At 49.1% G+C, this 142,406-nt stretch overlaps 4 protein-coding genes across 7 annotated transcripts in view; 1 reads left to right on the plus strand and 3 right to left on the minus strand.

The window, feature by feature from the left end:
• The first annotated feature begins 29,401 nt into the window (after nt 1–29,401).
• Nucleotides 29,402–104,139, plus strand: Ppara (peroxisome proliferator activated receptor alpha). Of its 2 annotated transcripts, none has more exons than XM_052748562.1 (8): nt 29,402–29,508; nt 30,652–30,738; nt 77,049–77,295; nt 83,361–83,521; nt 85,282–85,420; nt 86,584–86,786; nt 94,805–95,252; nt 98,290–104,139. In XM_052748562.1, exons 3-8 carry the CDS (start codon nt 77,088–77,090, stop codon nt 98,535–98,537), a joined length of 1,407 nt encoding a protein of 468 aa, XP_052604522.1. In that variant the 5' UTR covers nt 29,402–29,508; nt 30,652–30,738; nt 77,049–77,087; the 3' UTR covers nt 98,538–104,139. The 2 variants fall into 2 exon arrangements, with proteins under 2 accessions (XP_052604522.1, XP_052604521.1); XM_052748561.1 differs by lacking the exon at nt 29,402–29,508 and adding an exon at nt 29,607–30,028.
• Nucleotides 104,140–104,247: 108 nt separating this feature from the next.
• Nucleotides 104,248–106,599, minus strand: Cdpf1 (cysteine rich DPF motif domain containing 1). Its single transcript, XM_052748563.1, has 3 exons — nt 106,487–106,599; nt 105,565–105,676; nt 104,248–104,837 (listed from the first exon to the last, which is right to left on the minus strand). Exons 1-3 carry the CDS (start codon nt 106,597–106,599, stop codon nt 104,703–104,705), a joined length of 360 nt encoding a protein of 119 aa, XP_052604523.1. The 3' UTR covers nt 104,248–104,702.
• A 5,437-nt stretch (nt 106,600–112,036) lies between these two features.
• On the minus strand, nt 112,037–119,302 carry Pkdrej (polycystin family receptor for egg jelly). Its single transcript, XM_052748564.1, has one exon. The coding sequence runs from the start codon at nt 119,285–119,287 to the stop codon at nt 112,871–112,873; it is 6,417 nt and encodes a 2,138-aa protein (XP_052604524.1). The 5' UTR covers nt 119,288–119,302; the 3' UTR covers nt 112,037–112,870.
• An 11,252-nt stretch (nt 119,303–130,554) lies between these two features.
• Nucleotides 130,555–142,406, minus strand: part of LOC128116909 (tetratricopeptide repeat protein 38) — a 23,716-nt gene continuing 11,864 nt past the window's right edge. Inside the window, exons 8-14 of one of the 3 annotated variants that reach the window (XM_052748565.1) lie at nt 141,019–141,078; nt 139,632–139,670; nt 136,825–136,906; nt 135,185–135,350; nt 134,423–134,582; nt 134,144–134,217; nt 130,555–131,804 (exon numbers count right to left, since the gene is read on the minus strand). In XM_052748565.1, coding sequence (XP_052604525.1) covers nt 131,714–131,804; nt 134,144–134,217; nt 134,423–134,582; nt 135,185–135,350; nt 136,825–136,906; nt 139,632–139,670; nt 141,019–141,078 — 672 coding nt within the window. In that variant the 3' untranslated portion in view covers nt 130,555–131,713. Of the gene's footprint in view, nt 131,805–132,617; nt 134,000–134,143; nt 134,218–134,422; nt 134,583–135,184; nt 135,351–136,824; nt 136,907–139,631; nt 139,671–141,018; nt 141,079–142,406 lie in introns of those variants that run through there. The other 2 variants (XM_052748567.1, XM_052748566.1) reach the window with 2 other exon arrangements.

Here is a 142,406-nt window from a genome sequence, read left to right on the forward strand (position 1 = left end):
TCCATCCTTAGGCCAAATATCATTTCCCTTTCTACCAGGAACCCTAAGCCTTCATTCAGGCAGCTGTTGGGGGAGGGGTCAGTCCTCAGCTAGGGTTAGCTTAGGAATGTAGAGTCCTGTTCTTTTCTTACCTGACAAGATGCCAAGGGCCCTCTCGCTTGTGGTTGTTGGCATGGCTGGATCGATTCCTTGGCCCTGGTGTCCTGGTCTTCTCCCCATGCTGAATGCCCTTAGTCTCAGTTTCCATCCTGGGTCCTGACCCGCCTCAGCTCTGAGCACCCACACACCTGCATGGGCACGCCTGGGCAGACCAGCAACCTTAGTGCTCATCCACATCCATCCTCGGCTACCAGGCCTCTCAAACACAGCCTGCCTGCCACTCCTGAAGATCTAACGCTGTGCTAGGCCCAGGACTGAGAGTACCCAGAGGAGTCTACGCAACAAGGAGGACTTTCCAAGTAGGGGCTATCTGAGCTGGGTCTTGATGGCTGTGTAGGAGTTGGCAGCTAGACACTCAGAGAAATAGGTGCTCAGACATTCAGTGGAGTGTCCTGTCTCTTCCCTGCCATCTTTTGGGGCCATGGTGGATGATAAACAGTTACCTTTTTGCCTTTGTTCATCCTGTGGTTGGTTAGTCGATCACATCTGTCAGCTCTTGTCCTCTGTCATTTCTGTCCATCCACCCTTGCTAGGCCTCAGGATCTAGAGGGGAGTCCTTCCTGCCCTTCCCTGAGCATAGCCTCGTCCAATATCTTCACCATCCCTTGCCCACCCACCATACTCCTGCTCAGCCCAGCACCCCACCCCTTCATCCCCACACAGCCCCAACCTCTGGTTACCACAGCCAGCTGTGTCTGTGTGAGCAGGCTGGCATAGGGACAAGCCACGCCCACCTCCTGACTCCTACACCGCAGTGGGAGATGGCCTGTGCCCCGCAGAGCTCAAGTCCTCGGAGCACAGACGAGGACACACAGCGGCCACCTGTGGAAGCAGCGGGGGGGGGGGGCACATCTGAGAGCCCCCCAGGAGCTCTGCAGTCAGGGTAGCTTCCTGGGAGATGACATCTGCCCTGTCCCGTGTCCCCTCTACATTCTATTGGCTCTTCTCTGAAAAACTGGCTGTCACTAGAGATAAGGGTGCATGTCGGGGGTCAGGGTGGGAGCTACCCAGCACTCTGCAGAATGGAAGATCTAGGGGCTTCAACCCAGGGAGACCCTGTACTCACTCCCCCACATCCACATCCTACTGAGGGAGCAAAACAGTCCCACTTGAGAGGGTGGAGTCGGTATTCCAGGACACCCCAGATGACAGGGTCTCAGGGAAAGTGCACAGGAAGGGTCCTGGTCCCTGGCCGGACACCGGATGCCACCTGCTGGCCAATCTAAGAAGTGGATCCTGGGCTGGCCCTTGTACCTGGGTCTGATGAGGGTCCGAGAGGATTGAGCAGGCTGGAGGTCCTAGGATACACCCGTCCAGGCAGGCTGGCACTATAATCAGGATGTACATAAGAGACCTTGACGACAAACTAGTTCAAGACCAGGGAGGAGAGCAGATTGGAACTCCGGTGGCCTCATGCAAGGAAGCCAGGCTCCACGTAACCGCTCAAAGCCCAGGCAGCATGGAGAAGTGTAGCTGAGTCATGCAGGAGCAAGACCTGTACATCCGTGCTCCTCCTGGGATGACTCACCAGAGAATGGGGGGGAGGTGGGGGTCTCCTGGGTGTGACAGGTGCAGCAGTGACAGAGGAGCCAACAGTCCTGGGGGTGCTCAGGAGTCCCAGAGCCACAGGCCAGGTCCTTGTGAGACCCACAAGGCTGTTAATGCTCCCCAAACAGTTCTTTCTTTAAAAATTAAAAAAAATCGGATAGAGATTATATAATGAATGCTGCCTATAGCATCGTGATTCAGAAGATATTACATAGCAGAATGAATATAAGCCTTCGTTCACTGTTTTACAAAAGGAAGACCCAGAGTGAGGTCATCTGGGGTTTTATATACATCTGTCTACATCACTCCTGACAGGCCTGTATGGGGGGATTCTTTTTGTGTGTGTGCAGAGGCTGTAGGAAGGGCAGTGCTCAGGCCCCAGGGTATATTTGTGGGGCCTGTCCTGGGAAGGGAGTCCTGTTCCAGTCTCTACCATCCACCCTTTCTGACCAGCCAGGGAGAGGCACTGAAGGCGCTGATCCACCTCCTCCGCTGGGTGGTGTGCTTCCCAGCAGCGACACCGTGTGGCAGCGGGAGACTATGGCAACCCACCCTCAGCTCCACTGAGGTTGTGATATGGGGGCGGTAATGGCAGTGGGGGCGCTGTTCTGGGCTATGCTAACACTGGGTTCAAAGATAATTCAGGGAAGGTCTGCATGGAGCTGGAGCAGTTCCTGATGTCCCTGAGCATGCTTTACCTGGTACCTACCTTGTTCCACCTGTCTCCACTCGGCTCTCAGCTCTTTGTATGATACAGCTATGTAATGGGCTGCCCGGGAGTCCTTCTGAGTCACGGGAGAGCAGTGAGCCCAGGGCACAGCTTGGCAGCACCCTGGTCAGGTCTGGTTTGCTCCCTATGAGTCAGTAGCACTGTTCAGACACCCTTTCGATGGGCATCATGGAACCAGCCTAAAAGGGAAGGGGATCATCCTAAGACTAGGGTGATATGAGGAGGAGATGCCTGAGTCTTTTGAGACCTGAAGATGGGGGTGGCCTAGGCAAGGGAGGTGGCTGAGGGGAGGCCCCAGCTTGGGAGGTATCTCTTATGGCTGGGTCTTGGGTGTTTGCACATGCATGTGTGCCCATGACCCTCTGGCAGATGCATACCTGTCCTGTGACATTCAGTGGGCATGTGTCTCTGGTGTCACCTGCTGAGATGCACTGTGGCACTGGAGAAGTTCCTATGCCAGCTGGTGAATGCAGCTGCTGAGCACTCCACTCTTTCTCAGGAATGGGACAAGGTGGAAACAGCTGAACTGTACAAACTGGGATGGCCGGAGAACTGAGATAGGCCAGGAAGCAGAGTGTCTTTGGGTCTGGCTTGCTCATGGGCCCAAACCTCAGTACAAAGGCAGGTGGGACTGCCAGTCACCCCATGCTTCCCCCTCACTTGTTGCATCCGGATGCCCAAGTTCATCATGCACACCCTTGCTAGCCCCAGCCTCTTCCTGCCCAACCGAGATCCAGCCTAGAACCCCAACTGTCTGTGGTCCAAAGTGGGAAGCCAGGTTGCTCTATTCTGTAGGGGTGGCTCCCTGGGGGTGGGAATGGGAGGCACAGGCTATTGGCGTAAACACAGGAGTACTGATGGCACACCTTCAGGATGTCTGATTCCAGTCTTCAACACAAGCCCTAGAGGCTCTCTTCCTGAGACAGCTTCATGGACATGGAGACCGAGGAACAGAGAGATGGAGCGACTTTCTCAAGACTGCACAGGCGGCTAAGTAGAGTGGTTGTAGGAGGCCATGTCTACCCACCCGCAGCATCTATGGCTGTCTGGACTTCCAGCCACTGTTCATGAAGGCAGGGAGAGGGACTAAGGAATCTGCACAGGGCCCTTTCTGTTCTGCCCGCAGCTGCCCTCCTTGGCAAGAGGACCGTGGCCAGTGTTCACCAGTCTGGCTTTCCAAGAAAGAAGCGACTGCCCAGGGTTTGAACTGGGATGAGGAGGTGGCCTGTCTTGGAGGCTCTGGCACCCCAGCCCTCTGACCCTAGGCATCAGACAAGCCTCTAGCATGACCACATTGGTGGTGTGCGATAACCTGCCAGCAGGAGGGGTAGACACTGCCTTCTTGTGGTCTCTGGAAGCCAAAGTGAAGTATATCCTGCCTTCCCCTTGTTGCCTCTCCCCTCCTCTCCCCTCTCCCCCTCCCCCTCTTCCCCTCCTCTCTCCTCTTCTCCCCCATTCCCTCTCCTTCCCTCCTCTCCCCTCCTACCTCCTCTCCTCCCCTCCTCTCCTTCCCTCTTCTCTCCTCCTCTCCCCTCCTCTCTCCTTCCCTCCCCTCCTATTCTCCCATCTCCTCCCCCCTCCTCCTCTCCTCCCCTCCTCTTCTCCTTCCACTACTGGGCCCCAGCACTGCTACCCTCACCACCGTGGGCATCCTGTCTCCTGGTTCTGTCTTCTGCTCATTGCCGGGGTCAGCTTGGCCTGAGTTCAGGGTCACAGCAAGAACTGGGCCTTCTAAGAAGACACTGCTTCCTTCTGTGTTTGATAAACTGCATTGGCTGGCCTGCAGCTGAGCAGGGCTGTGGGGTGTGGAGATGTTGGAGGTTGGGGAGGAGGAGACTGGGAAATGTGTAAGGCCCTGAAACCTGGGAAGGGCCCTCACAGGAGGAAGGGATGAGGTCATGTGGGTTTGAAGACAGGAACAGCCCCAGAGGCCCCAGGAAGAGGGCAGCGAAGAGTCCTGGATGGAGGCCAGGCTGGTGTGGGGAGGAGGCCCCAAGGGAGGTGCCCAGTGAATGTGGAGGAACCTTTGAGGAGTCGGGTGAAGTTCATAGAGCCCCTGTCCTGTGGACTGGATAGAGCCCCTGTCCTGTGGACTGGATAGAGCCCTTGTCCTGTGGACTGGATATACTCTGAGCATATGGTACTGGCAAAGTCCTCTAGCTTAGGAACCCAAACGGTCCCATGGGAGTATCAGAAAAGCAGGTATGGAAGGAGTCTGAAGAAGGAGGGTTCTGCTCAGAGCAGCCCCTTGCGAGGTGAGCTACAAGGGGCCCGCTGCCTAGGGTGAGGCCAGGGATATTATGGTAAAGCAGCCGTGGTCATCCTGCTAGCTGCTCAGGAGTGGGGGAGCGTTCCAAGGCACGGACACTGTTCACGATGCCATCTGTGTTCATGCCAAACTTGTGGGTATTGTTTTGTCCTGACTCACTGAGGTCTCAGGAAAGCCTTGCCTGAGACTGCTAGGGTTTTAAGTGGACACACAAGCTAGCCTATTGTCCCGCCACACCCAGCCGCTGGGACACCTCCTCTTTCTCAGTCCTCCTATGCCCACTGTACCCCTGGTATGTGGTCCCCACCAATAGTCCCCTAGAGCTCCAGGGTCCCTCACACCTGTCCCACTGCTTGGCATTCGGAGTGTATTATTAAGTGAATAAGTGACAGTTTTTGTCAACTTGATACAAAATAGTCACCTGGTAAGAAGGAACCTCAACTGAGGGCAAACTTGTGGGGGCATTTCCTTGGCTAGTGATTGTGGGAGAAGACCCAACCTGCGGAGGGTAGTGCCACCCGTGGACAGCTGGGCCTGGGTTGTGTAAGAAGACAGGCTGAAGAAGCCATGGAAAGCAAGCTAGTGGAGTGTCTTCCATGCTCTCCGCTTCAGTTCCTGCTCCCAGATTTCTGCCTTAAGCTCCTGGCTTCTCCTAATGATGGACTCTAACTTGTTAAGATAAAAACAAGCTTTATATATAGTTGTTGTTGCTGTTTTTTAATCTTACCTCTTTGGGGGCCCACCACTCAGCTCCCAAATAGTCCTATGGAGACTTATTCTTTCTTTTGAATGCCCAGCCTTAGCTTGGCTTATTTCTAGCCAGCTTTTCTTAAATTATCCCGTCTACTTTTTGCCTCTGGGCTTTTATCTTTCTCAGTTCGATATACCTTTCTTTCCTTCTTACTCCATAGCTGGCTGTGTAGCTGACCCCTGGTGTCCTCTTCTCCTTTTCTTGTTCCTCACTCTCTTCCCCAGATTTCTCCTATTTATTCTCTCTGCCCATCAGCCCTGTCTGTCCCTCTCTCCTGCCTCCCTATTTATTAGACCAATTAGCTCTTTATTAGACCAATCAGGTGTTTTAGGCAGGCAAAGTAAAACAGCTTCACAGAGTTAAACAAATGCAACATAAAAGAATGCAACACATCTTTGCATCATTAAACAAATGTTCCTCGGCATAAACGAATGTAACACGTCTTCAACTAATATTTCACATTTATCCTCTCCAAGTGAGCTGTGGTCAGTGTTTTACTGCAGCAAGAAACCAAACTAGAGCAGCATGTAAATTAAAGGGGATGTGCCAGGGGTCAAATGAGGCCAGAGCCAAGGGAGAACTCGGGAGAGGCTGCTGCATGTTAGTAGGAACCTGGGACAGGACGAGCAGGTGACTGTTGGCTCCTGTAATGGCCTGTGATGTGCTCTTGTATTGTGAGGACTCCTGGTGGTGCAGGGGAATAGTAGGACCTTCCTAAGGTCTACAACTCTGCCCCCATGTCCTCTCTTGAAGTCATGCAGCGGTGACCCACTGGAGGCTCTGACAAGGTCTCTAAAGGAGGAAGCAGGCCCACATGATCAGGTTTACTCATGTTAGTGGCTGTCCCACAGAGCAGGAGTCATGTCAGGGGCTTGAGTCAATGCAAGTCTCAAGTGGGCAGAGAGTTTTGGGAGGTGGTAGCCATTGGGCCTCAGACCAAAGTAGACCCATGCAAAGCATGGCAGAGTGGCCCGCCAGTGAGAAGCTAGATGTGATCAGTAGGGCCGCAGCCTTCACCCTTCCCACACTCCTTGGCTATCCAGGGAGTATCTCAGGCTGCCCGGCCCTAGGTGGTAGCCTCTCATGTAGGAATCCAGTCTTGGACAAGCTCAGGAGTAGCAGAGGGAAGGGCACCTGGATACGTGGGCAACTGGATACGTGGGCACCTGGATACGTGCACACCTGGGCCCACAGAACACTGGCATGGGCTCAGATTCAGGGGGCTCTAAGTGTCCTAAGTTAGGCCCCAAGGCCAGAACAAGGCAGGAACTCCAGAGACAAGGTGAGGTATGGTCCTAGACACTTCCAGTTTCAGGCAAGGTCCTTGACCATCAGTGCTGCCCTGTTTCCCTGTACATGAGACTTTGGGGGTGCAGAGCCTGGCTCCTGAGTGTGAGGCCCAGGCGTGACCCATCTGCCCCTGGTCCTGGCTGCCTTTGCTAAGGATGCTGGGAATAGTGTGTTTCTCAGCTACAGTTTGGTCCGGAATGGGAACCAAGACTATGCGGGCCAGAGACGGGGGTCTGCAGCCCTTGTATGGTTGGGCCAGTGGCTCCTTTATCCTCAAGCCACTTTTGCCTGGTCACCCAGCCAAGCATGAGCTGGAGGGACATCACGAGCTTAGGGAGTTTGGAAAGCTCTCAGCCCTTCTAACGGCTTCAGTCTCCCTACGTGGACAACCAAGAGGCGCGGAGTTGCTTTCTATTGCTGCGATCAACACCATGAGCAAAGGCAACCTGGGGAGGAAGAGGGTTCCTTTTGTCTTATGCTTCCAGGTAACAGTCCATCACCCAGGGAGGCCGAGGCAGGAAATAAAGCAGAAGCCATGAAGGAGTACTATGGTATACTCAGCCCACTTTTCTTATACAACCCAGAACCACCTGCCCAGGGGTGGCATTATTCATAGTGGGATGCGCCCTCCAACACTAATTATTAATCAAGAAAATGCCCTACAGACTTGCATACAGGCCAGCCTGATGGAGGCATTTTCTCAATCTAAGTTCCCCTTTCACAGATGAATAGAATCTGCAGCTCCCATTTGGCAGTTTCCAGCCTGTCCACCAGGTGGCGCCCTGCACCGGCAAATATGCCCATAAGTAAAAGTGTGGGAGGAGACCTAATGGTCCTTGTTAGGTCTCCAGGTGTGGCAGCCTCTGACAAGAGTATGGAGATGGAGGCTTGGGCAGAATAGCCTCGGTGCCAGCCTGGCCTGAGGGAAAAAACCTCAGTCTCCAGTCCACATGGACCCCTGCCTCCAAATCTCTTTTGTAGGTTCCCAGGACTGCGACCCCACGTCCACCCGCGTTCACCATGGTGCTCTGCCTCTCTGAATTTCAGTTTCCCCGTCTGTAAATAGATATCCCGACTCCTCCATGGTTCAATAAGACCATTGCTCCAAAGAAAGCCTGCCTATCCCCTCCACCCAGCACCCTTTCTCCTCCCCTACTCTCCCGTGTCCTGCAAAGTGGAGGGTGCTGCTGCCTGGCTTAGGCTGTCTACGGGTCATGTGGCCCAAGGTCACACTCAACAGGAGGTGAAACAGTAAACGGAAGGGGGAACCCTGTTGACCACTGCTCCCAGGAGTGCAGTAGTTCCCAATCAGTAGTTTGCGGCCCCCCCCCCTGAGGATTGAAAGACCCTCTCATGGGGGTCACCTAAGACCATCGGAAAACACAGGAAACATCGGAAAACATCATGATTCATAACAGTAGCAAAATCACTGTTATGAAATAGCAATGGAATAATTTTATGGTTGGAGTCACCACAACATGAGGAACTGTATTAACGGGTCACCGCATTAGGAAGGCTGAGAGACACTGTTGTAGTGGGTGGGAACTGGTCCTAACACAGAGTTAGAGGCCAACTCTCATCTGCTTTCCCCAGATCAGGCCATCAAGACAGAGATGCCAACGCCACTTTTAGGGTCATGTAGAGGTGTTACTTCGATGATCTCTGATCTTGAGCCTGATCGTGGGGGTTGTAGCTGTCAACGTGACTGGTCACCACTGGGTAACCCCGGATCTGTCATCATGAGAGTCCCAGGGGTACTGATCTCCAAGAGGGTCACTAGGCCCCAAGGCAGGCTCCAAAGTGATGGACCCACAGGGATGTTGTAGCGGGGAGGCAATGCAATTCAGGGTCAGCTATGTGGCACCGGCAGGAGTTCCCGGCACCTTACGCAACCTGGCTGGCCCATGTCCCACTGAGGGGCTGGAGGCCAGCAGGTAAATTCTCTCCATAGGCATGGGCAAAGGCAGCTGCTGGCCCAGCATCGAAGGAACCTGGTGGGTACAGGGACCAGGTCCCTGGTGGCTGGGGTAAATTTTAGACAGGGCACCTTGTCTAGGGGTGATGGGCAGTGCCATTTACTGTTTTGAAGGAGACAGGGTCTGATGCCCAGGGAGACAGCTGGAGAGAGTAGGAGCATTGTGTGTCCCCACCCCCTTCCTAGCTGTCGATTTATGCCTCAATTCAATCTCCCACTCCTGGGGCCAGCGTGACCCCCTCTCTCCAGCCTTCCCAGCCACCGGGGGCTACTTACCCCTCAAGGGCACAAGTGTCCAGCCTCAGCTCACACCAGGCCCTTCTCAGGCCCTCCACCCCCAGCATTTGTGAGCACTAACCACCTGCCTGTCGGGGAGCTCTTGGGAATTGCATCTGTTTCCACATCATGGCGTTTACTCTCTTCCAGCTTAAGGGTGAAACCCCAGGGGTGCTGAGGGGTGTGGGTAAGACCTTCCCAAGTTCCAGAGCCTAGAAAACTCCCATCAAAAGCACTTGGGGCCTCATGTTACATAAACCCTCACTTTGTGGCCACCTGCCCTGGGTGACTTCTCATCTCCAGGGAGCTTTCCTGGACTCCAACTCTCCTCTCTGCCCCAGCTCTTATACCCAGATGTCTACAAGCCCTGGCACCTAGGATGCTTGTGGGTTACTGGGACAGAGGGGAGCCAGTCACAGACGGGCGACATGTCTGTAACCCACAGGGCGAGGGTGCAGCCATATGCCCTCGCCACCACCCCGGGAGAAAGGTGATGGTACCCCCTACCCAGGGAGGCCAGAACTTGGCACCGAGAACCCCATATCTGCTCCAGATCTCCCCTCCCCCACCTTCTGAGTGGATCCAGTGTTGTCACAAGCCATGTGCCACGCAGTCTCAGAGGAGGCCTGTTTGGACAGTGAGACCCACAAGGACATAGGTGGCAAAAGCCAAGGAGAGACCAGGGCTGTGGGGGAGGTGCCTGCGGTAGGGACTGGCTGCAGCTCTTCTCTCATGCCCCCCCCCGCCCTCCCCCTGCCGCCTGCTTCTGTGCCCCAGCCCCCACTTAGCATAGAGTGGACTCTAAGTGAGCTCAGGAAGCAAGGTACATCTTAGTCTGGGCTCTAAGGGATGAATAAGAGTTCGTGGAGGAGAAGAGGGGCGTGTCTTGTGCAGAGGGCACAGAAGAAACAAAGGTCTGAGTGAGGGTAGGAACTGCTGTGTGAGTGGGTAACAAGGACACATAGGATGGGTAGAGGGGTTGAGCTGCTCTATCAAGGAGGGGAAATGGATCCTGGTCTGTCCAGAGTCATTCTCTCTGTACCCTGTCCCTGCTCTAACTTCAATAGTTGGCCTCCTGTCTCCCTCAGCCTCTGGAGCACTTCCCACCCCGTTCCCACTTCTCCTCCCCTCGGCCCGCTGGACAATGCCTATCGGACAGGAAAGGATACTGAGGCCCGGCAAGATGCCAAAGTGATGTAGCCAACTCCCAACCCCCACCCCAGGCAAACCTGGAATGGGTCAGGTGGGAATTCCCTGTCTCTGCCCTGAGGCCAACGTTGAGATGGAGACCAGGGGTCCTTACACTGAATACTTGCACAGTCAGGGCTGCAGTTGCATGGGTAAGGTCCATCCCACCCACCCCCAGCAGCCCAGCAGCCCCCACTCATCTCCTAACTCTTTGTTCCCCTTAGGAGGACGCTCCCCAACAGGGTCCTTTGTAAGGAAAAACACGATCACTCATTTCCACGGCTGCACTGATGCTAATACCTCTGTCACTGCTTCTGTGAGGGGCCCTGATGAGTTACCACCACCCCACCCCACCCCCATCCCTCCAAGCCTTGGCCACATCTGGCCACTGGCATTGTCCAGTACCCCTGTTGTGGGATATTTTTACACTGTGTGGAAATTTATTGCTGTGATTGGTGTAATAAAAAGCTGAACGGCCAATGGCTAGGCAGGAGGTATAGGCAGGCGGGACTTCTGAGCAGAGAGAGAACTCTGGGAAGAAGGCGGAGTCACCAGCCAGATGTGGAAGAAGCATCATGGGCAGTATGGAGAGACAACACAGATTAAAATAAGTGGGTTAATTGCCGGGCAGTGGTGGCGCACGCCTTTAATCCCAGCACTCGGGAGGCAGAGGCAGGCGGATCTCTGTGAGTTCGAGGCCAGCCTGGTCTACAGAGCGAGATCCAGGAAAGGCGCAAAGCTACACAGAGAAACCCTGTCTCGGAAAACCAAAAAAAAAAAAAAAAGTGGGTTAATTCGAGTTATAAGAGCTAAGGCCGAGCTTTCATAATTACTAATAAATCCCCATGTCATTATTTGCGAGCTGGTAGCCCAAAGAAAAATCCAACTATGTACCCCAGAGCGTCCCTGACCTAGCCCTGTCACCCTTCCTCAGGGTGCTCTGGCCCTGTTCACCAAGCTTCCCTTCCTCCCCACACCCTGCACCTCCCTCCAACTGACCCCTCCCTCCACCTGTCCCTCTTCTTGTTGGGAGCCTGAGCACTTGGCCATTCCCCACCATCACCCACCCCGCTAGGATGCAATCCTTTCCCTCTGGCCTCTCCTCTGGCCTCCATCCTTCTCCCTAACAGACCTGGGCAGCTTCTCGAGAACAGGCCGTTGGAACTTAGGTGTGCATAGGACTGGCCTCAAGACAGGCACTGGTAGCAGGACACCCAACTGCCCAGCCTTCTAGTAATGACCTGCTATTTTATGTGGCCACCGCTCAGGAGTGCCCTTACCCATCCCTACCACTCTGGTCAGGCAGAGATACTGATCATGGCCTTGGGTGGCTGTGCTCCGTGGGCAGCTCCCCTTGAAGCCCCCACTGGCTTCCCTGGTGGCAAGCTCAAGTCGGTGTGATGGGACAGGGGATATACACAGGTTCTCAGTGGCCAGCTTCATGCTGTGTTCAGGTAGGGCTACACACCTGGGGAGATTCAGGGCTACAGACTGAGGGGAGGAACCTTCCCCCATCCCCCTTCTGATGAGGGCCAGCGTCAGGCCATTGCAGAAGCACCCTGCCATAAATCCACACCGGTGTCATACCTCCCAGGAGCCTCTGCGCCCAGAGAAGGCTGTGAGACGTGGGTGAACAGCCCTTGAGGCTGTGAGACCAGTAGGCCATTCAAGCTGGGACATGTATTCACACACACACACACACACACACACACACACACACACACACACACACACACCTGCACTGAGAGTCGCTGGCTGCAGTGAGCAGCCACATACTGCAGAGACACCAAAGCTCAACAGAGCTTGTCCCCTTGTCTCCAAGCCCCCTCCTCCGGAACTGACTCTAGTTTCCAGTCTCCAGAGCACATCAAGGACTTTGTTACCCTAGCAGGACTCAGCCTGTTCTGGCATCTGATGGGGTCTTTAGGATATGGCTGAGGCCAGGGCCCGGTGTGGTGCTGGGCCTAGGAGTGGTTTGGTGGACGCAATACTGACGGTGGGGAGGGTCTGGGGGAACAGGCCCAGGGAGTGATATGCCTGGTGTAGGCAGGAGCTGACTGGGCTGCACAGGGCCTTTTCCCCCAGGAATCCTTCACTTACAAGCTATGGCTTGGCCAAGGGCTCTCGGGAGCATTTGACAGGGTCCTCCGCTGGGGTCAGGGGTGAAGGTCAGGACAGAGCCTTCTGCTGATGTCAAGGATGAGGGTCAGGGCAGGGTCCACAGGTGGATCTGAGGACTGGGACAGGGAGCTATGTTTAATAGGGACTCCCAGCTCATTGTCAGAACCCACATCTGCTGCGTCAGTCCTGACCCCAGGTCCCAATAGACAGTATGATTGCGTGTCCTCATGCTGGCCTTTTGGGCATCAGGTCACCTGTGGAATTGTGTGCAGGGGTCCAGTGTTCTCTGATGCCTTCCAGGCAGATTCAGCTAAAATGGCCGTTAATACTATGTGCCTTGCCTGGTAGGCAGTGGGAGGCCACCAGGCATCTGTTTGCTGCACCTGGGAGGGTGCTCTTGGCATATGGAAGCCCTGGGAGTGGAAAGCCACTGTGGGCGACACAGCACTCTCCTGGCCCAGCCGTGGGTACAGTCAACCCAGCTGGATGCTGGCCCTCTGCCTTGCAGCACTTGCCAGCTCTTCCCTTTGGTGGTTTGGGGATACTGGGGGTCAGCAATGACAGGGAATATGGGGTGATAAGCATGGATGTCCTGGGAGCCACTAGGTGGAAGGGCCTTTGTGGTGGTTTGAAAGAAAATGGCCCCCAAAGGGAGTGGCACTATTAGGAGGTATGGCCTTGTTGGAGGAAACATGTCACTGTAGGAATGAGCTTTGAGGTCTCCTATGCTCAAGCCATGCCCAGTGTTACAGTTCACTTCCTGTTGCCTGTGGATCAAGATGTAGAACTCTCAGCTCCTCCTCCAGCACCATGTCTGCCTGCATGCTGCTATGTTCCACTATGATGATAATGGACTGAACCTCTGAAACTGTAAGCCAGCCCCAATTAATTGTTTTCCTTTATAAGAGTTGCTGTGGTCATGGTATCTCTTTACAGCAATAGAAACCCTAAGACAGGCCTCCTCCCTCAGTGTCTGTGCATGTACTTCCTGGTTTTATGTGTCAACTTGACACAAGATAGAGTCATCAGAGGAAGGAACCTCAGCTAAGGAAATGCCTTCATGAGATCCAGCTGTAGGGCATTTTCTCAGTTAGTGATCAATGGGGGAGGGCCCAGCCCATGGTGGGTGGTGCCATCCCTAGGCAGGTGGTCCTGGGTTCTATATGAAAGCAGGCTGAGCAAGGTATGGGAAGCAAGCCAGTAAGCAGCACCCCTCCATGGCCTCTGCATCAGCTCCTGCCCCCAGGATCCTGTCCAGCTTGAGTTCCTGTCCTGACTTCTTTCAGTGATGAGCAGCAACGCTGACGTGTAAGCCTAATACACCCTTTTCCTCCCCAACTTGCTTTTTGGTCATGGTGTTTCATTGCAGCAATAGAAACGCTAAGACAGTGTGACATGACCCCAAGAGTCCAAAGACCAGGCCAAGGTCATACCATGGCCAGGCATCCAAGATGGCAGCCGGGTCTTCAGCTCCCAGGTTGAGCTCTTTTCTCTGTGGTACTCAGGACAGGCATGAACGGGCTGTGATTTCCTCCTCTCCTTGAGTGAGACAGTTGCATGATAGATCAGCCCTGGGCCCAGGATCTAGTGGGACCTGGAATCACAGAGAGGTGACCTGGGGCTTCTGGTAAGACTGCTGACAGTGTCAGCTCTCTAAGGGGGTCCTGACTTGGGATAAGTGGCCAGCGCGTTGTGGGCACCCCGTCTTTGCTCTTTCCAGTGCAGCTGGCCTTACAGATCTGCTTGGGAGCTAGCCAAGGTGTCCGGTTACTTGGCCTTTGGGAAGACATGATTCACACTTAGCAGTCAGCTCAGGCTTCCTGCCCCAAAGGCAGTAAGGCCACATGAATCCAGATCACATGAACCCCAATGCCAACGAGGGTCCTTGGGAGTCCTGGGGCCTCTGAACACCAGCTTGCCTTCTGCCTCCCTCCCTCTCCCTCTGGTTGGACCTCTGCTAATCTGTTCACCCCAGATCTCTGTCCTCATCCTTCTTCCAGGAAAAAGATCCTATGATTCACTTCAGGGCTCAAGGCCAAGACCCTGGCTCAGCCTGGACATCTCTGTACCCCTGTTTAACCTGTGCCCTGTCTACCCCTCTCCTGGCTCTGCCCCATATCAGCCAGGTCACAGGAAGAGTTCAATCCCTCTTCTGGCTCGTTGACCTCTGGGCCTCTGAGTTTTGTCTTCAGAACAGAGAACATTTTACCACGCCAGAGGACCAGCATGGAGATTGAAGATGTTTGTTCTTACCAATCCTGAACACAGGGCTCTCTCTATCCCTGCTCTCATCTGACTTGAGACAGTCACGTCCCTCCTGGCCTTTGCTAGATATGACCCCTGCCTGAGATGGAGGACCACCTGTCTGTCAGCCCCAGGACTCTAAATTCTCCCTACAACCTTCATCTCAAATGTCTAAAACCCAAGTCCTCCTAGCCACACCCTGTTCAGTGCTCCCTCCCTCCCTCCCTCCCCCCCCCCCCCACTTCCTCCCTCTCATAGCTGCCTGCTGGCTTTGTGGATGCTGTGAACATCTGCAGAGTGGTCCATATGGTAGAAGTCTCCTCCATGGACCCTAGCCTGGCTCCACACTCTGCCCTGGACCTGAAGTCCTTGGCCTCTGCTTCTGTTGTCCCTGCCCCATAATTCTTCTCTACCTCCATCCCTATCACCTGGAGAGCAGTTGGCCTCATACCTGGGAGGGACCTCAGGGGCAGTGACTGTAGGTACACCAGTTGTAGAGTCCCTCTGCACCTCCACCCAGGACAGACCTAGCTCCGAGCAGTCCTGGGGCCAGCCCTCTCTGAAGCTGGTCCTCTCTCCTTCATTCACGACGTAAGAGGAGCCGCTTCAAGAATCTAAGACATGGCTTCTGGAGAGATGGAATCTGTGGCTCTAGTCTGCATGAACTATACTCCTCCTCCCAAACACGGGGCAGATAGGACTAGCCATGTCTGGGGCACAGGACTCTGGGAGAAACCCTCAGCAGAGGGGGATACCATATCCAGGGGCAGAAAAGGATGGGGCACAGTCTTGCCAGGTGGCTATTGGGGGTTCTGCATGCAACACTCAGTGGCCGCCCCCATGGGTGCAGCAATCTTATCCCTTACAGAAGCGGGGACAAGTCATTGGAGCGTCTTAGGCAGCAGTGATGAGATGAAGCATTCTAGGTGTCAGCTTCAGCGGGAAAGCCAGCAGGAGGAAATGCTGGTTCCTAGGGATGGAAGGCCCCGGGGAAGAACACAGGGAGAGTAGGGGCAGGAGAGCAGAATCCAGGAACACCAGTGTGGAGCCTGGAGTTAGGAGGGCTGGAGATCCTGGTGTGGGGGAGGGGGAGGTTAAGATTGTTTCCAGCAGCCCAGAGGTGGTGGTGCACACCTTTAATCCCAGCACTCAGGAGGCAGATGCAGGCAGATCTCTTGAGTTCGAGGCCAGCCTGGTCTATAGAGCGAGTTCCAGGACAACTAGGGTTACACAGAAAAACCTTGTCTCAAAAACAAAAACAAAAACAAAAAACAAAAAAGATTGTTCCAAACACACACATGGGCCAAATGTGAACAATGCAGGACAAACTGGACACCCGGGGGTGCTCTGCTCAGAAGGCTATCCATACTGCCCGCCCCACTTCCCTAAGTCTGAATTCCCAGGCTCAAATCAGGAAAGAAAGAAATAAATTCTTTGTAGCTCTTTCCCGTAAGCTATTACAATTCTATCTTTGTTCCTCTAATGAAGCAAAGGCCGGAGAAACGGACGGCCCTTCAGTGGAGCCTTAAATAGAAGGTCCAGGGCAGGCTGCACCCCCACCATTACGGGGGAACCAGTTGAAAGAGGGGGGCAGCTACAAGGGCATCTCAGCTGAGTGACCTTCAACCAGAAGACGCTACTTGCTGTGGAGCGGGAGAAATTGGGAAACAGGCAATGGAGAAAGTCAATATCAAAGCTGTCGTCAACATCAGCCAGAGAAGCGGCGTGCCCCTACCTACCGACCTTGACTTTGTGAGTTCAAGGTCTCAAGGCCTTCCCGGCTGTGAGGAGACTGTGGGTCATGGGACTAAGTTCAGGGCGCCTGCTGTTCTCAGCCATCTCCCGGACTCCTAATTACTCGAGAGAGCAAACAGCAAGCTTAACTGTGTGCACACATCCAAACACAAGCTCACACAAGTGCACCCACCCGGATAGGAGCACGCTGACAAACCTGTACGTGTCCATAAAAGCATGAATGCGTACTCACACATACATGTACATGCATACTCTTTTTTATCTGGAACGGCACCTCTGCCCATGTGCGTGGGTATTCCATGCCCCTGGTGACTTGAGGAACACAGCTCACTGATTTGGTAGGACGTCTGTCATAAGACCCAAGCTACCCCCGTCCCTAGCAGGAGAGCCACAGGAATTTGTGTCTTTTCCATGTGTCCCAAGCCAGGGGAAGAGTGGAGTCCCATCCCTGGAGAAGTGTGGAGTCAGCCGAATGCTCTCAAAGTTACTATTTTCCTTTTGTACTTGCCTTGTTACATTTCATAACTGCGTGTCCTTGTGTCCTCCTGAGGAGAGACTTTGAGACCATAAATACTGGGTTAAAATTTCACCTACTTATTCCCGCATCATGGGCGATTTTTTTTTTTTTTTGCCCGATTCCATTGTCACAGTGGTTAAATGATTTTTTTTCCATTCCACTTTATTATTTTTTATCATTAATCTCAGAAGAAATTCTAATTTCCAAGGCGTTTCTAATCTAGTGAGAAAGACAGCTAGGATTCAGACAACACAGTACAGTGGATAACAGTGGATGGTATAGGCATGGAGGCAGCATACAGCAGGACAGAGGGGGCGAGATCAGGGAGGCCTTCCTGGAGGAGCTGGTACCTGAAGTGAGACTTCAAAGGAAAAGTGGAAGTGAGCAGCAGACAATGCCCCACAGAAGGAAAAGTGAACAGGCAGCTGCACAACCTGAGTCCAGTGACGGGAGAAAGGTGAGATGTGGCTGGTGCTGATTCCTGGGTTTGGATCGCAGGCCTCTGCCCAGGACTGCTGGCTGCCACAGCGAAGGGGTGTGGACAGAGAGGGGGCTATGCAGGTGGCCATAGAATCAGTCAGGTGGGACATGAGCAGACAGGGTCACAAGGTGGAGGGAGAGTCTCCAGGCCTACCCTTCCTCACTCTGCCCTCCTGAAGCCCCTCTAAGGGCCTGAAAACCAAGTTCTGCTGGGTAGTGAAGGCACATACCTTTAATCCCAGCACTCGGGAGGCAGAGGCAGGCAGTGCTCTGTGAGTTCAAGGCCAGCCCGGTCTACAGAGTGAGTTCCAGGACAGCCAGGACTGTTACACAGAGAAACTTCATCTCGAAAAAAACCCACCAACAACAAGAAAACCAAACCAAAACCCAGATTCCAAAGAGGTGAGGCCAAAGTCACCCTGAGGAGCAAGTGTGGATTAGCGCTCAGACTCAGAACATTGGGTTAGAGAGAGATCCTTCCTTCAGTGGAGGGGCCTTCCTCCTGGAGCCTGCACCTCCCCCAGACCTAGAGAACTCCATGGGACCCACTCACCCAGTTCAGAGCATTCTTGGTGACCTTGGGGCCTGCCAGCTCTATCCTAGCCAACTTGTTGGGCTTCCTCCCAAACGAGGCAAGGGTGACCAGGCAAAGAGGTGAAGCTCTGGCCTTCACTTCCCTCAGCTTGAGGACTGAGCATCCCCGTCCCGGACTGGGGAGCCAAGCATGCATGGGAGTCAGGCTCTGGGTCTGCTATTTTGAGAATTTGCCAGAGCAAGCTCCCTTGGCTTTTCTTCCTGCCCCCAGTAGGATGTGTCCCTGTTCATTCACAGACCAAAGCCACAGCGTGGGACAGTGGCAGGGCTCAGGGAGGAACTGGGGTAGTCGGCTGTCCACGAGGGAGAAACCCAGATCATTCCTGCCCCAGGGTGGACTTAGGTGGTGACCTTCAGCAGGCCCGCTCTGGCCTTGCTGGATTCACTGAAAGGAGTCAAGTCCCCAGGGCCTTGGGTTTGGGGCTAATTCTTGGCCTGGACTAGTCCTGAATGCATTTCCAAAGCACAGAGCACGAGACACTGAACGGAATTCACTATGAGGTTCAGTCTGGAAGGTCATGTGGTTGCCTCCCCCCACCCCCTAGTCAGGACACGCCTCCCTGGCACTCTCCTTCTGGGGCCTGTCACAGTCACACCTCCAGATACTATGCAGGATCCCAGGCTGGCAGGGGCGTTCCTGTTCGGCTAACTTAGCCTCTCATCTTACAGCTAGGAATGGGCTGCCAGGAGGCCAAGGTCACAGAGCCCAGAAGGGAGCATGGGGAATAGTCGAAAAAAAAAATGAGGACATGTGAGCAGGGCCTCCATGCATCTGGGTCAGGTCTGAACTTCCTTTCAGCCTCCCTGCCTCAATTTCCACCACTGGGAGCAGACAGAGGAGCAGCTGCAGGAGGCCCCCTCAGGATGATCAGTATCTTGGGGTATCATCAGTTGCCTCTCTAAGCAGTGAAGCTGGAGAGTTATCTCTGGGCTGTTTGACTCTCTTTCCTCGGTATTAGTGACAGCCTTCAGAATTGTGGTCAAAATCTGTGCCTAGTGAGTACCTTCCTGTACTAGGGAAGTCATGGATCACATGTACAAGGGAAGGTACCATCTCCAGTTAACATCTGGCACATGAAGTCAGTGATACTCATGACTTAAATAAGGGCTCCAGGGACTGGGGGATAGCTCAGTCAGTAGGATACCCAACTTCACAAGCATGAAGGCCTGCATTTGGAACTCCAACAGCCACACAAAAGTTAGATAGGGCTACACAAGGCTGTGTGTGACCTCAGTCCTAGCGGTAGAAGTGGAGAAAGGTCCCGGTGCCTGCCAGCCAGCCAGCCAGCCAGCCAGCGTACCTAAATCTGTGAGCTCCAGGTGCAATGAGAGACCTTGTCTCCAAAACTAAGATGGGGAGCAATAGAGTGACTACTAACTTCAACTCCTGGCCTCCACACGAACACGTATGCATGCACATGCGTGCCACACTGCCACACAAGCAACACAATAAAATAAAATAAAAATACTGCACTGTGTGTGCAGTAACAGCATGCTAGGTGCTCAGATCAACCCCTGCTCTGGTAATTGGGAATAAGCTGTGAGTAAAAGAATCTTCAAAACTATGTTGGAAGCGTGGAAAAGATGCCAGGACCAAGGGAAATCCAGGTCCTGGACGGAGGGAAAAGACCCAGATGAGGATGTCACAGCCCTCTGCTCTGAGGCTGTGGAGGCCCAAATTACTCAGGGTCAGAGAATCTGAGCTTGCTTTACCCAGCAGGGCTGCGTAAGGAGATGATTTGATCATGGGCTTGTATACCAGGTGTTTGGAAGGTCTACACTTGGCTGTATGGTGTACTTTGATCTTGCAAGGGGGATGTCTTTTGCCCCTCACCTTGGCGTATTATAAAAAGCCTTTTTGAATAAACTTTGAAGCTACTGGGTATTGATCCAGGCCCTCCCAAAGCTATCCTGTGTTTTTGTCTGTCTTCTTGTCAGCTAGGTCTCTCTTTCTACCTAATATGTCTTTTTTTTTTTTTTTTTTGGTTTTTTGAGACAGGGTTTCTCTGTGTAGCTTTGCACCTTTCCTGGGACTCACTTGGTAGCCCAGGCTGGCCTCGAACTCACAGAGATCCGCCTGGCTCTGCCTCCCGAGTGCTGGGATTAAAGGCATGCGCCACCACCGCCCGGCCAACCTAATATTTCTTATCCCTCTCTCCTCCTACGAACCCTAGAAAAGGTGGGGAAGGTAGGAGCTGGACTCTCACAGTCTCCCAACACGAGGCATCCACCAGTCTGGAGAAGCCAGGCTTTCACCTTGGAGTGGGTGTGTAGACAGAGGTCAAGGGCCCCCCAATCAACAGGGGTCCAATGCCTCACTCTCAGGTAAGAGTGGAGCGGAGGTAACTGGACTCTCACTTCAACTTCCACTAGCAATCCCAAAGGAAGACTTTCTTAGCATCCAAAGGAAGAAAAGGGGAAGGAATAATAGATCATCACAAAGTCTGTGGCCTGTAGGCTTGGCATCGTGAGTCTTATCAGTAGGTGGCCCAGAGGACGTCAGGACATTTGGTTTCCAATGACCTAGGGTGGTAGATGTGTAAGAAAACAGAAATCATTAGAAGGAACCTCCACCTTAAGTCTCATATAAACCCAGCGAAGACTGGCTCAAAGGCCCACAGATGTGCTGAGAGGCACACACCAAAACACGTAACCAAGATTCTACCGAAAGAACCCACAGATAGAAGCCACGCATAACGGTGTATGCCTGTAATCCTGGCACTTGGGAGGCTGAGACAAGGAGCATTATCATGAGTTCTAGGCCAGTCTGAGCTGTAGAGCAAGGCTCAGCCTCAACCCAAGAGCTGTAGACTGAGCAGCAGCCACCTGCATGGCCTTGGAGTGCCACGCTCTCCAGGCTCTACCAGAAATCACACTTTAATGGTGATAGAGAGATGATCTCATCCGGGCCCAGCACATGCATTGTGCACCTCACCTTCCCTCAAGAATCCCGCAGAGGACTGTTCTGTCCTGGGAGTCACAGACACGCAGGTGGCTGCCGGCAGGTAGCTAGGGCAGAAGCAGGGAGAGGGTGTGTCCTGACTTCCTTACACACTTGTTATGGCACTCTGTCTTCAACCTCAATGTATGGCGGACAGGAAGAAGCAGATTTGCTTTTTTTTTTTTTTTTTTTTTTTTTGGTTTTTCGAGACAGGGTTTCTCTGTGTAGTTTTGCGCCTTTCCTGGGTCTCGCTCTGTAGACCAGGCTGGCCTTGAACTCACAAAGATCCTCCTGGCTCTGCCTCCCAAGTGCTGGGATTAAAGGCGTGTGCCACCACAGCCTGGAGCAGATTTGCTCTTAATAAATTAAGTATAAACAAGGGGCTGGTTCAGAAGATAAAGGTGCTTGCTCTCAACCCAGATGACCTGACTTCGATCCTTGGAACCCATGTGGTAGAAGGAGAGAGACCCAACTCTCAGAGGTTTTCCTCTGTCCTCCACATGTGGACCATGGTGTGCACCTCCCCCAAGTAAATTTTTAAAAATGCAAAATGGATTTTTTTTAAGTGTAAGCAAGTGTGGGGGATAGTTCATTCAGTAATGCCTTATAAGCGTGAGGACTGAGTTCAAGCCCCAGAACCCATGTAAAAAACAAAAACAAAAACAAAAACAAAAAAATTCGGGCAGTGTAGGACACACTTGCAATCTCAGTGCCGGGGAGGTAGAGACAGGCCGATCCTGGAGCTCACTGGCCAGCCAGCCTAGCCTGCTTGACAAGTTCCAGGCCAGTGAGAGACTGTCTCAACGGGAAAAAGTGGATGATGCCTGAGGAACAATACCCAGGGCTGTGCGTCTGCACACATCCGCCGTTTGCACCCATTGCCCACAGGAGCACACACACAATGGAAACAGCTCTAGTCAAGGGCCGCTTCTATGTATGTGTCGGGTGAGGCAAAGACCCTGCTCTGAACAAACTGGCTGTTTTTCAGGATTGTTTTCTTTCTAATTTCGCTTGCAATTTCCCAGACCTACCTGGGAAATGCTAACGAGCTTGGATTTCAAATCTCCAAAGTCATTTAAGTCACCCCTGTAAGCGGCATGCTTACTACTGAATCTGAGCATCCACCACTTGGCCCTGCCTGCTCCTGTTAATGGCAGCACCGCCCCCTTCACCTTGCACCCCCAAAACAGCTGCTTTTCTGTGTCATGACCGAAGAACCTCTGGCCAGCTCCACATCAGAGTTCCACTGTTCCTTGTGTGTGCCATCTCTGCATACTGACCTCTACTCCTTTCTCCTGAGCCTGGGGCAGGTTAGGACAAGTAGGCAGGGAAGTCCCTGTGTCGGCATCTATGGCTGCTTGGCACCCCTCTTGGCTGCCCATTGCCTGTAAGACCAAGGCCCCCTTTGGCCCGCATTCCAAGACTCTGTGTCTTGGCAGGATGACTTTGCAGCCATACCTTGCAGGGTGACTTGGCCGCCATACCTCTGGACTGCGCAGCTAGAGAGCTGGCTCTTCTTCCAGGTGGACAGCATGTGGCTGTCACCAGTCCATCTCAGAGCAAGAGAAACCCACGAGTCAGCCTGCAGTCTTCTGTGGGAGCCCTCTGGGTGCCAAGGCCACACAGCTAGCAAAGGCTGACTCTTCCCCATCTAAGGAGGGATGCAAGGCAGCAAATGACCCAGTAAGCAGTAGATTGAGGTTTTCCCAAGGCACTAGGGGACTGTGAAGGCAGGTGCCAGGGACAGTAATTAGGCTAGACAGTGCATGGCCAGCCTAGGACATTGTAGCCCAAGATAATGAGGGAGTGCCAAGATGTGGTTCAGCAACTGGGTAAGATCCCAGAGCCCAGCTTGCTGTCTGTCAGCGCTGTGGTTGCTGGGCAGGAAGATGGGAATCGTGCTTGGAAAGCACCACCTCAGCCCTTGGTTCCCACTTAGCGCTGCCACATAGGTTTAGGGTTGTTTTAAAAGTGAAACTATGCGCCGGGCAGTGATGGCGCATGCCTGTAATCCCAGCACTCAGGAGGCAGAGGCAGGTGGATCTCTGTGAGTTCGAGACCAGCCTGGTCTACAGAGCTAGTCCAGGACAGGCTCCAAAGCTACAGAGAAACCCTGTCTCGAAAAACCACAAAAAAAAAAAAAAGGGGAAACTAAGCACTAGTACTTGACAAGAGACCCCAATTCATGCCAGTGCTCCCACCCGGGGAAAGTGAGGATGGGGCCTCCAGTTCCCAGGCTGACGTCCTACGAGCTAGCTGCTTTTTAAGAGCTATCCATCTTTCCCGTGGGGCCTGGACCCATGTCCTTCACCGCCCCAGGCCTTTTCCAGGGAAATGAGCTGCCTCTTTAGACCACGAGGCATGAAGCTCCCTTCCCTGTCTCTAACTGTCCCTCCTCGGGACCCTCCGAGGCTCCCAGACAGAGGGAACATACCTCTGCAATCTGAGCCCTGGGAGGGCGCCCAGTGCCTTGTGCCAGAGCCCCATGCGTACAAAACTCCTGCAGGCTGTGCCGCCCACACCCTGCTCCTTGGCCTCCCGCGAGATCAGAATCAAGCCCTCGCAGAGAATCTTGTGTTTCATGCTGCAAGTCTCAACACAAGCCAGTGTGTTGACTTGAAAAATAAATATCACAAATAAAGCCGGGGGAAAGGGCTGGGCGCGGAAAGGCCAGAACCATGTCAAGAAGCCTGTGCCGATCACCTTGTGTGGATCTGTAAACAGAGCCATTCAGGCCAGAGGCGGGAGGCCGAAGCAGGGGCCTGGGTTCTCACCCACTTGGAGACCCATCATGGGGTTGCCAGCACTTGGCGAGGCCAAGTCAGAACAACTTCATCCCTTTCCGATAACATCAGCATATTACTTAGGGAGTTTTCATTAAGAAAGGTTATTTTTCAACCATAACAGAGTATAAAGGACACTCAGGGAAGAAAAGTACATTTCTTTACATCAACTAATAAAGGCTGAAAAAAAGCTCTGTTCCCACGTCTAGAGAACCAGGTACAGGGCACAGTCCACATTTTAGTAAAACCCAGGGCCACCCAACTGGTCTTTTCTACAAGGGCATCATCCTTCCTGGGCTCTCAGGACATGCTGCAGGGTGCCGCAGCCCCCTCCACAGAGTGCTCTGGGCCCCGGGGGCCTGCAGGCTGCTCTGGACAGGAGAGCCTCTTCTATAGAAGGCAACAGAGTGGAGGGGAGGGGGGTAGCAGGAGGAGGCATACAATGCCATGGTGTCAGCAGGAGTGAGGGCTTGCGATCCTCTATGCTGACTGATAGCCTCAACAGGGCAACCAGAAGCTGCCAGATAGTGGGGAACTGATCTGGCTGCATGGTGTATGGAAGGAGGGGCTGTAACAGAGGGCAGCTCGGCCAGGAAATGGATGCCAAGGAGCTTCTAGAGGAGGTACAACCCTCAGGCTAGCGGTCACCGCGTTAAGACTGTGACCTGCCTTTCAGAGGAATCATACAAGCACCTTCCTCATTCTCGCACTGGGACCCTGGGGAAGACACAATGGCCCTGCTTGCTAGATGCGGAGGCTCCTGTGGGAGTCAAGTCCAATGCCAGAGTTCCAGAGTGACTAATGGGTGGAGCGGACTCTGCAGTAAGGGGGAATGAGGGGAGAGCAATCCCAGCAGGGGTGATGTGTGTACTCCCAAGCCTCCAGGAGATGCTAAAACTCAGTACCAGAACCTAGGGAGAAAACCTAGAAAAGCCTGAGATTTCCCTAATCATCCTGGCCCAGGATAAAGTTTAATTTATACAGCAGGTACAATAAGAGACCAGCAACCAAATAGAATAACTAATAATACACTGTAATAATTGTTATTTAAAATATGTGAAATGTTTAATTCCATTTAATATTTTCAGACTGAATTTGACCACAGGTTCTTGGAAACAAAGAAAGCACATTTTGTTTGTTTGTTTGTTTGTTTGAAACTAGGTCTCTTTTTATCATGCAGCCCTGGCTGTCCTGGAACTTGCTCGTGGACCAGGCTAGCCTCAAACTCATAGAAATCCAGCTTCCTCTGCCTGCCAAGTGCTGGGGTCAATGGCATAGGCTACCACACCTGGCATGCGTTTGTGACTAGCATACTCTGCCGTATCGCTCCTCTCCTGACCCTTGCCCACGCACGGCAATGTAGCTCATGGTTCCACTTCCTGTCCACATCCTTCGGGAAGTGAATCTGTCTCGACACTGAGACTCTCACCGTACACAGTGGGTCAGTCTGCAAGGCTGTGCTCCAGGCTGGATAAAAGGCACCTATGACCCAGTGCCCCAAGACAGGACCCACTGGGGATATAGTCACGTGTGTCCACAAGGGGAGTATCTGTGTGCACTGGGAGGGGATGGGGCAAAGAGCAGAATTACTGTGGGCAGGCTGCTTTGACCTTCCAGGAGACTTACAAAGACAGACATCTGACCCATGGTGAGCAAAGGCAGTCTGTAAACTTAGGCTGGAGATGGGTTAATTATCAAAAAGGGTAGAGTGAGTGTCCATGATGCAGCAGTTTCTGGGCCGAAGATTCCAGATCCTGCAGACCTCCAGTGAGCTTATAGCTTTACCCATCTCCACTGCCTGGGTAACTACCCGTAGTTGACATAGCTCTCTTCTCATCTGTTGTTCTGATGGCATTGCAGCCCTGCTGAAAACCACCCATGGCGAGGATGTGCAGAAATGACCGGCCACACTAGTGGAAGCCTATGAACTGTGGACTGGTGGCTGTGGAGCCCCCATAGGACTGGACTAGGCCCTCTGGATACGGAAGATGGTTGTTTGGCTCAAACTGTTTGGGGGGCACCCACGCAGGGGGATCAGGATCCAACCCTGGTGCACGGGCAGGTTTTTGGGAGCCCGGTGCCTGTGGTGTGACGCCTTACACAGCCTTGGTGCAGCGGGAAGGGGCTTGGACCTGCCTAGGCTCAGTGTGCCGGGCTCTGCTGACTCCCTATGGGAGACCTTGATTTGGGGGATGTGGGGATGTGGGGTGGCTTGGGACAGAGGGCTGGGGGGTGGGAGAAGGGAGGAGGGGGGATCTGTGGGTGGTATGTGGAGTGAGTAGAAAATTTCTTAATAAAGAAAAATGAAAAAAAGAACAAAAAACAAAAACTACCCATGGCAGGCTTCCCACAGACCTTAGGACAAATGCCCGACCTCCATAATCCCCTCATCCTCCCCAGCTGCCAGGCCCTTCCTGGATAGGACCTCATCACCTCTGCCCACCTTAGATCACTTCCACACTCTCCCTCCTTGAGCCCGCCTCCCCTTCTTTTCATGGTTTTTGAACTGTCTGATGTCAACCCCAAGAGTCTTGGGGCCAGGACTGTCTGTCCAGAGCACCAGGCTCCAATGTCTGCCAGAGCCTGAGGTGTCAAAGCCAGCAGGCGGCCTCTGTACCAATAAGTGCAGATCGCAGACTGGATAGGAGGTCTGAGAGCATCCCCACACTCTCTAGGTGGCTTTTACCCTTGATTTCCTCATCTGTGAAGTGGGAGTAGGTGGAACTGCCTTCCAGGGCTAACTACGAGTCTTGTGTCTAAGGTGAACATACTTTGTTTCCTGTAATGGTGAGTGCCGGTCCTAGGGTGGCATCCAAGGACATACCAGGGTTGGCCTTCACGGAAGTCCACCTCTGGCCACCGGCGGCTTCCTATTTTCCATCAGCAAATACCTACTGCTCCTGCCCTGGTGGACTTCCACCACCTGATTGAAGGCAGGCTTCCAGGAGATCAGAGGCCACTGTCCTGGCAGATGACATATGATAGGAGGGCTTTGCAGATCGGCAGAGGGCAAGGCAGTGACCCTCGGAGGCCTTGGGTGGTTCCTGGAAAAGACTTACATAAGCTGCAAGGTAAATACAGATGGGCCTGGACCCCAGACCCATGGGAGAATCTCCAACTGCTGGGGTGGGACAGGTAGTGGGACTCATATGCTTCCTGCACTGAGCTCTAACCTACTGTCTGTATGCTTACTGCAGGAAACTCCCTGCCATTATATCTTCTATCCACCTTCAGGTGGGTGTGTGGAACAGGAGCAACACAGACTGGCTTTCTCTCCTGGACCTGCAACTGGTTAAGAAATGTGGACTTGGAAGGTACAAGTGTGTCTAACCTGCATCCTGTAGGCCACATATATCCCAGGATAGCTACAAATGTGGCCCAACACATTTGCATCATGCAATCTCCAAAGACTTCCCAGAGTGAACTAAGACGCATGCCCAGAAACTCCCAGTGGGGTTACTAATGTGCAAAGTAAGGGATGAGTCCCTAGAATTACAGGGGTCCACTGAGCCCTGTACAGGGCTCTGCTCTATGTGTCTAACACCCATCAACACCTTAGGAAGCAAGGAGAGAGGATGCAGAGGCATCCCGGAGCTAGGTGTGCACCCTCTGAGGCAGCTTCCTTCGTGGTGGGTGTAGGACAAGCCTTGCATCTCTCTCCTCTGAAAGCAGTCTCCTCTGGGGCAAGTGGCAGAGGGCCATTTGAGGAAGAGACGTTCAAGATGTCTAAGGGAGGCCTTTGTTCAAAAGTGATTCCTCTGGACATGTAGTTAAAAAACAAGTTTTCTTTTCTTAAAACCTTGGGAGCTCCAAGAACTCCAACTATTGTGTGTCTGCTGTGTTCTCTGTACTCACAGCGACTCTGCTGGCCCCTCACACATTCTTAGTTCTCACTCCTAACCATTCTTTCGAGATCATTCCAACCGCCTGGTCGAACTAGGTTTATGGCAGAACATTCTGGAAAAAAAGAAAGAAAAAAAAAAAAAGAGGCACCATCCCTGCATGTGGACTCTGGTCCTTGGAGCTTGGAACCCGCTGTACACCTGGTAACCAAAATCTCTCTTTCCAATGGCCACTCTGGCCACCTGGTGTGCTAGGAAGGATGTCCTTTGGAGATGCAGCCCTGTCTATGAGCAGCCTCCGGCCATCCTTGCTCACTGTTATAAACATGCCACCTAGCACGATGCTGCCACTGGAAAACAATGACTTAATGCTGTCCCTGCCTGTCCCCTGGGTCATTCAGGAAATCATAATTATATAGACGGATCACTTTGCAAGCTCTTTTAATATTTTCCATTTATTTATTGTATGTGGCAGGGTGGCTGGTGCGTGTGTGTGTGTGTGTGTGTGTGTGTGTGTGTGTGTGTGTAGGTCAGAGGACAACTTTCAGGAGTTGGTTCTTTCCTTCCACCATGTGGATCCCCAGGTTCAAATTCAAGTCATCAGGATTGGTGGCAAGCACCTTTACCCACTCAGCCATCTCCAGGGTCCCAATTTTGCTAGCTCTGAAGCATTATACAAATAGCACCTATTTCCTGGCCAGCGTGAGCAAGAAAAGGAGGCCTTGCCAGTAGACAAGTAGGGAATGTTCTGTGGGTGTCTGGAGGGTGGGGCAAAGTTCATCACAGGTATGAGGCTAATCAGCAAGGGTGGGTTTAAAAGAAGTTCCTGAATGTGACAGTTTGGTCGGGTCCCCAGTTCCCCAAGTAAAGAGATGTGCACTTAAAGTTTCCTTTCCCGGGTATGTTCTCCCGGGCGCTCATCGCCACAAATAGCATAGTGGCAGGCGCAGCAGCGTGAGGGCAGAGAGGAGGGCTGGCATAGCACACATTTCGTTCCCCAAAGAGAGGTATCCTGATGCGTTGGCACCCCGGGGGCCCTGTGCATTCCGTGAGCAGAGATCCAGTGGCGACGCAAACAAAGCGGCTGCGCCTGGCCATGGCCTCTCCCCCATCCCCGCTCCCCCCACCCCTCGGTGCTGGCCGTTGGCAGAGCCCCAGCACCTCAGCTGGGTACGGTCAACCCCTCAATCCTCCAGCATACGCAGAGGGGGCACAGCGCAGGGCGGGGCGGGGGGTGGAGGGTCGGAGCGGTGGCGGCGCCTCCCTGCGACCGTCCCCGATGCCCTTCAGCCTCCTAGTTCCCCGCCCGCCACACCCACCCTGGCACCTCGGCCACCTGTTGCCGCGTGCCCCGGCTCGCTCTTCCTTTCTCCCCATTTCGCATCCTGGGGCCTTGAAGATCAGATCCCTCCCGCCAGCTAACCCCCACCCCACGAACTCCCGGGACTCTGGGGGTGCGCTCGGCGGTCTAGACCAGCACACCGAGGGCACACGGCTGGAAGCTGTACCCCACTCGCAGCCTTGAACTTCAGTCCGGGCTGCTGCGCGGGGCAGGGAGCACTCTCGTCGGAGTGTACCCTTTCCGGGGGGCTTTCTCGCCCGTCGGGTGACCTTGGGCAGTCCCTACACCTGGTCAGCCTCAGTTTACCAACGGATGCGGAGGCCCCCCCCCCCCCCCAAGTCACTAAATGGGCGCCAGGGAGAGCTGCCCCAGGCCTCTTCGGCCCCGCCCCACCCCGCAGCAGCCAATCAGGGGCTGCTGTCTGGGGGGTGTGTCTCGTCCTGAGCCGCGGCCGGGGCCTAGGGGGCGGGGTTTCCGGGGCGGTCACCTCGCCGCGGGACCCCGCAGGGGACGTCCGAGGGGCGGCGCGTGTCGTGGGGGCGCGGTTGGCACGGGCGCACGGAGGCGGTGCCGGGCCGGGGCCCGGGACGCGGCGGCCCCACGACAGGGGTGACGGGGGCGGAGGCAGCCGCTCGCGCCCCGCCTGGCGCCGCCTCCCCGGGCGCGCTGGCCCCGCGGACCCGCAGGCGGAGCGCAGCCTCAGGTGCCCGGGGGCGGGAGGGCACGCGCGGGGGCGGGAGCCAGGCGTCCCCTGTCCCGGGACAGTGAAGTGGGTGGACAGGGAGAGGAGGGGCTCGGTGGCGCATGCGCGCGGACCAGGGGCGCGGGTCTGGAGACCCACAGGCACCGGCGAGGGCACCGGCTGGGAACGCGTTCGACTCTCGGGGGCCCGCGGAACTGTCGGCTACTTCGGGTCCCCGCGAGTGCCGAGCGCCGGCTCCGAACTCTGGTGTTCGCAGCTGGTAGTGGGGCTAGGGGCTTCGCGGAGTCCTTGAATTGGAGCGACGCTGGGTCCTCTGGTTGTCCCCTGGAGGGGAGGGCCCACGGGCGGGGACATCGGGGCGCGCCCTTCCCACGGCGCCGTGCATTTGGGCGTCACCCACCGGGGGGCGTTTCCTGAGACCCTCAGGGATCTCAGAGGCGAGGTAACCTGAGGACTGGACAGACCGATCCTGGGATCACTGAGCCCGGCCACTCCTGTGGATCTGGAGAAACTCCTGTGGGTTCGTGTCACCAGCAGGCGACCCTCTTTGAGCACCAGTTCCCACATTGCGCCTGACCGTAGTGGGGAGATAGAGACTGTGCCAAAGCCACCCTATGTCTCTGCCTCTCAGCCCAGTGCCACAGCGGGTCCTGTGTGGGGGCAACTTAAGTCTCCTCTGCCTCTGACTGCGAGGCCAGCCTGCAAGGGATGAAGGGAGCCCGGAGTGCCAGCGGGAGGGTGACTCTGCCCCAGTGCCCACTCCAACTAGCCTGGAACAACTGTATCCCTCCTTTTCCCAAACTTTTTTTTTCAATTTAAAGGAAAGAAGTGTTTCTCCGAAGTTAAGATTCTTTCTAAGAAAATCCATGGTGTTATAATGTCTTAGTCTTTGAGGGGCACTCTACCACAGTTGGGGTTGCTCACCCACACCAACCCCAGCCCACTTCTTTCCCCTACGGAAACCAGAACGGCCCCTCCCCTCCTAGCACTTCTTGTGGGAGGAACTCAGAACTTTCTTGGGCGACCCTGGAACACTGTAGTGGCTGCAGGCAGCAGGGTCACAGTGACTTTCCCAAGGTGGTGGAGAGTTGGGGGGGATCCAGAGAACATATCGTAACTGGTTCCTTTCTTAATGTCCTACAGCCAAGGCTGAAGTTCAAGGCCCTGTCTTCCCGGTGGAACTGACATTTGTGGCAAGTTCAGCTCAGGAGCAAGACGTTGTCGTCACAGGTAAAGAGGGTTCATGGAGCTTCCAGACTGGAATATTGTAAATGCTGTCTTGGGTTGCACTTCAGACTAGCAGGAGAGTTGGGGGAGGGGGGGTGTCGGGTAGATTATTTTGTGGTGAAATAGTAAATGCATTTCCAGGGCTTGTAAAGCCAGGCAAATGGATGGAACCATGTTTCGTCTCTGAGTGTGTCTGTTTCCCTGGGAACTTCATTTCTTTATGGCAGGCTGCTTTGGCGCTCTTTGAAAGGAGGCGGTGTTGCTTTAGGAATGGTCTTACTGACTGGTTATAAACTGACTAGTAAGACCTACCTGCTGTCCGCTAGCTGTTTTCAGATAAATTTGACTACGTGGTATTTGAGTTTCATCATTAGCCATGGCAGGGATGGCCCTAAGAAACAGTCAGGTGACCATCCCTTAGTGACCATATAAAAGTCCAGAGACAGTGGGCCTGGTAGTCGATGAAAGGACAGGAAAAAGCAAAGTGTTTCTTTTCCCACCTAGTAAACATGTATGGAAACACACCAGACTCACAGTGTTGCTTAGCAGGGCAGGATCCTGCTGTGTGGTTCATGCTTGCCTGGATCTTGCTATGTAGCAGAGGCTATCCTTGAATTCTTTATATTCCTGCCTCAGTCTCCTAAGTACTGAAAGCTGAAGTTGTTCTTTTTAATTTATTTTTTTAAGCCTATAAACAGAGTCCTAAAGATTGTGTGTGTGTGTGTGTGTGTGTGTGTGTGTGTGTGTGTGTGTGTGTGTGTGTAAAGGGTGGAAAGAGTGAGAGAAGAGAAAACATGTTTCTTCTGCATAGACTTTTTTTTAATTTGCTTTATTTACTGTTAGGTTGAGAAAAAATATTTTCATGTGAATAAAATGTATTTTTGCTTCATTTAAAGTGTATAATATCTCACTAGGTTTAGATACAGTATTTAGCCAATGCATATATAATTCATTCATTTCTTTCATGCTTACTGTGTCATTCATGAGCAAGACAGCCATGGACTTTCTCATGAAACTGATTTTCATGCTGGAATATGAGAAACATGACAGCCAGAGCTGGAGCTCGGTTGGTGTAGTGCTTGCCTAGCACGCACAAGATCCTTGGTTTGATCCTCGGCACCACATAAACCAGGTGTGGTGGCACATGCTTGTAACCCCAGCACTGAGGAGATAGAGGCAGGAGAATCAAAAATATATGATAAGTTTGAGACTAGCCTGGGCTACATGGGACCTTGTCTCAAAAACAAATAAAATAGTCAGACATGGTGACATATCCCTTTAATCCCTGTAGTCAGGAGGCAGAGGCAGGAGGATCTCTGTGAGTTCAAGACCAGCTTGATCTACACAGAGTTTTAGACCAGCCAGTGCTACACAGTAACACCCTCTCTTAAAAAAATAAGCAAACAATGATAGCAATGTTAACAAGCAGATAAACTACAAATTAGAAATTTATAACTGTCCTCATAATGGTTAATAGATGAAGAAGCTGGAATGCAGTGAGAGAATGGATACCTTCGCCTTTTGTGCCTAGGAACCCCTGTGCCTTTTCTAAATGTTATGATTATTTGTGGCTTTATGATATTGTTTGAAAAGATTTTATCAAAACATCAATTAAAATGTCTCTTTGCTTGAGATAAATACATTTTCACTACAACGAATTCTTTTCCCCATGCTTACTCTTGTGGCCTATGTGGGATGGTGATATTCTTGGTGGCCGATGTTTGTCCTAACTTTGTGGCATTGTAGCTAAGGTTGTGGCCTGTTGAATGTCTGCTTTTGGTGGCAGAAGGGAGAAGGCCTCTGTTTTTATTTCTGATTTGGGAAGCTTAATAGGCACTGTTTTAAAAGATACAGTTTCAGTGGGCGTGGTGTAATGTGATTAAATCGCTAGCAATCCACGAAATCAGCTTAATGATCAAAGGAATTTATTTGGAGGTAAACTCACAACCATGGACGATTTATCATAGGATCGGGGAAAGCCGAGCTATGTCCCACACTGGACGGCTTGGTCCAAGATCTCAGCATCCAAACCATGAGGCAGCCAAGAGAGAGCCGCTTATGTGCATCCCAGCCAGGTCTTAAAGTTCTCCTTCAACCACGCCCCAGGGGCAGGTACCTTAAGATCATAGGCAGGTGTAACAGCTACAGCTGCCTCACTAGGGGTGTGGCTCAAACAGCCACCCTCTACATCTCCCCCTTTAGTCTAAATAAGAAAGTTCTAATACAAAACTATATACAATGGGAATGATTATCACGGAGAACTAAAGGGTAATGACATAAACAAATGGAACTACAACCAGTGAGAGCAACATCAAACAAGAGACGCGTACTAACATCTAGAGAAGTCTGGAGCATAGGTAAATGGCATGTTACAGAGATTATTCCAAAAGGTGTCCTATCCTGAAGAATTTGAATCTAGTACTTAGTATGTTTTAGCTAAGATATGAGAAGATTGTAACTGTGACTGTTAGTCTTCAACCCCTTCAAAGACCTCAGAAGGAATTTATAATACCTGAGAAAACAGGAGAAGGACACAAGCAACTTTCAGGAGTCTTGTGAGAGTAGACAGAGACAGCTGGCAGCCTGGACAGTCACCTAATGTTTCTCAGCATTGTTGGTGCATCTATTTTGGCTGCAGGCCTAGAGTATCTGACAGACCATTTTCAGAAGCAGGAATTTTGAAAGACCATCTTACCCTGTCTTGGCAGAGTTCAGTAGTCACTTTTCCTGGTGTCTCGCTCGTCCAGAAAGGACAGCATTCGTACTGTCAGCAGTCGAGGTAAGGTCAGTTCTTTGCCCAGCAGGCCATTGTGCACCAGGAAGAAGACAAACTTCTAAAGAGAGTGTCTTAAAAAGCCCAACATTCTCTCGGGATCAGATCAGTGCTGCCAGGACCAATTGTGTCTCACATCAACAGAATTCTAAGTTATCTAAATGTCATATTCTCTAGGTCTGTGAAGCGTTTGAAAATTACCTGTCCATCTGACCTATGTATCTGTAAATCTGGACAACCTAACTAACATAACTATAGAGATGACAAGCATGGGTGACTATAAACCTCTAAGTCTTATCTACCGAAATAACCTAAGGACTAAGGCGTCATATAAACAGGGTAAACAGTCTGTAAACAGATGTACAGTAAAAGGACAATGACCTCAAAATTGTGACAATACACAAAATATCTTAAACAGAGGTAGAAATGTATAGTGCAATATGCAATATGACAATATGTATCAATATACAAAATATCCTAAATGGAGGTAGAACATACATACAGTATGACAAATACAATTTTATATTTGTATCAATATACAAAATATTTCAAATAGGAGTAGAAATATGTACATTACAACAATATAGTTCTGTATCTGTATCAATATACAAATTATCTTAAATAGGAATATAAAAATAGTTTACATTTGTATCAATATACAAGAATCCATAACAGTGCAAATTATCTAAGGCTGGTACTTTACTAAATTAGTTTACTAGTGTATACAATAATCTGCCTTAATACCCTATACCTATCCATGGGTGCGTGGGCTGGGAATCAAACCCAGTCCTCCTGTGTGGCAGGTAAGAATTCTACCACTGAACCACCCATGCTGCATGGTGAATGGAGGCCACTTGCACACAATAGGTGTGCTCAGTGGTGTGTATGGGACCCGGTGGGGGCATGTGTAAGCTGTGGCCAGTTCTAGTTCGAATGGGCCACAGGGGGGCAGCGAGTAAGCGCTGGTACCTGTACAATAGCTCAAATTAAGGAACGGATGCAAGGCTACCATGGCGTGCGGGACAAAGACGTGGCAACTTGGGAGGGAGAAGGAAGGGGTGCGCTTGTGGTTAGAATGCAGAAATCTGTGCTGCCACTGGTACCGGCAGATCGCCCTGGATGTGGGTGCAATCCGTGGAAGCTATCTGGGTGGGTAAAAGGCCAGGAATGGCCAACCCACTCTCCCATGTGGGGGCAAAGTTGGGCGCCAGAGAATGTGATTAAATCACTAGCAATCCACAGAATCAGCTTAATGATCAAAGGAATTTATTTGGGGGGTAAACTCACAACCACGGGTGATTTATCATAGGGTCCAGGAAAGCTGAGCCATGTCCCACGCTGAACGGCTTGGTCCGAGATCTCAGCATCCAAATCACAAGGTAGCCAAGAGAGAGCCGCTTACGTGCATCCCAGGTCTTAAAGGTCCCCTTTGGCCACACCCCAGGGACAGGTACCTCAAGGTCATGGGCAGTAACAGCTACCGCTGCCTCACTAGGGGCTGTGCTTCAGGGCATGGCTCAACCAGCCACCCTCTACAGTGGTGGTGCACGCCTTTGATCCCAGCATGTGAGCGTCATTGGCAGACAGATCTCTGTGAGTTCCAGGGCCTGGGCTACATAGTGAGTTCCAGGCTAACCTGGGCTACACAGAGAGACCTTGTCTTGAAAATAAATAAATTGATTAATTAATGAAACAATAAGCTATAGTTTCTGTGTATGGGACAATCATTTGCTTTGTCTGTGGCTTTAACCCTTTTAATGCACAAAATAAGCTAGATCATCTCGGGTCATGGGCTTAGAGAAAATTAGGCACAGAATTTAAGTCTTGGTGGTAAGAGACATCAAGTCTAGGGTGCCTCGTTCACAGCACGTGCTGGGCTGAAGTACGCCCCCCCCCCCCCCCCCCCCCCCCCCCCCCCCGCACTGCGCTTGGGTTTTCAGTCAAAGCTTCCTGAGAGAAGCATGTGCTGTTTCACAGAGCTCGCTTTTCCCTTGAGAGCATTTCCGTTTTGTATATGCATCGGGCTTCCGGCGGAAAAGAACACCGTGCGTGTGGCTTTCTAGACTGTTCTACGGATTTACTTATTCTTCAAGGGTGTGTGTGTGTGTGTGTGTGTGTGTGTGTGTGTGTGTGTGTGGCTGTGTGTGGCTGTGTGTGGCTGTGTGTGCTGTGTCTGCAGCCTTCAATGGCTGAGCATCAAGAGGTGATGACTTCGGTGTCCTGGAAGAGTTTGGGCACGTCACATGGTGAAGCCCCCCCCCCCCCATCTTGGATGAAATCTTCCTGGTTGACTGAGCCGGTTTGGGGTCTGCACAGTGTAAAGGAAAGGGCATTGGAGAGTTTGCCTTGGAGAAGCACCTGGATATGGCAGGAAAGGTGTGATGTCATTCATTATGACACTTGGGTCCCCTCCTCTCAGCGGCCACCTACTAGGCCGCAGACTTCCGTCCACCTCTCTAAGCTGCTGTTTCTCAACAGAAATTGAAGTTCTTCTCTAGATCGCTTTGAAGGGTTGGGACACTGAGAAACAGCAGCCCAAAGCATCTGTGCCCATCCGAGTAGCCATCAGGGCCGTCAGGCTCTGGGCCACCCGTGTTGCTCACCTACCCCGAGCCAATTGGTTGCTGTCACAGCTTTTTGAACTCTCAGAGACTTTGAGAAAGAGACTTTCTGACTACCCTCCCATACTCTCTCATCAGATTTCGGTTTGAAACAGGTAAAGGAGAGGGCAGAGGGCTCTCTGTCCGTAAGAACACAATTATCGTAAGTGGTTCCTGTTAGCTTAGAATGTGAATGTGACTCCAGGTCTTGGTGGTGACAGACAAGCCCTGCCTGTGTCCTCCCTCCAGAGGGATCTATCCGATGGCCAGCAGGCTATGTGTGGCCCAGGATAGCTACGAGTGTGACTCAGTGCACTTGTAGGTGATAGAACAGTGCGATGTCAAAAGGTCAGATGCCCATTAGACCACACCATACTGGGGGGATCTACTAAAGGGCAGCCTCCTGCAGCTTACTGGGACTCATGTCTAGGTATTGCCGGGCACCATGGTTCTGGAGAGTCTGCCCCTCCCACTGAGTCCGGATCACTGAGACCTGAGGATGGGGGTGGGGATGAGGTGTTGGGGATGGAGGGTTGGGGGTTATAGCACCACAGACTGATTTTATAGGAACTTGTAGAATCTCATTGAATATGTAAATGATTGACAGAATTGAGATCAGCAAGAACTCACTGCTGTATACCCTTGTGCGCAGGGCACTTAGGTGGAAGGGCAGGTATCTCTGAGCTGGCAAGTGCTATACCCTCATTTCCACAGTGGGATACCTCTTGGCTGCTGGCAGCTCCCCTCATGCCCAGGATATAGTATCGGTGGCAGTGGGGTTAAGATGTAGTGGTTGCAGTCAAAACCGTGTGTTTGTAGTTATCACTAGATTTGGGAGCTAGTGTGTGTGAAATAGACTTAAAAAAAATACTACAAAGCCTGAAGATCTGCTTTAAAAAAAATGCTATTTTTTTTCTGCAAGACCTTGGACTCAAATGACTAATACCTGGCTGATAGAGAAATATGGTTAAAGTTTTGTGAGTTGGGACATGTAGCATTAATTTTTACATTTTTTAGTGTATGAGTGTTTTCCCTGCATGCATGTCTATGTACCACATGCATGCCTGGTGCCCATGGAGGCCAGAAAAGAGCATTAGATCTTCTGGAACTACAGTTAGAGATGGTTGTGAGCTGCCATGTGGGTGCTGGGAATCAAACCCGAGTCCTCTGGAAGAACAGCCAGTGCCTTAACCACCAAGCCATCTCCCAAGCCCTGAAGTGTATGTATTTAATGGGCTAAGGGTCTTGCGTGGGATGTGTGTTCTTAGGAGAAACTGGAGAGATTAAATGGCCCTGCAGGTAGCACCCCTCAGGCTGCTTTTATTCGGCTGGATTTTAAGAGATTTGGAAACAAAAGAGGAGTGAGCATTTCTAATTGGATCCACTTACTTGACACTTTCTGCTGGGGAAGAATACAAGGAAGCCTTTAAAAAAGCATCACTCTGAATCCCAAGAGTCAGGGGTAGAGCACAGAATGGTTAATTGTCCCAAAGGTCATTGAAACTTGTGAACAATTCAAGATTAGGGTAGGATCAAGAGTGAGCCCCCCCCCCCCCCCCCCCCGGGCTCTCGACAGCCATTTGTAACTGAACAAGTCTGCGGTTATGTGATAACTACTTTGAGGTGACGAGCTACAAGTAGCAGGGGGAGCGACCTAGTAATTAGCGGTGGATGGGTGGATGTGCCTGATTCTGAAGCACACCAAGACCTTAGCAGGCAGCTTTACGTGAGCATTCACGGTGAAACAAGATGGCTTGTAAAAATGCAGGGTTAAGTCACGCAGCAAGGGGCAAATCTCTGTGGCCCCAAAGCAGGTGTTTCTGTGTTCCCTCCATGCTAAATGCAGACGGTTTTTACTGGAAGAAGTTTTGGCTACGTTTTCCCAGGTGACTTTTCCGATTGGTCAAAGTAATATCTAATGATTTGCCAACAGCAGAGCCCTGCTCTGTTCTGTCTAGAACCGCGAGCCAAACCACTCTGATGCATTCCAGGCTCCCGTCACAGACCAGCCTGCTTCGTGGCATAGTTTGGTCACTGGGGGAGGGTTTTATTCACCATCCACTCACTTTCTGTTCCTGTGCATAAAGAGTGATGCTATATAGAAAAACCTGTTCTGGGAACTTTGAACTTTGGCAGCCATGGGATCATGCATGTCAGAGTAGGTGAAAGTTATTGACCATGGAAATCAGCCGGGCAGTGTGTGGTTGCGGTGACCTTGGACTTCACAATTTAGGGAAGCATTTTGCTCAAGTGTTATCATTGCCTCGTTTTGGAAAACACTGCAGATGTCACCAGCTGCAGGCAGGGGAAGCCTGGCTCACCTTTCCTGCCTGCCGCCTCGTGAGCAGGAGCCTAAAGTACTTGAAATTTCAGAGTGTGACCTCCATGATCTCTCCTTCAAAAGTTACTTTGTCCAATGTGTTTTCCATTAGGAAAGACATTCTGTGGCTCATAAAAATGAGCCTGACCTGCTTGCTGTAATCAGTGTGGAGTATTGACATGGGAAAGTCACTTTTTAAAAAAAAAAAAAAAGAGTTCAGGTGTGCAAAGATGTGTAGGTGTACACAACACAGAAAGTGATGTGTGAAGAAGGAGGCTTGAAAAGTAAGTGTGCAGCAAAGAAAGGGGTCTTTGTGTCTGAATGTGCCCCAAGCCAATGTTCTTTGAAATACAGAATTGGGAGGACTCGTGATGAGTGGGATGAAGCACATGCCTATAATCCACACTTGGGAATCTAAGGCAGAAGAATTGCCACAAGTTCTAGAATAGCCTGGGCTAAACAACCACCACCAAGGGAACGTGCAGTGGTAAGGTTGGTGCCTGGTGCCTCTATCTGACGCAGAGAGGATTTTATGCATGAAGGCGTTACGACAAAAGTGGGAACATTCAAAAGTAGCATAGGTTGGACAAGTGGCTAGAGGAAGCGTGGATCAAAGATGGTGGACAAAGGGCACCCACCCTTGCCACTGAACCTGGAACCCTGACGTGACCATGAGAGAGGAGTGGGCAGTGTGCACCTGGGCTGGTATATAGAGGCCAACAGGAAAGTCGTCACCTCAGCCAAGAGGAAAGGAGTGGGGAGGGAGGAAGCCTCGTGTGCACATCTCCCCTCTGGGACCAGTGAAGGCTCCTTGCAGGGTCCGGGGATTGTAGGTAGAGAGCAGCGGGGACTTTAGCAGGATTCAGAAGGAAGAGTAATGTTTGAGCGACTTTCTTTTACTCTGGAGACCAAACGTTATCGACTTTTTCCTTGCCCTGTTCTCTACTTGGATGAATCTACTAAAGGGAGCTTTTAGTGTCTAGGGCAGAAGTCTAAGGGAGGTGAATGTTTAACCACACTCAAGGGCAGCTGATAATCTCAATAGCAATAGAGGCACAGGCTTGGAGAAATGGGAGCCTGGAGGAAGACTTCAGCCGGGACTTCCTTGACTAAGAGAGCACAACTCTACAATGAACTGTGACCCTTTGGGGAAATGGATGAATTTAGAAGGGGCTTTCCTGGTGGGAGAAAGCATTTTCTAGTAGTTCTGTTCTGTTCTGTTTTGTTTTGTTTTCTGAGACAGGGTTTCTCTGTGTAACGGCCCTAGCTGTCCTGGAACTCGGTTTGTAGACCAGGCTGATCTCACAGAGACCGGAGATGACCTCAAAGAGATCTGCCTGCCTCTGCTTTCAGAGTGCTGAGATTAAAGGTGCATGCCACTGTTGGGGTCCACAGAGGTTTCCTAGTGAGATCTGAGCTTGCTTTACCCAGCAGGGCTGCATAAGGGGATGGATTGACCACATGCATGGTTACCAGGTGTTTGGAAGGGTCTGCACTTGGCTGTGTAAGGGGGAGGTCTTTTGTTCCACCCCTTGGCATTCCTTTAAAAGCCCTTTATCAGAGCCAGAAGGGGCTGGTGGGTTTTGATCCAGGTCCTCCTGAGGCTATCCTGTGTTTCTATCTGTCTCTCCCCTCTATATTTCTAACTAAATCTCTTATTCTGCACTCCTCAAGAGTACCCTGGGGGAAAAAAGTGGGAGCTGGTCTCCCACATGCCACCATGCCAAGCCTCTAGTAGGTATTTTAAAACACTACCTGCTCGTGTTTGAAAGGAGGTTTAGTGGAGACTTCTGTAAGAATGAAGCCTCAGCTAAGGAAGTCATTGAAAACTAGACCTCGAGAGATGGCAATATGTATTGTAGCATAAAGTGAACACATCTACACCCCGGTTATTTTAAGAGCGTCATATTTAGACACACAAAGGCAAATTACCAAAGGACCAGATAACATGGACTTCCTGATTCTCAGAATCCTCAGGGCCAGTCCCCTGGACCCAGCCAGCCCCTCCACCACCTGCCCAGCCCCTGCTATTGCCATCTCTCTCCCAACTCCAAGTCCAGACATCACCTGTGACCTTGCCGTGACTCTCAAGCTCTGTGTGTCTTATTCTGAGCCACCTGGCACTGTCCCCTCTCCTTGATCCTCGTCTCACTCACTGGCCCCCACCTGAACTGGACAAGGGGAAGCTTGGAACAGGACAGCTAACGGGGTCCTCTCCCATCACTTAGCAGCCCTCAGACTCAGGTTTTTTACCTGGCCCGTGCTCCAGTTTCCTTGCCCATACATGGGCTGAATGCCAATGCTTTTCATAGACAGTCCTGCCTGGCAGGCTGTAAGAACTCTGTAGAAGTTTGCTTGCCTTATTAACTCTCTCCCACTATTCATCAGCTCATATGTCAGACACTCATGAGTTTCAGTGATGACCAGAAAGGCACAGCCCTCACCCCCCCGGGCTGCCGATTTCCACTCCGGCATCTTATAGTTCTTTTTCTACTCTTTGCTTCTTCCACAGACAAAGATGACATGCACTCTGCTCCTGACCCAGCTCTTCTCTTGTCCTGTAGCCTCTTCCCTTCAGATCTCAACTGAAGACTTCCTTCTTAGGTTCCTCCCTCAGCCTCCCTTGGTTGGAGCTTTCTGACATGGGTGCTTTTCTGTCAAAGCATGTGTGTGTGTGTGTGTGAGAGAGAGAGATGTCTGTTCACATATGACTTGGTGAAAGTGACTTTTCCTGAGTCACTTTTCCTGAAAGTGTTGGCCCTGAGACCCAACAGCTGCAAGAAGCCTTGTACCTCCTCGCCCATTCTCCACTCACAGCTTGGTGGCAGCAGAAGCACTCACTGAGACTTCTTCAAGGTTGCATCCAATGCCACTTCCTCCGTGAAGTCTTTGTGATTCTTCCCAGAAGAGGGTGCAAGTGTGTGGGGGTGTATGCTTGCGTGTGTGCACGTGTGTGTGTGCATGCATATGAAAGCCAGAGTTCAACTCTGGGGTCTTTTACTATTGCTTACCACCTTAATTCTTTGCTTTACAAGGATTTATTTTGCTTTTGATTGTGTGTGTGTGTGTGTATGTGTGTGTGCGTGTGCGCACGATCCATGTGTAGGTATATCCAGAGGCCAGAGGCATTGAATTCCCTGGAGCTAGTGTTATGGGCAGTTAGTTGCAAGCTGCCTAATGTGGGTGCTGGGAAATGCTCTCAGCTGCCGAGCTAGCCCTCTAGCCTTCTCTACCTTGCTTTTTGAGACCAGGTTTCTCTCAGAACCTAGAGCTTATTGATTTGGCAAGGCCGACTGACCAGTGAGCTTCAGGAAGCCGCCCGTCTCTGCCCCTCCAGTGCTAGGCTGCAGATACACGCTTCTGTGCCTAGATTTTATGTGTATCCAGAGCTGGGCGTCCAAATTCCAGTCCTCATTCCTATGTGACAGGAACTTCACTGCCCAAACCTTCTCCCCAGCTCTGGATATGAGACTTTCGCTCATCACATACTCAGAGACAGTTGGAACCTCTGTTTCTTCTCACTCTGACTTCTCTTGGAGTCTGCCAGCCACTTGTTCCTAGGCGCATTTATTCAACAGATGTTTATTGCATCCCAGTGCCAGCCTCTGTCCTGAGTATGTAGCAAGCAGTGAGAAAGCCCAGGGACCATGCTTCCCTTCCATGGCTTCACTTCTGCAGTCTCTCTCCCTGGCTACAAGGAGGGGCAGATGGGTAACGAAGCATGACCTGTGGTGTGGAAGGACCCTGCATAGAGGGTCCAGCGGCCTTCCAAGCATGCATGCACAGGTTTAACAGTGACTCCACCATGCATCTCAGAGCACGTTTGGTCTAAGAATTCGGAATTTCCCTTTGCTAAAGGAAAGAAATTGAAGGGAAAGTAAGACTCGCTAAAATTCGTGAATTCACAGAACCCTTTCTGTTCCTTCATTGTGATCTTGAGGCATTAAGTGCCGAGTTAAACTCCTCTTGACCCACATCGGCCGGCAGGATCTAATCTTAGGTGATTATTAACTCTAATCAGGAATCTAATGACCGATATTCAGGAAGCATTGCCCATTTAATCACCACGCCTGCCTGTCCCCTTCCTGTCTCGGATGGGTCCAGCGGCCTCGGAGTAGTGACAGTCTACACTTGGCCAGCAGGTCAATGGCTTCCTGAGATGGAGCCTGGGAGGGTAAGCGGGTGCCATGCCATTCAGCTCGATTGGCCTGCATGAGGTAAGTTGTTCCCTAGACAAATATAAGCCTCTCATCCAGGCCTGTTTGCTAGAAGAATCTAAAATGAGTGTGAGCCCAGGCTACTCCTTGATTTGCCTGGTGGGTTTGAGGGATGGGGAGGACACTGACGGTCCTGAGCCTGTTAGATCAGATGGGAGCAGAGCTGGCCCCTGATGCTTCTGGGCAGGGTACCCTTGGCTGCTCTCCCTTGTGCATGGGAACCCAGGCAGTGAGAGGAGTTTGAGGGTTTTAGTTTTTCTTTTAAAAGCAGGCTGTTTAAATTACTGTATGTCCTCAGGAGGCAGAGGCAGGCGGAGCTCTATGAGTTCGAGGCCAGCCTGGTCTACAGAGCGAGCTCCAGGACAGCCAGGATTGTTCTACAGAGAAACTCTGTCTCAAGAAAAAAAAAAAAATTAGCCGGGCGGTGGTGGCGCACGCCTTTAATCCCAGCACTTGGGAGGCAGAGAGGGAGGATCTCTGTGAGTTCGAGGCCAGCCTGGGCTACCAAGTGAGTTCCAGGAAAGGCGCAAAGCTACACAGAGAAACCCTGTCTCGAAAAACCAAAAAAAAAAAAAAAAAAAAATTACTGTATGTCATTTACATACCATGAAATCCATCTGTCCTCAGTCTATAGTTCTGCAAGGTTTGAGAAACCTACCGGATCCCCATTTTCTTGCTAGATGTTAGCTAAGGTTTATGTTAGCTGTTCCTAGTTATCTGTTCTTAGTGGTCCCTCTGTTGTCATTGACACCAACCCCTCTCATTTTGTGCTCTTTCTCTCTCACATCACCTGTTCCTGGCATTCCTCTGTCTTCACGTCACTTACCTCTTCTACAGCATCTCTGATTCCAGCCGGCAGGAGTTAGAGCTCAGAGTCCCTGTAGTACTTTCCTAAAGTGCTAGAATTAAGTGCCAAGGATAGGCATTTCTCCTGGCTTTGGAGCCTGAAGTCTGTATCAGCCAGCGGAGCTGCATGCCTGTGGAGGTTCTGGGCAGAATCCATCCTTGTCTTTCTAATGTCTAAGATGGCCGCAGCCCTTGTGCCCCACAGCCCATCAGTGGGGCCCTGCTGTGTCTGCTTTCACTTCACAGTGCCTCTTCCCTCATATCTGTCTGTGCTCACATTTCCGCTTTGGTGTTATTTAGTGTGTGTGCATGTTCATGCATGTGCACATTTGTAGCTCGAATTCTAATCGGCTTTGATAATAAAAACCTGGAGTCAGATATCAGGGTGAAAGCTGAAAGATCAGAGAAGCAGAGCAGCCAGCCAATAGAAAGACTTCTTACCTCTTGGAATCCTCAGGCTGAAAGGGGCCGAGCTCCTGTCTCCACCCAGCCTTATCACTTCCTTTCTCTGCCCAGCCTTACCACTTCTGTTTCCTCCTCCCAAGTGCTGGGATTAAAGGCGTGTGTGCCTCCCAAGTACTGGGATCAAAGGCGTGAGATCCCAAGTGCTAGGACTGAAGGTGTGTGCCACCACTGTCTGGCCTCTAGTGGCTAGCTCCACACGCTGATCTCCAGGCAAGCTTTATTTGTTAGAGCACAAACAAAATATCACCACACACATTAATGTGTGTGAGGATACACATGTTGGAGGTCAGAGGACAACTTTTTGGGAACCAGTTCTGGCCTTCCACTTTGTGGAGACAGGGTTTTTCCCCTGTGAGTGCCTCTACACTCTGTACTCCAAACTAGCTGGCCCGGAAGCTATCCAGAGTCTCTTGTCTCTACCTCCTTCCCCATGGGAGTTCTGGCCTTAACATGCCCCACTGCACCCAGCTTTTTATGTAGGTTCTGAGGATTGCACTTGGGTCATCAGGCTTGTGCAGCTGGCCTGTCTACCTGCTGAGCTGTCTTCCCAGACCCATATTTCCCCTTTTTGATGAAGATGTCTGTCACTTTGCCTTAGGCCTAACCTACACCACTGGAAACTCACTTTGACTTTATCGTTGGTGACTCATTTGCAAATGACGTCTATGTCAGAGGTATGGTGAGTTGAACTAGAAAATTCTCTGAAGGAGCACAGATCAACTGATCACAAGACCTCCCAAGCTCACTGCAGAACCCTTTGTCCTGTGAGAGAACAGGCCGCAAAGCCTGGGCTCGGGATGCAGGCAACTCTGGAGCCATCATTCCGAGGTCACTCATGGCTCCCGCCTTCAAGCCCACAGTGTGTCGGAGGTGTGGAGCGTTGAGGCCTCTCAATTGTTCATTCTTAAATGTGGATCTGGCTGGAGGAGCTAGTGAAGACCAAGGTGAAAGGCTGTGACTGGTCGTGCTCTGGGTTAGAAGCTGATGCAGTGCTGGTCACAGTAGCCTTGCACAGGACAGGGATGAGAGGTTTAAGGCTGATGTGATAGCCCAGTGTGAGGCTGGTGTGAGGGCAAAACTAGCACCCTGTTCGCTTAGGGTGTGAATGAGTGGAGAAGGCATGGTGCATACACAGAGGCAGGGGGTCTTTGGGGAATGTCACAGCTCCTGGCCCCTGAAGAGAGGAAAGAGAGATAGTGTGGTCATGTTCATGATTCCTGCCGAGTTTCAAAGTCATCCTGTGATTGGATCTGGGCCCCTCTCCTTGAGACCATGCACAGACAGCAAGCATTCAGCTGCATGGTCTCCTCATGTCCCAGTGATAAATGCACACGATGCTTTATAAAGCTGGGATAGTGAAAGAGGAACGGCCGTAAATATACAAAACCCGCCCACCATCTAAAACCTGCTCACCATCCTTAGCCGTTTCCAGCTGGTCCCAGTCAGAGTGGCTTCAAGGAGAAAGCCAACAGCTGTAAGTGCTGACGAGGTCGTGAGGGAGAGAGCAGGTCGTATGCTGTTGGTGGAAATGTAGACTGGTGCAGCCATCGAGGGAACCAGCGCGGTGGTGTCTCCAAAGCTAAAAGTAGACGCACCGCATGGTCCAGCTATACGCCGGAAGGACTCTCAGGCAATAATATACCTCAGAGACACTTGGGCAGCCATGTTTATTTTGGCACCATTTACAGCAGCCAAGATAAGGAGTCGTCATATCAGCCTGTCAGCAGAGGAGTGGAGAAAGAAATGTGGGTCAAAGGAGTTTTATTTAGTCACAGAGAGGAGTGGAATCTTGCCATGAGGGGTCTAGACTTAAAAACCTATGTGTGGACATGACATGGAAGTTGGGAGAGACTCAGAGGGAGAGCATGAGGTTGAAAGGAAGTGGTGAGAGGCAAGAGGAATTAATGGGAGGGCTAGAAAGGCAAAAATAGCCCAGGCTTCCCCTCACAGGAGGAGTCGGGATTTAAGCACATACATGACATGAAACAGAGGAAGGAACATTTGGGGTGGGAGGCAAGTGAGTGAGGGAAGTGTAGGGAGACAAAGATAAGCAAAGTATAATTATATCTGGGTGAAAAGTGCTAATGAGGCCCAATATTTTGTACACTAACTAAAACATAATAATAAACAACAGAGGCGCTGTCCCATAGGGAGAGGTGCGTGCCGCAAGTGAATGAGAAGAGAGGAAGCCAGCAGGGATGCCAGAGAACACCATGGGAGGAACAGTGGAAGAACGGCCAGCTGTCCCTGAGGTCCCCTTCTCGCACACACTGAGAAAGTGACCGTGATGCGAAGCAACTTCCACACGTTAAAGGGATTTACACAGCTATTCGTGACCTCCAGAGAGCACAGGGTAGAGGCTGAGCAGATGCCCAGTGGTTAAAGTACATGCCCTGTAAACATGAGGGCTGAAGCGCTGGTCCCTGAGCCCACATCAGTGCCCAGTGTGTGAGGCAGCCCACCTGTCATTCTAGCCTCAGAAAGTGGAGAGTAAGCCAGCTAGTGAGTGTGACTAACCAGAGTGGTGAGCTCTGGGTGTGACTGAGAGGCCCTCAGAAAGTGGAGAGTAAGCCAGCTAGGGAGTGAGACTAACCAGATCGGTGAGCTCTGGGTTTGACTGAGAGGCCCTGCTTCCATGAATAAGGTGGAGGAGCAATGGAGGATGATTTCAACAGCGATGTTGGGCTTCCACGTGCATGCACACATATGCACCCACACACATGCAAAAACATACATACACACACATGTGTGCACACATATGCACGTGCACACCACACACACATGAAAGTAGAAAGGCGGGGGGGGCGGATAGTGCAAAGGATCATATGTTGGTAGCAAGTCCAGACATCAAAGTGAGTCTGATGGCTTGGGTGGCACAGGAAAAAAAATGCTCACTCAGTGAGGAGAAGGCAGCCACTTCACACTTCCAATTACCAGGTTTAAAAAAAAAGAAGAAGAGTGGGGCTGGAGAGATGAATCAGTGGTTACGAGCATTGGCTGTTCTTCCAGAAGACTTGGGTTCTGTTCCCAATACCCATATGGTGGCTCACAACTGTCCTTTAACTCCAGTTCTGGATGATCCAGTGCCCTCTTCTGGCCTGTGTGGGGTACTGCATGCACATGGTGCACAGACATACAGGCAGGCAAAATGCCCAGACACATAAAAAAATAAATAAATAAAATACATTTTTAAAAAAGAAAGAAAAGTAAGGAGGTAAAAATTATATCCAAATATTACCAAATTAAATGTAGTAGTATGCAGAAATGCAATATGTTTTATACACGTGGCCAGGGAACTAATAAGAATGCAAGTTGACTGATTAGACATTTGGAAAATATTTGAAAAACATCAAGTTAAAAAAATTGATCTATGAATTTCACAGAATTGATGGAATGAAGGAGAAAGATCAGTGTGATTCATAATATTGATTGGATAAGGAAAAGAGTTGTAATGCAGTTAAAACACTGAACAAAATTCCAAAGAGAAAAATGCAAAGAGAAAGGATCTGTGAAATACCTCCCACCTAACAGTGAATGCTCAAAGCTCTTTGAAATTAGCCACAAGTTTATTACGTAGTTGTCTTCAGCTTTGTGATATAAACATTAGACAATGTAATAGGACAGGAAAAATAAAAGTTTTGCATGCTGGCAAAATATTGTCAACTTTTGCTTGTCAAAAGACACTTAAGAAAATGAAAAGTAAAGCCACAGGCTCAGAGGGAAAAAAATTATAAAGCATGTATGAGAAAAAGAATTACCCCAGAAGTATACAAAGAGCTCTTATCATCCAGCAAGAGGAAAGTCCAATTTTAAATGGGGAAAGGGTTGTCTAACTCATACATGGATGGAAAGAAAGCCCATGGGAGGTGTCTCACATCCTTAGCCTGTTGGGAAAAGCAAGTGAGTGGTACCAGCTCTCACCAAGTAGAGAGGGGCCGTGACTCTCCTACTGGATCAGGTGGCGTGAGGCAGACTGGCCACATGTGTGTGGGGCTGGGAACGGGAATCTCAGACATTACTCGTGGCCATTGAAGGAGGACAGTCCCTTCAGACATCATGGTGGCCAGTGGCATCTGTTAGACCACAGTCACACGTGTGGCATCCCTGAACTGGTGGCGCACTATACGATTACAGTGGCGTGATGGAAAAGTCAGGGTTATGGAGCCAGTAAAAAGAGCAGTGCCCTGAGAGAGGCAGGAAGGAGTGAGTCAGTGAACGTGGATGGGACACTTTGGGGACAGTGAGACGGCTCTGTGTTATACCGTAATGCCGATGCCGTTCCAACATGGTTGTCAAAAGCCACAAAATACATTCAGTCCTACAGAGAGTGATTGCCAATGGGAACTAGGGACTTCAGTGAATGGTATGCTGAGGCTGGCTCATCAGTGAGGTAACCGGTCTGTCTCCCCAGTGCAAGACCTTAGTGACAGGGGAGCTGGTGAGGACTGAAGTGGTGTCTGGAAAACATGCTTTGCTCAGATTTTCTATAAACCTTAAAACACATTGCAATAATGGATTAAAAACTGAATGCATCTATCGTATACTTAGGAATGAACCTGAGAAAGACATCTGAGACCTCTGCTAAGTAGCTTGATGATATTATTGGAAGAAATTAACCATGGTTTGTCTTGGTCAGTTTTCGCTCTCAACTTGACACAACTCAAAGTTACTTGGGAAGAGGGGAACTTCATTGAACAATTTGCCTCAGGTTGCACTGTAGGCAAGTCTGAGAAATTGTCTTGGTTAATGATTGATGTGGAAGGGTCCAGCTCACTGTGGGCGGCACCATCCCTAGGCAGGTGGGTCTGGAATATATAAGAAAGCTAGCTGGGCAAGCCAGAGAGAGAACCAGCAAGCAGCATTCTGTAGATGGACCAATCTCTCCTACCCACGTCTTCCACAGCCGCTTATAAAATAATCACTCAGAGGCTTATATTAATTACAAACTGTTTAGTCTATGGCTCAGGCGTACTGCTAACTAGCTCTTTTTTTGTTTTGTTTTGTTTTTTTGTTTTTCAAGACAGGGTTTCTCTGTGTAGTTTTGGTGCCTTTCCTGGATCTCACTCTGTAGACCAGGCTGGCCTCAAACTTACAGAGATCCGTCTGGCTCTGCCTCCTGAGTGCTGAGATTAAAGGCATGCGCCACCACCACCACCTGGCTTTAGCTCTTTTATCTTAAATTAACCTATTTCTATTAATCTATGTATCGCCACGTGTCTCATGGCTTTACCTGTGTTCCATTACATCTTGCTCCCCCGGCAGCGCTCAGTGTCTCCCCTGACTCTGCCTTCCTTCTGCCTGTATCTTTGCTTGGATTTCCCACCTGGCTATACCCCATCTTGCCATAGGCCAGAGCAGCTTCTTTATTAACCAATGGTAACAACACATATTCACAGCATACAGAAAGACCAGCACACAGCAGCATCCCTCCATGGTTTCTGTTTCAGTTCCTGCCTCAGTTTCCCACATGATGGACTGTGTGACTTGGAATAAGTGATGAAATAAACCCTTTTCTTTCCCAAGTTGCTTTTGGCTGTGATGTTTATTGCAGCAACAGAAAAGCAAACCCTATCATAAACCAAGTAAATAGATGGGTGTACTATATTCATGGATAGGGACCACTCGGTTTTGTGAAGATGTCATTTCCCTTAAGAAAAGCCCTGTGTGATATACTGGGATACTGATGTGGAACACCAACCATATCCTTGTTTGGTTGAGTAGTGTGGATCCTACACAGCTGGTTGTTGATGCTTTCAATGACCTGCGGCACCTTAAGCATATCTCTTTCCAGGAGGTTCCAGGATGGCTGTGATGGCTATTCTTGGTTGTCAACTGACTACCTCCAGAATCAACTAAAACCCAAGCATCTGGGCACACCAGGTGTGAGGTATTTTCTTGATTGGATTATTTGAAGCAGGAAGACCCGCTCTAAATTTGGGCCATGCCTTCTAATGGCAGCCCACAAAAACAGCACATGGAAGAAAGAGGCCTTTGATTTTTGCCTGCTTAGTCTTCGGTCTATGTTGGAATCCTGAAGAAGCAAAGGAATGCCTTAATAACAGGATAGATGAGCTTACCAGCCAGAGTGAAGACTGAGCTCTCTAGGAAATCCCTGAGACTCCAGCACTGTATTGGTACTGCTAAGACACTCAGTCCCATAGATTAAACAACAACCAGATTCCTGGCCTTTCTGTCCGGAGACCACCTTGTTGAACTACTCGGACTATGCATGCCTGTAAGCCACTGTCATAAGTCCCCTTTAAGATAGGTAGGTAGATAGATATAGAGATAGATTGATAGGTAGATAGATGATAGATAATGTGTATAATTATATAGATATCAATATAATGATACATAGATAGATATAGATTCATTCATTCATTCTATCAATTGTTCTTTTAGAGAACACTGACTAATATAGCACCTATCAAGAATTTTATAGCAGAAAGTATCATTATGCTTTTCTTTGTCTAGACAGGGTCTCACTATGTAGCCCTGGCTAGCCTGGAACTTGCTACGTAGCCTCATACTCAAGAGATCTGCCTTCCTCTGCCTCCTGAGTACTGGGGTCAAAGGCATGTACCCCCACGCTCTAGTTTATGCTTTTCTTAAGCAGCTGCTTCTGTTCCTGTATATTCTCATCACTTTAGGTGACATTCATCCTGTTTCTTTAAGAAAGGCCTTGCCCTGAAGTCAGCTCTGTACTTTCAACACTGGTGTTATCTTTGGCCAGGCCCCTCCCTTAGGCTCACTGCTTAGCACGTCAGGGAGCATTGTTCAGACATTAGCACCAGTGTGAAATTCATTTCATAGCTATTGATGAAACGGTTTCGTGGAGGAGTGAGAGGAGGCAGACGAAGTGAAGATTCTGCTTAACGAGCTGCTACTGCTCATGTGGGCAGGTCGTAGGTAGGTCATCAGTCAGGACCTCAGAACGGAGCTCTGGTGAGCCAGGGAGCGGCTCTTCCACCCTAGACATTGTCGGGAGGCTTTGGAGAGGAGAGAGATTTGAGTTCCAGGTGGAAGGAATCGGGGCAAGTGTGGAGGCTGAGAGCAAATGGTGGGCCTGCCCAGCTCTGAGTGGCTTACGTTGGCCAGAGGATTGGATTTGCAGAGGAAAAAGGGGAAAAAAGATGCCTTCAAATATTCATCCAGTTCCTCCGTGTCAGACATCTTCCTGTACATCAGTAAGCCAAAAATACAAAATCCCATCTCTAATACAAGGGGAGTGAGATTGTGGGCACAATGACTGAGTTTTGGACCTGGGAAGGTCCAAGGAGGACCAATACAGTGGGAAGAGCAAGCTTAGCTTGGGTCGGCTGGGTCTGGAACATTGTGCGATAACCCTGTTTGGCCTGGAGAGAAAGAAGTATGGTGGGGGAGGTTGTACTCAGGTGAGAACCTGCTGAGCAGACTGGATCAGGGATTGTCCCAGCAGTGCAGCCAGCCAGCTAGGCTCATGCAAAGAGCAACAAGGCAGTGTAATTGGGATGTCCCAGAGAGGAGGAGGTGAGGTCCCAGGAGAGCGGTGGGAGCTGGTCACCATGATGACCATCATGAGGCCTGTTTGGCACTCTGTGTGAGTGGCATGGGGGGCTTCTGAGTGAGGCTGGGATGGGCTCTGATTCAGCTGTTAAGAGCCCCCCCTCTGCTAGTGTCAAGCTGAGGTCAGAGCTGAAGGTGGCTAAGCGTGATTACAGAGGGCCTGGGCAGGTGTAGCCCTGATGAGCAAGGGGCTATGTGGGAAGGCACCGCACCATGTGGGGTCAGGGAGACCTTGACTTAGATCCAAGACCTAGCAAGCTTCCAGGCAGCAACACAACCTTCATTGAGACCAAGCCTTGCTCTGGCTCCCCAGCTGCAAAGCCAGGTAGCTGGGAGCCACGCTGTCCTCAGCAGGAGTAGAATGGTTAGGATTCACCCCCAGGACCATGAGCCCAGCCCCACTGCATGTGACCCTTGTGGTGTGGAGTAGACGGAGCACCACGGCCAGAGTTTGGAGAGGAGGGGATGATGCTGCCAAGCCGGATGGGGATGAGGGGTTGGATGAAAACCAGTTGAAGGGAAAACAGTCTTTCAAAACAAACAGCATGGAAGCAAAGCAGACAGTTCAAAGGCTACCAGCTGTAATTGTGGGCACAAGTAAAAGAGCAAGGTCACATGGGGCACGCTGGATTCAAGGCTTGTGGACAGCTCTTGCTGGTTGAGTAGCTGCACAGAATTCTGCAGAAGCATCATGAATTCACAAATTGCTCAGCATGCTCCTGCATTGGGCCCTGGACAATTCCATGATGATCTACCCCAGATACACATCCGTCCCCTTGAGGTCTCATTAATAAGCCATAGTGGGTTTCTTGGCATTGTGTGTGTGTGTGTGTGTGTTCATGTGCATGTGATATCCATGTTTGTGTATGCATATATGTGGGTCAATGTCTGTTGTCTTCCTCTGTTACTCTTCTACCTTACTTTTTGAGACAGGGTCTCTCACTAATTTGGTCAAGGCCGGCTGACCAGCAAGCCCAGGGATCCTCCTACCTCTGCCTCCCAAGTGTTGGGGATTACAGGTGCATACCACCACACCCATTTTTTTTTATGTTTCCTGACTGTTAATTTTATTCAGAATATTAAAGCAGAAAATTCCATTTCCCTCCAAAATGGATTGCCTTCTGGTCCCTTTGTATTTGTGCCGCTTTAAATCATGTTTGTGCTTATTTCCCTTCAACCAGTTATTACAGGAGGTGCCTGACTTATGAGTCTTCATGTCCACTAAGAATTGAAATCCCTGAAATAGATTCAGATCAGTGTCGGGGGTGGACGCTGGGGCCCTCTACTCTCTTACTTGGAGGTGGACAGATTAATTATGCTTTCAGTTTCTTTTATTGGTTGTGCTGAATAAGAATGGAAGCTATGTAGCTCTGGGACCTCTCGTTCCAAACAGGAAAGCCTTGTACACGCTTCCAGCTGGCAGAGGGACGAGACCAAGGGCATGCAAGCGGGGAGAGGCCTGGAGCCTATTTAAGAACCAGGTTACGAATGAGACACAAGAGAGCTTGGGCTAGAAATTCTCAATCTGTGCAACCCCAGCTGTGCAGACAGCTCCCAGAAGGACTCCCGAGAGGTACTAAAGCAGTTTCTACATTCTGTTTAAAGAGGGGAGCTGCCCATGGTACCCCTTGAAAGTGTCATCAACACAGTCGGCAAAGAAAAGCCACAGGCGGGTTTCAGATGCAGGGAGAGAGGGCAACAGAATGTAATGGCGGGCCCTAAACAGTGCCTGTACTGGAGAGAGCTAGATTACCTCACAAGGGGTGAATGCGCATCTTAGACTACAGAATTGTGTCTCTGTTAGAATTTGCTGGAAGCAGTAAGTGTGCCCTGGTGTGTGGAGAACACCACTGTTCATAGCAAATATGCAGTTTAGTACTTGGGACATGGGGCCATGACTCATCCTCCAATCATATGCACATGCACACGCACACACACACACACACACACACACACACACACACACACACACACACACCTGTGTTCACATGCATACTCATAGTGACAAATGGTAATTACACTGAGAAAGAACTTACTGTGGGCCTGATACTCGGTGTGCCCTCTTAGCCATGGCTTTTTTCACCCTGTGTGATTCCTTAAGAGGCATCTGCATTGTTGGGCTCCTTAGTAGATCCCTACTGTTTGCTCCCAAGTCCCATTCTACATTGCATTGTGGGTAAACCATGGTGTGCAAAGCTATTTACCCATAAAAACACATCTAGGCTGCTTCCAGCTTGGGATTACTACTGGTAGAGATGCTTCAACATTTGTGTCAGCCCCCCCCCACTTTTAAAGATGTATTTATTAATTTTTTGTATGTTATATGTGTGTGCCTGCCTGAGTTTATGTACGTTATGTGTGTGCAGTGCCTGTGAAGGCCAGAAGAGGGCATCAGATCCCCTAAAACTAGAGTTACAGGCATTGTAAGCTGCCCAGTGTAGATGCTGGGAACCTGGATCCGCTGCAAGAGCAGTACTTGCTGTTAACTGCTGAACCATCTCTCCAGACCCTCCTTTTCCTTTTTATTTAAAGGCTCTGTTGAAATGCAGTTCACAGTGGTTCACAGTGTGTCATTCCAGGATGCTGAGTTGATGCACTCAGTGGTGTAACTCTTACACAATTAGCAGTCGACGCTCGTTGTCTCCAGGTATCCCAGCTCCTCCCTTGACAACCACTAATCTGCATCCTATTGGCCTCTTCTGGAAGCAGAAACAATCTGGTCTCTGTGATCACTTTCCCCACGTAGGAAGTCTGCTGGAACATAGGCCCATGCCTCTTACTGCCAAAATGTCCCCTTGTGTGGACAGACTGCATTTTATTTAACTATTTATGGTTTGGGCAGACATTTGGTATCTGAGTTTTTGCTACTGTGAGTAGGGTTGCTATGACCATCTCTTTACATGTCCTTTTTAAAAGTTACGCATCTGTTTGTGTATGATGTCTGAGCAGCCGTTCAGAGGCCACAACTCACACACGGAGGTCAGGAGACAGCGTTTGGCAGTCTGTTCTCTTACTCACTGTGAGTCCCAGGGATTGAACTCGGGCTGTGAGGCTTGCCTGGCAGGTGCTCTTTCCCACTGAGCTGTCTCCCTGGCCTCTTGGTTATCGTAGCCTGGTGGGTATGAAGTGGCATCTCACCTTGGTTTTGATTTGCATTTCCCTCTCACCTTCCATGTGTCTGCTGGTCATTTGGCTGTCTTCTTTGGGGAAATGGCATGGAAATGTTTTGCACACTTTTTTTTCCTTTTTTTGTTTGTTTGTTTTGTTTTGTATTTTTTGCATATGGTGTTCATGTAAGCACACACATGTGGAGGCCGGAGGACACTGTCATGTCTCTTTCTACTTTATTTCGTAAGACAGTCTCTCACTGAACCTGGAGCTCATTAATTCAGCTTGATTCCTAGCCTCAGGGCTCCAGGAATCCACACGTCTCAGACTCTGCCCCTGTGCCAGGGTTACAGATGCATGTTGTTGTGCTCAGCTTATAGATGGGTGCTGGGGATGAAACTCAGGTCCCAGTGTTTGCATGGTAATCCTCTTTCCTGGTTTTTCAAGATAGGGTTTCTCTGTGTTGCCCTGGCTGTCCTGGATCTCACTCTGTAGACCAGGCTGGCCTCAGACTCAGAGATCTGCCTGCCTCTGCCTTCTGAGTGCTGGGATTATACGTGGGGACCACCATGCCTAGACTGCAAATAGTTTTCTTCCTTTCATCTGTATGCCTTTTAAAGGCTTAGATATTTTAATTCTTTTGTAAAGAAGACAGGAATGGAGACAGGTGTGGAGAGTCCACATCTTTAGCCTCAGCATTAGGGAGGCAGAGGCAGGCAGATCTCTGTGAATCCAGGCCAGTCTGGTCCTCACAGTTTCAGGCCAGCCAGGGTTACATAGTTAAGACCCTGTTTTCCATAAATACACAAAAAAATAATGTGCAGTCATAAATTCCTATTCATTATAAGTTTAACTTAAACAAATACATTAATTCCTTCATTTGAATTAATCCTAAACTTATAATTTACATCACATTTTTTCATTTATTTTCTAAATTTAAAAAATGGCCTTCCATTGTTTTTTTTACATTTCCTTTTTTAAAGTAATTTTTATTTATTCCTTTAGAATTTTATGTGCATACACAATGCATTTGGATCACATTTACCTCTTCCCCTTTCCTCTATCCCTTTATTACTTGTGAGAATAGCCAGAACCCCTGTACTGTTGAGTGAGCAGTAACTGTGGGCATCCTTGGCTTTGCTGCTGGCCATGGCACAGAGACCCTTAATCTCATCATTAACCTTAGTGTTAGTCTGATAGATGTTCATCATTGAGTTGGTTTGGTCTTCCCTAATCCAAACTCATCAAGGTCTTGTTTTGCCCAGTGTCTCTTCTTTAGCGTTGATATGACAGCATGCATATCCCAGTGTTAAATTGTACACCTGGAATCAGTCTCGTATGGCTGTGGCATATTGGTTGTTGGTTTTTTTTTTTTTTTTTTTTTTTTTTGGTAACTGTTCATGTAGTTTGGGATTTTATTTGCTAATATTTTGCTGAAGACCTTTATGTTGAAACTCATGAGCAAAATGCATCTGCAGCTTTCCTGCCTTTGATCGGCTTTGCTGGGTTTGTGAGTGGTACTAGTGGTACTAGCTTCATGAAAATGCATTGGGAAACATTTCCTTCTTGTCCTCATTACAATTAACTGAGGACTTGACATAGCTTAGAATCACCTAGAGGAAGGGGCTCAAAAACAAAGAACTCTGTATCTTCTGGTTTGGACCTTCTTTTCTATCAGATTGGCCTGTGGCCATGTCTGTGGGGGGTTGTCTTGATTGGTAATTGATGTAGGAGGGCACAGCCCACTAAGGGCAGCACCATTCCCTGGGCAGGTGGTCCTGGGCTATATAAGAAAGGACTGTGCCTGGGTCTGTGAGCAGTAAGTAGTGTTCTTCTGTAGCTTCTGCTTCAAGTTCCTGCTTGAGTTCCTGCTCTGACTTCCCTCAGTGATGGATGGACTGTGACCTGAAACTAAGCCAAATCAGTCTTTCCTCCCCACGTTGCTGTTGGTCATAGTGTTTTATCACAGCAACAGAAATGAGACAGGAATACTTCATTTTTAAAAAAGAGATTATATAAGATTATTTACGGATTCTTCTTTAGATATTTGGTAGAATCCTCCAGTAAAACCAGCTGAAGCAGGGAATTTCTTTGTTGGGATATTTTAAGTCACAAATTAAATTTTGTGGCTGTCATGCTACTGGTAAAGTTCTGACAGTAACTTTCGGGGAATTTGTCCATTTCTTCTCATCTGTTTTATTTCCCGACGCCGGGGGCTGGTATCTTGTGTTTATCAGTCTAACTGAGGTTTGTCAATCTGATTGTTTTCCCTGAAGATCTGACTTTTCATTTCATTAATTTTCCTTATTGCTTTTTTTTAAATTTGAACTTCATTGATTGCTGTTCCTGTTTTACTATTTCCTTCCTTTGCTTGCTTTGCATTTTCTTGGCTATTATTTTGTTGGCTTCCCGAGGAAGACTCTTAGATTATTGTTTTGAGTCCTCTCCTCTCCTCTTTCCCCTGCTGTGGGTATTTTAGGGCTAGGAATTTCTTTTCGTCTTATTCCTGCAGCTTCTCGTGATTCTATTGTGATTTCGATACGTTGTGTTTTCATTTAGTTCTGTATATTCCAAATTTGTTTTGAGACTTCCTCTTGACTTGTGGGTTGTTTCAAGGTGTACAGTTGAATTTTCAAACATTTAGAAATATTTATGTCATCTGTCTCTTGTTAATTTCCAGTCTGATTCTATTGTTATCAGAAAACAGAGTCGTCACGGTCTTGATTATTTTAAAATTATTGAAATTTACTCACTGGCCCAGGATACACATCCTGGTGAGTTTTCTGCGGGCTCTTGAGGTAATTGAAAATGTAACCTGCTGTTGGATGGTGTCTTAGTCCAGTTGAGCTTCTGTGACAAAGCTATATAGTAAGCTGCGGCCAGCAAGAAAATTCAGTGCTGAAGCATATGCAGTGTGAGCATGGGGACCAGTGTTTGAATCTGCAGAACCCAGGTATATGCTGGGTGGGTCTTGCAGTCCTGAGATTCCAGAATCTATAGAAACAGGAAATTCCTAGAGCAACGTGGCTGGCAAGAGTAGACATAGCAGCAAACTCTTTGAGAGACCCTTCCTCGATGACTAAGGCAGAAAAGCAACTGAGGATGATTCCTGATGTCAGCCTCCAGCCTCCATGCACACTCTCACTCATATGCACCTGTATATGCATGTACACATATGTACACACATATGCACCGGTACACACACACACACACACACACACACACACACACACCCCGCTCACACATATGCACCTGCACAGGCACATACACACACATATGCACATGTACACATATGTGCCTGTACACACGTGTACACTCACATACACCTGTACACACTTATATACACACACACCCTCACACATATGCACCTGTGTACACACACACACACACACACACACACACACGAAAATGGAAAAAGAAAAACATTATCACGAGCTGAGTTATACATAAACAGTGTGAGTTCATGTCTCACAGGCTGGAAGGCTGGGATCCCAGGCTCAAGCTCTGTGGCTGATAAACTGTTTCCTGTTGCAGAGACATCTCCTTGCTTAATCTTTACTTGGTAGAGAGAGGAGGTGGCTCACTGGCCTCTGCCCTAAATGCTTTATTCCCATTCACCCTCTTGAGCTAAACACGCCCCTCAAAGGACCGATTTCCTTATACCATTGCCTTGGGGGTGAGAATTTCAGCTTGTGAGCTGTGGGAGGGACACAGACCATGGAGCCAACTGACCGCCACAGGTGGAGTATGTTCTGTTTGTTTGTTTAGAACCAGGTGATTAATTATGTTCCCCGGGTCTTCCACAACCAAGCTTACTTTCCTGTCCTACTAACTTATTGGTCCCTAAGTGGAAGATGCTGAAGTCTTCCGCCCTGACTCTGGACTTGTCCTGTCTTCCTTTCAGCCCTGCCAGCTTTTGCTCCATGTATTTGGAGGCCCTCTGTTTGCTTATCACTTCTTCCTGGTAGGTGAATCCCTTGACAGCAGTTCATCCTCTCGGTATAACGCTTTTAAAAAGACTCCCCATGATAGCCTAGTAATGTTCTTTTTCCCCGTTTTATTGAGACCTCGTTAATCCTAATGTGTCTATGTCAGGGATGAACAATGATATGTTATCTGATGATTTTATAGTCGCATATTTTCTAAGACTTAAAATGAAATCTAAGTGCGGATTTGGGGATGGATCTAATTGTTGCGTTTAAGCAAACGTATGAAGAAAGCAGTCTATCAGATTGTTGGGCGTATACACAAGGACTATATATCTGGATATCAAGTAGACACCTAAAGAGCTACATAAAACCTCAGGCGCAGGGGCTGGAGAGACCGCTCCGTGATTAGGACCACTCGCATCTCTAATAGTAAACCAGGGCTGGGGTCCCAGCATCCATGTGGTGGCTCACAACAATATGTAACCCCAGGTCCATGGGATGCATTGGCCTCTTCTGGACTCCGTGGCCACAAGTCATGCATGTGGCACGTACATACACACACATGCAGATACGACACTCATAAACATTTTAAAAATTAAACAAGAATCTCAGGTGTATACCCAAGGAGTGTGCTAGGATCTTTAAGTATAATGGTCAATTTTACTTTGAAATTATGGAAACAATATTAGCGAATAGGAGATGCTTCTCTTTGGAAGAGAGGGTGGATTTTAAAATACTGAAGGGGCTGAGAACATGGTCTAGTGGGTCTAAGTACACTTGCCATGTAGTAAGCGAACATGTGGCAAGTGAACCTGAGTTCAGATGCCAAGCACTCAACCTGAAAGCTGGGTATGGCTGGGCATGCCTGGAACCCCAGAGTGGGTTGATAGACAGGAGGATCCTGGATGCTTGCTGGCCAGTGAGCCTAGCTCACACAGGGAGCTTCCAGCTCAGTGAGAAACAGTCTCAGAAGTGATCAAGAAAGACACCAGTGTCCTGCTCTGGCCTCTAGCTGTGCACGCAGGAACACAGACACTCACTCACACATACACATAAACACACACACATACACACACACAACTTTTAAAAACATTAATGAAGTATTGAGAAATACCAACTAAATGGCCTCGTCATAGCCAACTTATTTTGTATGTGTGAAAATGATCGGCCCCTTATCAAGGTAAGGTAATAGCCAGCTTATACCAAAAAACCCAGACGAACAAACCGAACTCTGCTTTTGGAGGTGCCGGATGTCAGGTAGTGCAGTGTGGGGTGGTTCTGAGATGATAGCATGTACGTGAGACATGCTGACCTGAGGATGGCCGGGCTGCCACCCAGGGAGGAGACCGAGGCAGAGCTTGCGAACTCCTTAAGTCAAGGGACCGTGAGTGGGAGGGGTAGTGTCCATAGCCCCCAGGCAGGTGATGAGAGGAGAAAGATCTCTGGTCCCCCGACATCTGTCAGTGAGCTTCTGGGTGCATATCTGGGAACAAAACTACTTGAGGCCAGAAAAGGAACCGTCGGAGAAGTTGAGAAGGAACAGTGCCCGGGACTCATACTGGGCCAGCAACTGTGCCAACTCCCACTGCCAACCTGAAAACCCTCATGCTTCAGGGGGACCCCAACAGGAGATCCCTCCTCAGTAGTGGGGAGCAATTATCTGGCATGACACACTGCTGTGCTCCTGCCTAGCAAATCGCAAGGACCAGAGATGGAAGGATCAGAATTGTCCAACTAGTTTAGCTGCATCCCAGAACAGAGGTCAAGAATATATCTAGGGACCACAAAGCTGTCCCACAGCAAGCCAGAAAAGATCACAATCCAGGCATCTAACTGAACGTTGCTAGGTAGGCATGGGAAGACGCAGGAAGAGAGGGCCTGTAATGGGGATAAAAATCAATGCTTTGAAATGTAGCAGGAACAGCCATGGACATTAGATTTAGCAGCCGAGTACATTAAAGTCATTATGATTGGATTTCAGAGGTTCAGCAAGTCAACTGGAGACATGGATGGTATTATAGCAAAAATTGAAATTCTCAGAGGAGATTGCAAGAGCCGAGAGATAAAACACACTGAGTGGGATTGGTGGCAGATCAGACATTGCAGAAGAAAAGCTGATGAGGTTGAGCCTAGTCAAAAGCGCCATTTAAAATGAAACACACAGGGAAAAGACATCTTTTAAAAAATGAAGATGGCGTCAGTGATAGTGGTCTGACTTTAAGCATCTGATGTGTGTATAACTGAAAACCCCAGGGAATAAAAGAGGAACAGGGTCCTAATTCCCTTTCTGTTGCTGCGACCAGCCCTATGACCAAAATCAACTTAGGGGAAGGAAAGATTTATCTGGCTTACACTTCTGGATCACAATCCATCACTGAGGGAAGTCAGGGCAGGAACTCCAGGAGATCAAAGCAAAGGCCATAGAGGGAACGTTTCTTTCTGGCTTGCTTGTAGGCTCATGCTTAACTAGGTTTATATATATATATATACAATCTAAGACCATTTGCCCAGGGAATGGTGTTGCCCACAGTGGGCTGGGCCCTCCCGCATCAATTAATAATCAAGACACCCCCACCACAGACATGCCCACAGACCAATCTGATCCGGGCAATTCCTCCATTGAGACTCCCTTCTCAAGAGGCTCTATGCTGTGTCAAGTAGACAACTAGGAGAGACAGAACAACAGTTTTAGAGGAAATAATAGAGTTGATTTATTGGGAAGAGTTAACTATCCTAAAAGTTTTTTCATCTAATAACAAAGCTTTAAAACACACAAAGTATGCTGGCGGCGGTTGCTCACTCCTTTAATCCCAGCACTCAGGAGGCAGAGGCAGGTGGATCTCTGTGAGTCTGAGGCCAGCCTGGTCTACAGAGCGAATTCCAGGGCAGCCAGGACTACACAGAGAAATCCTGTTTCGAAAACAAGCAAACAAACAAATTGTTTTGCTGGGTGGTGATGGTGCATGCCTTTACTCCCAGCACTTGGGAGACAGAGGCAGGTGGGTCTCTGTGAGTTCGAAGCCAGTCTGGTTTACAGAGTGAGTTCCAGGACAGCCAGGACTATGCAGAGAAACCCTGTATCAAATAAACGAAAACCCCAAAACAAAACAAAAAACCACACAAAGCAAAGAATGATATCACTGAAGGAGAAATTCCCAAGTACACAATAATAATCAGATGTAGAAGACAAATTACAGACACCAGCCCAGAACAACGTTGCCAACCAACTTGATCTAACTGACATTTATGTCAACTACTTCCCCACCAACAGCAAGACATACAGTACTTGTTAAATTGCCTAATTCACTAGTACAAACCATGTCTTGGTTCTACAACAATTCTCAATAAATTTAAAGTGATTCAAGTCATAGAAAGTAAGTTCTCTGGCCATAATGGAATTAAATTAGAAATCAGTCACATAAAACATGACTGGAAAATCAGCAAACATTCGGAAACTAAATGACAAAGTAGACCAATAAGGAAATACCAAATGAAATTATGAAGTGTTTGGACCAGATGGAAACTTCCAACAACATGTTAAAAGCTTGTGGGATGCTGCCACAGCTTAGGTGGAAATTTATAGCACTAAAAACATGTATTGGGAGGAAAGAGAAAGAACTCCCATAAGTGACCTTAAACCAGAATAAAGGTCCAGGAAGTTGGCTCAGTTGGTAAAGTACTCACCATGTAAACACGAGGATCTGAGTTCAGATCCCCAGCATCCATGTAAAAAGCTGGGCCTGGCAACAGGCACCTGTAATACTAGCGCTCGAGAGACCGGAACAAGTCAGTCTCTGGACCTTGTTAGCTACTCCGTGTAGCCAATCAGTGAGCTCTAGATCCAGTGAGTACCGGTCTCAAAATATGAACCGGCTCAAGGACCACATTGAAGCAAGGGTGGTGAGTGGAAGGTTTGTAAGGTCAGAGGTTGGGGGCCACTGGGGTTGGGGACAACTGGACTGCTATACTCACGAACCCAGCTGTGGTTGCCTGTGCAGATCAAGCGGGTTAACATTCCAGTGAAGAGTGGGGAGAGGCTCATGAGCCGCCACCCCTAACTAATGTGCTAAAGACAGTCAGTCAGTGGCTTCCTGGAGAGGGAGAATCAGTTTTCTTCAAGTGGCCCCTGGTGGGTTGACCATGATTCAGTGGATGGCCACACACCCAGGAGTATATGGACAATACAATTGGAGCTAATGGATTGTTGATTTAGGGAGAGAGAGAGAGAGAGAGAGAGAGAGAGAGAGAGAGAGAGAGAGAGAGTTACATAAAGTTACAGGGATAATGGGATGGGATGTATTTTGTATTTGAGAGGAGTTAAGTGGAGAAATTAGGGTGGATATGATCAAAACACAGCATATGAAATTCTCAAATAGTTAGAAATATTTGTTAAGAAAAATAATGAGGAAGCCACCTGACATCAACCTCTGGCCTCTGTAGGCACACACATTTGCACATACATATGCACAAACACACAAAATTACAATAAATTTTTAAAGAAACTAGAAAAGGCTAAACAAATTAAATCTAATGTAAAGCTGAAGAAAAGAGGGATCAGGGTGGAAAGGAATTGTTAGGCTACCAGGTGGAGAGAGAAAGAAAATTCAATGAACAGTTCAGCTTATTCTTTGAGAAGGTAAAGAAATTTGAGAAACCCCTAGCCTGGTTGATTGGGGGTTGGAGGATCAAATCACCAACATCTGGCATGAATGGAGACATCACGAGTTCTACAGACATAAACAGGCAATAAAGGAGTATTAGGAACACATTTACATCAATAAATTTGACAGCGCAGATGAAAAGGACAAATTACTTGAACTACATGGCCTTTCAAAACCCATTTCCAGAAGAAATACATCACCCAACTAGCCCTAAGTCTATTAAATCGAGATTTTTTGCTAAAAGCCTTCTCCCAGAGAATTTCAAGATCAAATGACTCCAAAGGATTTAACCAGGAAGAAATTATATTGGCTCTATACATCCTTTCAGAAAATCAAGGAGGTAGGAACAGTTCCCAGTTCATTCTGTGAATTCAGCATTAATCTAATGATAAGATTAGAAAAAGGAAAGACCAGCAAACAAAACTATGTTTTTTTCTGGTGAACATAGAAGCGAAAATTCTACTAAAAATTTTAGGATGTAGAATTCAAGAGTCAATAAAAAAGAACAAGATAAAGAACATGATCTCAGGAATGCAAGGATGGCTTGACAGCTTAAAAACATCATCATCGCCGGGCGGTGGTGGCGCACGCCTTTAATCCCAGCACTCGGGAGGCAGAGCCAGGCGGATCTCTGTGAGTTCGAGGCCAGCCTGGGCTACCAAGTGAGTTCCAGGAAAAGGCACAAAGCTACACAGAGAAACCCTGTCTCGAAAAACCAAAAAAAAAAAAAATCATCATCAACAACAACAAAAGATGAGTCAATATCTCAACAGGATTCGGAACACTGAATGATCATCTCAATAGCCCCAGAAAAAAACATTTAAAAAAAAATTTGTTTATAGTTTAAAAAAAATGTTTCTTGACAAAGATGGAGAAAAGGGAGCTCTTTTCAACACACGGTGCCACGCTCGTGTGCTTGATTACTGGGTACATGAATGCCAGGCTACACCTCACACTGGATAACCCAGAGTAACCCAGAATAGATCGTAGGTTCAAATACAAAGGCTAAAGCAGTAGAACTTGAGGAGAAATGATGGGAGGAAAGCCCCGTGACTTTGTTTTAGCAAAGCCTATGTAGCTTGACAGCAGCCACCTCATTCACAAAATAAGTAAACAAAAATGGAGTTTACCAAAACCAAGATAGTACTAGGAGAAGATAGACGCAAGTCGTGGAGTAGGCCGGATCCTACACAAAGCTTGTGCTTGGTGAAGGGCTATATTTATTATACAAAAAGAACTCTCAAAATCACCTGGAGAACGAAGAGCTAAGCTGTAAAACTGGCAGAAGATTTGAACGACGGAACACCAAAGAAGATGTAGGTGTAGTAAATGACCTATGAAAAAAACTGTCAACATCCATCGCCATCGGAGCAGTCACCTGGTACCTAAATCTCGTGCTCCCATCCCAGGGCCTCCGCAATCTCAATGTGGCACTGCATGCCTGTGGAGTGTCTGGATTCAGAGAGCCAACCACACCAAAACAAACACCAAATCAGGCCTTGCACACACTGATGGCGGGAAGGGAAAGTGATGCACACACTTTTGGTTAATGGTTTCTTTAGAAGCCCAACAAGGGGCTGGAGAGATGACTCAGCACAGCACTGGCTGCTCTTGCAGAGGACCTGGGTTCAGTTCCCGCACCTACAGTTCAGCTCGCAATTGCCTGGAAATCCTCTTCCAAGGGATCAGACACCCTCTTCTAGCCTCCATAGACACCAGGCATGTACACAGTGTACATGCCTGCATGCAGGTACTCATGCCTACCATTAAATACATACATAAATAAATCTTTTTTAAAAAACATTGAATAAATAATGTACCACCATCCAGCATTCTCAGCCCTGGGTTTTTCAGCCAAGAGAAAAGCAAGTCACATGTTTTCATGTATACCCTAGCTTCCAAATGCCTCTCACTGGTTAGCTTATAGGTAGCAAGAGCATGGAGACTGTTCAAATGTCCATCGGCAGGTGAATGGATGGCCAGACTTTTACCCATAATACTCATAGCTGTGACTTGAAGCTGGGGAGAACTGGATGAGTAACACAGCCCATGCCAGGGATGAGTCTCAAAAGGATGATGTTGAGTGAAAGGGATCAAACCATATCTAGCATGATTCTTTGTGCACAGTTCTGCAGCAACAAACACTGACAGGTAGGGATGGTGGCATGCTCAGCACGAGGGTGTGGGGGACCTCTCAGGGGTGATGGACATGCTGTCAACTTGGTGACAGTGCTGTCATAGGTGTGTGTGACATCGTAGCCTGTCACCTTTGCACACCATTGATGTGGAGACTGTTACATATCCGTGAAACTTCCTTTTCCTTAAGACTTACTTTTATTGTTGATCATGTGGATGTGTGGATGTTTGTGTTTAGGTATGAGCCTGTGAGTGCAGTTGCCCAAGGAAACCAGAGATGTCAGCTACCCTGGAACTTCTGGAGTTACAGGAGGTTCTGATCTATCTGACAAGGATGCTGGGAATAAAACTGGGGTCTTCTGGAAGAGCGGTACATGCTCTTAAGCACTGACTTATCTCTCCAGCCCCTGAAGCTGCTTTTTTAAGTGAAAAGGAAAAATAGTTGGAGCATCAATATGGACTGGAACTGAGACCTTGGCTCAGGGTCTCATCTGAGACCCAGACTCAGGTGGCCCTAGATAGTGATACCTACAGTGTCTCTAATTGCTGAGTGAGTAGACGAATAGATGTGCATAACCACCCAGCGTTCAGCAGCCTGAGCTTTTCCCTGAGAGTCAAGTAACCCCACATTCTTCACCAAAGTCTACCCCGGATGCCAACACAGAATTAGACCACTCAGCCATGTATGGTAGCACACACCTTCAATCCCGCACTCAGAAGGCAGGACAGGTGGGTCTCTGTGAGTTTGAGGCCAGTTTAGTCTAGTAGAAAGTTCCAGGCTAACCATGGCTACATAGCAAGACCCTATTTCCCCCAACACACATGCACACACCAAACAAACAAACAAAAAACCCACACATAGAACTATACCACTCAATGGAACATGTACTGTTGTGTGTGCATTGTGTGTGTGCATGCACACACATCTTTATGCACAGGAGTGGATGTGCATGTGGTTGCCAGAGGTCAACCTCAGGTGCCATTCCTCAGCTGCTCTTCACCTTTTTTATTTTTTGAGGCATCTTCTCTCACTGGCTTTGGGGGGTCTCCAATTTGGAGCAAGCCCCAGGGATCTACATCCCTGTAGATGTAGGATGTAGATGTCTCTACATCCCCAGTGCTGGAAATGCAAACCCACGCCACCACACACAGTTCGTTGAGTGGTTTCTGGGGATCGAACTCAGTTTCTCATGCTTGCAAGGCCAACTGAACTGTCTCCGTAGTCTTTGTACTCTAGAGATATACAAACCAGGAAGGAAACTGTAAGCACTGACTGCGAGTCATGGTGGGGGATGAGAAGCGGAGGTCGGCAGCCTGGGTTTACTACCGTTCATAGGCTGTGACCCTCGGCATGTTACCGAGCCGCTCTGTACTTTAGTTTCCTTATCTGTAAAGTGAATGCAATAACAGCGCTTATCTCATGGGGCTGGGTAAAGATGACAGGAACTGGTATCTTAGATGTTAGGTACTTAGGACTCATTGCGTGGCTCCTGATAAGCACTCAGGAGGGTTAGCCCCGACGCCATCGCCGTTACCACCAATATAATCGGCCACATCTCTGATTTACAACAGTGTTGTGTCTGACAGACAAACACCTAATCATGACTACTTCCTCGATGATGGGCTTAAAAGTCTGTAAGGCTATTTAAAAAAATGCATCAGGCGGAGATATAGGAACTTTGCACTCCACTGCAAATTGGTTATCTAGAAGAGGGTGCCTTAAGTCCCACCCTCGAAAACCATATTCACCAAAAAGAGGTGGGTACCGAGTATTGGTGAAGAAGGCATTCTAGAACCTTGGAGAGAGAGTGAACAGGGTGAGCAGGAGCTCTGCACCCTTCCCACCCTTTGAATAGCTTTCTGAACTTGTGGTTACCAGTCAGAAATGCTTTTCCTTCAGCATTTTGATGGTATCAGCTCCTTTTTGCCCCTTCCTGTGGTTGCTGTTGAGAAACCCAAAAGCTTTCTCATCCTTGATCCCTTGCAAGTGATGCCATGTGCCTCTTCTGCCTCCTGGAGAAAGTCACTCGGTCCCCAGTGTGCTCTGGAACTTTCCAGCAACTGGCCTTACTGTGTCTCTTTCCTCATCCTATCTGGATCCCGTTGGACTCTGGCACTGGTGAACGTTCCTTTCTGAGGGATTCATGGCTTTCCTCTCTGAGGGATTTTCTTGAAAGCACGGGGAGTATCTCCCTCTGCCCTGTTCCCAGCATCTTCCTCCTGCTGCTGCTGCTGGTGGGTTTCATCTCCTGGTCCATCCTCTACTTTCTTCCTTTAAGGCTCTCTCTGCCTTAATTTTGGGGACAGTCTCTCACTGAGCCTAGCACCCACTGACCAGCAGCTGGACTGGCTGGTCAGCGAGCCTCTGGGATCCCCTCGCCTCTGCCCCCAGCACTGAAGGCACAGACGCCTGCCGCCATGCTGGCTTTCGCGTGGGTTCCGGGGACTCGAACTCGGGTCCTCATGCTTGCACACGAAGCCCTTGACCGCAGTGCCTCCGCAGCCCTTCTCTCATTCTTCCCACACTTGCGCTTGTCTTGTCCCTCTGCTCTCAGGGAGCTTCTGGCCTTTCGTCTTCCAGGCCTTCTGTTAAGTCTGTGAGACAGATTTTATTGTTCAGCAGGCTTTTGTCCGGAATGGGTACCTCTGGGCTGCCACTTTCAGGGCCTTTGTGGTGTCGGCCTAGAGCTGGGAGTTTCGCCTTCGGACTCACCTGTGGGCCTCTCCTCCCGCACCTTCAGGGCGCACCTGCTTCTAGCAAAATATGGTTCCCCTGGCTCCGTGTAAAAACCTGAAGGCGAAAGTTCAGGGAAATGTGCTCAAAGTAGACCCATCTTTTCTGTCCACTTCCAGAAGCCACAAAATTAAAGTCACCATTTGGAATCTAGGACTGTTCCCTGAGTGAGTGCCTGTCTATATCTGTAGTTCTCAACCTGTGGGTCACGACCCCTGGGGGGGTCAAACAACCCTTTGGATATCAGATATCCTGCATGCCAAATATTTACATCACAATTCATAACAGTAGCAAAACTGCAGTTATGGAGTAGCAGCGAAAATAATTTTATGGTTGGGGGTCACCACCACAAGGAAGGTTGAGGACCACTGGTCTATACAGTCAGTTTGGTCTTGAGAGAAGTTGGTCTTCCACTGAGTTGACTCCCAGACACAAGAAAAAGGCTTTTATTTTTCCTCCACAATGCACATCGTACCCTACTCTGTGGATGTGTACCACAGGGTTGGCCACACAGCTTCACCTCCGTGGGCTGTATGCCGCCCGGCCTTCTTAAAGCATTTGCCTCAGGTCATATCACTTTGTTTAGGCAACTGAAGTGCTTCTATGTCTCTGCCTCAGGTCATATCACTTTGTTTAGGCAACTGAAGTGCTTCTATGTCTCTGCTGTTTGACCTTGGTCTTCTGCAGATAGAGCTCCTGTCCCTCCATCCGCTCAGTGTGTCCAGACATGTTTCACTCAAGGATGTACCGTGTTATAACTTCAATAAGGCTGAGTCCTGCCTTGTCAGATATTATGCTTGGGGAAGACCCACTAGGCAGGGAGGAGATCATGGTTTAAAGGTGGGGTGTGGAAATGAGTCGGTGGGAGAAATGGCACTCACTGGGTGTCTGTTGGTCCGTGTGCACTCAGAACAACCTCCCCATGTGGCTGCCGTTAACCCCAACTGCATTGGTTGACACTGAGATTCCAAGAAGTGCAGGCGGGTTTATAGTGCTCTAGTGTTCCCTGCCCCGAGGATGAGACCTGTACCCCACAGACACTGAGAACCTCATGGCGAGCACATCACCCTTGTTGTTTCTCGGAAGTGTGCAGGGGGCCTGGTCTTCATCTCCTTCATAGGCCTTAAAAACAACACCTCAGCCGGGCGGTGGTGGCTCACGCCTTTAATCCCAGCACTCGGGAGGCAGAGGCAGGTGGATCTCTGTGAGTTCGAGGCCAGCCTGGACTGCCAAGTGAGTTCCAGGAAAGGCGCAAAGCTACACAGAGAAACCCTGTCTCGAAAAACCAGAAAAAAAAACAAAACAAAACAAAACACCTCCCTTCCTCACCTCCCACGACTCTACACCCCCAAACACTCTTTCTCTTTATATTCATAAATGACACCACATCTGCCAGTTAGCTAAGACAGGGTCCTTGTCAGTCTCAGGCTCTACTCCAAATGCCTGATGCAACCATCTTCTGCCCCCTCCCCCCCCCCCCCCCCCCGCCCCGTCTCCCATCCCAGCTCTCTGAGGCAGCCTCCAGATGTAGAGGGACAGGACGACAGCCTCATGAGGACTTTGTGTTGCTCCTGCTGTTATTCTGTGAGTGCAGATCCCAGATGTAGCTCTGGATATCTGGAATTCCTGTTTCACAGCCCACTCCTGGTTGCTTTGAGGGTGACATCCAAACCCCTAAACATGGCGAGTCCTGAGGCACCATGACAGGCCTGACAACGTCTCCTACATCTGCTGGGTCATCTCTTCCCACTTCCTCAACCTGAGAAACCATAAGTGGTCACAAATCTTTCCTGGTTTCTTCCATCCAAAGGTAGGGTTTATTTCTCCACCTTGGGTTAGGGTTGGCCTCGCAACTTGATCTGAAACACAGAATGTGCCTGGAGAGATGCTGCACAACTTAGAAGGGAGAGCTGGCCTAACCCAAGAGGCTTCACCCTCTCAAGATGGTGCTGCCCTCTGAGGAAGCCCAGCAGCTCCTGGCCCCAGTGAAGATGGGAAGGGACCAATCAGAAGTTAGAACCAATTGCTGGGTATGTGCTTGAGGCTATGTTGAACCTACCAGCCATGAGTGAGACTTCTAAGAACTGTGGCTCAATGACAGAGCGAGTGACAGAGCCCTTCTGACCAACAGAAAAACCTGCCTTGCTGAGCCCAGCTCTATTTGCTGACTCAGACTTGGGAACAGAGTAATGGTGTTTTTTTTTTGTTGTTGTTGTTGTTGTTGGTGGTGGTGGTGGTGGTGGTGTGGTTTTTTGAGACAGGGTTTCTCTATGTAGTTTGGGTTCTTGTCCTGGATCTTGCTCTGTAGACCAGGCTGGCCTTGAACTCACAGAGATCCGCTTGGCTCTGCCTCCTGAGTGCTGGGATTAAAGGTGTGCGCCACCACCGCCCAGCAAGTAATAGTGGTTTTTTTTTTTTTTTTTTGGTTTTTCGAGACAGGGTTTCTCTGTGTAGCTTTGCGCTTTTCCTGGTACTCGCTTTGGAGACCAGGCTGGCCTCGAACTCACAGAGATCCGCCTGCCTCTGCCTCCCGAGTGCTGGGATTAAAGGCGTGCACCACCACCGCCCGGCCAAGTAATAGTGTTTTTAAGCCATTATGTTTAGAGCTTTTTGTTACGCAGTCACATGTAGCTGATACAACTCTTGGCATAGCATGTCTGGCCTTCGTTGGTTATATTGTCAGGAATGTCTTAGGACGTTCATGGAGGTGTGCTGCGCCCTTCTTTGGGAGAGGCCCTTTGTCCTTTTCTGTTAAATTTCTGGTCATCTTTTAAGCTTCATGTCTGATGTTCCTGATCTCTGATCTGCCCTGGTTCCCACACAGCACCTTGCATCTCCAACTGTTGGCTGGCGTATGCCTCTTTGGTACTAGTTGGGCAAATGACTTTGCCCTCTGACTCTTTTTCTATTCTGTGAGTGGGACCCATCACTCCCACTCTGTCTCGGTACTGGGAGAATTAAAGTCATTTTTAGTGAGGACCTGCCACAACGGGTTGCTTAGTAAATGTTGACTTTTCCCTTGTCCCTGCTTTCTGCCTAATCCCCACTCCTCATTCCAGTGCCCTGGCTCATGGGCTCCTCCAAGACTGTGGTTTCTGGTCCTGAGCACAAGCATTAGCTTCAGTGGATACTTGTGTGTGTCTGATGGACTTCATGAAACATGGTCTCTCTTCCCAAAGGGACCATCAGGGTAAGTCTAGAAGCAGAGAAGCCTCCTTAGGAGTCTTCACTTTCTGGTTTTTTGTGCCAACTGCCTGTGGCCTTTCCTCATTCTGGAGCGCTGGCATTGCTCTGCGCCACAGTCCACTTTACACGTGGCAGGGCTATCGATCCGTGGCTCCCATAACCTGACGACCAAACATCACAGCATTGCCCCCATGGCTGTTCGTTCTGTCTGTACAGGATGGAGGCTTCTGAGTGACAGACACAGGTGCCATGTTAGTTGACTCTTGATTCTTCGGACAAACTTCTGGGCTCACTCGCTCGCTTGCTCGCTCACCTTCGATTGCAACAGACACAGGATGTGTTCAAGCCTGCAGCCTTTCTTTCGTTATTTTGACATCATTATTCACAGAGGGAAGATTGCACCAAAACATTTTCAGAAAATTAAAAAAAGGCACGTTGCATTTCAGTGGGAAGTAGTAAGCCCCATCATGGAGTGGGGACCTGTCCCTTAGAATCAGCTGAGAGCGTTCATCGTAGGCTGTCATAGAAGGGCTGTGGAGGCCCAAAGCGGCTGTCTGGTGCCACACCGGCCGTGCCATCTTGTGTCTCACGCCAGCTGTTTCTTATGATCACACGGTTTCAAGTTCTTGCCTTCAGCATTGTTGGGCAAGATTTAGGTGATGAGGAAATGACTGGGACTGTGTCGGACTTGATTTGTTCAAATACGCCCCATGTTTCGTTACCACTGCTACGTGCTAACCCTGGCCTTGGGTTTCCCGTATGTTTTGTGGACACTGTCTACACTGACCATTGGCAGGTTGATCTCTGTGTGGCTGGTAATGATTAACCTATTTTGTTGAACCCCTGGGTCATAGGTGAAGGTCCAGAGAGGGTTTCTGTGGCTTTTTGTTTGTTTATTCTGAAATGTTATTTTAGGTCCTTGCCCAGCAAACTGAACCCGGAGACTTGTAAATATGACTATATTATGTAAAAGGAATCCACAAAGTACGACAGCTTGTGAACTAGACTTGGTGGGGAGAAAGTCTCCATCTGGGAGCTGCCTGGGGCATCAATGGCCCCTTGATAAGACTTCCTCTTTGGCCTTCCCACCGCTTCCTTAAACCTAACCACGCTTCCTCTAGCAGTGGAAGGGTTAAACCGGTTTCTCTAGGTTTGTGGTGTGGAACACTGGGAGGCAATGAGCTGGGGTGTCCTGTGATACAGTAAACCAGGGAACACGTAGAGAAGGCCGAGTGGGGAAGCCAGAGTCTGTGGCTGTCTGGATGCTTTTGTGACAAATGTTCCAGTCCTGGTTCGTTGGTTCATAGAGGGCAGCAAACGGTTTCCGTAGCTGGGACAGTGTCGTATGCCCTGCTATTTAATAAGCAGTTCCAGCAGATATTTAGGCAGTGACTTGTCGAGCCAAGAAACCTCTGTGAATAATACAGAGATATGATGATGGGTCGGGGCAGCGGGTGCCCCTGGGGAGCCCGGAATGGTTTTGCTATGGTCTCTTTTCTTTTGTTAGTCTTTTCTTTGTTTGTATAGTTCTGGGGGTTGAACCAAGTGAGGCCACCCTAAGCCACATCCTGGCCCCAGTGTTTTATTGCATCCAAAGGATGAAATCCCTTCCTTCTCTCCCTTCTCCTTCCTTCCTCCCTCTAGCCCTTCCTCTTTCCCTTCCTTCCTGAACAAGGTCTTTCTATGTGGCCCAGGCTAGCCTAGAACTCACAATCCTCCTGCCTCAGCCTTCCAAGTAGCCAGGATTCCAGGTGAATGTCACTTTGCTGTTTTGGGTGGGGGTGGTGTTTTCTTGTTTCTTTGTTTTTTTGTTTGTGTTGAGACAGGGTCTCACCACACAACTCTGGCTGGCCTGGAACTCACTGTGTAGATCAGGCTGGTCTCAGCTCACAGAGATCTCCCTGTCTCTATCTTCCAAGCTGTGGAATGAAGGGTGTACTTCACCACACCTGGCTCCTTTGCTGGCAGATGAACTTCTGGACTCTCCCTTGGCACACTTTGTCACAGAACATATCCAAAGTTCACCATTTGTAGTTCTAAGGGGAAAGTCGGAATGATGAGCTTTTGCCTCTTCATGTTTACTGTCTGCTGGTGGCCGGTTCTCACCCCCAAGCCAGTGAATGCGCTGAGCCAGCCTGGCCAAGTCCTTTGCTTTCAACTGAGGGATTGATGCCCGTCATCCCATTCCCCTCAGCTCTCGCTTTATGACTGGGAACCTCTCTGTTCATTATTCTGCTGAGATGATTTTTCCCTTCCCATAAACTTTTCAGTCCCTGTAATTATACTTCACTCTGAAAACTGCTGGTCACATATCCAGTGCAGAATTCCCCTTGACTCCTGTCCTCCATATTCGCTGCACAAATGATGTCTTTGGATGCCGTGTGCACTTTCCGAGTCATACCTGCATTAGCTGCTCATACACAGTCAAGGTGAACTCTCGCAGAGCCCCACCTGGCACAGGTAATGGCATGAGCGCTTCTTCTGTGCCAAGTGGTAAAAATGGCTTTTGAACACCTGCTCCATGGTAGAGATCGTTTTGGGTGTAAGCATGCAAACACCAGGCAAATACACCCCTTGCTCTCACAAGACATACAAATCTAATAGGAGGGACGGGCATAAGCAGTTACACCACCACGTGAAAACAGGACATGCTAGAATTAGGTGGACCTTAAAGGTGAATGAGCTGGGCCCCACTTGGCTTCACACAGTACGTGCACATTGTGCCATTAGCAAGTAATGCTAGCCTAATCATCCAGTGTCCTAGAGTGGCAACATGCGAGATGCTTCAGCATCAAAGGTGGTCAATGGATAATACCCAAATTCTCATGTGCCTTGTCCTGTCCCGACATGAAACTGTCTGTTTCTTCTGTTTCCTTTTTATTGAATGTTCTAGAGTTTTCAAATAGTCAACTTCCTAATTCCCAAAGGAATATTTTTGTTACTTAATTCAATTACTAACCCTAAAAAAAAAAAAAAAAGCCCTCAAGCTATGTGAGCACTACTGAAGTGAGGGATTGTTTCTCATTCTTCTATCCTTCTGGGACATCTGGGGCACAGGGCACAGATGTCACCGGCTGGCCTGGCTGCTCTTCTCAGTGAACCGTCAATGGCAGTGAACTGTGGATGTTAGACACAGTGGTAGGACTGCCCCGGATGTTTTTGCTCCTAACCAGAGTCTGCAAGGATGCCAGGGCATGCTGGGAACCTCAGGACAAGCATATTGGGGTGTGTCCATATGACCTCTGTTATCTATCTGGGGGACTCACTGAAAGGGAAAGGCTCTTATCAGCCCTGGTTGGAATCAAGAAGGACTGATGTGTTCTGTGTGATGCCAGGCCCAGTGGCCAGAGTTCACATCAGGATTGCCCCACTCCTGAAGAGGTATTTATCCCATCTATCTCCTAAATGGCAAGATCAATGTTCCTCTAGGTGAATCTGGTTATTCTTTAAAAGCAACCAAAGAGTCAAATGATGTGATTCCCAAACACTGGGGCTTTCTGAAGGTCACAATGAGGAAACCAGCTCATGGCCTTAGCCCAGTGTTCCTGGTTTGTGGGAACAAAGGCTGCTGTCGGTGGCAGGGACAGAAAAAGGAGAAGACCCGGCCCTTCCTTAGCACAGACTCTACTCAGCTCTGGCCTTTTTATGGGGATGAACTTTATGTCTGATCTCATGATTGCGACTTTTGGACTTTTTGTTCATGATGAAAAGCAACTTATGTAATGCTTATCACTCCGTGATCTGGCTTGCCGATTGGAGAACTAGCCCTTTCAATACAAGGCAGAATACAGTGTGTAGATGGGCTTGGGTGGTAGCTCCTTGGTGGAGTGTGCTGAGCGTGCGTGAGTCCTGGGTTCCATCCCCAGCACTGCCCCTCCAAATAAAAAGGGAGGCACAGATTTGTGGCATAGCATACACAAACAGACAATAGAAGGTTGTCTTAGGTTAATGAGTGTGTGTGTGTGTGTGTGTGTGTGTGTGTGTGTGTGAGTGTGTCAACATCAGTTGTCCCCTTGACATTGTTCTCCTGATCTTTTGAGACAGAGTCTCACTGAACTTGGATTCAGCTAGGATTAGATGGCCAGCGAGCCCCAGGAATCCTCCTGCCTCTGCCCATGCAGTGCTGGGATTGTAGGTGCACACTGCCATGCTGGGCTTTGTATGTCAGTGATGGGGAGTGAACCCAGGTCCTCACACTCACACAGCAAGTGCTTTTCCAACCAAGTCATCCCCCCAGCCCCGGGACGATGATTCTTCACTGTTTCTCCCTGTGGATAGTGATCACCTATGATTACCTGTCAGGATTCCAAGCCTGAGATGTGATTTTTTTTTACAAAAATATGTAATTGTACCAATTTTTTTTGTTTGTTTCTTGAGGAAGCCAAAACACCCCTTCCTCTTTGCACTTGAAAAGTTTATTGGCATTTGGCAAACGGGAGGGTGTGGAGCTGTCAGCACACGTGTGTTCATCCAGTGCTCTGGGGAATATCCTTCAGAAAACACTGGCTCTCGGTGGCCACAGCGTGACAGGAGCTGTGTCGTTTGGAACCCACAGCCCAGCTAGTATGCAGTGACTCTGGCCTTCTCTGTGACGTGAGCTGTGGCTTTCTTTGTGACTACTAGATAGGAAAACAGTTCAGGAAACTAGATGTCATCTAGTCAGTCTGGCTGGGTGCTTGGTGACCCTGTGAGGTTTAGAGAGGTGGGCTGGGAGCAGGACCTCCTGAAGGCAGCAGGGGGACAGTCCAGGGGAAGTAGCCAGGAAGCCTAGTGTGCTGTATTCCCATGGGCTGGACTGACAGGCTAAGGGGATTGGACTTTGGACTGGAGATCATAGGAAGTCATTTAAGATTATGGAGGAAGAGTGTACTTTCCCGTATGAACACTGTTTTTTGCTTGCAGGAGTTTGGCGTTGCCTAGGACTTACCTACTTCAGGTGTTTTAAGAACTCCACAAAGCATTTGTTACTATGTCATTTTTCTAATACTATCTCTAGTAGGCTGACCTTCATGTGTACAGAAGAACACCCAAGAGCAAACGCCACACAACACTCTTGCTGACTGCTTGGCCCTTCCCTCCTGGTGCCCCTCAACCAAGCCCCGTGGCCTCCCTGCTGATCCTAGAATGTGCTGGCATGCACCAGCACTTGGTGTTCTTTTTGCTGGAACATTCTTCTCCAGAACAACCCATCCTTCTGGGGCTTCCCCGTGCGAGGCATCTGTTCTCCATCTGCTCTCGCTGTGTCCTCCCACCCCCACCAGACATCCCCTTCAGTCGGCCCCCACCTGTGTCCCCACTGGAAGGCATGTTCTAGGGAACGTGGACTTTGTTTTCGTCCATGGCTGGAAAGCTGAGCTCATGTGTAGTGAAGGGTTGCCCGCTGTACAGCTCAACTCCTTCTGTGTTTTGTTGTTTAGAGATTTAAAAATATAGATTCATTTTATGCATTTGAGAATTTAGCCTGGATCTATATATTTGTACCAAACAGGTACCTGATGCCCATAGAGGCCAGTGTTCCCTGGAACCAGAGTTACAGGTGGTTGTGAGTGGCCATGTGGGTGCTGGGAAAGTTGAACCCACATCCTCTGTGAAAGTAACAAGTGCTCTCAACTGCTGAGCCATCTCTCCAGATCCTGTTGAGAGGAATTTTCGTACCGTGTTTTCCAACAGTCAAGGGTGGAGAGTCAAAGCTGTCTCTGTTGAGATTTGAACTTAGATAGCTCTTCAAGGATACGTGATGTTTTCATTGCGGAACAGAAAGTGAATGCTCTTCTGGCTGTTTTCATCCCACAGGTTGGCACTCTGTGGCCCGCCTGGCCACTTCCAGTCAACATGGTGGACACAGAGAGCCCCATCTGTCCCCTCTCCCCGCTTGAGGCAGACGACCTGGAGAGTCCCTTATCGGAAGAATTCTTACAAGAAATGGGAAACATTCAAGAGATTTCTCAGTCCCTTGGGGAGGAGAGCTCCGGAAGCTTTAGTTTCACGGACTACCAGTATTTAGGAAGCTGTCCAGGCTCCGAGGGCTCTGTCATCACAGGTAAGTGTTGCTTTCTAGAAAGATCTTCCTAGATGTGTATTTTCCTCAGAGAATATAAGACTTTAAAAAAAGAATATCTCTGTCTCTGTCTGTCTGTCTGTCACTCTCTCTGAAGCCATCATTACAATCAAAATAATGACCACACCCATCAAATTGCTTGGTGCTCCCCTGCAGTGCCTGCCTTCCTCTTCACCTCATGACTTCTGACATGTTTTCTAGCATTGCAGGCTTTTTGTGTGTGTTCTGTGTTGGCTAGTTGGTGTTTCCTGTAACTTTCTGTAAACGGCATGGTTCTTTCTAGACATTCTTCCACACTCCTTGGGATCTGTCTGTGATGCTTCTGCATGGTGGTGTGTAATCTGTACGCCACTCCCTGCTGTGTGCAGCCCGACATACCATTGTCTCCGTCTCCATGCATCTGCCTGTGAACACAGGAGCTGTGGGCAGTCCCCAGCTGTTGCCTATAGAATAGTTACATGCAAGGCCTTGTCCCAATGTCTGTGTCCTTCTCCTGGGTAGATACATAGGAAGGGCTGGGCCAGTGGGGCAGAGGTTGGTGTGAGTTTTCAGGAAATGCCAAAGCCCCTTCCAAAGTGCTGTCCCCACCTTCAGTGTGGGCCTTCAGCTCCTCCCAAGCTCGTCTGCTGAAGGTATAACCAATCTTTCAAACCTTAGCCATTCTTGTGGGTGAGCCATGGTGCTCTGTGTGGTGGTTTTAGTTTGCACGTCTCTGATGCTGAATCTTTTTGTGTGATAATTTGCCCTATACCTTTTTTTGGAGAAGTTTCTGTTGAAATCATTTATCCACTTTTTATTTGGGTTACTACTGATGATAGAAACTTCTGTACATCTTCGGGATACAAGGACTTCATCAGATAAATGATTTACAAATGCTTCCTCCTGGCCTGTAGTTTGTCTTTTTCATTAGCTGTGAAAAACAGTTCCTAACTGACAAAGTCCAGTTTATTAGTGTCCTTTCTTTGGTAGACCATGCTTTTTGTGTTCATATTTAAGAGATCTTTGTTTGAACGTCTTCTAAAGGTTTAGGTTTTACAATGAAGTCCAGTATTCATTGACTTGGTTTTTACACGCACATCAAAGTTTCTCTCTCTCTCTCTCTCTCTCTCTCTCTCTCTCTCTCTCTCTCTTTCATTTGCAGATGTTTAGGCACAGCTTACTGACATGACCACTCCATTGTCTTTGTGTCTCTGAAATCAGTGGATATTGTAGGTCTATATCTAGGCTTTTGCTCAGCTCCATCTATCTGTTTCTTTCATTGAACACCAATCGCATGGTGTTGGCGTTTCCTGAAAACTCACATAAACATCTGCTCCATGCTCCAGCCCTTCCACTCCTATGTATTTACCTAAGAGAAGAATGCAGATGCCCGGACAGAGCCTCGTAGATCTGACAATAGATCTATGTGCAATGCCCAGTGTCCTCTAGATAAGTTCTCTGATGATATTCTTTTGGATAGCCTAGGTCTTTCCTACTTTATGTATTTTGTATGTACTTTAGAATCAGCTGGTCAATTTAGTGCTCGTGTGTGTGTGTGTGTGTGTGTGTGTGTGTGTGTGTGTGTGTGTGATTATCTACATGTGAGTGCAGATGCCTGTAGAGGCCAGAGGTATCATATTCCCCTGGAGCTGGAGTTAGGGATAGATGTGAACTACCTGATGTGCTGGGAACCAAACTCAGGTCCTCTGGAAGAACAGCAAGTGCTCTTCTCACTGAGCCATCTCTCTAGCCCTAGTTGGTCAATTAAAAAAAAAAAGCAGCCGAGCTTTTGGAGTTACATATATAGTCAGTATAGTCAGTGACATCTTCCTGATCTGAGTTTTCTGACAGATCCCTCTGTTTTCTGTGTTTCCCCTGTGTCTGGGTCCTCTTCGAGTTCTTGGTGCATGTTTTATTCTGTCTTGTGTGCAGACTTTTCACATTTTGTGCCAGATTTATATGGAAACATTTTATACTTTTAACATGATTATAAATGGTATTGATTATTTTGCATTTAAATTTCTAGTTATTCAGTGTTACATATATAGAAGTATCATCCTTTTTTTTTTTTTTTTTTGGTTTTTCGAGACAGGGTTTCTCTGTGTAGCTTTGCGCCTCTCCTGGAACTCACTTGGTAGCCCAGACTGGCCTCGAACTCACAGAGATCCGCCTGGCTCTGCCTCCCGAGTGCTGGGATTAAAGCCGTTTTTTAATGCTAATTCCTAAACCTCATTAGTTCTGGTGACTTTTTTTTTTATAGATTCTTTAAGATGTCCATGTAAATAATGATGTCATCTGCCCCAAAGACGGTTTCACTTCTTCCTTTTCAAGATGGGTCTCTCTAATTTCCTTTTTTTATGTTGTTACACTGGTTAGAGCTTCCAGCACGATGTTAGGTGGGAATGGTGATGCCTCCTCTTATTACTGATCCATGGAAAAACCACCTAGTCTTTTGCCACAGAGTGTACTGGCTACAGTTTCTCTTAGATACCCTCTAACAGCATTCCTGTGCGGCTGTGAATTTTTATTAGGCATCGGTGTTATGTTTGGGGACATTATTTTTATGCATCTAGGATGATGATCAAAAAGCTTCCTTTTGCCGGGCGGTGGTGGCGCACACCTTTAATCCTAGCACTTGGGAGGCAGAGCCAGGCGGATCTCTGTGAGTTCAAGGCCAGCCTGGGCTACCGAGTGAGTTCCAGGAAAGGCGCAAAGCTACACAGAGAAACCCTGTCTCGAAAAACCAAAAAAAAAAAAAAAAAAAAAAAAAAAAAGCTTCCTTTTAGTTAGTTCATTTATTTATTTGTTTGTTTGAGTTATTTATTTATTTAGAGGCAAGCTTTTTCTTTGTAGCCGTGGCTATCCTGGAACTCAGTCTGTAGACCAGGCTGGCCTTGAACTCACAGAGACCTGCCTGCCTCTGCCTCCCAAGTGGTGGGACTAAAGGTGTGCACCACCACTGCCTGGCCCCTTTTAGTTTATTAACCTGGTGGATTGTACATGTCGAAGGTTAAGCTAAACTTGCATTCCAGTGAGAAAGATGTTAGTTTGTCCTAATGTCTCACCCTCTTGGTGTATAGTTTAAGTGTCTAAACTATTATTAAGGGGATGTTAGTTTTCGTTTTTAGAATATCCCTATCTGGCTTTGGTCTTAGATTGGCTCTTGCCTTATGAAATGAGGAAATGTTCTCTCTTCTTTGGTTTCCTGGAAGTTTTTCTGGAGAACTGATACTTGAGTTTCCTTGAATGCTTGGTAGATTTCATAGATGAGGTCGTCTGGGCCTGGAGTTTTCTTAACTAACAGCTTCGCTCTTTCTTCTCACAGTTAATGCTAAGTTGTTGTGCATTCTCTTTGTGTCCCTCTATGTCTCTGTCTCTGTCTGTCTCTCTCTCTCTCATGCACGTGTGTGTGTGTATGTATGTGTGTGTGTGTGTGTGTGTGTGTGTGTGTGTGTGTGTGTGTGTGTATGTTTCAATTTGGATAGTTTCCATTGCTGTGTTTTCCAGTTTGCCGATCTTTTCTTTTACAGTGTCTAATCTACCTGCATTATTGTCCACACCAGATATTGTAGTTTTCATAACCAGCACCAGGGTCCATTCCTTGCACCCTCATTTCTACCCAACATACTCAGTCTTCTCTCTTGCTTCTTAGGGTATGGTCAGAATAACTTTACAATGTCTTGGCTACAAATTCTATCATCTGTGTCACCCCTGGGTCTCTTTCATTCATTTCTCTTCTCATCGTGAGCCAAAATTTCTGCTTGTATGCCTTGTAACTTTTTAATTGAGTGGCATACATCACGAGCTCTGTTGTGTGGTGGAGTCTGCATTCCAATAAGCGTGCCCAGGCCTTGTTCAGAGATGCAGTTAAGTGACTGTGAAATGTTTGATCCTTCCAGGTCTTGCTTCTAGCTTTGTTAGATGGAACCATATAGCTTTTACTTGGACAGGTGATTTCCTCACTGCCAAAGCAGTAAGTACCCTCTGAGTGCTGCACCTGATGCCCCACACAGTCACGGGCACCCACTGTGCAGGGTGAGAACAGGAATGTATGTGCCTGTTTCTGCCAGGGCAGTTTCCTGGGATCATCGCTGATGGGGTGTCTTTTTATAGTTTTTTTGTGTGTGTGTGTGTGTGGGGGGGGGTTTTGTTGGGTTTTTTAAATTTGATTTGTGTGTGTGCGTGCGCGCGCGTGCGTGCGTGCGTGCGCGCGTGTGTGTGTGTGTGTGTGTGTGTGTGTGTGTGTGTGTGTGTGTGTGTTTAGGAGCGTGTGTATGGAGGACAGAGGACAACCTTCTTGTGTTAGTTCTCTTTCTCCCTGTGGGCTCCTGGGATGGAATGCAGGACCTCAGGCTTTCATACACTGAGCCCTCCCACCAACCCTGTTTTCTGTTGGTTTCTTGATCTAGGGTCTTACCTGTTACCTGGGGTGGGCTGGAACTCACTGTATAGTTCAGGCTGGCCTCAAACTCTCACACATTAATCTTGGCTACTTGCAATTCTTAGCAATGAAGTGTGAAGCTACTGTGGCTGGGGAGATGGTTCCCTGGGGCTGGGGAGTGTTTGCCATGTAAGCATGAGGACCTGGGTTCAAAACTTAAAAACATATGTTTGAAAAAAAATAGAAGCCAAATGCAGTAGCTTGGGTCCACAATCCCAGTACTGCACTGAGCCAAGGCGGGTAGAGACAAGAGCCTCCTCCAGAAGCTCACAAGTCAGCTCCCCTGGTGTGCAAGACGTGAACAGCAGAAAAGAGGCTCTGTCTCAAACGGAGTGGAAGGTGATGACTGACATCCAAGTGGTCCTCTGACCCCCACATGCATGCCGTAGCACGCACACGGCAGCGCCCACACACATAACAATGCACACAGGCGTACACATCATACACACGTGGTTTAAAAAAAAAAAAAGCTGCTATTGTTGGTTTCTGTGTGGACTGGTTCCCAAGTCAGTTGGGTAAGTAACCAAAGATGTTTACCAGGTTTTTCTCATCGACAACTGTTTTGCTTTAAAAGTGGCTGTCCCTTTCTTTCTCCGTGTGCCCTGGCCGTGAGTGACAGCAGCCACTCCACAGCCCTGCCAGTACTTCGGTTGCCAGTTTCGAAGGAGTTTAGTTGAATAGTCACCGTGGTCTTAACTCAGTCTGCCAATGACAGGGACTCCGTGCGTGTTTCCATAAGCTCACTGCCCATCCGTCTGTCTTCTTGGGTGTCTGTCTTCTTCAGGTCTATGGATGCTTTTTTTTTTTTTTTTTTTTTTTTTTGGTTTTTCGAGACAGGGTTTCTCTGTGTAGCTTTATGCCTTTCCTGGAACTCGCTTTGGAGACCAGGCTGGCCTCAAACTCACAGAGATCCTCCTGACTCTGCCTCCCGAGAGGTGGGATTAAAGGCGTGCGCCACCGGCGCCTGGCTGGACATAAGACTTTTATTGAATGGGTTTTTAGAAGTATTTTCTCCCAGGCTCTGATTTATCTCTTCATTCCTCTGTCCTTCCTCTCTGCCCTCTCTCCTCTCTTCTCTCTCAGTTCTTTTTCTCCACCTTGTTCTCAGCACATTCTTTTTTCCTCTCTCCACTCTCCTCTCAGTTCTCTCTCACTTCCCCCTCCTCTGCCTCTCCACATTATCTCTTTCCTCTTCTGTCGTCTCTGCCTCACTGTGCAGCCCGCGCTGGTGTTGGACCCACAATCCTCTTGCCTTAGCTTCTGAGGTTTCGGGTTAGAAACATGTGTCACTATACCTGACCCACATGAAGAATCAGGCCGTATTGTGGTGCCACCGAGTAGCAGTGAGGACAACAGGACTGGAAGGCAGCCAGCTCTACGTCAGGCATGTGGCATGGGAGCCTGGGGCCCACATAGAGTTCATGAGCAACATGGCCTCTGAAGAGCTGGAGGTAGGGTATGAGTCAGGAGGCAGGCTAGTGCACACGAGCTTCAAGAATGGCGGCATCACGGTAACTATGGCCAGTGTGTGTGGCCAGGGGCAGGGCTGATTCAAGATGGGCACCTGACCACATCCCAGGTCCTTCTAGGATGCCTCAGGTTTCACACACTTCCCTCTTCTCTGTAGACACCCTCTCTCCAGCTTCCAGCCCCTCCTCGGTCAGCTGCCCTGTGGTCCCTGCCAGCACGGAGGAGTCCTCTGGCAGTGCACTGAGCATCGAGTGTCGAATATGTGGGGACAAGGCCTCAGGCTACCACTACGGAGTCCACGCGTGTGAAGGCTGCAAGGTACCGAGGCCGTGGGTGGAGGCTGGGGTGGTCACATGGATGGATGACTTTGCTCCTCTACAAGATGTCCACTGCTCCGAGACCTGCAGAAAGAGCAGAGAACTGGCCTCGGTGGCAGCTTGACTCCTCTTTTGAGAATCTAGGGCAGGTTGCTTTGCTGTACTTTGTAAATACTCTAGAGGAGCATTTACCTTTAAAGGTGTGTTTGTTCTTTAAAACAAAACAAAAAGGAAGAAAAACGCAGTTGCTTTAAAACTGACTCTTCCCATGGCACAAAATGTAGACTGCTTACTTTACTTTGGGACCACCCCAGAAGCCAGCTAGAGCAGAGATGACCATGCAGGGGAGTGTGTTTACCTACGACCTCGGGGCCTCTCCAGAGGCCAGCTAGGGCAGAGGTCACCATGCATTGAGCAAGGGGCTAGCCATCAGACATGTCCTGCCCTTGCTCAAGAGTCCACAGTACCTAGCTCTCCTGCTATTGTAACTGACCCCCACCGGTCACTTCTGGCACATACTCCCATCCTCCTAGGCACCTCCTAGGCACCTGAGTACCTCCATCCTCTTGAGAGTCAACCTGACCTCTAGACAGGCAGGCCCCAAGGACCCACGTACATTCCCAAGTTTGTTGCTTCATGGACACCGTATATGGAAAACTGAGAGATGCACATGTTTGCTTAAAATCCAAAGGCTCCCCTCCTTCTGGAAGTATCCAGGCTCTGAGGGACTATCACAGACCTTCCTGTACCATCATTCTTGACTCACTGTCATCCGTCTTCAGGTGGGCCTGGTCTTAGAGGCCTAGTGCATGGGAACAGTGGAACCAGATCCAAGGTCTGGTGGTCCCTGGCATGCACAGTCCTTGCTCCTCACCCTTCCTCTCCATCCCACACATCCTTCCGCCATCCTGCCTCCTAGATGAGGAACCTACTCCTTCCTTCCAATTCCCCAGTCTCCAGTAAAGGCCTGATCGCTTCTGCATGGGCCATGAGAGCCCACCATGTCGGGCAAGTGGAGGGGGCACTCAAAAGCAGAGGACCAAAAGCCAAAATAAATCCCTTCCTGGGTTTTCCATCTGTATCCCCTTAGAAGCGCGACTTGTGATGGGGCTTTCTGTCAAGGTCATGTCCAATCGCTTTTGTTTAGTCTTGGCTTTTATGGGCTTGAGCTGTTTTCTTCATGGGTGAAGCCTTAGTATTGCTGTAAAGCAAGAGTGTTGCTTTCAAATAGCCGGTTCCCTTTTAGTGTCTTCTCTTCAGGAGTTGGTATTGTGACCCAAGAAACTACCGTTCCCTCTCCCTCTACCAGGTAGAGTCTTTCTACAATTGCTTTGAACTTGGCCTTAGCATATTATTTTCCATTTCCAATGCAATGAGATATGCATTTTGTATTTGCCCCAGTTACATGAGACTTTCTAGAACTTCAATGCATAGTTTCTTTGGAAAGAGACAATAAGGCTGGGGGCAGAACTCAGCGGTGGAGTACTTGCCTAGCATGCATGGAGCCCTGGGTTGGATCCCCAGCACCCCATAAAGCTAGACATGATGGTGCTCAGCCATGTGGTCCCAGCACTTGGGAGGTGGAAGCAGGAAGATCAAGAGGTCAAGGTTATCCTTGGCCACAGAGCAGGCTCTTTGGCCAGGCTGGGCTGCATGAGATCCTGTCTCCAAACAAATCAGTCACTCAAATGCACAAGAGAGCTGAGTGACGCCAGTCTGGTGACCTAGAGCCCATGTTTAAATTTTGTGTTGATGCCACAGGGCTTCTTTCGGCGAACTATTCGGCTAAAGCTGGTGTATGACAAATGTGATCGGAGCTGCAAGATTCAGAAAAAGAACAGGAATAAGTGCCAGTACTGCCGCTTCCACAAGTGCCTGTCCGTTGGGATGTCACACAATGGTAGGTAAGGCTGCTGGCCACACTGTGCCAGCCCATGACTCAGTTTATCCTCCTTGTCAGAATGACAATGTTCTAAATGGGTGTGCTGTAACATGTAAATCTCTCCAGCAGCTGGTATTTGGCAGAGCACTTGAAAATACTGTAAGACTTTGCTGTCAACTTGGAGCAGGGAGGAGGTCACTGGGGTGGCAAGATGTCACATCACTTCTGTTAAATGTGTGTTGGTTCAAACACTGTACCACACTATGAGTTTCATTTTCTCAGCCTTAATCTAATTTAGAACATGGTTCCTAGTGAGTGTAAATCAATCAATCAATCAATTTACTTACTTATTTTTGAGAAGGGGGTCTCACTACCCAGCCTTGACTACTATGGAAATCGCTGTGTAAATCAGGCTGGCCTTGAACTCACAGAGATCCACCTGCCTCTGCCTCCAAGGAATACTGGGATCATGGACATAGTGGTACATGCCTGTAATCCCAGCACTCAGAAGGCTGGGGCAAGAAGAATTTCGTCACTTCATGGGCAGCATGGGCTACATAGAAAGACTACAAAATAGGGCTGGAGATGGACCTCAGCTGGTAGAGTGCTTTGGCATGCATGAGACCCCGGGTTCCCAGCACCATGTAGACCTGGCCTGTAATCTGAGCACTTGAGGGGTGGAGGCAAGAATCTCAGGTGTTTAAGATCATCCTTGGTTATATAGTTAGTGGAGGTCAGCATGAGACACTACATGAGACCCTGTCTCAAAAAGAAGATAGATAGATAGATAGATAGATAGATAGATAGATAGATAGATAGATAGATTATAGATAGATAAGTAAATAGATAGCTATATAGATAGATGATTAATAGGCAGATGATAGGCAGATTGATAGTCAGATGCTAAAAAGAGGATAGATGGTCGGTAGATAGATAGATGATAGTTCACTTTCATCCCCTTCACCTTGGCTGATGGCTTACTGAGGACAGTAAGCCACCCCATTTATCAGCTGTGTTTGGTTTTTAGTCTGTCTGGTAGAAAGTTCAGTCATAATAAGGTATGGGTTTGGCTCGCCATTCCTGGTGTGAACTTTCCATTCTGCCTTTCGCCTCTGCCTTGGTCATCAAGTGCCTGGATCATTTCTACATCTCCCCTTGTCCCATCCCCACCCCAACTCCAGCAATTCGCTTTGGACGAATGCCAAGATCTGAGAAAGCAAAACTGAAAGCAGAAATTCTCACGTGTGAACACGATCTGGAAGATTCGGAGACTGCGGACCTCAAATCTCTGGCCAAGAGAATCCACGAGGCCTACCTGAAGAACTTCAACATGAACAAGGTCAAAGCCCAGGTCATCCTCGCGGGAAAGACCAGCAATAACCCGGTAGGTGCTCCTGCTGCCCTTGGGACCTTGAAGTATCCCTTGGCGACATGTGAGCTGGAGTCACAGGAAATGACTGAGAGCATTGTCCAATGTAGAAAATAGAATTTATCCCAAAGTCCAAGGAAGGGCCATGGAAATACACGGGGTCATTCTGAGACTCTAAGATGTAGCTTGACACCAACAGCTGCCTTCCTGCCTGGGCTCGCCTCAGCTCCTAGCAACCGAGGCATTATAAAAGCTGTGTAATTGATATGCCAAAAATAATCTAGTTAATACCTTACCTAGTATCGGGGTGTTTCTTAAGTGCATTTTAATCCCTATTTTAAGGCCAGAAATGAAACCAATTCCTTCCCCCACTCAAAACACTCGCATTCTTTCTGCTAAAGCGATCCCCTCCTTCCTTGTCCGCCTTGTTGCTCTTCCTTCACTGTGATTGGCTGAGGTCTTGGGGAGGGTCCTTTGTTGACAGGACACACCTTGTATATTTCAGCTTGCCCCTGTGTCTGCATCTCCTAGAACACTTGCCTGGCTGCTGACCCCCTGTTCCCACAGACAGATAAGCCTGTGCGCACTGAGGAAGGGTGTCTGTCAAGGGCCGTTTCCACAGAGGGACCAGCCCTCACTTGGCACATAAGGACTCTTGCCTCTTTCCTGTGTGCCTGGTATGACAGGTTTCCTGTGTGCTAATGAGTGGCTTGGAGCCTTCCTCCTTGGGAATTACAAGCTAGAATTTTCAGGCACAGGAAAATGAAGGATTTTACAAGCCACATACTTGAATGAGCAAGCCCGACCTCTCTTTTCCTAAATCTTTTAATCCTTTGGTGAATTCTCCGATGAAGTGAACTGGGGCATTTTAGAAGGTTCCAGCCAACGCCACACCAGGTGGCCCTACAGGCCCTTTCCAATTAGACCAATGCATTGTTCTCAACCTTCCAAAGGCTGCCATCCTTTAATACGGTTCCTCATGCTGTGGTGACCCCCAACCATAAAATTATTTAGCTGCTACTTCATAACTGTAATTTTGCTGCTGTTATGAATCATAATATAAATATCTGATATGCAGGATACAGGATATGTGACCGCGGAGGGGGTCGCGACCCACAGGTTGAGAACCACTGGATTCGACCCTTTCTGGATCATGAAGTAAAGTTTGCATTTCTGTGATGACCCCCCCCCCCAAATAAGAGAAATCAGAATTTCCATTTGAGGCCTTCTGTTTCTCCCTCAAACGTTGAGATTTAGAGCAAACTTAAGAGTCAACTTTATTCATACCCAAATGCTCTGCCTGAACATTGATTTGATTGCTCCTGAGTAACCTCTGTTTTCTTCGCCAGGATACACAAGGTTCTTAGGAGGGTCCCACCATCCTCTGTCTTGAGGAAATCAAGATTCATGTGGAAATGAACGATATAGAGTAATGGCCCAGGGCTGGAGGCGGCTCCGTTAGAAAGACAGCATGGGGGGAGGGGTTTGGGAGGGGGCTCAGAGAGTTCAGTGCCTAAGGACCTGATTTTGGATCCCCAGCTCATACATAAAACGCCAGATGTGAGCCAGGCGGTGGCGGCGCACGCCTTTAATCCCAGCACTTGGAAGACAGAGGCAGGCAGATCTCTGTGAGTTTGAGGCCAGCCTGGTCTACAGAGTGAGTTCCAGGACAGCTAGGACTGTTACACAGAGAAACCTTGTCTCAAGAGCCAGGTGTGGTCATGCGTATCTGTAATCCCAGCACTGTGGAGGCAGAGACAAGAGGATCCGGGAGCTTTCTGGACGGCAGGCTTAGCTACATCAGTGAGCTCCAGGTTCAGTGAGTGACCTTCTGTCAAAAAATTAGAGACTGAGGAAGACAACCAATGTCCAACTTTGGCCACCACCTACACCCTCATACACCAATGCCAATGCACCATACAAACATGTACACACACATATAGACCACACATCTCACACACACACACACACACACACACACACACACACACACACACACACACATCTCACATTAAAGGCTTATGGCAGCTAACTGCCTGCTTCAGCCACAAATCTCTGTGCAGGAACCAGCTTTAGAAGCAATATCCAACTGTTCTGGACCACACTTTTGGCCAGAGGCACCTCCCACCTCCAGGTCTCATGGCATTTTCAGAGGCCGGGCCTTCTCTTCCTGCCCAGCCTGCTGGCCAGCTTCCCAGAACTTGCTGGTCCAGTGTGAGACCCCATCTTTTCTCTTCCCTCTGTGCCCAGCCCGGGAAATGTCCAGGTGGCAGGGTGCCTGCCACCGGCGTCACTGACCTAGCATCTCTGCAGAGCTCTGGTCTTGCTGCCACAGTGGCATCGAGAGACTGTAGACTGTGTGTTTTACAAGATTTCAAATATTTGTTTTTTGTGTGTGTGCATGTGTGAGTGCGAGTGTGTGTGTGTGTGTGTGTGTGTGTGTGTGTGTGTGTGTGTGTGTGTACTTGAGTGTATGTCTGTGTAGCACATGTATGTAGAAGCCTGTGGAAGTCATTGGATCTCTTGGTACTGGAGTTACAGGTGGTTGTGAACCACTGTGTGGATGTTGGGAACTGAACCCCAGTCTTCAAGAGTGGCAAATGCTCTTAACCTCTGAGCCATCTTTCCAGTGCCATATTTTATGATATTTAGAAAGCAAGCCCCTTTAAAGGCAGGAGTTCCTTTTGGGAGATCAGGCTGTAGCCCTGATGCACTCAGCTTGACCTGTGTCCCGTGGTACAATACTCAGTGACTGTCAGATTCTAGGCTGGGATGACAGCCCCAGCAAGGCCCTAGCAGAACATAAACTGTGTTTCAGCTGGTAAACAGTTTAAGGTGCATGGAAGTGATGACCGTGAACTTGTTAGGTGGGGAGATGGGCATTCATGCCTACAGTGCCCAGCAGTCTTGCTGTCCTGCAGGCCGACTAGGGCAGGAGCAGTCACAGACTCCACACAACATACTGGAAAACAGGAAAGCTTGTCTGGTGGTATGTCCAAGCAGTCTCAAGTTTACTACAAGTAGAGGTCAAGTCACTCCTTGTAAAAGACCCACCACAAGAAGTGGAGGCCCAGAGACATCCTAGAACTGGTTGGGGGATGGGGACCTGGAGGTAGGATTTTGTTAAGGTCTGAAGGCAAGTGTGGGGGAATGGTGAGTTTAGCTGGGAGAAGGGCTGAGGAGACAGATGAGACCATTGGTTTCCTTCTGGACCCTGGGTCTGATTTGAGCCCCTGGAATTTCAGACACATGAGCCAGAAAATGACCAGGACCCCTGGTGATGGCCCTAAAACACTTCTTGGGACTTCTTCCCTCTTGATTTGAAAGTGGCAGAATTGGAAACAGTTGTTCCTCCTGGCTTCCAAAGAGGCCTTTCGATAGCTTCTTAGATGTCTAGAAGTTAGGGCCAGAGATATGGCTCTTTGCTCGTAACTGCCTGTAACCTTAGTTACAGAGGGTCTGCTAGCCTCCTGCAGCCTACTTGGGCACCTGCATGCACATGGTTCACTTAAATTCTCTGTCTCGGTCTGTCTCGCTGTCTGTCCCCCCTACACACATGCACACACTAAATATATAATTAAATAAATCATAAAAAATAAAACGTCTAGTCACCATATCGACCTGTCCTCCGGGCGTCACTGTGTAGCTTTGGCTGGCATGGAACTTGCTATGTAGACCAGCATAGCCTTGAACTCACAGAGACCCTCTTGCCTCCCTAGTGCTGCAATTAAGGGCCTGTGCCACTGTGCCTAGCTTTTTTTGTGAGAGACAGTGTCTCACTAGCCCAGGCTGCTTTTAAACTCATGGGACCCTCCTACCTCAGCCTTCTGAATACTAGAATAACAGGCATGTGCCTCCATGCCCAACCGCCTTAGAATTTTTAAAGAGTAATTGTGTTTTTAATCATGTGTAGATGGGTGTGTGTGTGTACACATGAGTGGAGGTGCCCACAGAGGCCAGAAGAGGGCACTAGAGCTGGAGTTACAGGCGTTGTGAGCTGCCCAGTGTGGTGCTGGGAACTGTACTGAGGTTCTCTATAAGAACAGTGCTTGCGCCAGGCAGCTATGGTGCACGCCTTTAATCCCAGCACTCAGGAGGCAGAGGCAGGAAGATCTCTGTGAGTTCGAGGCCAGCCTTGTTTACAGAGCAAGTTCCAGGACAGGCACCAAAACTACACAGAGAAACCCTGTCTCGAAACAAAACAAAACAACAAGAACAAAAAGAACGGTGCTTGCTTTTTAACTACTGAGCCATCTCTCCAGCCCTGTAACTCAGAATTCTTAATTGTCTTTTAGCAAGAGGGCACCTATTCCTTCTGCTTCACCCTGTGAGCTGTGTAGCTGAGGCTGCACTAGTCCTTGGAGATGCCCTCCAGTGATAATCAAGTCCCCTGGAACCCACCACTCCCCACAGCCCCCTTCTGGAAGAGTTCCAGGGCGCATTTGCCATGTCAAAGACTCCGGGAGGTCCCGCCCTACTCACTGGGTTTCTCTACATCTTGACTATGTGTTTGATTGCTTTCCACTTTTATCTCTGCTGAGTGCACGTTAGGAAAGGACAATGTAGAACGAAGGTAATGACCCTGTCTCAGTCAGTGTTCTGTTGCTGTGAAGAGGCTCCATGACCACGGCAACTCTTATGAAGGAAAGCATTTAACTCTAGGCCCAGGGGACCCGAACTCCCCTTCTACCTCCAAGGGCACTGCATACATGTGGTGCAATACACATAAAATGATTTTTAAAAATGACTCACAGACATTCTGTGGGCCAAAGTCAGAGCCAAGCTGCCAGGTATCTTGCTTACAGATTCATGCTCAAGACCCTTTAAAAAAAAAAAAAAAGATTTTATTTATTTCATCTAAATGAGTACTCTATCTGCATGTACTCCTTTATTCCAGAAGAGGGTATCAGTTCCCACTACAGATGGTTGTGAGCCACCATGGGGTTGCTAGGAATTGAACTCAGGACCTCTGGAAGAGCAGACAGTGCTCTTAACCACTGAGCTATCTCTCCAGCCCTTACAAGCCCTTTTTAAGATACCACAGCAATCACAGAGAATCACACGAATGTCTTCTCTAAACTCTTAACTCACTCGACTGCCTTGTAACATCTGACAGAATGTGAACGCTATGGAAATGATCATTATGCTGGAGTGTTGGGGCAATAATGACAAGGGAAAAAAAAAGTCCCAGGGCTGAGAGTCTGACTCTGTGATAGAGAAGCTTTCCCAGCCTACACAATCTCCAGAATTGCAAACAGTCTTTAAAATCGGTACTCACTCAGTATGGACATTTAATTTTAATTATTGAAAATTGTATTAAATTTAGCCTGTATATGTGTGGGCATGTGCATGGAGGTCAGAAGACAACCTACAGGACAGTTGTAGGTTGAACAGTACTTGCTTTTTTAACTACTGAGCCATCTCTCCAGCCCTGTAACTCAGAATTCTTGTCTTTTAGCAAGAGTCTTCATCTATTATGTGGGTCCCAGGGATCAAACTCAGGTTTTCAGGCTTGGAAACAGACACTTTTACCTGCCAAGCTAAAAACGTCCACCAGACCTACTGTATTTCTGTAATCCCTTTAAATCAGACTTTCTCTGTTGTTTTTTTCTGAAGCTGTCCCCAAATTATTCCAAAAGTGGTTATCAGACCTGTTGTTAAAACTTTGAGAGAAACTCTTTTTTTTTTTTTTTGTCTACCTTGTTCTGACTTGAGATACTCAGAAGCTCGGCTCTGAGTTTTGCCCATAGAATGTCCGTGAGTCTTTTTATTATTATTATTATTATTATTATTATTATTATTATTATTATTATTATTATTTTATGTGTATGGGCACTTTTGCCTGCATGTACATCTTTGCACCACGTGTGTGCAGTGCCTTTGGAAGTAGAAGAGGAGTTTGGGTCCCCTGGGACTAGAGTTACAGATTGTTGTAAGCCACCACGTGGGTGCTCCGTGGAACCAGATACTCTGAAAGGCAGGCAGTGCACTTAACCACTGAGCCATCCCTCTAGTCCCACAGTGAGTCATTTTTAATACATCTATCTCCTTTCATCAACATGGAGGAATCAGATTTTTTGGTCCAGCACTGTATTTCAAGACCAGGCGCTGCTTAAACACCTCACAGCCAATTGCTTCTTCTCCACACATCTTCCTGCCTCTGTACCAGGCACATCCCAGGTGCCTTGACTGTGCATCTATTGTGTGGTTCCTGAAGATGCTCTTGACAGCTGAGCATGGGGGTCGAGGGAGTGCCAGGAACCTCCTAGGTAGCTGGAATGCCCCTGCTCTGCGCTCAGATACACCAGGAGGGATTGAAGCAATACCTGGCCACATTACATCCACTGTGTGTGTGTGTGTGTGTTATAGATGCTCACAAAATTCAGATCCCTTAATGCTGTCACTTCTGCTTGACAAATATGAATTCTGGCCAGTGGTAGGGTAAATGCTGGCCTTCTCAGGGCCCCTGACATTTAATCCCTCTGAGCGCAGTGACTGCAAACAATTGTTTGTTCCAGCAACGAGCTGTTTTTTAAACAGCTTATATTTTTAAATTGTACACATTTGTGGAATATAGTTTGAAAATTAGATGCAAGGACAAACTGCGTGCTGATAAAATCAGAGCACTATGTCCCCCTCCTTAAATATGTCAGTGTCATGTGTCCAGAAAGTTCAAACTCCCTTGAAATTCCTTATGAAAAATATAATATATCTGGAGTCAATGGCATTACCAGACCTCTCTCTATCCCCTCTTCTTTCTCTCCAGAGTCTCTTCTCTACTCTGTTCCTGTGAGGCCAACATTTTTAGCACTCACATGAATGACAATACATGGTATTTGTGCCCTCCAGTTTCTTCCATCTGGTGACAAGTACCAGGATGTCCTTTTTATGGCTAAATAATATTCTATTGGCATATTCGTTCGTCTGTCAGTGGACATCCTTGTTGATTCCACATTTGTCTCTTGTGAATGGTGTGGCAGTAGCTATAAAGATTCGGCATCTCTTAGCTAATTTCCTTTGGTCCCTTTATTTGTTGCTTGTCCAGTCGCTCTGACAAAATACCTGATGAACATAAGTTAATGCTGGGTTGATTTTAGTTCACAGTTTGAGGGTCTGGTCCATCGTGATAGGGAAGGCATGGTGGAGCACGAGGCAGCCGGTCACGTTGTGGCCTCAGTCAGGAAGTAGAGATGAACGGGGCTGACTCTCCTTAAATTCAGTCCGGCACTCCAGCCTAGGGAATGGTGTCGCCCACATTCAGGGTGGGTCTTCCACCTCAGGTAAACCTCTCTAGAAATGTCCTTACAGTTCATCTCATCGGTGATTCTGAATCCCACCAATGTGACAATCCAGAGTAACCGTCGCATGCTTACACAGTAGTGACAAAGCTGGGCTGTCCACTAGACTTTCTAAAGAGGCAGGACCTGCAGGTGTGGATGCCATGGTGCTGCAGCATAGAGGGAGGCAGGCTGGGATTTGGCCCTTGTTCCAGGATAGGTCACTGACATGAGGCTGTCTTCTGCCCTGAAAGGCACACTGGGAGCTGTTCTCACTCCTACTCTACAGAGCTGAACAAGGCCTGTTGATTTCTACACAAAGCCAGTCATGTTTAGCATATATTTGCATGCCTGTGTTTATATCCATGCACATCCTTCCTGCCTGGTGCTGCATGGGTCAGAAGAAGACATTAGATTCTCTGGAACTGGGGTTAGGAACAGGTGTGAGCTGGAAGTCAAACCGATGTCCTCTGCAAGAGCAGCAAGTGCTCTTCTTACCCACCAAGTCAACTTCCCAGCCCTGACAACTGTTATTACCTTACTGACTGATTTCGTTAGTTTTCTGCCAAGTCTTAGATTGTCTGATTTTAAAGTTGCCCAATGGCAGGACTGCACTGCACACATATTTTAAATCAAATAGGCACCAAGCTGGGAGATTGGCCACAGTAGCTTATCGTGAGTTCACTGATGTTTAAGGGGACTACATAGTTTGTCCAAGAGGCGTCACTTGATTGACTCCAGAACCTTCCTTTGTAGCCTTTCGTCATACACGACATGGAGACCTTGTGTATGGCTGAGAAGACGCTTGTGGCCAAGATGGTGGCCAATGGCATCCAAAATAAGGAGGCAGGAGTCCGAATCTTCCACTGTTGCCAGTGCATGTCCGTGGAGACCGTCACTGAGCTCACAGAATTCGCCAAGGCCATCCCAGGCTTTGCAAACTTGGACTTGAATGACCAAGTTACCTTGCTAAAGTATGGTGTGTACGAAGCCATATTCACAATGCTGTCCTCCATGATGAACAAAGACGGGATGCTGGTAGCCTACGGCAACGGCTTCATCACGCGAGAGTTCCTCAAGAACCTGAGGAAACCATTCTGTGACATCCTGGAACCCAAGTTTGATTTTGCGATGAAGTTCAACGCCCTAGAACTGGATGACAGTGACATTTCCCTTTTTGTGGCTGCTATAATTTGCTGTGGAGGTAAGTTGATATGCCACTGTTGAGTACTTACAGGCTTTCTCTCTGGAGGAACTCAATGGTTGTCAATACAGTGCCAGCCTGGGCTCTGATACATTGAAGTGGGCACTGGCAGGGTGGGATGATTTCTGAGCCCGAGTTACTACCGAGTAGAATTGAGAATATACCTATTATATGTTGTGGTTGTGTTCTTATTATAGTATCCACTAATGCATATTGGCATATTATATGCCTAAATTAAATATATGCTCCACTGACCATACGATTATATCAAATGTGTCTTAGATACACGTAATATATGGTGATAATTGGTACTATTAATATTATAATGATTGTAGTAGATAATAGTACGGAAAGTACAGTGCAGGTGCAGCGCTGTTGCTGTTAATGCTGATGTTAATTCATGCTGAAAACGATCATGCTAACCGGAAGCAGATGCAAGGTCTGCTTTGCCAGAAGGAACGATCCCAGGGAAGGAAGATCGGGCCTCTCTGGGGAAGCTGGCCCCTGTGGTCCCTGATATTTGGCTCAGCATTGCACTTCTTTAAATAGCCTTCTCTCTAGTCTGGGAAGGTCATCCACCTACTGTAAGCCCAGCTGACCTTGCCTGGCCTTGGCATAGATCTATGGGTGACCATTCTTCCCGGCTGCCAGAAGCCATCCTGCCCTTCACAGTCACTGGCTGGCTGGTGGCTAGATGAACGGAAGAAGTGTCGTTACTCCTGCAAAGCAGAAAAACACCACAGCTCTACAGAGTTTGCCGGGGTCCCTTGTGTGATGGGGTGTGGCGGGGAGGGTGGGAAGCCAATGCAGAGGTCCACACACACACACAGCCTTTCATGGCTGCAGTCCTGCACTGATCCTGTGGATATGGAAACTGCTCCATATGGAAAATAGGAAACTTGTCATGGTGAAGCTAAAACTGTGAAGCGGGGGTCCTTCCACCTTTGTAAACGTTAGCCGTGGGGTTGGGAAGATGGTTGTCAGGAAGGTGCTTGCCACACAAGTGTGAGTGCTTGAGTTCAAACCCAGAACCCACATTTAAACAAAAAAACCAAAGCTGGGTGTGTGGGCATGCTCTTGTAACCGCAGTGCTGTGGAGGCAGAGGCACACAGATCCTTGGGGCTGGCTGGACAGCCAGACCTGCCTACTTGGTGAAGAGTTCCAGGCCAGTGAGAAACCCTGTCTCAAACAACAATGTCATCTGACCTCCACACACATGGCCTGCCTCAAAAACATACAAACGTGAAAACCTTAGTTGTTATATTTATTTTACTACGGAAACAACGAAGATTAAAAGCTACATCAGGAGCTGGAGAGATGGCTTCAGTGGTTAAGAGTATGTGCTATTTTTGCAGAGAACCTGAGTTCAGTTCCCAGAATCCATGTCAAGACAGTTCACAGTTGCCTAGAACTCCAGCTCCAGAGGATCCCATGCCCACTTCTGGCCTTCTGGAGAGCTGTACTCACGGGCATCCCCAACCCTCCCAACACACATGTTGTATACACATAATTAAAATAAATATATACAAATAAAACCACTTTTAAAAACAAGATAAATTTATAAAAGGACACATTTTAAATTTCAATCAGATTATCAAACTAAAATATCATAATTGTATATTCTCTACATTTTGATAACCATGGTGTCTGCTTTGCTTTTAAATATTAAGATTAAATTTCTGGGGCTGGAGAGATGGCTCAGAGGTTAAGAGCACCGACTGCTCTTCCAGAGGTCCTGAGTTCAATTCCCAGCACCTACATGGTGGCTCACAACCATCTGTAATGAGATCTGGCACCCTCTTCTGTATACATAATAAATAAATAAATCTTAAAAAATAAAAAAAAAAGATTAAATTTCTGGGGGCTGGAGAGATGGCTCAGTGGTTAAGAGCACTGGCTGCTCTTCCAGAGGTCCTGAGTTCAATTCCCAGCAACCACAGGGTGGCTCACAACCATCCATAATGAGATCTGGTGCCCTCTTCTGGCCTGCAAGCATACATGTAGGCAGAACACTGTATACATAATAAATAAATAAATAAGTCATGATTAAAAAAAAAAAAGATTAAATTTCTGAACTTTCTGTAAAGGAAAAACTGATACAAATGACATAATAGTTGGTAATATGCCTTAGAGATGTCACTACACTCTGGAAACAGAAACAAAATAGATGAAATAAGTATATGTTATCAGTAAGATGTTCCAAACATAAATAAGGACCAGTGAGCTGGGCCAGTGGGCAAAGCTCTTGCAAGCCTGACTGCTCCTGTTTGATCTCTGGAGCCAAATAAAATTAGAAAGAGAAAACCAGCTCCCAATAGCAAACATGAATTATGAAATAAATAATTCTATATTGTAAATAAAATGTTGTCTTCTATCCCCATACATGTGCCAAAAAGAAAAGATAAACACTACATCATTAGCAGCTTTTAAGCCCTAGTCATGGATGGATGAGGCTTAAAAAGGCACAGCTGTCTGGATGGGCTAGGACCTGAGACTGTACCAGGAAGGTCACCTGGTGTGAGCAATGGTACTTCCTGCTGGGTCCTCTCCCAACTCCAGGGGCTCCTTGGCATACTGTCCAGCCATGATCCTCCCTAGCCCTGGTCACTTCTCAGTCTGCTCTCCACCTGGGACTCACCAGAGATACCGATAACATTGCTTTAAGGCAGAGCCTGATCCTGTCCCACTCCTTAGGTGCTTAGCTTTCATCCGGGAGGAAGTACTTCATTTCTTCACTACACACTACACAAAGATGTGGCATGGTTTGGGGCTTGTCAGGTAAATCCAAAAGTAGAGACTGCACCATAAGGGGGGACCAGCCCTATGTGCTGATCCTGTAAATAACTAGGCGTGTTAGTCTGTCCCCATCAGAGCCAGTGACTGTGGAAAAGTCTGTCTGACCTCTGGTCAGGTTGCCATGTGAAGGTCACTCAGCGCCTTCTCCACGGGGCCACAAGCAGCAACACTTGGCTCCTCCACGGACCAGTGGCTCTCGGATGGTCACACTCAGACGTCTCTTTCTTCTTTTGAGCGTAGATCGGCCTGGCCTTCTAAACATAGGATACATTGAGAAGATGCAGGAGGGGATCGTGCACGTGCTCAAGCTCCACCTGCAGAGCAACCATCCGGATGATACCTTTCTCTTCCCAAAACTTCTTCAAAAAATGGTGGACCTTCGGCAGCTGGTCACGGAGCATGCGCAGCTCGTGCAGGTCATCAAGAAGACCGAGTCTGACGCAGCATTGCACCCGCTACTGCAGGAGATCTACAGGGACATGTACTGATTTTTCTTGAGATGACCGTCCAGGGACCTCTGAGGTCTGCAGCCCCACACAGGAGAGCAGGGATTTGCACAGATGGCCACCCTCCTACCCTTGGAGATGAAGAGGGCTGAGCCTAGGTAATGGAGGCTCTTCCCACATCTTTCCTTTCTGAATGGGCACTTCTAAGAATGCCTACTATTCAAATGCTGGTGATCGGAGGCTAATAGGATTCAGACAATCACGGAGAATGGCAATCCCCAGTCTGATCTTAACTGGTCCAATGTTAATCAATGCACCTCTCTACATCACATTTATAATTTGCCATTAATTAATGTGTAACCTCCCAAGTCTGAGTGTTCTTTTCTCTGCTTACCCGTCCTTCTGACTGTGTGTGCCCTTGTAAATCCCGAAAACTAATCTGCACTTTTTAATCTTTAAAACCTACAAGTCAAGATGTGGCCCAAGGCTAGCCATTTAAACATGGCAAAAAAAAAAAAATGTTTACTGGGAAGGCTTCACTTCCGTTTCCTGGCTCTAAGAAAGAGAGCTGGCTTCTGAGAACATTCAAGAATGGTTAGAATGCAGCCCCATCATTTTCTTTGTTGATTCACTGTTTTGGAGGGTATAACTAATGTGTGGGGGGGGGGGGGCGGGAAAAGCATTTCCGGGTTTTCGTAGAAGTTCCCAGAAAGCTACAATCTCAAGAAGCCTCAGGAGGCTTGAGCTAATGTCTGATACACAAAGACAGGATGAGCCCGAGTGACTAGTTCTGCAATCCTGTTCATGTTGAACCCGGAGCGTGTGGGCATGACAGCAATTCCAGAGATGGATTGACAGATTTGTAAACGCTCTTCCAGGCCCCTCTGGCAGCTCCTTTAATAAGACACTTTATGGCTTTTTTTTTTTTAAACTCTTGGTGGGGAGATACTACCTGGAGTAGAGAAGACAAAAGTGACGTTGCTACCCAGGCTGGGAGGATCTGGTCACCCTGGATCCTATTTGTACCCAATCAAAGATCTCACAACACTTGATTGGTTTGTTGTTGTTGTTTCAAAGAATTAGATGGTAAAGTCCCTTTTCCTCGGTCCCATTGGGAAGGCAGTGCTGACCATCTTCAAGAGAAACATGCGCAAAGAATTCTCAGACCTCACGGACCTGCCAGTACCTGCCCTCCAAGAGGGTGACTGCATATTTCAGATCAGGTTGTATCTTTTATGCCCCTGCCCCATCTTTAGAAAATTTTGGCTCTTCCGACATTATCATTATTTGTTATTAAAGAACGATCAAGATGGATACTGCTAAGGAGTTGAGGATGTAGCTCACATTTGGTAGAGGGCTTCCCCTAATCCCTAGTGCTGCTTTATGCCGGGCATGGTGGTACATGCCTCTAACCTCAGCAGACGTTCAAGGTCACCTTCAGATACATAATTAAGTTTGATGCCAGTCTGTGCTGCACGAGACCCTGTTTTGTTTTTAAAGATTGATGCTGATAAAATGTTTACTATCAGTATTATGAAAACAGTAGGAAGAAAAATATGGCCATGACATTTCAAGGAGGAAAAAGGGAAAATTAGGATCAAGACATGCTTTAAGATTTGCACACTTATGGTAGGGTGGTGGTGGTGCACATCTTTAATCCCAGCACTCGGGAGGCAGAGGCAGGTGGACCTCTGTGGGTTTGGGGCCAGCCTGGTAGGGTCAGCTTGGTCTACCAAGCTAGTTCTGGGACAGCCAGGACTACACAAAGAAACCCTGTCTTGAAAAACAAAAACAAAAAACCACTAAGATTTACGCACTTACTGGCTTCCTCCCTTCCTCCTATAACGAGTCTCTTTCTGTCCCACCAGCCAGCTCCCAAATAATGACACAGAGACTTCTTATTAATTATGAAAGCCCAACCTATAGCTTAGACTTGCTCCTAACTAGTTCTTATAACCTAAATTAACCCTTTTATATTAACTATGGTCTGTCACGTGGTGTTACCTCTCTTCCACCTTGCACCTCCTGTGTCTTCTCCATGTCTCCTGGAGTCTTCTATGCACTTAGATTCCTCCCCCTCTTCCTTTCTCTCCCCGGAAATCCCACCTATACCTCCTGCCTAGCTATTGTCCCTTCAGCTTTTTATTACACCAGTCACAACAATACATCTTCACACAGTGCACAAATATCCCACAACATCCCCCTCTCTCTGCCCAGGCTTTTTGAGAATCAGAGGCAGAGCAAATCATTTCCATATATGATCCCAGTGAGGGTTGAGCTCCTTCAGGAAGAAGCCAGCCTTTGTGGCACATGGCCTATCCAGTCATTGGCCCTTCCTGCAGGGCTAGAGCTGGTCCTAGGTTTAGAGGGTCAAAGGTTGGATTCTAGTTCCAAATCTCTTCCGTGCCCCTGTCCCCCACCAGGGTAGGCTTCTGTTCTTATGGGCCTTAGGCAAATGCTGCTCCAGTGTAGGTGACCTTGGAAAGTGAGTTTTGAGTCATAGGGTTTTTTTTTCTATTTGAACTTGCATAAAACTTATAAAAAGTAGTCCCTTGCTGTATGCTTTCAGCATGGATCACAGAGCTGATTGACAAGTTCTGTGTCGGTTTGCATCTTAGCTGATGCTCAATGGTATTCATGAAGATTTGGTTCTCTTAGAGCACCAGTAAGTTATCCTCAGTGAAGCCAGGAGGGACCACAGTGGCCTCGGCTTGAAAGTCACTGACTTTGTGCACTCTCATTAATGGGAAGGATATTCACGATGTGGCCACATAGTGCTAGGATCTTTCAGGCCACTAGTCAAGACTTATCAAGGTAACAGTAACCCAAGGCATGCCAGGTCAAATACTGTGGCACATTTAGGAATGAGAAAGTGGGCAGCTGTGGTCTGCAAGGTGTCAGTGGCATCAGCCAACAGCCCAATAAGAGATGCCACCTTAGCTCCTGGAGCCCTAGAGCAGGGGTGTGGAGCCACTTCCCGTCACTGATGGCAAGACTCCCCTGGTGCCAGACTCCTTGGAGACCGATGGGGACCAAGTAGCCTTGCTGCCCCTCTTCCTCAACTACTGGTGTGTCCCGTCCTGCCTCACTGGCCATGTGTTTTGAACATGTCTTGCTGAACTTCAGCTGAAAGTTCTTCTGTTGCCCCGAGATTGACCAGCCTTTGGCCCGGGGCCTCCTACAGCTGGAAAGCCTACCACCTTCAGGGAATCTCTCTTTCACCTGTGTGGCCTTTCAAGAGGAAGATTCCACTGGGAAAATGCAGCAGCTGCCTACCACTGCTCACCCAGCATGCAGAGTTGGTCCCGGTGTCCCCCGCACAGCCTCTGGAGGGCTGAGAACAGGAACCTAAACCGACCTTTAAGTAGACACCACCAGCCCGATGGCTGGAGGGCCAGCCTGGTTTCCTGGTGGCCCACCAGGTACCACTCTGACCCCAGTTCACATTTGCATGACTGACACCCTTGAAGAGAGTAAGACAAGAATTTTAGAGCAACGGCCTGCACTCAGAACAGAGATGACCTTTGTCTTTCTCTGAAAACACAGCACACACTAAAATCTGCATCAGGACAGGTTTGGGTTTAAAATAAGTGGATCATGTTCCTCACTGAGCCTCCTCTGAGGAATGTGTTGGCATCTCTGGTTGTACCTCAGTGGAGTGGGCTTCAGGCTCATCAGGAAAAGATGTGTGGCCCCTTATCAGGACAGAGTGTGAGAGGCTGCTGCCACCTGGCCTGTCACCATCCTGGGACCCCGGGGACATTTTCTCAGCATCAGACCCCAACAGCTGTCTCATCCACTTCTCAGAATCTCATCTGAGACATGAGAAACGCTGCCCGTTGCTTAGCTCCCCCAAGAGAATTCATTTTGTCAGGGAGAATGGTTGCATAGTGAGGCGCACTTTCTGGGGAGTCCTGTGCCAACCAGAACCGACCAAACTGCATCCATGGTCAGGGCCATGTCTTGACCAAGCAGCTGACAGCACTCAACACCTTAGTGGCTGCCAGGTGCCATTCTTGGCAAAAGGAAATGAGAAATATCAAGTTTTATGTCATAGACAGTGACCAGGTTCCGTTTCATATTCTTTTTTATTTAAGTTTGCCAGTTGGGGTCAAATAGGAAAACCCTGGAGTTCTCTGTAGAGAGGGGAAATAATGATCCCCTCTTCTCTTTCCCCTGTACCCAGCTTCCAATTCATTTATTCATCCCCAGGGCACAGGTCACCCTGACAGTGGTGAGGCCATAGCAAAGGCAGGTGGATCTCTGGGCTCCCTGGCCTGCAGGGGGGACACTTGGGCATGTTTCCCTGGCCCCTGGGACTTGTCCAGTCACATAGAGCCTGGATTCGGGCCCTGAAGACCAGTGAGTTGCTGACCTAGTGAAGTTGTCACTGTGGGAAAATTCCCTTTAAAAAAAGGCACAGCCAGCTCTTTCGTCAGGCCTGAAACTAAGTGTACCTCACAACAGATGAATGCCACTTGGCACCTTTCTAGGAAGATGTCAGTATTATCCATGTTACTTGTCACTGTGTTTTCTGCACTGAATGAAAAAGACTTATCTTCATAGCTGTATCTTAAATACTGTGATTTCTGTTTTTGTTTTTTAAACACTTTGATACAAGTAGTTGACTAGCTTGTGATCGTGTGTCTAATCCCCAACACCTGGAATCTTCTAAGTCAGGGTTCGGTGCGGTTTATGTTCAAAGCCTGGCTCTTGAACCCGCTCGACACACCGCTGCCCATGAGTGCACACCCCACACCTGAGCTGTGCACCATCTCTCCCCAATGTGTGAATCTGCTCCTTTAGTCAATTCTTTTTTTTCTCTACCCTTGCAACAAGTGTAAACCAATCTGTTTGTATCCATCTCTGCCAGCCAGGCCTTTCTGAACCCTGGCTGGAAGTCACCAACCTTACACCAGAGTTTCTATCAAGGCCACTGAGTAGGCTTGTCGGGTTAAAAACTGTCTGCTATTCAGGGAATTGTTACCTATGAATTACCAAAGAACTGTGGCAATCTGAGCTGTTCCACTTCGTCCCCACGTCATTTCCAGTGTCCTGGCCACATTTCTACACGGTGTGTCTTCGTAACACCCTCCAAGTTCCACAGTCCCATCACACTAGAGCCCAAGGGGAGGGGTCTGATGGACACGCACGAGGACATGATCATTTCCAAAGCAAGGTCTGAGCCTGGCTTTCTGCCACCTGCTCACGACTGTCCTTGGTGCCCGACCTGGGGGCTTGCAGCCCTTCACTTCTGTGATAAGAACAGTTCTGAATGGGGATTATTGAGCTGGTGCCAACGGCCTCTCGCACCTCCCAGCTGTTTGTGGATACAGGGCTACCCCGGACATCAGGAATCCAGGGTGAACACAGAAGGGCAAATAGAATTTTCTAGTCATATGAACTGATTGGTTCCAGGCAATTAGAAAATGGCTATAACTTAACCTTAATTAAAAAAAAATACTGAGTCTTCATTTTCTCCATAGGAGATTGAACTGACTATATGCATTGATTTATATCCTGAATTTATGGGAACCTGTATGTTTGGAATGTCCTACTGTAAGACTGATGAATGTAAAGAGTTAATTTCAGGGTACAGTTTTGCCTTAATGGTTTAAAAAAAATAAACTATTTTTAAAAATTAGCTGGTTCATTTTGAATGATGCTGGGACAGGGCTGGTTTGCACAGACCAAGCCTCACAGACTGGCCCCGATGGGATGCACGGGGTGTCCAAGTAGGTCAGTGAAAAGGTTACTTAAACCATTAGTTTATTCTTCAGGTTTTTAATTATAAACATGCTACAGGGTAGAGGTTTAAATCATTCCCCAGGCATTGCCCAGGATATGACGTAACCCTTGCATATCCTCGGGCCTTGCCACTGGCCCTCAGAGGCTGATTTCCCTACAGGCAGATGACATCATGTTACTTGGAAGTCCTGGACAGAAGCTAGGAGTCTCCACAGGTACATCTACAGGAAGTGTCTACCAACTGTCTGCTGAAGGAGGCTCCCTTTCCCTCACTCCTGACCTCCACCAGAGGCCAGCCCTGGAGCTGCAGCTGGATCCACTCTTGCTGTCTGTCCTCAGTCTTGGCCGGCTCCTCAGTTCCCAGGACTGCAGGTACTCCACAGTTCAGAGAAGGCCAGATACACAGCTCCCAGCCGAGCCAACACAACAATGCACAGGAGGAGGCTGTGTGCCCGCCAGTCAGGGATGGCTGGAAGGTCTCTTGGAGGCGCCCTTTCTCTTCTCCACATCCTGCCGGATTTCCTGAGGGAAAGCACTGATATTCTCCTGAACGCAGGGGAGGCAGACCCTCTTGGAGTAGAACAGGCTGCAGTCCTGTGAGAGGGAACAGGGCTAGAACATTGGGGGACACAGTGTCGCCTCCCCCACATAAGGCACAGGGAGACGCAGCAACCTGAGCAACAACAACAACAAAAAGCACCAAGGGCTGGCGGTGGCCATCCTGCTTGAACTTCTGAGGAACAATCCCTTGCAATGGAGATCACCTTACTAACAAAGTATCGGTTAATCCAAGAAAGGGGAAGATGCATAGCATTCTTGAGGCAACCCCCACGTATGCTTGCCAAGCACAGCCCAAATCCAAGGAGTGGCACTTGAGGTTCCTCAGAGGCTGGCCCCAGCCCACTCTTCCAGTCTGTTGACCTCAAACGCTCCCTCCAGTCTTTCCTCCAAGTGGTGGGACCTGAGGCTCCTGCCACCATCCCATACATCAACCAGACAGCAAAGAGAGGGGACAGTTGTTGGGCATGACCTATGGCAAGGCCCCTTGTGTGCACTGACCCTGCAGCAGGTGCCCGGGGACTCTCAGACTACTGTAGGACTACTGCAAGGCCAACTGCTAAGATTTCCTCTACTCACCCCAGGCTGAGACGCTCTACCTGCCCTCACTGGCCCCTTCCTTTTGCCCTTCTGACCCCAAGGATAGGCTATCTGTCATCTAAGAACCCCCACCCCTTTTCCAGCTGGTGATCAGGAGGTCCCCAGATCTGGGGGCGGGGGGGGGGGGGGCGCGCAAAAACGGGAAGTTCCCAGGTGTACCTACCGGGCCCACACACACCAGCCTGCCGCACACACTGCACCGCGCGCCGAGGACCAGAAACCTGGCCTTGTCTGAGGAGAAGGGATCCTTCATGATGTAGCTCTCCTCCAGGAGGCTGTAGAAAAGGGACATTCTGCTGTGAGCCATGGCAGAGATGGACAGCAGCAGCAGGAGCCTCAGCAGGAGGAACTAGTTTACCTACGCCCCGTGGGGAAATGGTAGAAAGCCTGGCAGCTGGTGGACAGGTGGGAACTGAGATGCGACCCAGCCTCAGCTCCACAAGGTGCAGTGGAAGCCTCTCAATGCACTCCAGAGCAAGTAGGAGTCACTAGGTGGGCTCATGAGGTCAGCAAGGGGCACATTCTTCCCCGTCCCACACACATCAGGATGAGAGCAATCAAGTGGCATGATAATCCAGGGAAGACAAGGAAATGAGCCTGGTCCCCTGCCGATTTCTCACATGATGGTTGAAGAAGGATGAGCCATGCAAATCAACAAGCTTGGGACCATCTCTGTTCCCAGCCTGCATGAAGCAGACCTTCAGGAAGCTGGTCCTTAGGAACCACTGGGAACCCACCCAGCCCAGATGCCACCAGCAGGGACAGGATAGGGCACAGCCCCACATGAAAAAGCCACCATGCTCCTCCATTGCTGTTTGGCCTGGGCCACAAGGCTTCCACCTCATAGACAGATCGAGTGCCTAACTGTCAGCAGCACCTACAAGGAGGGCAGGGAGTCCTCACAGAGTTTTTAAAAAAGCTTTGCAGCCTTGCCTGGGGCTTCCTCAGGCTATGTCTGGAGCATTCAGAACAAGGGCAAAGACTGATCTAAAGTACAACACCCAAGCCAGGTATCATACTCTACACAGCACCTGCCAAGCAGTACTGGTCAGAACTTCTTGAGCACTGCCCAAGTGCATACTCACACAACAGCTTGGGTGTCTGGGGGCTTCTGCCCCACGTAGCTGTAAGGAGCTGTCAAGGCACAGAGCTGGCATTCAAACATGCCCAGGGGGTGGGGCTCTGCCTCGGATGCCATCTGTAAGACCAAGAGAGGGGGCATCACCATCGGAACCAAGAACCATCACACTTCAAATCTGCTCTGCCTGCTATACATATCTCATCCACAAAATGCAACCTCCTGGACAAGTAAGCTCAAATCCAGAGCAAGTAACACCTGTTCAACGTCACCCAGGTGTATAAGATTGATTGTGCCTACTGGGTAGTGGTAGCATATGCCTTTAATCCCAGCACTCGGGAGGCAGAGCCAAGCAGATCTCTGTGAGTTTGAGGCCAGCTGAGCAAGATCCAGGACAGGAGAAACCCTGTCTGGGGGGTGGGGGGGACGACCATTAACTGTGCCTAGCCTGGGCTACAAAACAAGGTGAAATCAGAGAGTATGGTTTCCATTCCCACATACTTCAACTAGATAATTATTTACACTTGTTTATTTGGGGAGAGATCGTGCATCCATGGAATTCATGAAGAGGTCAGAGGACAACCTGCAGTAATTCTCTCCTACAGTATAGGTCCTGGGGACTGATCTCAGGTCATCAACCTTGGCAGCAAATGTCTTTAACCCCTGAGCCATCTCACCAGCCATAATTTTTAATTATATTTTTATTGACTGATTTTGTATAGGTATGCATGAGTGTATTAGTCAGTCAAGGTTCTCTAGAGTCATAAGACTTATGGAATGACTATATATGTATATACATATGAATTTACTGGAATGACTTACAGGCTATAGTCCAACAATGGCTAGCTATGAATGGAAAGTCCAAGAATCTAGTAGTTGCTTAGTCCCACAAGGCTGGGTGTCTCAGCTGGTCTTCTGTATATTCTAGAATCATAAAGCAGGCTCCAAGGCCAGTGAAGGAATGGCTTGGGCAAGCATTCTTCCACTGTCCTTATACAGACCTCCAGCAGAAGGTGTGGCCCAGATTAAAGGTGTGCCTTCCCGCCTCAAGATCTGGATTAAAGGTGTGCCTTCCAGCCTCAAGATCTGGATCAAAGGCATGTTGTCTTCTTGCCTCAAGATCCAGATCACAAGTGTGCCCTCCATTTCCGGATTGTAGTTCATTCCGGATATAGTCAAGCTGACAACCAAGAGTAGCCACCACAATGTGCCACAGAACCAATGTGGAGCCAGTTCTCACCGTTCACCATGTGGGATCTGGAGATTAAATTCCGGTCAGGCTTGGCGGCAAGGCACCTTTATCTGCCCAGCCATCCATCTCACCAGCCCCGATTTGGATAATTTCTATAGACTTCCTTCAAGTTCACTGGCAATTCACATCAACCCAGAGGCCCCTTGAAGGCATTCTACTCTCTACTGTTTTTCACTACCAACTCCTCCTCTGCTGAAATCCCCATCTGTGTATGCAAGTTATGGATCTTTTCCACTGGCATGATTAAGACGTTAGCGATCCTTTTTTAAAACCTCTCACCCGATAGTTCTAACATCTGAGCAATGTCTGGTTCTGCTCCTATTGATTATTTTGCTCCTTGGCAGCAAGGCGGTCTCCTTCTTCTTTCTTGTGTCTCAATCTGGGTTGTAAGCGGGACTTGTCTATAAGGTGGTAGAGGTGAAAACGGTATTTAGGGCCCGGAGTGGGCATGTATGCCAGGCCCATGCTGTTTACTGCTGACTTAATCCAGTGAGTAACTGAGGTGGGTTTGGCTTTCCTGGTTGTCCTTCTGTACGGGCTTCAAATTTCTCTAGCATGACTTGTGCTTAGAGGTTTATTGTGTGAGATTTATTGGTCTCTCAGATACTATTTAAGGACAGATTCATGTGCCTCCTGCACCTTCCCTTCACTGGATGCAAGAATCTTCACTTGCCCTAGAGCATACTTTCCTGCCCTACCCAAGTTGTCTGAAACTTTTGTTCCCTTGGAAGATCTAGGCAGATAAATTTACAGCAACCAGAGTCTTCTCCAGGTAGGCTTACAGGAAAGCTTTTAGACTTCCTGCTCTGCCCTCAGCCTTTCTCACCAGCTGGTGAAAAGCCCAGGGTGGGTGCGAAGTCCTTTTTTTTTTTTCCGTGGTTCCCCGGGGTCGAATTCTGGTCCACTTGGTGTGGCTGCATTCTTATCTGTTTGGATGGCACTCCTATTCTCATGTGTATCTAAGGTCTTGGAGGCCCTGCCTCTCTGTAGATTACTGGCTAAAAGTGGTCCGCCCACAACAACAGCTATCCGATGAGTTGAAGAAAACACGATTCATAGACCTTTTTACAGCGCTGTATCGAAATTCCTACCTCGACTTTCAAAGTTCCCACATAACCCATGAGCAGCCCCTGACCCCAGCTATGCCCTCCTCTACCCTGTCGGGTCCTGCAGAACGGGATTTGGAGCCAGAAGGAACAAGCCTTGGAAACTGGCCGGGGTTCCGAATGATGTCTAAAAATGAAAGTCCTATTTTGGGTGTGCGCGAACCTAGCTAGTTCTGTTTGGTATCTTAACTCGCACGTCGCAGGCCCTCGCCGAGGCTGCTGGGCGCGCTGCCCTTGCAGCAGGTGACAGTCAGGAGACAGTCCCAGGACAGCGCGACTCCGCCAGAGCCTCCGCCTCCCGCTCAGTCTCCCCGGGTCAGTAGCAGGGCTCCGCCTGGCGACCAGAGACACCTACGGCTCGGATCACACCCACCAGCCATCCTCGCGCAACCCTCCCCGCGCCCTGAGCCGGGTGTGTTGGGTCTAACGCCTCCCTCTCAGCTTCCAGAAGCGCCGAGGCTAGACCCAGCGAGCCCAGCCGTGGAGAAACAACGGTGCCGCTCTCCACGCGCGTCCCCGCCACACACGACCGCGCGCACTCACCACCACCCCGCCGAGAGTCCCACGGCGCCTGCGTGGCCCGCCCACAACACTAGCTCCGCCCCATGGCGCCTGCGCGGCCCCGCCCTCGATCCGCCGAGGCCCCGCCCTTGGTCTACAGTATCTGCGTGGTCCCGCCCCGTAGAGCGGGTGTGAGCCTGCTGAGGCCTCACCGCCTGCGCTGCCCTAAACCAGGGGCTCGCCTCTGAACTCGAGATTAGTCTAAGGAGCGTCCTTGTCCGGGTAGAACTTCACCAGCCGCTTCCGTTTCCACTGCAGATGTCTATAGAGGTTGTGGATCGCTGCTTGAGGGCTGTCTGGGCTTCTTCAGGACAAGGCGTACTGATGACGGGCAAAAATAAACAAAAACCGATCCTCCCCAGGTGTTGCTTGGTGAACCAGTGAATTTATTGGGGTTGTTTACAGGGCTGAAGGTGACTCAAGTAACTGCAACATTGAAAAGCCTACCCAATGGGGGTGATGACCTGCCTGAACGACTTCTCACCTGTCTCTCGCAGCAGTGGCTAACTTTCTCTAACTTTGGGAAGGGGCTTTGTGGATATTCTTTGTCTGTTTGTTTTGGGTTTGGTTTTGGTATTTCGAGACAGGGTTTCTCTGTGTAACAGAGCCCCCTGGCTGTTCTGGAACTCGTTTTGTAAACCAGACTGGCCTCGAACTCACAGAGATCTGCCAGCCTCTGTCTCTCAAGTCCTGGGATTGCAGGCGTGCGCCACCACGCCCAGCATGGGTATTTTTAAGGTGTAAGTTTGGTGAGTGTACTGATTCTTGTACATCCTCCTCTGACTCCAGGAGAGAATGCTTCCATCTCCAGAAAGGGACTGTGTAACACATCACTTCTTTCTGTGACTCTTATTTCTCCACCTCGTGGGTAATGTTCCTCGAACCTTGGAAGGGGTTACATAGAAGTCGGCTTACTTTCTTCCATTTACGATTGGGCATTGGACGGCTGTGCCACAGGAATAGGTATTTATGTACAGTTGTTTGACTGGTTGTGAGTCTCCTCAGTAACTACCACTGCAAAAAAGAACAGCAGCAGTCATCTGTGGGCAAGAAACACAAGCGTTTAGAAGGCAGGTTCACAGGCATGTCTGTTCACTTAAAAGAAGAGTGGTACTCTCCCCACCAGAGCCTACGACCGCCAGCCACAAGTTTTTGCCCATGTGTATGGAGCCAAACTGGGTTTCCTCCTGGGGAGCCTTAAATCCCATCAGAAAGTGTTGTCCACATCCATACCAGTGTGCCTCTGTTGCACCAGCAGACACACCTTGCCTGGCATGGTCATATGATGGAATCCATAACCAAATAGGACTAACCGGCAATAATTCCCCCTCAGCAGTTCAGCTCCCCCTTCAGTTTTAGCCTGATCGCTCCATGTCCTGCAATATATGAGTGTTTTCCTCTAATTTTGACATGCAACCACCATTAGTGGAAACTGCCTTTCTGGTTTCTGGGACTTAAAGGGTTTCTTTGGCTAGCAACTTATAGAGGCATAACCTGCCCTTGGCTGTGTGAGATTTTCTATCAACCATCTTACAGTGCTGGGAATGGTTTTTACCTGTGCGTGCAAGGAGCTTTCTTTACTGGTGTTGTATTGTTCTTCCAGATGCGTCTCCAAGGCACCCGATGGCTAACACTACATCATAGATGTAATAAAACCCTCTTACGGAAGATGGGCAGAATCTCTGAGTACCTGCCGTTCCAAGCAAGTACCCGTTGAGCTTGAGATTAAGCAGCAGAAGGATGTCTATAATAACAAAGCCATTGGCAACGTACAGTACAACACAAAACAACTGGACTGTTGAGTGCCCAGCCCTAAATGGGACATCTGTATCACTCCCACCCCCAACAAGGCTCAGCGAACATCTCAGAAGAGGGGTCAAAAGAGCATAAGAGCAGAGGGAGGACATTGTGAAATTCTGTCTTTAGGGCATGACATGGCTGTTGGCCTCATGAGTTCACAGCAGGTTGCCTGTACAAAACTACATAATAAGACCAAGCCAGTTAACATTCCAGCATGGATGGGGAGGGACTTACGTGGTGCCACCTTATCTGAGGAGTTACTGGCAACTGATGGCTATTAGGGAAAGAGAACTCATGTTTCTTTGGGAGTGGCCACTTATAGGTTGGTCATGGTCCTAAACCCATCCAGAGTAGGCAGAATTCTGGATGATGATGATGATGATGATGATGATGATGATGATGATGGCGGCGTCATTAAGGTTGGAAGAGGAAGTGTTGGGTGAGTACAGGAGTGGAAGGGATTGGTGGGAGTGGATAGATTCAAGGTATATTATATACTTGTATGCAGTTGTCCAAGAACAAATTCTAAAATAAAGCTGAATATGGTAATACAAGCCTTTCATCCTAGCACTGGGGAAGCAGAGGCAGGCAGATCTCTGTGAGTTCAATGTCACCCTGCTCTAAATAGTGAGTTTCAGGACAGCCAGCGCTATGTAGTGAGGTCCTGTCTCCAAAGAAGTATAGAGTGCCGTCCAGGTGAGTCTTAAAAGTCACAGGATGCTGATGTGAGTCTAGTGCAGCCATACCTCATTTGTGTGTTTTCCTTTTCTGACCCTTACCTTTGAAGGCAGGCACATATATGCCTTGATCCCGTACACAGAAATCACTGCACAGGTCACAGAAGAAATCTCGAATTTAATTCATATAAAACTTAAAGTGGTGTCAGCACATGCTTCTGAATAAACTGTTAGCCCTTGTTCTTCTTGAACAGGAAACCGCATTTCCTTACTCCTAAATCATCCACCAAGTCAAAAATATAATAACCAAACGCCCAAGTCATCAGACACATACTGTTATATTCAGTACATAGAATGTGTACCATATTTCCACGTGGACCTTTGTGCACCTTTGTTGAAAATAGCCATGTCTCTTGGTCAGGGAATGTTACCGGGTGCACTAGAAATGCTTAGCCTGGGGGAATTAAGTGGGAAGCTTCAGATCCCTGTCCCCTGCTCTCATCTCTACATTCTCAAACTCTAAAGTCAGTCCTGGAACTCCCCTGCAGGACCCCTCTAGCCCTGGCCCGCAGGAAGGCTGGAGGAGAGAGGCTTCCCAGGCATGGTCTGCAAAGGAGACTCCCAGGAAGGCTGGCCAATTTGTTTCTGCTTAGAGGCAGCTGGCCTGAGGCTAAATCCACAACGGGACCTGGCCACCTCTTTCCCTTGAAGCTGGATCTCAAAATCAGTGGCTGTCACTCCTCCACACTGCTGCAAGCTCCCTGGAAAGGAGTCACCGAATCCCATCCAGAGGGAATCCCACCTTGCCATCCTCTTCGCTCCCCAATATTCCCCTCTGTTCATATATTCTTACTCCCAAGAGCAGGGCCCAGAGTGGGGATACTTCAGATGTGGAGACGTGCATGACCGAGCCATCCGACATTCTTCAGTCCCCTTAACAAACATACTTAATGTTTGGGGACACTCTTGCTTGTGGCCCTTCCAATCCTCACCAGTCAGACAACAAGGTAAACCATTTTCTTCCCATTGATGTTCCTGGTCTTCAGCCCCAGGAACCGGCGACTGTTCTTCTCTGGCTGCCCATACATCATGTCGACGAAGAATTCGGATTGGTCTTTGTCCCTAGATCGGGAGGTGAGAAAGCCAAACCCAGATCTCAGCTTATCACAGAGATAGGTTATTGCCTCTGCCTCATCTGATGGCTCCTCATACACAGGCTGCTTCATCTCGTCGTAGGCAGACAGAATCACCGCCTGAAACAAGTTGATGAAGATACAAATCATCACCAACATAAAAGATGACAGAAACAGGACCCCAAGAACCCTGTTGCTGGAAAATTCTGTGTTCTGAAAGGCTGACACGCAGTAGGAGAAGATGGTTTGGGTGGCGTGGATCATGTTGCTATAATTCCATTCATGCTGACCGAACACCAGGTACCCAAAAGTTACATACATGAAGGAATACATAGATACCATCAAGGCCATGTGGCAGATGCCAGGAAGGGCGGCCAGGATGGTCTTCTGAGCCAGGCGCACATTATAGAAGAATCTAGAATACCTGAGTGTCTTCAGGATAGTCAGAAATAACAAGAAAGCCAAGATGATCCTCATGAATTGATCAACCCGAGAAATGGCATGGAAGGGGATGAAGGCTTCGGGGTCACTCAGGTAAAACCGGACCATGCTGGTGGCCAGGAGGTGCTTCTGGAAGAAGAGCACTATCAGCAGAGTAAACATGCACTTCAGAGCCAAGTTGAGCAGGTTGTATACACTTCTGAAGTAGGAAGCTCGCTCTTGCGTGATGACGTAGCCCTCATCCACAACATAGGCACAGAAGAAAATGAGAATGGCTACGTACAGGTAGATTTCTGCCGAAGTTTCTCTGTTGAAATCAGCCAGTGAGAAGGAGTACACAGAGAGGCTGGAGTTGACGATACCTAAGGGAGAGACTTCAAATACAACTGAAATGCTACACATCAGACTGGCATCTGGATTCAGGGTGGTTAATTCCACAATCACTGCCCATGTCATCTCATCAAGCCAATTCTTTCCCTCAAGTTCCTTGAGCCTCAGTGTGGAATTAAACATCTGCTGTTCTGGAAAGAAATCGAATGTGTAGCCTCCAGATCCATAGGTGTTTAACACGCCATAGGAATGATACACCCATTTCTTCCCGGGAGGCTTGTAAGTAAACCCATTGCTGCTTTGGTCTGTAGACCGCTTGCCAGCGTTATTCCAAACACTGGAATAGTGTTTTGTGTCTTCTGGGTCAATGCCATACTGTGGGTGACAATGGATTTCTCCTGTAATGCTTCTCTGCACAAACTTCTTGGCCAACAGACATGTTTTGTTGCTAGGCTTGGCCCTCACTTGCCTCATGAGTGGAAGGCCAAGGATTTTGGATGAGCTGTCTGGAAGGAATGTTGGGTTCAGGTCATTGTGTAACAAAGGCAGGAGCACACTGTTGAGCCATGTGTAGATATCTCCCAGCTTCATCACGGTGGCAAGACCCACGGAGAACTGATGGCGAATGAACTGGTTATAGTAGAAGCTGTCATTATGGCGCAGCGAGACAATGAGCAGTAGGAGAAGGGTCAGGAATATGAAGTGAGTCGCAAGGTAGCTCAGGAACAAAAGGGACCTCCTCTTGATCCTCTTCTTCCTCCTGAGTATTTGTATTTTGTCCTCGGTAATGGGCTGGTATATGCTCGAGCCTCGGAGGTAGTCCATGCCCTCATGGAGCTGCTGCATCTCCTCTGGCGACATCTTTGTCTCCTGCAGCCTGATTTCTGTGTAATGGTACTTGCTGGACCACGAGATGTTTTTACAGTACTTGGGATTTTTTGTCCTGGTGCCTGACACCAATAGAATCTTGCCTGGTTGTACAAGGAACACAGACTGGCAGAAAGAGCAGAGAGATGCCAAGAGCCACTCTACTGACTTGTCATAGCCATAAGTCAGGCCATAAAACACAATGAAGAATGATGATATACCAGACGTGGTAAACACCAAAAACCAGGCTATGTAAACACACCATCTGGGCAGGATAACCTGGGTCTTGTTTTTAACAGGCTCGGTAGTTTCCAACTGGGTAGAGGAAGCTTTTGAAGAGGCATCTTCACTGCCTTCTACGTTATTGTTACTAAAGTTCCTGTTGGACTTTTGGGTGTCTGGGGCCATGCTGTCTGCTTTTTTACTCTTCTGGGAGGTTTGAGGGGCCCTCTTTGAAGACTTTGCCCTGGTAGCAGAGGTGGACTTGGCTTTGTTGGAGAGAGCCTCCATTTCATACTTATGCCATTTGTCCAACCGCTCTTTCCAGAAGAGACCTTCCTCTGACATCAGGGGGTGCTTCTGAGGTGCCACCTTGTCTAGATTCACTCGAGGTTTCTTCTGGGAATAGGTGAAGAAAAAGGTTATCAATAATTGCACGGGGATTGTGATGAAGACGCTTTCGATTCCTATCATCATGGACCTGATGATACGCCCCTCTCTGGATTGAGTTTGCCCTTTTCTGTTCAGATTAAAAAACATGATATTACAAACGAGAGAGCTTAGCAACATGGCCAAGCAGCAGGACAGCCTCTGCAGCCTGTTGAACGGTCTGGGGACAACATCGGTGAAAACAGAGAACCACATGTGGTTTTTCCCCAGCTTATGGCTCAGGTCAATCAGGAAGAAGTCTGTCCTCCTCAGAGGCTCATCCGGGTTGGTGACAGAAAATGTTGCATCCAAAGTGGTGTCCACAGAGAGCCACTTTCGACACACAAACAGCCAAATGTGTCTGCTGAAGAGATTTTCTACTTTGATTCGACTTAGGTACCAGCTAGGCGCTTTGCCTTCGTTGTCGTGCCACACTCGGATGGAGTGGATGTCCCCCAAGTCATTTTTTGTCGTCAGGAGGAACGTGTTGATGCTTCCCCGGTAAAGAGTTCTAAAATATGGATGGCTTAAACAGTGCACATCACTGGTACTCTCTGTTCCCATAAGCTGGATAAAGACATTGGCTCTGGTTCCCGACCCCAAGCGGCTCCCAGTAAAGATGGTAACCAGGTAGCATATGTTATCAAAAGGGTCGTTATCGGGCAGTACTACCACATGGTCCCGAAGATACTGATCCATCACATCCCTGTGCAAGGCCCAGAAAGCCAGAATAACATACAGGATCATAATGAAGATCACAGCCAGGAAGGTCGCAGGGTTTTGGTTAAGGTTTGTAATGACCTTTAAATGCAGATCCACAGGGTTAGGGACCACGATCACCTTAGCAGTCACAAAGTGGGTGTGCAAATGAAGGTAAGCCATCCTGATAGAGGCCAGCTGCCGCCGGCTCCGCCCCACATTCCTGCAGATGCAGTGTACTTTTCTCCACGTGGTCTTCTCGCCCAGCACACAGGTACCTTCTCGCCAATCACTCTGAATCCCGTACATGTCCAGACAGTGAACCATGAAGAGAGCAATTCTCACTAGCCTGTTAGTGGGCTTAAAGACAAAACGAGGTGCCTGCAGGACCATGGATATGTTATACTTGAATGAATGGTGGCGCTCAGCTATGATTCGAAGCAGGGATGAGGGCAGACAAACCACACGGGCCTCCTTGATTGGACAGGTTGAGTCAAACCGGCCGCTCCACTTGACAATGGGAGGGATGTCGTGAGGTACAAGGAAAGTGCCAACCAGATTGGTGGGGGTGACCTGACTGCCTGCATATATCAAGGCCTTGAACAACACTGTCACTTTTGTGACAATTTGGATCAGTACCCCTCCAGTTCCTCTGCTGTCCACCTCAAAGCTAATTCCACCTGTTGTCATCTTTGAGAACCCAGCACTGTCAATGCCTGGTCCCACCATAAGGTTAAAACTCGCAAAGGTCAAATCTTTTCTGACAACGTACACTTCTGCTACGTCGGGGGTGATCTCTATGACACTGCCGTTGTCTGTGGCTCCTGTTATCCTGAACCCTACCACATCGGCAGAAATGTTTTCCGGGGAAGTTAACCAAGGAAAGGGGTCATCGGTGAACTCACAAAACATCGTCGAAACTGGAGCGTTGGAAGGCAGACTGGGAACCCTGCTCCCGTTCAGTGTCGCATGCAGGCAGTTCGGGCAGAGTGTCTCATTTCTGAAGACCTTAGCAACATGGGAATTTTCCACTTTCTCCACATACATGTTGAAGTTGCTGGTCCTCATTACAGTGGTTTCGCTCCCTGGCACCTTGTTAGCCAGTATTGTGTCTGATAGGGCTTCGACCACATAGAAAGGATCTTGGAACACGTAGTAGGGGTTAATCAACTTAAGAATGTTAGACAGACTGGCTAGGATGCCAGTGCCCACAATTTCAATGTGCCGGGAGTGAAAATATTTGTTCCTTCGTTGGTACGCTTGCAGGGCTTGGTTTGCTTGCCACAGTCGTAACGTGGCGCCCTCTGAAACTGCTTGACTAGAGCCAGAGGCTTCCTGGGTTAATTTGGTAATCACCATCACCACCTGGCAGATCTCATCCAGGGTGCTCATGGCGGGCACAGAAGACTGATTGACAAGGTGTTCCAGGAGATGGGCTCTGTCACCTTGGAGTTCCGACTCCCATTTTATGTTATTCAAGACAGAAGCCACCACATATATTAAGTAGCCTGCGGGTAGCCAGTCTTGCTTTTGAAATGAAGTAGAGAGCGGCGACGTTGGTTCTGTGGTGAAATTGAACAGCTGTTGTAAAATGGTCTTTGAGGAGTCCCTGACAGTAGGCACCTGTACAGTGGCATGCAAAGTCACCTGAGAAAAAGTCCCTAGTGAGTCATAGACCTGAGCGTACAGCTTCAAACTGTAGTGATTTGACATCACACCCACAGGAAGAAAAAAGGCAGGCGTTGTGGACTGTGCCCCTAAATATGCGATGGGCCCTAGTGTCTTCTCTTCTACTGAACTGATTTCGCCAATGCTGTCCAGCTCAGCTACTATTATCTTATACTCAAGGGGGAGGTTCTTATCCTTAAAATCACTACATTCAACAACAAATTTAGTAACCATTGAAATCCCTTTAACTGGATCGATCTTGCACTTGCCAGCTTGAGGGCCTTGGTTAACGAGAAAGGGATGTCTCAAATTCAAGGTTGCCCCACTCCAAGATAATAGATGCAGAGACACCCAAAACCCATTTTCCAAAAAATTCCTGAAGGCGAATGCTTTTATAGATAAATAAGCCCCGTTCCTCCCGGTGACAGCTTGCCCTGCCCAGTCAAATATCACTTCGTGACCTGATCGAGACAAAATGGACCACCTATAGAAATCCTGGCTGGCACAACCTGTGCAATCGAGGAACAGAGAGAATCTGTCTGACACAACTAAAGCGGGACCACAATTTTCAAGGCATGAAATGTGTGCCTTGGGTGGAAGTCCTTTGAGTACCTGTACAGTCTTATCGGAAAATGCAGTTCTGTTTTGTTTCCGGACTACCATTCGGAAGTAATACACACCGTTGCCCCTAAGAGTTTCTGGTGGAATGCTTAATACAGGGCCCACTGCCCAAGGCCAGTTCAATGTATCCTGCTCTGGGTGACAGACATCCTGGGTGGTCACTGGTATGTACTTGCCACCATAATATCTAGGATTTGTGGTACAGTACCAAAAAAAATGGAGTCCCGCCGTGGGGATGTCTGCCTCTGGGTCAGAGGACATGGTTCCATTCAGAGTCAGTTCATCGGAGAAATTCACCGTCATGCTGGTGGCGCTGGGAAGAAGAACCGCCTTCAGGGGACGTTTTTTAACCCAAATGTAGATAATATCCGAGTCTGTCAGCGGGGGCAAGGTAGGATCCCACCTGATGATGGACAGCGTGAAGTTAAACACATACACCCCGTAAGGCAGGGCTGATTTGGGGATGTGGAGGGAGGAAAACTTCATCACCTGCACACGTGGCAGGTGCACAGGATGGTTCCAGTTAGGCGTGTCGTTCACAGAGGCCACCATAAAGTACAGCCAGCTCTTGCGGATGACCATGGCTTCAGGGCAGTCCCACGACATGGTGACGTTGAGGGTGACTTCCTCTTTCCGGCTCAGGATAAGGGGAGCGTGCTTGTTTTTCCTGTTGATCTTCACCGGCTGCATGGCACAGGGGGCCCTCTGGCAGGACACCGTAGCCTTAGCGGCTGCGGGGTCCGAGGAGTTGGCTTTCAGGAGGACGCGTGCAGCTGCGCCCGAGGGACACCTACGGGGCAGCGTAGGGCCGGCGCCGCGCGGGGCTGTGCGCGGGGACAGGCCACCGGTGCCACCGCCCCGGACGCTGCTCTCCGCGCCCTGCCCCAGCCCCGGGGCTCCCCTGAGCACGCCCGGCCGCCCGCGAGGGCCAGGGGATGGCGGCAGGCGGCCCAGACCTAGGCCCAGGCCCAGGCCTAGGAGCAGCAGCGCGGGGCCCGGCCACATGGCTCCCCCCCCCCCAGGAGCTGCGGGGCCGCGGGGGCGCAACGGCCGTGACGCTGCGCTGGGCCGCCCGCGAGCGCACCGGGAGGGGCTGGGCGCGCAGCCGGCCGCGGGGCAGCCCCGCCGCTCTGGAATAAGGCGGTCCACCGAGGGTCTGGGACTTGGACACCACAAGGCAATGAGTTTCCAGGGGCAGTGGATGCTCAGGAACTGTGGGTTTTCAAGACAGTGGATTTCCAGGGCTTAGTGAGTTTCAGGGACAGTGTGTCCCCAGGGGCGGTGGGTCCCAAAGGGCAGTGGGTTCCCAGGAACAGTGGGATCTCAGAGCCATCAAAGGTCTCAGGACCGAGGAGAACCACAGAACAACTGCAGCGTGGGAAGTCACAGAGCAGTGTGTTTCCAGGGGAAGTGGATCTCGGGGAGTCTCAGGACCAAGGAGGATCACAGAGCACTGGGGCGTTAAGGACAGTGGCATTTCCAGAAAGGCAGAGGCAAGGTAGGTCACTATGAGCTGGGCAGCAGCCTGGCTCAAGACCGCTTCCTGCTGCCTCTTTTCTTCTCACACTGGTGTAGGCTCCAGGATCAGGGCTTGCTAAATGAGGTTAATCCCGCTCCCCACCCCCACCTCTTTTCTTTTTAAAACTGGACACACCAAAAAAAGCTTCTTAGCAGAAAGTCCGCTCCCACGGGAAAACCAGTTCCAAAATACTGTAATCAGGAGGGCCTTGCCAGAGCCTCAGCCTAGTCTGGGGGACATCTGACACCTGTTTTTGTTTTGTTTTGTTTTTTTCTTCCCTCCACTTTTAAACATATTGTTTATTTACTTGTTTGCTTGTTTATTTTAGACAGCGTCCCTTTCCAAGAACCAACTGGCCATCCTCCTGCCTCAGCCTCCTCAGTGCTAGGCTCACAACAGGAGTGTACCATCAAACCTAGCTAAATATAACTATGTGATTTAGGAGGGGGAAGGTTATTGGAGATAAAACCTGGGGTCTCCAGGAATGGTAGTCAAAGGCTGTATTTCTTCTCCTTCTCCTTCTCCTCCTCCTTCTTCTTCTTCTTCCTCCCGCCCCCTCCCCCTCCTCCTCCCCCTCCCACTCCTCCTCCCCCTCCATCTCCTCCTCCTCCTCTTCTTTTAAATAACACCAGTGCTTGGGGCTTGCAGTAAGTAGTGTTTGTTCTAGCTGCATTCTTGCAACCCTGTCTTCCCTCTCCTCTAGGAACTCAAGGCCTTTCTGCCACGGGGCCTTGACAACATCATTTCCTCTGCCTGGAACGTTCTCTTTGGGTTATCTAGTGGCTGCTCCTTATTGGGCTTCTGATCTCAGCTCAGCATTGTTGTTTGGAGCAATTATTCTGGCCAAAAGGACCACTCCATCTGTGATTGCTAATCTTTGTTGTCAACTTGACACACGTGGGAGAGGGAGCCTCAACTGAGGAACACCTTCCATCAGACTGCTCTAGGGGGCATTTTCTCCACTGCTCATCGATGTAGTAAAGGGCCCAGCACTGGAAGCGGTACCATCCTTGGGCAGATAGGCCTGGAAGCAGCACTCCTCTGTGGTCTTTGCCCGAGTTCCTGATCTGACTTTCCTCAGTGATGGACTGGGATGTGGGAGTGTCAACCAAATAACCTCCTCAAGGTGCCTCGGTCCTGGTGATTATCACAGCAACAGAAAGCAAACTAGAAGTGTCTTCTTTGTTGTTCTACTGCTGGGAAGGTCCTTGACCAAGGCGACTTAGAGAAAAGCACTTCCTGGGGGCTTACAATTTCAAAGAGTCCATGGCCATCATGGCGGGAGCATTGCAGCAGGAAGTCAAGCATGGCGCTAGAGCAGTAGCTGAGAGATTATATCTGAACCATGAGCATGAGGCAGAGAGAGAGCTAACTGGGAATGGCACAGGCTTCTGAAACCTCAAAGCTCACCCTCCAGTGACACACCTCTTCTAATGAGGCCACACTTCCTAATCCTTCCCAAACAGTTCCACCAACTGGGAAACAAGTATTCAAATATATGCGCCTATGGCGGCCATCCTCATTCAACAACCACACCTAAGCACCCATTAACTCTGTCACCAACCTTTTCTGTTCCACTGCACTGAAGATCTGAAAGGACACTTCCTTGATAGGAGCCAAGTCTTCAATTAAATGTAAACTTGAGCTGGAGAGATAGCTCAGCAGTTAAAAGCACTAGCTGCTCTTCCAGAAGACCCAGGTTTTGATTCCCAGCACCCACATGGCAGCTCACAGTTGTCTATAATTCTAGTTCCTGGGGATCTAACACTCCTCTTCTGGCCTCTACACAAGGCATGCTGTACACAAAGTGTGCACATTTACACTCTGGCAAAACAATCCCACACATACTCAGCAGAAGGCCACAATCTGGGGTTTTGTTTTGTTTGGAGACAGGGTCTCACTCTGTAGCTCATGCTAGCCTAAAACTTGTGATCTCCTGCCTCAGCCTCCATGCTGGGATCACAGGCAGAAGCCACTACGTCTGACTTTTTTCACTTTTCCCTTCCCTGTTTCTTCTCCTTCCTCCTCCTTTTCCTTCTGTTGTGTTTTTTGTTTTTTGTTTTGTTTTTGAGGGAGGGATTGCAGCTCTAGTTATCCTGGAACTCCCTATGTAGACCAGGCTGGCCCTGAACTCAGAGATCCACCTTCCTCTGCCTCCCCTATTTCTTCTGAACTTTCCATTAGTAACAGTAAATGATGAATGGGGGGGGCGAGACCAGCCAACTATGAGCCAACAGAACGGCTGCCCCCATGTGCAAGAGCCCCATCTGCTAACAGGTTCTGATGGAGCCACTGCCTGACCTCCACAGGCCAAGCAAGAAGAAAGACTCCCATGCTGACCACTTGTCAAACCTTACTGCTCTGTGCTCAGGGCTTCCTTTGCTCTCTGGAGACCGCAAGTCCCTGCCTCCACCCACCCCACCAGGGACAATCCTTCCCAATGCTTTTCTTCTGTTGCTGATTCTCTCTATTTTATTTATTTGTTTGTTTGTTTGTTTGTTTGTTTGTTTGGAGACAGGCTCTTACTGTATAGTCCTGGCTCATCTGGAATTTGCTTTGTAGACAAGGCTGGCCTTGAACTCAGATATGCTTGCCCCTGGCTCCCGAGTGTTGTGAACCAACTCCTGTAAGTTGTACTCTGAACTCCAGGTGTGTCACGGTGCACACACACACACACACACACACACACACACACACACAGGTAATAAAATTTTTTCAAAATTCTTTTGAAGAGATTTCTGTTTTTTTTGTGTGTGTGTGCGGAGGTTGGGATTGAATCCAGGGCCTCAAACATTAGGAAAGGACTCTGCCATTGAACTACAGCCCAAGCTTTAAGATGTGCTTTAAATGGGAAAAGACAATACAGAAAATTTTTGTTTTTTTTAGTTTTTGGTTTTTCAAGACAAAGTTTCTCTGTATAGTCCTGGCTGTCCTGAAACTCACTCTGCAGACCAGGCTGGCCTTGAACTCAGAGATCTGCCTGATTCTGCCTCTACAGTGCTGGAATTAAAGGCATGCACCACCATCATCTGGTCATTTTGTTAAATATTGTCTCACTGTGTGGTCATGGGAGGCCCAGAACTCATTATGTAATGTAGTAGGACAGGCCCATAGGAGAATGTAGCTGTCAGTTTGGGCCCCATGAAATCTATCAAGGAGAACATATCTGTCAGTTTTGGCCCTGCAAAATCTGACAAAGTAAACATGGTTGTTAGTATGCCCCCGCCCCAAAATTTGTCAAGGAGAATGTAGCTGTCAATTTGGACCCCACAAAATCTGAAAAGGAGAATGTAGCTGTCAGTTTGAGTCCTGACAAATCTGTCAAAGAGAAGGCAGCTGTCATTCAGTCATGTGCTGTTACCCCTCTGCTCTACCACCACTGCTGGCAGCTACCCATCCAATGCAGGATTCTTGGGGCAATCTACCCCAATACCAGCCTGCCTCAGGAGGCCTACTCTCCCAGGGTGCCAGGTGTCTTACAACCCTCACAGCCTGTGCCATGGTCAGTCTATATGCCCATAGAAGCATTCCTAGTCAATATGGGCCCAAATGCTGATGCCCAGCCCTGGATTCCCACTCCCATAGCTGATCTCCCCATCATCTGGAAGGCAGCCAATGAGTCAGGCACAGATTCCCCCTACTTACAGCAGGTCCTCGCTCAATGGTCCATGCAGTTACAAACATATTTCCATTGGTACCATTTGCTGAAAGCTGTGTTGGAGCCTTCAGTCTTTCTCAGTTGGAGATTAGTCTATGATAATTCTATGAGGATCAGGCAGAATCCCAGGCCTGGACAAACATCTTGCTTAACGTCCCAGTGACCTATGATATGCTCACAGGGCATGGGGAATATGCCCATCCTGTGCACCAGGCACAGACTGGTTTGAATGCCTATTTTCAACAGGTCTGAGACCAGGCCCTCAAGGCCCTACAAGGGGCTCAGCCCGGCCTACAAGCACTGGGTGTCAGGGTCCAGCCTTGGTCCTCTTTGTTCCAAAGTCTGGGGTTGTTGGCTGAGAGGAGGCAGGATGGAGGCCTTGGGCTGCTCTGCCATTGTCTGGGCAGCATTAGCCCTTCTGGCTTGTCTGCAAGATGCCCTGGCAGGGGCTGTTGGCAAAGTCTGGTGCAGAGAGGCGGGGCCTATTTTGCCCAATTTGCTGGTGTTTGACAGAGGCCGAGAGCTGCTAGTGGGAATATTTGAAAGATCAAAGGATTTTGCTGCAAAAGGAGATAATCGAGGTTAGCCCCTCAAGCCGCACTGTTTCCAGACACTTTAACACACCAACACACACACACACACACACACACACACACACACACACACACACACACACACAAGGTTTGACACCTCTAGACTATCTACTTAACATCAGACACAGACAACATGTGGATGCCTGCTGGGGACCGGCCTCAGCAGTTTCGGGGGGCTGAAGGAGGGGATACCTGGAAGGCGAAGTAACGACTCAGAGACAGTGCTCATGCAAGCTGACAGGTCACTTCGGGCTTCTGCAGTTGCTAAGTAGCTTCTTTAGCTTCCCTAGCTTCTGCTTTTGCCTTGGTAACCTCAGTCTTTTATTATCATAAGCAAGGGGGAACAGAAAAAAAGAGAGAGAGAGACAGAGAGAGAGAGAGAGAGAAATCACCCAATACAAAATATTCTTATGATTCCAAAGGTTATTCTTAGAAAATCACCAATACATTCTTCATCATCTTTAATTAAACACAGGAACTATCCCAGACTTAACACCAAAGCAACCATAATCTATTTTTTATTATTAATGATTATACGATCTTCTGAGCACTTGACTCTGAGGCTAGCAACATGCAATTTCACAAAAAAGGTAAAAATAAGAACAGTGGTTAATATACCAGATAGTCATTTCCTTCTCACACAGCCTACTCTGACCTCAAGACCCCCACAGCCGCCTAAATTCCTCCTCAGCCCTCTGTAAATACCAAGCCCCATGACTGGTGGGCCACAATGACCTCAGACAAAAAATCTACCCCTGCAAGTCAGTGACTTTGTCCTTCTTATCCCAACAGTTCCAAGGAAGACCTGATCCAATTTTCAGAGCTTCCATGAAAGGAAGCTCACCTTTCCTGGCAGCTCTTTTCGATCTAGGAACCCAATAAAACTGGCAGCAATCACTCCAACCATTGCCACATCATCTCCACACTCCTTCGGGAGGAATCAAAATATCTGAATTAAAGTTGCCATCTCCCTTTCTTGGTGGAGGCCACCATTTCCCTCCTATTCTAGGTTCCCACACTTTTAGTGTGTCATCCCGTCTATATGTTACTCCATCCACAGTCTTGAGCCAATAGCTCTTAGGGTCTCAAGTTTTACACAATGCCCTTGGAATATCCTCAGAAACGGAATTATTCCTCATGGCCAATTTAAGTCCAGTGTGTTGATACATATCATACCATGTGTTGACCACACATTCGGTACAGTTTATCCAAGCTTGAAAAGCTTCCCCAGGCTGCAGGTTCTCTCCCATGACCTGCATAACTGCCTTGACCCCACCCTGGGTGATCATCTCTGTATAATTTCCCGTGAAATTTACTTCATTCCTTTCCTGTATCACAGAAATCACCATTGATCTAGGAACACAGAACATGAAGATCAGATAGAAGAAAAAGACTAGTATCACAAGAAGTATTTATATGGAGGAGAACATGACATGTGCATGCCATAAAGCATGACCTTGGGACACATAGGCATTTCTGCCTTGGCCCTCTAGAGGCATGCTAAGCAGAAGATGCGGAGGGGAATGCACGGAGGGTTGATGATCCACAATCGCAGGTCCCCTTTTCTCCAGTCTCTGCTGGCAGCATGTCAGGCATCTTATATGCCGTCCCTGGCAGATGCCCATTAAGTGATCATCAAATCAGGACCAGCAGGACACCTAACCTGAGCTGAGTGCTGTCCAATGCTCAGCAGTTACTACAATGTGTGGCAGTCACAAGGTTAGGTTCTCCTTTCCTCACTTCCTTGCTGAGCATACAAAGTGGACAGTCTAGTCACAAGTCCTGCCCCACCCTCACGGTAGACGGGAATTTGAGGAGGGAAAACTTAGGACTAGGTTTGGAAACAGAGCAGGGTGTGTGGATAGCAAGGGTGACATCTGCTCACGTAGGAATGGATCCACTGTGTGAGTTAACACTGTGAAGGCTCAAAGGGAACCTTTAGGGAATAATACTGTAGCCACGTGTATACTATGTGTTAGCCACGTCCATACTGTGTGTTAGCCCCACCAGGGCCCTTCCCACAATCTCGAGAATCTGACCCTATGACTCTACCATATACAACACATGGAGTCAAAGTCCTGAATCAGTGCAGCAAGATCTACCTCACAACACCTGGGCAGCAGCAGGTGCTTTCCTGATCATGGACTCATGGGCCACAGAAGGACCCAGGAACGCTCCCAGACTCAGAGGAACCTTACAAGGTCAACAATATCACTTGATTTAAAGGTAAGGACACAGACTTCTCTTAACCACTGAGTAGCAGTCAGGACTCTACATCAGGCTGATTCTAGAGCTCAGACTTCTCACATCTGTTCTCACATCTCACCATGCTGGTTACAAAGGACATGTCCAGACTCCACAGGCAAACTCCAGAGACAGATGCATTCCCTGGGCCCCTATACCATTTAACCACTAGATGGCAGCCTTGTCTAGGCAGGTTGAACCCAAGGGCACATGCCCCAGATGACCCAGGCTGGGCTGGCCTGTCTTAGCACCTGTGGTCCAATGATGTGGGTGTGTGTTTGTGTTTCTCCAACTGAAACCATTACCTCCTTACTGGAGGAAGTATTCAGGGGCAGAGGGGCAATGAGTCTCTTCCTGCCTAGCCCTCAGCCCTGAGCTCTAATTCCACAGCATTCTGGGAGGCCAAAACATATGGTGCTCCAGGGTTCACCTGACTAGTTCATCTGCTCACCTTTGCCTGCTGCTGGAGACACACAGGCACCAGACATGAGGCTCGAAGCAGACCCTGAGGCAGAGGATTTCCTTGTGAGACTGCCAGTACAGCCTGGTGGTTTTAACAGGGTCTTCTTCAGCCCCAACTGAGAGAAAGGTTGGAAAAAAGAAAATCAGCAAGGATTTTGTTACCTACATACACACACTTAGCTCTGCAAAGGTAGGATTTAAAAATAATCTTTAGTGAGACCAGAGAGATGGCTCAGCAGGTAAGAGCACTTGTTGCTGTTGCAGAGGACCCGGGTTCAATTCTCAGCACCCTCATGGTGGCTCACAACCATCTATCACTCCAGTTTCAGGGGATCTGACCCCCTCTTCTGACCTCTTTGAGTACGGGGAACACACATGGTACATAAGCATACACTCAGGTAAAACACTCATGCACATAAAATAAAATTTAAAAATCTTGGCCGGGCGGTGGTGGCGCACGCCTTTAATCCCAGCACTCGGGAGGCAGAGCCAGGCGGATCTCTGTGAGTTCGAGGCCAGCCTGGTCTCCAAAGCGAGTTCCAGGAAAGGCGCAAAGCTACACAGAGAAACCCTGTCTCGAAAAACCAAAAAAAAAAAAAAAAAAAATTAAAAAAAAAATCTTAAAAAACTATAATCGTCAGTAATAATTACCTTTATAGAAAAAAGTTAAGTAGCACAGTTATTCCTCAGTCTCCGAGGAGCACTGCTTAGAGGACCCTGTGGATGCTAACCCACAAGGGTCCTCCAAATGTAAGAGTGTGATAGTTGCCTGGCACCTACACAGATCCACCCAGACTTTAAATTACCTCAGGATGACTCTAATTTTGATGAAAGGCTATGGAAGCCATCACACTCATTCAGGCACACTGACAAGGAAAAGCAGTACATGTTCAGTACAGAGGAACTTCTCTCTTGAATAGTTTCAATCTGGCTGGATGAATCCACAGATGAGGAGCCCATGGACCTGGAAGGGCGACTGTGTCTAGAATGTAATGTCCAAACCTCTGCTAGAGGAGAGGCAGGAGAGCTAGCAGCAATCAAGATTGTGGGGTTCAACCTAGACCCCAAATCAGCTGCTGTGGGCGTAGCTTTTGGCAACTTTAATAAATGAATTGTACTAGGTAGCTCAGAGCGCCAGAAAGGTGACAACCTCTATGTGAGCTCAGACTATAAAACACAACACCTCAAGTCTCCCATAGAGGCTCTGAGGGATCAGTGAAAACCAGTTGCTGGGAACCAAGTGCTAGACTCTTATCAACCCACACAGCCCAAGTGACAAGGCCACTTCAGTGCACACTGCCTGTTCAGGCCTCTCTTTTTGCAACCTAGCCACCTCTTGTGGATTGTTTCCAACTTTCCTTAACTGGTGTGTGTGCGCGCGCGCGCGCACATGAAGACCGGAGGACAACTCCACTTTTATTTAGTCTGGATACAGGGTCTCCTGAGTAGCCCTAGTTGGCCTAGAACCCTGCATGCAGAACAGCTGCAGAGAACCACCTGCTTCTGCCTCCAAGTGCTAGGATTAAAGGCATGCACCACTGCCAGGTCCAGGCATCTTTTTCTTTTAAGGACGGGGTCTCTCCCTGGCCTGGTACTCACCACATAGGCTAGGCTGGCTGACCAGCAAGCAAGTCCAAGGGATCCAACTGTCTCTGTCTCCCCAGTGCTGAGATTACAAGTGCACACCACCACACGAGGCTTTCTAAATGTGAGTCCTAGGTTGTCCACGCAAGCACTCATCAAATAAAATATCACCCCACCAACGTAATCTAATCAAAATATACAAAACTGGCGCCTTGTTCCCATGCAGGGCAAGTGCCTGCAGCCCCAGCCACTCACCTTGCTAGGAAAGGGGGAGGGATCGCTTGCCTGCGCCCCGAGACCGAGTAACGGATTCCTGACTCTGAGCTGCAGAGAAGGCCAGCCGGTCCTTCTAGGCCACTGCGGCGCAAGGCCCGGTGCCCCACTCTCTTCCACCCCATGCCCACTCCTTATCCCCAGCTTTTCACTTGGAGGGCCTAAAACACAGCTGGTACTCTGTCACATGTTTAAACGCCGCGCCGGCCTTCGCCGGCCACCGATTGGTTTGTACAGAGAAATGCTCTCGGTGCACCTTGGGAATTGTAGTCTGAGTGCTGATGTGCGAGACCAATGTGCACTCACAAAGACTCCACTCCATGGATTGGATCTGCTCGGCGCCGGACACTCCCACCGGAAGTTTCCGTAAGTCTCCCTGCCCCCCCCTCCCCACCCCCACACACGGGGAGTGTATTTGCGTTCCGGCTGTGGCTGTGCTAAGAAACGGGGCTGAGGCGGTGAGGGTGGGATATGGAGGATGGTCAGGCAGCTAGGAAGGAGTTCGTCCTGACCGCTACTCTCTTCGGTGATTGTCTTGACACCCCTGATTTCTCTTGCGTCCGGGGACTCTCTCCGCAGCCTGAGGCCTCACTCCTGTACTCTGATGTGCTGGCCCTCTCTGCTCCCCCCACGGCCGTCCCCCAGATCCTCTGATCTTGGGCTCCGAGTTTCATTAAAGTGGAAGAGAGTGACGATGACGGAGCCAGCCACAGCACTTCCTAGCGGCCATTATCAGGAGCCTTTGGATAGCTATTAACAGAACGCTGGCTTCAAGGTCTGTCGCTCCAGGAAATCTAGGGGTGGCCTGGATAGAGGGAGCCGCAAGGAGACCATCAAGTTTGGTTGTCTTCTCTGCAGGTTTTGCTCCCCAGTAGGCAAACTGGCTCTGCTGGGCCCAAGCTTTCCCACCTGCCAGGGATGGTTACCAGTTCCGTGTGACCTGCACCATATCTGGAACTGTAAGAGCCAGGCTCTCCTGACTCACACACAATAGGAAAGGTAGAACCACGGTCCAAGCCCCAAGAGTTCTTGCCCCACTCCTTCTCTTAGGTCCCACCGACTGAAAGTTCATCAACACTTCTCTTTGTATCATATATCAATTCATAGTAGATGATCAGTAAAGCATACCCCTAAATTAATAATTCACTATTTACGTTCCCTCTAGGCTTTTAAAATACACTTTTATTCCTTTTTTCTTGATGTGAATATGTACAGGTATGCAGGTCCTACAGTGGCCAGAAGAGGGTGTCAGATCCCCTGAGGCTGGAGTTACAGGCAGTTGTGAGCTGCCACATGGGTGCTGGGAACTGAACTCTGGTCTTCTAGAAGAACAGCAAGTGCTTTTAACCATGAAGCCATCTCTTCACACACACACTTTCTCTTTAAATCAGTGATCAGTGTCTGTCCTTGGTAGATTCATGCCGTTCTTCATTAAAGCCTACACACCAGCTTTTACAGGCAGGTATTCAGTGGAAGCCACTGAGTAGCTGGGTGATACAGAGCTTACTCTTCCTGACCAGAGAGAAATCATAGCGGAAAGTGGTGTAATAGCAAGGGCAGGTGCTGAGGGCTGTCAGGCAAAGAGAAGGCATTGTCGCCAGCCCCACAGCCAGGGTGACAGGCTTCCTGAAAGAGGGAGGAAGGCTTCTGCTTCCTGGGCAAATCATGTATTGTTTGGAATCAGGTAATAAAAAAAAAAAAAAACACGAGGAGCCTCCTCCATTGGCACCTGTCCCAGGCTCCTGGGTAGAGAGACAGTACCTCTTAAAATCCTACAGCAGCCGGGCGGTGGTGGCGCACGCCTTTAATCCCAGCACTCGGGAGGCAGAGGCAGGCGGATCTCTGTGAGTTCGAGGCCAGCCTGGGCTACCAAGTGAGTTCCAGGAGAGGCGCAAAGCTACACAGAGAAACCCTGTCTCAAAAAACCAAAAAAAAAAAAAAAAAAAAAAAAAAAAAAAAAAAAAATCCTACAGCAATTAGACATTTTCTTGACTTGCTGCCCCTTCCATGGAAAATTGAAGGAGTAGCCCATTGCCCAAGGACCCAACCCAAACCTGGAACCTAGGAGATAGATGCTCACAGGTGCCCATAGGAGCAAGTAGTCACAGGAACCAATTAAATTATTTAAATGCCCAGAATTTGTCCAGGTCTGGGCAGACTGAGCAAAGCTTGGGGGATTTGGAGACCTCTATGTCCCCTGGGAAACCTGCCCATCAGTCCATATTGAGTGGAACTGAAGGGACTAGAGGAACATCTTTGCATTTGCACTTGCTCTTCCGGAGGACAGCATCAAGCCTGCACTAGCACATCCAGGAGGATGTCCCTGTCATGGAAGCAGGAGATGGGTTGAAGTCTTGTGGGAGCCATGTCAGTGTTCTGGTTATTTGCCACAGCAGAGCAGCTCTGGGCTCAGGTCTCAGACCTACTCATAGGAGCAGAGTCAGAGGTCTGCCAGGGAAGCCACACCCCTCAAGATTCACTCCCATGTGCACTTTAAGAGAAGCTCCAGTTGGCACCACCAAATCCCCCCAGGGACACAGAAGTCATCCTTCCCCTCATCTTTGGGGATGGTGGCAGGTGCAGCAGTCTGGGACTGACAACCAAAGCCAATGAAGCAGAGTCCCCTCCCCCATTCAAAAGGAAAATCCTCTGCTAGCTGGGACCCCAGGCAGCTCACTGGAATCCACCCCAGGGAAATGGGACAGCAGGACCTGTGTAGAATATAAGAAAAAGTAAATGAAAAGCTTTCACTAGTACCAGTTATATGTGGAAGGCATTTCTATAATTCCAAGCTGAGCTGGCCACAGATCTGCTCTGACTGCCAGCCTCAGAACAAGAAAATCCAGTGTTCAAGGCATCTGCAAATAATAGCACTGCTTGGGTTCCAGAGCTTAAAAATGCATGTTGGCCCTGAGAGGAATCTGAATATCAATCAAAATTAATTTGTGTCCCATATTTTCTACCAAACTACTGATTTGGAGGATTCTGCTCAGGACTGAACCTCATCCTCTGTTTCCTAACCCTAACCCAACCAGACAAGTCAACCCAATGCCAGGAGGTCAGTGCTGAGCTGTAGACCAAGGACTTGGCCTGGGGCACTACATAAGATGGACAGTAGCTGCCTTTCGGATGAGCCTCTCAGTCAGGGGTGAGTTGGGTTTCAAGGCATCACGCTCCAACAGAAGGCTCCTGTGGAAACACACAGAGTTTTTGTTATAGAACCTTCTAGAAGGATGTGGGAGCATGACAGGCAGGAGCAAATGGATACAGTCAGCTGGATAGTACTTTGATTCTGCCTGAGAGAAAACACTAGAGATAAGGACTCCAGTGTGGGGTTATCACTGAGGCTTAGCCTGTCTTGGGGAAGCCATGGCCGAAGACCTCATAGACAGGCTCCTGTCACAGGCTAAGACTGAGGACCTGAGGGACAGGAGACATGGTGTCTGACAGGAAGCCACATGTGAGACTGGTCCGGGAAAAGCAAGTGAAAGAATAGGCAGGTGTAGGGAAGCCTCAATTTATAGAAAGGAAGATGGGATCAATCAGATTCAAAACCTGCTGTGGCTGATTCTTGATACCCTTGAAACCCTGGTCATCAGCATGACTTAAGGGGTAGGACCCTTACACTGGGATTAGTGTCCCAGTGAGAAACATAAGAGCCTGCTCTCTAAGTGCTCAGGGAAGCAAGACATAGCAAGAAGCTTTGAAGCCAGGAAGAGGAGTGCGTCAGAAACTGAACCCTGCTGGACCCTGATCCAGGACATTTCAGCTTTCAGAACTACAAGACAAGATGTGTCTGGTGTGTGAACAAACCATCAGGTCTGGGATTGGTTTGTTTTGTTAACACCCCAAGGAGATTAAGATAGAGATAGGTTAACAATGGTGGGTCTGTGGGGAGTGAAGTTAAGGGGCTGGAGCTTGGTACACAGGTAAGGGACAACACCACAGCCAGGGTAGCATCAGCCTACTTTCTGCTGCTATAACAAAATATCTGAGGCTGGGCACTTTGTATAATTAAAAGTTTTATTTGGCTAGGTTTCAGAGACTGGAAGTACAAAGCATAGGCCTTTATCTGACTCCAGATAAGGCTGTTTGGTTGGGAAAACAAGGAAGAGAGGCAGAAAGGCAAAGGGCAGAATGCAGAAGAGGCAAAGCAAATGAGGGACTGTGCTCTGTAACATTCTCCTGTGGAGAGTACTAATTAGGGATCCTTGAGAACTACTTTAATATCTTCTGAGGATGGGGCCCCAGAACCCCATTCTAGGAGTTCTCATCTCTCAACTCTCTTCCCCTTCTTAACACTTCCAAACTGGAGAACCCATGTCTAGCATATGGAACCCGGGGGTCCATACGCAAACCACCCAAACCACAGTAGAGGGCTTTTGCCTGTGAAGGGGCTGGGCTGCAGGGGGGGGGTGGGCACTTGAAGGAATGCTCCACCCTGCAGGGTCTTCCCAGGCAGCTGTGCCACCTCTCTCCCCTACACTACCTCACCTCTCCTGGGCAGGACCAGATGCATGGCATCTACTCCAGGTGGGCCACACTGCACCCTAGAATCTGCCTCAGCTGAACCCTCAGCCAGCTCCTCTGTCCACACAGCCCACATCCCCCTAGCTGTGACCACAGGCCCCACCTCTTACCTACAGCAGGTCCCCCGGGCACTCAGCCACTACACATCACGTATGGCTTTTGCACATGGACATGGAGTGACATAAACAGGGACATGTGTCCATGGCATTTCTGAGTTCAGAGTAGTTCGAATGTTCCCAGCCATCACCTGCACTGCTGGGTTCTGGCTCAATGGCCAAGGCACCTGCCTAGACCTCTTCTCACAGGACAGGGACCCAGGGGCCCTCTCCTTGGCAGGGTAGGGGTGAGCCAGGGACAGGAAAAATAATGGTTAGGGCTGTAGGAGTTCCTCCAAACACCCCTAGCTTCTAGGCAATGGCTTTCTCTCCTAACCAGGCTCACTGGCTAAGTGCACTGGACATTTAGTCTCCCTCCACACCTCCACGGGACACCCCTCTGCTCCTCCACCCCCTCACCAGATCCACCATCATCCTCTGCTCCTAACCAGTTATGGGACTGTCCAGATGAACTGGTGATGAGCTGGTTTTCTCATAGGGTCCTCACACCCACCTGCTCAGTACTGCATCCCACCCCCAGCCCAGGAAGGTTGGAAATGACTGAGAGCTGAGGCCTAAAAGAACAGACAAGGAAAAAAAAATGTCCCAGGCAGAGGGCACAGCACATGCAAAGACCTGAGAGCAGATGTACTGGCTGTCTGTGTACTTCAGCATGGCTAAAATGGGAAGTAGGCTGGGGTGGCAGGAGGCTGGACAAAAGGGTGGCACTGGCTGTCTCCCTTTGTCAAGTTCAGCCTGCTAATGAAAGAGAACCAAACCCCCAGTTTGCCTCCTGCTTTCTGAACCCCCAAATCAGAAGCACACATGCCAAGGCAGGGACATGCATAGGGAGATCATGGGGGAGCAGCCCATGCCAGGCTGTAGGGAGGGCAGAGTGCTCACCGGGCCACATTCTTATGGGCGCTGGAGGTGCAGTTGATGGCCACATGAATCAGCAGCTGGTTGAAGACGTCTCTCTATGAAATCAGTTAGGCAAGTTAAGCACCTGCATTGGGGACCAGGGATGGGCCCCCAACCCAAAGGAACCACTGAGACGAACACCACCCTGAACAGCATACCCTGGTATCAGTGTGAAACAGGGTACTCCTACCTCACGAGTACCCACAACACAGGAGACACCTGGCACTCCAACCTTTGGTTCCCTGTATACAGATGGCTCACCTGAGCATTGCTGCCCCCAATCTGGACAATTCGGTAGCGGATTGGCAAGAGAAGTTCTAGGGCTCGGTCAGGGTTCCCGTTCTCAGCCTCCACAAGGGCCTGGCACAGGGGCAGCCCCACATCTTGTGCCAACTGGTGCTGGCAGTTCTCCCCGGGGGACCTGTCACCAAGACCAAAGCTCAGCATCCACCTCTACAAAGTCCCACCTGGGCCAGGGACACAAAGGTTAGGCCCTTCCCCAGCTGCCTGATGGCAGTCTGATGGGAGCAGTAAGCATCTGCCCACTGTATGGAGAGGACAGGGCTCCCTGTTTCCAGCCTCAGTTTGCCCATCTGGAAAGTGGTGTAACAGCACAGCCCTTGTGGAGAGATCAGACTGCAGTCATGGTAGGCAAAGCCTGGGCACCAACAGCCTGCACTACCATGGTTACCAATGACTGTGTCTTCGGCAACCTGTCCCCCAGGCCCCTGGTCAGCCCGGAAGACACATTTCCAACAGATAAAAGAACTGAGGCTCAGAGCAAAGAGGACACCAGCTGGACCCCTGGAAGTCAGACAGCTATGAAATACATGCCTGCATGGGCGCCCACCTAGGGGATACCCACCTAGAAGCGTGGGTATCTTCAAAGCCTTGCTCACCAGCCAGACCTCACTCTAAGGGTTCCCCAAGAAGGCAGGGTGACCCCTAGCAGGCCTTGGCCTAACCCTTTCACTCATTCACTCTCTCAGTCGGCAGGCTTCATGGTCTCAGGGCCTCACATACTTGCTGGCCTCCTGCAGGGTGGTCAGCAGCTCCTGTGTGGTCTGGAGGTCCCGTGCACCCAGGGAGGCCATCAGGAAGTGAGCGTCATTGAACAGAAGGATGTGGTCTCGGGTATGCTTCTTCGTGACTGGTAGGACAGCCTGCCAGCGCTGGCCAAGGGGCACCCCTGGGGAGGAAAAGAGGAGCCAAGGGCTTGGTGTGAGACAGCAGACATGTTCTTCACCCTCGTCCCTCAGAAGCCCATCCAATCTTCTCCCTGTGAGAGGTCTCGAGGTGAGTGGGGCCACCAAGGCCTCTGCTTTCCTTGTTTTCCTAGAAAAGCAACAAACCCATGAGGTAAACACAAATTTGACAATTTGTCACAAGTTATCAAACTATTCTTAGCCTCCTTTCAGACTCCCAAAAAACATGTTTTAAAATTTCCCATTGTAATCACGGTCTAGTACCTGTGCAGAGATAACTCAGTGGTTAAGAACTCTGGCTGCTCTTCCAGAGGACCTGAGTTCGGTTCCCAGTACCTGCATGGTGGCTCACAGTGTTTTATAACTCCATTTCCAGGGAACTCAGCGCCCTCTTCTGACCTCCATAGGCACCAGGCACACAAACAGGCCACAGACATACATGCAGGCAAAATACTCACATACAAAAAAATAAATAAAATTTTTAAGTCTAGTACCTGATACACCATGGGCATTCAATAAAGCCAGTGGCATCAGTAACACCCTTCTCCTTAAATGTGAATTTTCTGGCTCTAGAAGTCGTCACCTCTGCCCCAGCCTCCAGCCTCCACCTCCTTTTCTTCCCTCTCAGTACTGGAATGCTAGATTCAGCTTTCTTTTCTAGAGCATCTCCAGCCACCCACAGGGCCCTGGACATCTATTTCTGAGCCTATCAAAATCAACAGTGAGGGCCAGGTGGTGGTGGTTATGCCTTTAATCCCAGTACTTGGGAGGCAGAGGCAGGCAGATCTCTGTGAATTCAAGGTCAGCATGGTCTACAGCATGAGTTCTAGGACAGCCAGAGCTACACAGACAAACCCTGTGTCAAACCGCCCCCCTTCAAAAAAAAAAAAAATGAACAGAGATCCTTGCCTCAAAACAGTGAGGAAGTAAGAGGCCTTTCCCAGCCTGCCAACCACTTGGTTACCCCCACCTCACCCCTCATTCTGGGATTCTGGAGCTCTGGCCTTCCTTAGTGTCTCTCTCTGTGGGGAATCATCTGGTCCTCCAGCCATGGGCAGGAAGCCAGCCCCATCAGGGCAACTTGGAAGCCTAGGGTGACAGGCTGAGAAGCCTCTGCATTGTCAGAGTTGGGAAATTATCACCTCCTGTGATCTAGGAACAGAGGCATCAGCCGGTAGCCCGGTGGCACCTGTGCCCTGAAGGCCTGCCAGGCAGGCTATGAGAGTGGCAAGGTTCTGAGTCTAAGGCCAGTACACCAAGGAGCAGTGGAGAATAGAATAAAGGGCAGCTGAGGCTAGGTCAGTTGTCTTAGACTGGCATGGAGACAGCTGCATAAGCTCGCACGCAAAGCTACAGCCAGGCCAATTCATCTCAAGGCCAGTGGTTTGGGCACTGACCCTCAGGATCGGCAATCACACTTTCTCTCTTTGTATAGGGAGAGGGAAGAGAGTCTGCTACCTTCCATCTGAAGACGGTAGAGCATGGAGCAGCTGTCCACCATATCCAGCATGGTACCACTGGCCTGCAGGCTGGGGAGGATCTGGAAGACAAGGGTGATGGGGGGCCAGGCTCAGCGAGCCAAATGACAGGGACATGGATACAGCTAGAGCTGCCATCCTAGCCATGAGTGTGGCCTGAGAAAGTTCTCAGCAAACAAAAGCTATAAGCATCATCCCCAGCATCCCAGCCATCAGGAGCATCATCCTCATCATTTCTCAGCCTTCGGACTAAGATCAAGTATAGGACCACAGACCCCACAAGAATATTAAGTACTGTGGGAGCCAGAATGTATGAGGGGTGTGCGTGTACACACACACACACACACACACACACACACACACACACACACACACACACACGAGCTAACTGTACTGTGTACCCATGATTAGCACTAGGCCCTGACAAAAGCTACCCACAGCCTGGGCCTAAGGCTGCTCTGGCAGGAGACATCTATCTTGCCTGGTCATGTTTCGAGATTCAACTTGGCTTTCTGGGAGACCTGTCTACACCTCAGAGAACACAGTGCACATCACCTCCATTTCTTTCTAAGATGCTGATCATGACAGAGGAACTCCTCCTAGGGACCCTTGTCTGGCAGACATTTTTCTGGTATTCAGCCCCTCACATCATGAGTGTGCCAAAACGTTCTTACTGAGTACTCACATGGGAGTTTTTCCTTTCAAAGCATGCCTAAGGGCTGAGAGTGAGAGAGCCAGAGTGAGAGGAACACGCAGACATCATAACAGACTGCTCAGTCTTCTCTCAGAGATTAGGCCTCAATTTCAGTTTCCTGAGACTGAACAAGCAGTTTCAGAGGGACCCACGAACAAAGGGCAACTAATCAACACCCCCCACCCCCACACACACCCACAGCAAGGATGAGAAGGACTAGTACGGGAATATCAGGGAAGGCCAGCCCCGAGCCACCACAGTCAGCAAGCTCAAGGTGATAACCAAATAAGGACAAAGCCTGGGACTTGTCCAGGCCTGCCCCAAAATGAAAAACTGTAGACATGACCAGCCCTTGACTAGTCCTGGCCAATTAGAACGTACTAATAAGATTGCAACTTGCTTAGGCCAATCATATCTAAAGTGACCTGAACGCCCTTGGAATGCCCCTGGGCTGTGCTTACAACCAGCTACTGTGAGCTCCTCTCAGGGCCATCAGCATTTTGCCTTGGTGTGGAATGGTCGGTCCCAGGATACTGGAGTCTTTCTCAAGATAACAAACGCTCTTGTTGACCGCATACGTGGATGGCGGTCTTTGTGGGACTTATACAGGACCCTAACAAAAGGAGAATTTGAGTTTGGGGAGATGGCAAGGTTCAGGAGGTGGCAGGTAGGATGGGGCCCCGTGAAATCAATATGCTAATGCTGCAATGCTACATAATTTATCAACATAATCATCATCATCATCATCATCATCATCATCATCATCATTTTATGCATACGAGTTTTTTGTCAGCATGTATGTCTGTGTACCACATGTGGGCCTGATGCCCACAGAGGCCAGAAGTGGGCATATGGTGTCCTGAAATTGGAGTTACAGATAATTATGTGCTACTATGTGGGTGCTGGGAATTGAACCTGGGCCCACTGGAACAACAGTCGGTAGCTGTTGTAGCTCAATCATTGTAGCTCAAAAACCATCTATAACTCCAGCTTTAGGGGATCTGGCCATCTCTTCTGATCTGTGTGCATATATATACATGCAGGCAAAACACATAAAATAAACAAATTCTTTAAAAAATTAAAACACAGCCGGGCGGTGGTGGCGCACGCCTTTAATCCCAGCACTCGGGAGGCAGAGCCAGGTGGATCTCTGTGAGTTCGAGGCCAGCCTGGGCTACCAAGTGAGTTCCAGGAAAGGCGCAAAGCTACACAGAGAAACCCTGTCTCGAAAAAAAAAAAAAAAAAAAAAAAAAAAAAAAAAAAAATTAAAACACACACTAATAGATACACACAAGTGGCCATATGGCTCAGTAAAGGCACTTGTTAGCCAAGCCTGATTTGATGCCTGGAACTCACATAGTAGAAGCAGAGAAGTGACTCCTGCATGTTCTCTGACTTTCACGGACATGTCAAGGCCTGCATACACATACATAATAAATAAATGAGATTTTTTTTTTAAAAGATAGGCTGTCACTATGTAGTTCTGGCTGTTCTAAAACTCACTATGTAGACCAGGCTGGCCTGAAACTCACAGAGATCACTCTGCCTCTGCCTCCTGAGTGCTGGGATCAAAAGGCATGTGCCATTCACCCTGGCTCTGCTGTTTTTTAAAAATTAAATATAAGTGAACAAGCCAAGCTGTGGTGGTGCACACCTTTAATCCCAGCACTCAGGAGGCAGAGGCAGGTAGATCAATGTGAGTTAAAGGTCAGCCTGGTCTACAGTGTGATCCAGAACAGGCTAGAAAGCTACAAAGAGAAACCCTGCCTCAAAAGAAGAAGAAAGAAGAGGAAGAAGAAGAAGAAGAGGAGGAGGAAGAGGAAGAGGAGGACGAGGACAAGGACGAGGAGGAGGGGTATCCATCTGAATGGACAATGACAGTCAAAGACTGCCTGAAACATGTCAGTCTCCAAACACCATGGGTGAACATCAACAGAGACTCCATGGTACAGACCCAGGACATGGCTCTGACAACAGCTATCCTACGAAGTCTGGGCCATTCTCCCACCATTAGCTCTGGCTGGGAAACACAAACAGGCCCATATGAGAGACAAAATGCAGCAACAAACCATAAACAACGTGAGTGCACTTACATGGCTGTCATAGATGGTTAGCGCAGCCTCATAGTCTCCCTGCAAAGGAGAAATTGCTGTGGTTAACATCTGGAGAAGTCAAAACGCGATGCTTGGAAATATACTAGAAATAGCTGACCAAGGACCCCACTAAGAGAGATAGGCAGGGCTCAATGGCACCCAGTGTGGAGATGGGAGAAGGTGAACCCAACCCTTGGGTCATGAGGGGCACACCTTGCATACATGCTTCTCTCTGGACATCTTAGGAGCCTCCAAGTCTTTCTCTACAGTACCAGTGCTGCAAGAAGCACCCTGAGAAACGGGCCACTGCCCATCTCCATCATCTGTCCTGCCCCCTCCCCTAGAATTATTTCTGGTCCCATAGGTCCAATCTGAGACCCTCCTTGTATCCCAGGCAGTGAAGAGGCATTGGGTTCCAAACCACCTGTGGTGGTGTGAAGGGTCCCCCATAGGCTCAGATGTTTAAATACTTGGTCCCCAGTTGGTGGCACTGTTTGTGTGGGCTTAGGAGGTGTGGCCTTGGTGGAGGAAGTGTATCACTAGAGGTAGTCTTTGAGAGCATAAGGCTTCATCCTACACTCAGTCCATGCTGCTTTGTGCCTGCATGGTGTGAGCTCTCAGCATCCAGGTCCTGCACCCATGTTTGCAGCTTGCTGCCAGCTTCCTCAGCATGACGGAGGCTCTAATGCCTCTGGAACCTTTAGCCAAATAAACCCTTCCCTCTACTACAATTTCTCTTGGTCACGGTGCCGTATCACAGCAATTGGAAAGTAACTAATAAGACACACGAGTCCCAGTTCCCAAGAGTGGAAAATGTCTTGAGGAGCTCAGCCTGCAAAAGTCTTGGAATGTGATTGCAGTATTGTTTCAGATATCATCTCTGCTGGACAGTTTTATGTCAACTTGACACAAGCTAGAGTCATCTGAGGAACCTCAATTAAGAAAATGTCTTCATAAGACTGGGCTCTAAGCAAGCCTGTAGGGTGTTTTCTTAATTGATGGGGGATGGACATTGTGTATGCTGCTATCCCTGGGCTTGTGGTCCAGGGTTCTATAAGAAAGCAGGCTGAGCAAGCCATGATGAGCAAGCCAGTAAGCAGCACCTCTAATGGCCTCTGCATCAGCTTCTGCCTCCAGGTTTCTTCCTGCCCTGTCTGAGTTCCTGCCCCAGATTCCTTCAGTAAAGGATAAAGTAAAGCAAATAAATCCAATCCTCCCCAACTTGCTTTTGGTCATGGCGTCTCATCACAGCAATAGAAACCCTAAGACACCATCTTTTGTATCAACACACAAAGGTGCTGCACGGAGTTCAGACACACAGCAGGGGCTAGGGCTTTTATCTGAACATCTGCACTGTGTGAGACAACCAAAGAGACAAGCATCCTACCTTCTCAATAAAGTACAGGGCCCAGTGCCAATAATTATGGCAAGCGAGCATATCAGAATCCTGCAGAAAGAACGAGAGAAAGTCTGAGCTCCTGTGGGATGGGCCTAAGTTCAGTTTGTATCATACATGAACCCCTGAGTTCAATCCCCAACATTGAATCAATTGGGTATGGTGGACCACACCTGTGATCCCAGCACACACTGTGATCCCAGGGAGTAGAAACAGAGGACCAGAAGTTCGACTTTGGGGTGGGGAGATGCTCACTTGGTACAATGTTTGCTGTGTAAGCATTGAAGAGCTGAGTTTGACTCCCTGCACCTACTTAAAAGCAGGACATAATGGTGTATGCCTGTAATCACAGGGGAAGCCTGGAGGTTTTCTAGATAGTCTTGCCTAATCAGTAAGCTCCAGGGAATCTAGGAAAAAGTGACCTCCCTGGCTTTAGTATTCTGGTGCCCCCTAGAATTTTCCAGACCCAGGAGTCTGGGCATCTTTAAAATGGGATATGTTCATAAACCTCCCTATAAGCCAGCTACACCTAGAACCATGCCGGGAGATGCTGGGAATTGACCTGGCTGTCAATCACAGTTTGAGCCCATGGAACATCTCAAGAGGGATGCTGGTGGCCACAGCATCCTCCTGGTCTCTGAAGTATTGAACATCTACTGCTCAGTGTCAGGTTGTGGAGGGACTTGTTTCCCCAGCTGGTGGTGCCCTTGGAGCCTGCTGTGACACAGAAGGACAGGGCAGCAAGGCCACCTGGAGAAGTGGCCAGGTCAGGTACCAGAGGCAAGTCCAGAGAAAACAGGCACACACGAGGAAGAAGGACCACCAGGGCTAGTGGGGAAGGAGAAAACGGCCCCGAGGGGTACCAGCCTGTGAGAAGCAGGGATGAGTAAAGTTGGGAATAGGGAATAAGGCCACCTTGTGTTCAGGACACGGAAAGGGTCAGGCTAGACACTAGGGGTCTGAACTACCCTAACTCCCATATGCCAGCTCTACATCAGTGGACCATCACCCCATTGGCCTGCCTCTCCAAACCCACTGCATCATGTGGTCCAGAAGAACACTCCATCATCCCATGTGGAGCCTGCTGGCAGCAGCAGAGGCACATGCAACTCAGGGCCCTAAGCATGCCTACCCTTGCTGGGCTCTGACTTCCCCAGCACCCTTTGGGTCCATTCCTTTCATAGCAAAACACCTCAGGCAGTCCCCAATTGTACAATCACTCATAAAATGCTGGCAGATGTTGGGATGTTGTGGAGCTCCCAGAGGATGCTTGGCTGTCAGGGATGCCTCCAAGCTGAACCTGAGCACCTGGGGAACTAAGCCACATCTGTAAGTCCTACCCAGCAAGCCTTGGTGGGATTCCGGGTATGAGACTGGAT

The sequence above is a fragment of the Peromyscus californicus genome, unplaced genomic scaffold (assembly GCF_007827085.1).
Source record: "Peromyscus californicus insignis strain IS unplaced genomic scaffold, ASM782708v3 Scaffold_20__1_contigs__length_68692818, whole genome shotgun sequence".
NCBI lineage: Eukaryota > Metazoa > Chordata > Mammalia > Rodentia > Cricetidae > Peromyscus > Peromyscus californicus.

Bases quoted from the DNA above. Each gene is read 5' to 3' on its own strand.
- Pkdrej (XM_052748564.1), bottom strand. From the start codon at position 119,287: ATGTGGCCGGGCCCCGCGCTGCTGCTCCTAGGCCTGGGCCTGGGCCTA.
- Ppara (XM_052748562.1), top strand. From the start codon at position 77,088: ATGGTGGACACAGAGAGCCCCATCTGTCCCCTCTCCCCGCTTGAGGCA. The intron at 83,522-85,281 runs GTACCGAGGCCG...TTGATGCCACAG, and splicing joins ACGCGTGTGAAGGCTGCAAG to GGCTTCTTTCGGCGAACTAT. The intron at 85,421-86,583 runs GTAGGTAAGGCT...CCCCAACTCCAG, and splicing joins CGTTGGGATGTCACACAATG to CAATTCGCTTTGGACGAATG.
- Cdpf1 (XM_052748563.1), bottom strand. From the start codon at position 106,599: ATGGCATCCGAGGCAGAGCCCCACCCCCTGGGCATGTTTGAATGCCAG. The intron at 105,677-106,486 runs GTGAGTATGCAC...CCTTTTCTACAG, and splicing joins CCAGACACCCAAGCTGTTGT to CCTCCTGGAGGAGAGCTACA. The intron at 104,838-105,564 runs GTAGGTACACCT...TCCCTCTCACAG, and splicing joins GGCTGGTGTGTGTGGGCCCG to GACTGCAGCCTGTTCTACTC.